Here is a 144,179-nt window from a genome sequence, read left to right as displayed (position 1 = left end):
TAGGCACCAATGTTTTCAAAAACTGTTATTCAGAAATACTTGCTGTATTACATCAGACTTTGCCCACTGCTTCCTCTGCATCCAGGAGGGTGATTCAAAAGACTATTACTGTGTTAAGTGCCCAGCAGAGGTTTGCTAATGGGAAAGGAGAAATTTGTACTGCCAGGATCCGTGATATTAAGCCTGTGACTTTGCCTCCTAATTCTCAAACTCTTTTGTGGTGTCGTGCTGTCCTGGGAGTCGAAGGCCGAGATTATCCAGCCCTGGTGGAACCACTCCAGATGGAGGATTACCCTTATGTGAGAGCTGCCAAGTGCCTGGTGAACGTCTCTCAAGGTAAAGTACCTGTCCGTCTGATTAATCTGAGTAATCATCCTGTTGCGCTTACTAAGCATTGCCCTGTTGCCCAGCTGTCCCAGGTGTCCTTCCAAGACATCATTCGTCTTCCAGTGACAGAAAAGCCGCCAGCTGCAGACAGCAGATGTTCGCCGGTGACCCAGCCACAAGTGCCCTGGTGGGAAGAGCTCCATGTCGGGGACGAGAATACCCCCCAACGGCAACAAGAAGGGATTATACAGCTTGTCAAGGAGCACCACCAGGCCTTCAGTAAGCATGCTACTGACTATGGAGAGGTTAGTGTCATACAACACACCATACCTACTGGCTCTCATCCTCCTATCAAGGAGAGATACAGACCCTTACCACCTACTTCATATCAGACTGTAAAGGAAATGATCCAAGAAATGAAAGACTCTAATGTGATCCGGGACAGCCGTAGTCCGTGGGCTGCACCCCTGGTTCTTGTAAAGAAGAAGGACGGTAGTATCCGTTTCTGTGTGGATTATAGGAAAATTAATCAAATAACCCACAAAGATGCATACCCACTGCCCCGCATTGAGGAGTCACTAACTGCTCTGGGCTCCTCTGCCTATTTCTCCACATTGGACTTGACCAGTGGCTACTGGCAAGTACCCATGGCCCCTGCAGATAGAGAAAAGACTGCCTTCACTACTCCCATGGGCCTGTTTGAATTCAATTGTATGCCGTTCGGGCTATGTAATGCCCCAGGAACTTTCCAGAGACTAATGGAACGGTGTTTGGGTCACAAAAACTTCGAAACAGTGCTGCTGTATCTTGATGACGTCATTGTGTACTCAAAAACATATGAGGACCATCTGAAACATTTGGCAGAAGTATTTGAAATCCTTATCAAATATGGCTTGAAGGTAAAGCCATCCAAGTGTCACCTGCTCAAACCTGCAGTAAGATACCTGGGGCATGTGGTAAGCGGAGAGGGCGTGCAACCTGACCCTGATAAATTAGCAGCTGTCCGTAATTGGCCGGTTCCTACTACCGTCAAAGAGGTGAGGAGTTTCCTTGGTTTTGCCGGCTACTATAGACGTTTTATCCCCCATTTTGCTCAAATAGCTGATCCTATCCAGGAACTCTTGAGGGGGCAACCCAAAAAGAGTCCTAGAACTCCTGTGCCCATTGAGTGGAATGAGAAAAGAGAGATAGCGTTCCAATTGCTAAAAAAGAAACTGACCGAGCCTCCTGTGTTAGGTTATCCAGATTATAGCAAGCCTTTCCATCTTTATACCGATGCTAGCAAGCGAGGCCTGGGAGCTGTGTTAGCCCAGATCCAAGAGGGAAAAGAGAGAGTGATAGCATATGCAAGCCGCTCCCTGAAAGGAGCTGAGAAAAATGACCAGAATTATAGTTCCTTCAAACTAGAGTTCCTGGCATTAGTGTGGGCGGTGACGGAAAAATTCAAGGATTATCTAGCCGCCACCCCGTTCATTGCATTCACTGACAATAACCCTCTGGCACATCTAAATACAGCTAGATTGGGGGCCTTGGAGCAGAGATGGGCCTCTCGCCTTGCCAACTATAATTTCTCTGTAAAGTATCGTGCTGGACGTACTAATGATAACGCTGATGCTTTATCCAGGCTTCCCACAGAGACAGCTCCTGATGATGTGCGAGATGCTTGGGAAGATGTAGAGATGCCGGCTTTCTATAACAAATTTGCTCAACAGGATCAGGCTCGAGCTACCAATAACAGAGCTGCAGTTCCTTCACCCTCCAGTAGGCCTGATCCTAAAGAAGAAAGGTGGGTGAAACTACAGTCGGAAAGTAGAGTGCTGGGTGAGTTGTTGGACTTCATTACTAGTGGCAGAGCCCCTGAGAGGATTCGGCGTAAGAGTGCAGATCCTGAGCTCATCAAACTGTGGAGACAGCGCCATCAACTCTTCATACAAAAGGGCCTATTGCTACGGAGAAGCCTAGACCCAGTGTCCAACGAAAGAGTACACCAGATTCTCATACCCCGACGAGATGCAGGTATGGTGTTGGAGATGTACCACAATCAATCCGGTCACTTTGGGGTCCAAAAGACTGAAGCTACTATCCGCCAGCGGTTTTACTGGGTAGGCATGAGAGAAGACATGGAGAAGTGGTGTCGAGAGTGTGTAGCCTGTGCCTTGAAACGAAGTGAGCACCATGATCAGAGGGCACCACTGAGACCCATTGTAAGTACTCGTCCTCTTGAACTTGTCGCCATCGACCATGTAAAACTGGAGCCTAGTCGCTCAGGGTATGCTTATGCCATGACTATTATTGACCATTTCACAAAGTTTGTTGTAGCAGTGCCTGTGAGAGACCAGACAGCCAAGACTACAGCCGAAATGTTCTGGAAGCACTTCCTCCTGCCCTATGGATGTCCAGAAAAGATCCTCACCGATCAAGGACCTGCTTTTGAGTCCCATCTGTTCCATGAACTGTGCCGCTTACACCACTGTAAGAAGATCCGGACGACGGCCTACCATCCTCAAGGTAACGGATTATGTGAAAAAATGAATCAGACCTTGATAGAGATGCTGAGGGCCGTGCCTCCTGAGAACAGAGGAGATTGGCCCAGTCTGTTGCCACAGCTCATGTTCACATACAATCATACCATACATTGTTCCACCGGGTATACCCCTTTTTACTTGATGTTTGGGCGCCAAGGGACATTGCCTGCTGATCATTCATTGGACATACATGTGCCTGATTGCATTAACCCATTACCTAACACCGACTGGGTTGCTGAGCACCAAAGGCGATTAGATGCAGCCAAAGCCATTGTTCAGGAACGTATGGACCTTGCTAGAGACCGACAGCAGAGAGACTATGATCAGGCAGCCCATGCAGAACCCTTGACCATAGGGGCCGTGGTATGGTTAAAGAATAACCGTCGTACCAGCAAATTGGACAGTAAGTGGGAGCGAAGTCCCTATGTTGTCACTGCAATCCCAAATGTTGGAACTCACACTTATGAGATCACCCGGGAAGACAAGGGATCCCAAATTGTACACCGAAACCGGTTGAAGCTCTGCCTGACACCAGAACCTAGTGCCGAGAGTTCCGGATCTGAATATCCTGTGTCAGAGTCAGCAATACCGCCCGAGGATCCTATGCAGGCTGTCAGTAATCTCAGGTATGACGCTGATCCCATGCATTGGCTCCTGACACCTTGGTTGAACTTGCTGGTGCCTGCTCCGGCACCTACTGTAGCTTCACCTCCAGAAGAGCCGGTTCAAGATGCCCTGGATCCAGTTCCCCCTGTAGTGGATATTGTTGTTCCTGTTGTTCCAGTTGTTCCTGTTGTTCCAGTTGTTCCTGACCGAGGTCTCACGGATGGAGACCCTCCTGTTGCTCCTCTCCCTTCTACCTCGTTGCTAAGGGAAGAGGAGACCCCTGTGTTGAGAAGGTCTACCCGGATGACCAGGGGACGTCCGCCAGTCCGTTTAGGAGACTTTGATTATTCTGGTGGTGTCTCCTCCCAAACAGTTGCCACGGGCAATACCTTGTTGGACATTTGTGCGCAAGAATGGACTCCCCCACGTGAGCCCTTGCCTGTGCTACACCCACAGGAAACCCCTGGGTAGTTCCGTTATTATGCTGTCATTTTATTGTGCAACTTCATACTAAGGAAATGTGCCCAGAGATGGACTCCACCGCATGAGAGCCTCTGTGATTAATAAGAAATAACCTGGGTACGGACTCATGTTTGTTCTTTGAGCCTCCAAGAACTTTTATACCGTTTTCTACAGTTTTATCATGGACTTATTCATTGTCATGGACTATCCTGGTTCTAATGTTACGCTGTGCCAGGTCAGCGCCCCCGTTCCATTCACTATCCTGAGAGAAGAGAACGACGCCCCTTGTCACCACACTTCACTTTTGCCAATTGGACCTGATGTAAATGTAAATGCAGATGAATTACATGTATGTATGCCTGCATGTCTCTATTTTCTGTTTCAGGTAGAGATTCCAGTTGGGCGACCCATGATGGAGTACGAGGTCGTACTCAGCTTAAAGCAGTGGGGTATGTAGTGTACGGGAGTTGTAATACCCGTCACTACCAAAGTGTCACTTGGTGTGCTGTCGTCCCTCCTAATTATGGGGAAGTTGTTATATGTCAGTTTTATAAAATGTCATGTAATGTAATGCATGTATTTCCCTGTTGCTATGAAACTTGCAAGTACAGGCCGGCTAGGGGTGTCATTCCAGCTCTTAGGCATTAGAGGGAGCTAGGGAGCCCTAGTTTATATAAGGGCCAGACAAGGAAGGGAAAGTCAGTGTAACCTGATCTAGTGTGGAGTGCAGAAGTCAGTCTAGACCACAGCTCAGAAGTTTCTAGAGCCTGAGGAAGTTTCCAGAAGCTGAGAGAGACAGAGGCAAAGATCAGGAAAGCAAGAGGTACTCAGAAAGACAGAGGAGGTACTGATTAAAGCTATAGCCAAGGATATAAAGCCAGAACTAGGTTAATGGGCCTTGGTGAAGATATGCTATATTCCAGGATCAGACAGAATTAGAGTGCTAGCTCCTGTGCTGCAAGTCCTGTGTTCAACACTCTGTAATTACCTTGCTGTAACTGAATTGCCTGCATCGACCGAATTGCAAAATCGACTGTATGCCAAGGAACTGCGATTCCACTATTGTCTCTGCTGGAAAACTACTAAAGTTGGAGTGCTGTTTTAATACTACGTTTCCTCAATTTATTCCTGCATCCGCAAACGTCGTGCCACCGTTTACTTGGCACTGGCGTCACGAACTATTTCTACCTATACCTGCCCTTGCAGAGAGTCAGCTGTACCAGGTTAGTGTATATTGCACTACATCACCCAGAAACACCTACTGCACACAACTTGAGTACTCTGCAATAGACCTATAATAAAGACCCTCTTTCATCTGCGGTAATGTCAAAGGATGGCATTGTAGTTGCCAGTTTTCATTTGGTTCCAAAAGATTCAGCTCCAGCTCTGTAGGGTTCTAACCTATTCCTAACTTAAAGTTCCAGAATATTATCTGAATGCTCATTATAAGAGCTTGTACTTTTATTTGGCACATGTTGCCTGGTAAGTAAACAGTAGAAGGTTATAAAATCATTAGGAAGAATACTATAATATATTGCCTGCAAAAGAGCATGTTTATTAACATATTGTACCACAGTATCAATTAGGAAATGATCAAATATACACAACTATAAATAATGCTCATTTGCAAGAAAGTTATACTTTACTTTTAAAGTGGTGGAGAACATTTGCATTTTTTTTTAGCCCGCCACAGGTTGTATTAATCAGAAAAACAACTACTATTATTTTAAATGAGTGTGATAGATATAGGCGCTCATTTGCACCGCAATCTTTGAATTTTCTGCGCTCACGCCAGGTCTAGAAAAGTGGGTGTGGCGTGGGCGGGGAAGTGGACGGACCGGGAGGCCCGTCTCATTCATCATTTTCTATGCTTGGTTTAGGCACAGAAAATGGTCTAAATTTAAGACAGCAAGGAAGATGGCTTAAATTTAGACTTGCACTGGATATGCTGAAGCTATGTAGAGGCCGGCGCCTCTACATAACTTTGGCGGAGCCACCTCCAGAGGAGGGGATAAAATAATAAATAAATCATCCCCATATTTCATACCATAATTGTACAGATTCTGGAGGCTGTTCTGAAGCAGGTGTAGTTTGCTACCACGCACAAGCTCCCTTTCCACTAGTGGGAGACTGGCATATACCAAAAGGTTATGGTGGAAGAAGATCGACAGTGGAATGGAGGCCATCAGCAGTGGCCCACACATGCATCACAGCGGATAAAAAATGTGTCTCCCAGCAAATACAGGGAGTGCAGAATTATTAGGCAAGTTGTATTTTTGAGGATTAATTTTATTATTGAACAACAACCATGTTCTCAATGAACCCAAAAAATTCATTAATATCAAAGCTGAATATTTTTGGAAGTAGTTTTTAGTTTGTTTTTAGTTTTAGCTATTTTAGGGGGATATCTGTGTGTGCAGGTGACTATTACTGTGCATAATTATTAGGCAACTTAACAAAAAACAAATATATACCCATTTCAATTATTTATTTTTACCATTGAAACCAATATAACATCTCAACATTCACAAATATACATTTCTCACATTCAAAAACAAAACAAAAACAAATCAGTGACCAATATAGCCACCTTTCTTTGCAAGGACACTCAAAAGCCTGCCATCCATGGATTCTGTCAGTGTTTTGATCTGTTCACCATCAACATTGCGTGCAGCAGCAACCACAGCCTCCCAGACACTGTTCAGAGAGGTGTACTTTTTTCCCTCCTTGTAAATCTCACATTTGATGATGGACCACAGGTTCTCAATGGGGTTCAGATCAGGTGAACAAGGAGGCCATGTCATTAGATTTTCTTCTTTTATACCCTTTCTTGCCAGCCACGCTGTGGAGTACTTGGACGCGTGTGATGGAGCATTGTCCTGCATGAAAATCATGTTTTTCTTGAAGAATGCAGACTTCTTCCTGTACCACTGCTTGAAGAAGGTGTCTTCCAGAAACTGGCAGTAGGACTGGGAGTTGAGCTTGACTCCATCCTCAACCCGAAAAGGCCCCACAAGCTCATCTTTGATGATACCAGCCCAAACCAGTACTCCACCTCCACCTTGCTGGCGTCTGAGTCGGACTGGAGCTCTCTGCCCTTTACCAATCCAGCCACGGGCCCATCCATCTGGCCCATCAAGACTCACTCTCATTTCATCAGTCCATAAAACCTTAGAAAAATCAGTCTTGAGATATTTCTTGGCCCAGTCTTGACGTTTCAGCTTGTGTGTCTTGTTCAGTGGTGGTCGTCTTTCAGCCTTTCTTACCTTGGCCATGTCTCTGAGTATTGCACACCTTGTGCTTTTGGGCACTCCAGTGATGTTGCAGCTCTGAAATATGGCCAAACTGGTGGCAAGTGGCATCTTGGCAGCTGCACGCTTGACTTTTCTCAGTTCATGGGCAGTTATTTTGCGCCTTGGTTTTTCCACACGCTTCTTGCGACCCTGTTGACTATTTTGAATGAAACGCTTGATTGTTCGATGATCACGCTTCAGAAGCTTTGCAATTTTAAGAGTGCTGCATCCCTCTGCAAGATATCTCACTATTTTTGACTTTTCTGAGCCTGTCAAGTCCTTCTTTTGACCCATTTTGCCAAAGGAAAGGAAGTTGCCTAATAATTATGCACACCTAATATAGGGTGTTAATGTCATTAGACCACACCCCTTCTAATTACTGAGATGCACATCACCTAATATGCTTAATTGGTAGTACGCTTTCGAGCCTATACAGCTTGGAGTAAGACAACATGCATAAAGAGGATGATGTGGTCAAAATACTCATTTGCCTAATAATTCTGCACGCAGTGTACAGAGACTAGAGAGCCTGGAAGGTGGAGGAGGTATAGGGTCCTCCTGACAGACTGCACAAGAAGGCTGCCTGAGAACCCATGCCTAATTGGCATTGCAAGCTGTGAATGTGGACACTTGCTTTCCAAAGGTCCCGGTATGGAAAGAAATGCTTAACAATACTCGACCTTCTTTAGCAGTTGATACATATTACTAGGGCACCCCATTGGAGATCCAAATGTTAAATTTCTCATTTGGTTTTAAAGGGGTTATCCTGGAAAACATAATGATGATCTATCCTCAGGAATGAACTGGAAACTTAAAGTGGCCCTGGAAAAAAAAAAAGTGGCGCTATTTTGTAGTGGGGACCAAACTGAAAGAAGGCAAGGTCAACACAAGCAGACAGGGCCAGAAATACCATATTGCGACACATTATACCATCCCAGCAGAGCCAAACACATGCATCACAAAATACTGCCCCAGCAGCACAAAATACCTCCTGAAAAACTTACAGTATGTGGTTACTAGCTGTAGCTGCCATGTCCTGTCATTCTACTCCAGTTACCTTAGGGAAACATCAAATCATTACTTACCATGGCTGGTGGCCGTGGGGTGGGCTCAGGCAGCTTCCTGGGCATTGGCCCACCAGGAAATTTCCCTGTAGGGTCTATGGCCAGTCTACCCCTGTCTATCCTCAGGATAGGTAAACATTATCAAATGGACTGGGTTCTTAGTCCTGGCACCCCCAAAGATCAGCTGTTTTAGGTTCCCAGCAGCTTTCCAAGGACAGTGCCATACATTGTATAGTGGCAGTGCTTGCTTTTTTCAGCTCAGCCCCATTGACTTGAATGGGGCCGAGCTACAACTTGGACATGGGACAGATGTACAGTGACATCACTGTCCTAGGAAGAGGCTGTGGTGCTTACAGTGCGCCCAGGCTCTTCTAACAGCTGAATGGCGGAAATGCTTGGAACTTAAACTGCATGGAGAGTGCAGGGAGACTGCAAGGAGAGTTCAGGAAGCGAGCAGGCGGAGTGTATCGTTGTGTGCATTACGTTCTAGTGCACTGACATTCATAGTTAATCCATTCTGTAGGTACTGTACTATCAGTATTACAGGCAGTTGTAATTTATCACCGTCAACATCACTGTGCAGGGCATCAAGATTCATAGCTAATCCCTTCTGTTAGCTGTTGAATTACTGTGCATCAGTATTACAGGTCAATAAAAACGTCAGGTCTAATTTATCACCATGGACTTAACAGTGCAATTCACCAAGATTCAAGTCATCAGCAGCAGTGGCAGTAACAGTGTGCACTAAGATTTATAGTGGAGGGAAAAAAAAAATCTTTTAATGCATGTTATTGCAGTCCAAACACATGCTTGGACTGCCGTTAGCTGTCGAATCACTGTGCCTTAATTTTACAGGTCAATATTAACATCATGTTTAAATTATCACGTGGACTTAACCATGCAGTGCCGCACGTAGTGGCCCCATGACAGAGTGGGGACAGTTGCACCAGAAGTAGTGGCCCCATGACAGAGTTGGGATAGTGGCAGCAGCAGCAGTAGTGGCTCCATGACAGAGTGGGGAAGGTGGCAGTGACAGTAGTGGCCCCATGACAGAGGGGGACGGCGGCAGCAACAGCAGTAGTGGCGCCATGAAATACTGGGGGCGGTGGCGGCAGATGCAGTGGTCCATGACATAGTAGGGATGGTGAGAGCAGCAGCAGTAGCCCCATGATGGAGTGGAGACAGCGGCAGCAGTAGTAGCCCCATGACCGAGTGGGGATGTTGGAAGCAGCAGTAGTGGCCCCTTGACAGAGTGGCCAGAGGGGCAGCAGCAGTGGAAGTAATGTTGTGTTAAGATCACTGTTTATTTTTCTGCTCTTCTGATCGGTCAAAAGAAAAGAAAACTAAAAACAGAAGAAAACAAATCTTCTATTTTAAGCATCCTTAAAGGGATTCTGTCACCAGGTTTCACCCCTGTCAGCTAAACATATGCTGATGTTCAGGGCCTCATCAGGATTCCTAAGGTGGGCTTCTAAATGTGATCCGTAGCCTTATTTTGCTAAAAAAAACTGGTTTTACTAACCTGTCACTCAAAGAAATAAGGTGCCCAAGGGGATGTCAAGGGATGCAAGGTGCCGGCCGCACCCACCGCCGTTCGTGCCCAGCGCCGCCTTTCCAGACTTCTGCACCGCCTCCTAATCCTCTGTGCCGCCTCTCGCTCTCCCTCCATCCCCCCTGCTCCTGCTGTAAGGTCTTGCGCGTGCGCACAGGGCTCTGAGAGGCTGGCGCCAGAGTGCAGGTCATACCTGGGTTGAGCGAAGTGCCGGCGCATGCGCACTTCGCTTTAAGAAGCCAAATCGAGAAGTCCGCACGGGCGCATCAGGCAGAGCCCTGTGCGCACGCGCGAGATCTTACAGCAGGAGGAGGGAGGAGGGACCCCAAAAGTCATACGCACCCCAAAATAGTGCCAATAAAACCATCATCTCATCCTGAAAAAATCATACTCTAACTAAGACAATCGCCCAAAAACTGAAAAAACTATTGCTCACAGACTATGGAGACACAATAACATGATTTTTTTTGTTTCAAAAATAAAATCATTGTGTAAAACTTACACAATCAAAAAAAAGTATACATATCTGGTATTGACGCGTCCGTGCAACCTTGTCTATAAAAATACCACATGATATAACCTGTCAGAAGAATGTTTTAAATAACAAAAAATATAAACGGTGCCAAAATAGCTATTTCTTGTTACCTTGCCTCGCAAAAAGTGAAATATGGAACAACCAAAAATCATATGTACCCTAAACTAGTACCAACAAAACTGCCACCCTATCCCGTAGTTTCTAAAATGGGGTAACTTTTTTGGAGTTTCTACTCTAGGGGTGCATCAGGGGGGCTTCAGATGGGACATGGTGTCAAAAAACCAGTCCAGCAAAATCTGCCTTCCAAAAACCGTATGGCATTCCTTTCCTTCTGCGCCCTGCCGTGTGCCCGTACAGTAGCTTACGACAACATATAGGGTGTTTCTGTAAACTACAGAATCAGAGCCATAAATATTGAGTTTCATTTGGCTGTTAACCTTTGCTTTGTAACTGGAAAAAAAATATTAAAATGGAAAATCTGCCAAAAAAGTGAAATTTTGAAATTGTATCTCTATTTTCCATAAATTTTTGTGGAACACCTAAGGCCCCTTGCAGACGAGCATGTCCGGATTAGGTCCGGATGCGTCCCGGTGCATTGCGGCAAACCCGCGCGAGCAGGTACGCAATTGCAGTCAGTTTTGACTGCGATTGCGTTCCGTTGTTCAGTTTTTATCGCGCGGGTGCAATGCGTTTTGCATGCGTGTGATAAAAAACTGACTGTGGTACCCAGACCCGAATTTCTTCACAGAAGTTCAGGTTTGGGTTCAAGGTTGTGTAGATTGTATAATTTTCCCTTATAACATGGTTATAAGGGAAAATAATAGCATTCTGAATACAGAATGCATAGTACAATTGGGCTGGAGGGGTTAAAAAAATAATTTAACTCACCTTAACCCACTTGTTTGCGCAGCCGGCATCTCTTTTGTCTTGTTGCGTGAGGAATAGGACCTTTGATGACGGCACTACGCTCATCACATGGTCCGTCACATGATCTTTTACCATGGTGATGGATCATGTGACGGACCATGTGATGAACGTAGTGACGTCATCAAAGGTCCTATTCCTCACACAACAAGACAGAAGAGATGCCGGCTGCGCGAACAAGTGGATTAAGGTGAGTTAAATATAAAAAAAAATTAACCCCTCCAGCGCTATTGTACTATGCATTCTGTATTCAGAATTCTATTATTTTCCCTTATAACCATGTTATAAGGGAAAATAATAATGATCGGGTCCCCATCCCGATCGTCTCCTAGCAACCGTGCGTGAAAATCGCACCGCATCCGCACTTGTTTGCGGATGCTTGCGATTTTCACGCAGCCCCATTCACTTCTATCAGGCCTGCGTTGTGTGAAAATCGCACAAAATAGAGCATGCTGCGATTTTCACGCAATGCACAAGTAATGCGTGAAATTCACCGCTCATGTGCACAGCCCCATGGAAATGAATCGGTCCGGATTCAGTGCGGGTGCAATGCGTTCAACTCACACATTGCACCCATGCGGAAAACTCGCCCGTGTGAAAGGGGCCTAAAAGGTTAACAAAGTTTGTAAAATCAGTTTTGAATACCTTGAGGGGTGTAGTTTCTAGAATGGGGTAACTTTTTTGGAGTTTCTACTCTAGGGGTGCATCTGGGGGGCTTCAAATGGGACATGGTGTCAAAAAACCAGTCCTGCAAAATCTGCCTTCCAAAAACCGTATGGCATTCCTTTCCTTCTGCGCCCTGCCGTGTGCCCGTACAGCAGTTTACGGCCACATATGGGGTGTTTCTGTAAACTACAGAATCAGAGCCATAAATATTGAGTTTGGTTTGGCTGTTAACCCTTGCTTTGTAACTGGAAAAAAATTATTAAAATGGAAAATCTGCCAAAAAAGTAAAATTTTGAAATTGTATCTCTATTTTCAATTAATTCTTGTGGAACACCTAAAGGGTTAACGACGTTTGTAAAATCAGTTTTGAATACCTTGAGGGGTGGTTTCTATTATGTAAGCCTCACAAAGTGACTTCAGACCTGAACTGGTCCTTGAAAAGTGGGTTTTTGAAAATTTCTGAAAAATTTCAAGATTTGCTTCTAAACTTCTAAGCCTTGTAACATCCCCCAAAAATAAAATGTCATTCCCAAAATGATCCAAACATGAAGTAAACATATGGGGAATGTAAAGTAATAACTAATTCTTAGGTATTACCATCTATTATAGAAGTAGAGAAATTGAAACTTGAAAATTTGCTAATTTTTGTAAGAATTTGGGCAAATTTGGTATTTTTTTATAAATAAAAATGAATTTTTTTACTCCATTTTACCAGTGTCATGAAGTACAATATGTGACGAAAAAACAATCCTTGGTCCTTAAGGTGAAAATAAGCCCGGTCCCTAAGGGGTTAAAACCTCTTTCAGATGGTCAGTATTTGGTCAGTGTTTTGCATCAGTATTTAATGAGTATTTGTAAGCTAAAAACAAGAATGAATCCAAAACAGAGATAAAATGTAATGGAATTATTTGAATCTCATCTGTGTTTTTGACCCACTCCTGCTTTTGGCTTACAAATTCTAATCAAATACTGATGCAAAACACTGACCAAAAACTGAACATCTGAAAGAGGCCTTATGCTCAATTTGCATCCGTTTTGTCCATTTACATCAGAATTTTTTTTTTTAACAAGGAAACAATCCTGCTTGCTGGACTCTTGGCCTCTTTCAGATGGTCAGGAACGACATTTTTCTTCTGCTAACGTTGGTGAGCATTGACTGCTGTATAGGGTGTCCGGGCCGGTTGGAGATGCAGCAGCTGCTGCATAAGGCTGTAAATTTAGATGAGTGGCACGGTTTTCCTATGCCACTTTTTGGTGACGCTCCATGTGTTGACCCAGGGACTTCGTGCCAACATTAGCTCCCAGGCTTTGCCTAACCTCCTGGCCTCCTCTGCTTTTATGAACCAATGCACTGCCAGTTAGTGGCTCACAGGTAGTCTCCTGAGTAGCAGATGTGTCCCCCTCCCATGTGCGATCAGCTACATCGTCATCTAAATTAGTTTGTTCCTCACTAATATCACTGTCATGTGTCTCTTGCACATGTCCCAGGCCTCAACATGTGCTTCCACCAAACTGTTATCATCGGTAGTTGCACCCCTAGAGGAGTCAGCACCAGACTTCTTCTCCAAGTCTGTGCTGGCCTGTAACTGCTGACTGTTCTCAAAAAGCTCATCCTTGCTGAAAAGCGGAGCAGAGCCAGCATCATACAATGCTTGGCTACCAGGAGGAGCAGCAAAAGCAAGAGGCAGGTTCAAGACAGATGAGGGCACAGAGGAAGTTTTTGGGGCATGTCAATTTAGTGTGGTGTTAGAGGAACCCACCAATTCCTGGCTGTATCTGTTTAGAGATGTCCTGAACTATTCGCCGGCGAACAGTTCCCGGCGAACAAAGCTTGTTCGCGTTCGCCGCGGCGGGCGAACATATGCAATGTTTGGACCGCCCCCTATACATCATCATTGAGCAAACTTTGACCCTGTACCTCACAGTCAGCAGACACATTCCAGCCAATCAGCATACCCTCCCTCCCAGACCCTCCCACCTCCTATCAAAAAGCAAGGACAGCATCCATCTTAGATTCATTCTGAAGCTGCAGTGTCACAAATTCATTGCGAATTCAACTTAGATCTGAGTTCCTAATGGTTGTATTGCTAGAATATAACGAAGATTGAGAATATACTGCTATATTCGTTATATTCGTCAATTCTAGCAATACAACCATTAGGAACTCAGATCTAAATTGTAATTGCAATGCGATTAAGGCTGAGTTCACACGGCCGAGATTTCCGCGCGGGTGCAATGCGTGAGGTGAACGCATTGCACCCGCACTGAATCCGGACCCATTCACTTCTATGGGGCTGTGCACATGAGCGGTGATTTTCACGCATCACTTATGCGTTGCGTGAAAATCGCAGCATGCTCTATATTGTGCGTTTTTCATGCAATGCAGGCCCCCTAGAAGTGAATGGGGCTGAGTGAAAATCGCAAGCATCCGCATTCCAGTGGGGATGCGGTGCGATTTTCACGCATGGTTGCTAGGTGACAGTCTATTCACTGTATTATTTTCCCTTATAACATAGTTATAAGGGAAAATAATATCATTCTTTATTACAGAATGCTTAGTAGGTGGTCAATTGAGGGTTAAAATTAAAAAATATAATAATCATTTTAAATTTTTTAACCCTCAATTGACCACCTACTAAGCATTCTGTATTAAAGAATGCTATTATTTTCCCTTATAACCATGTTATAAGGGAAAATAATAACATCTACACAACACCTAACCCAAACCTGAACTTCTGTGAAGAAGTTCGGGTCTCGGTACCACAGTCAGTTTTTTATCACGCGCGTGCAAAACGCATTGCACCCGCGCGATAAAAACTGAACAACGGAACGCAATCGCAGTCAAAACTGACTGCAATTGGGTAGCTACTCGCGCAGGTTTTCCGCAACGCATCCGGACCTTATCCGGACACGCTCGTGTGAACCCAGCCTAATACAGGTTATATTAATCGCAATGCAAATTCAACTTAGAGCTGGGTTCCTAATGGTTGTATTGCTAGAATATAACGAAGATGGAGAATATAGTGCTATATTTGTTATATTCGTCAATTCTAGCAATACAACCATTAGGAACTTAGCTCTAAGTTGAATTCACAATGCAATTAATGCAGGTTATATTAATCGCATTGCGAATTCAACTTACCACACTCTGCGTCAACTACGTAATTTTCCATGGGAGTTTTGCCATGGATCCCCCTCCGGCATGCCACAGTCCAGGTGTCAGTCCCCTTGAAACAACTTTTCCATCACTATTGTGGCCAGAAAGAGTCCCTGTGGGTTTTAAAATTCGCCTGCCTATTGAAGTCTATGGCGGTTCGCACGGTTCGCCCGTTCACGAACATTTGCGGAAATTCGCGTTTGCCATTCGCGAACGGAAAACTTTATGTTCGTGACATCTCTATATCTGTTGTCACCTGAGATGACAGATGTTGAAGAGCGAGTCAATCATTCCAGTACAGCTGGATTGTTTGTCAAAACACGACCTCTTGATGATATAATGCTATGGCCTGTTGCTGTGTCAGCTGCTACCACCAACTCTTCTTCTGCTGCTACTTATGCTGGCTACAACAACATTTTTGCCACTGCCAATCCCAGGCAACTGTCTGTTGGCTATAGTGTAGAGTAACTGTATCAGTAATGTAACAGATTAACTGCGAATGTGCCAGCGGTTCAACAAGAAGAAGACAGCGATATATTACACCACACTTTAATACTGAGGCACAGTCATTCTATGTATAAATTAAAAGATTAACTGGGATTGTGGCATATTCTCTCCCTACAGTGTCTATAAACTCTCTCTATGATCTCCCTGCACTGTCCCTGCACTCTCCTCATCCTATTAAAGGTCCCTGAAGCACTGTCCCTAGCGCGTAAGCGCTTCTCCCGTCTTTCCCTAAGTTTAGCTCACAGTGAAATGGGGATGAGGCATTTTGTAGGGCTGTAACATCACAGGGGTGGCTGGTTCCATGGCACTATGGGTGATCTCATATTCCTGGTTACTTTCATTTTGTAACACGTGCTGCAGCCATTTTACGAAAAAATCTGATTTGTTATCCCGAAGCGTGAGTAAATTCGGATTCGTGGCAAAACAAATTTTTCCAAACTTCAATCGAATTCCACTTTGGATGCTTCAATTCGCTCAACACTAGTCATAGCCTTAATCAAGGTCAAATTAATGGTCTGTGTTCTCAAAAGGATTGTTGTAACAAAATTCTTCAATCAGAAACATCTTCACCCTGTACGCTGAAATGGTTGCACCCTCTTTCATGTAACCTCTGCGCACATTATATAGGTGTCACCTCAGTATTGGTGGGACTGCCATACACTCTGTCTGGATTGTGTCTGAAAATGTTTAACTTATCTTGGTTTATTTACAGCAATTGGGGGGTATAATGGAGACTTATATATTTTACAAGCCAAAGGGGCACAGCTGTGTGGGACCATTGCTCTTGGCATCACATGGCATGTTATGACAGAATTGTTCATTAGTGTATGGCAGTAGTATACACATAGGGACAATAAACTGTACTATTTCTATTATTAAACATGTTTTAGAATTGTAATGCTTTATATACCAACAATTTATGGTTTATGTAAGTGAGAGTTTACATGTGTTTTTAGAATACAACACAGATCTTAATTGATATGACCTCCTCTGCCTATTAAATGTTTAACATTAATAATTTTCAGCATTAATATTAAATGTACTTTAAATTATGCAAGACTGCAATCGACTGCATCCAGGAGCCAAAAATAGAGCAATGCTGGGCAATGGATCAATAAGGCTAAGAACAATGACAGGAACAAAAATACCCTGGGAGACATTTGAAAATCTAAAATTCTTCTTAGAGACCTTAGACGTATTGCAGCTAATGAAATCAGTTGTCAGCAGTACTTACTACAAACAGTTATGATGGGGCAGACATACTAACCTAAATGTGCAAAAAAAAAATAATGAATTCAAAAGTGGAATGCTTGGTGTACATGATGTACACCAGTTTTGAGGGGGGTCTAGTAAAAGAGGTTGCCGCTATGAGATGTCATGAAATGCACCATTTTTTGCGCCAAAATATTTTTGGAAATGCATGCCAGCCACAAGGTGGCATAAAGAAGGGAATATTATTCACATTTATCATGCCACAATTTGAACAAGAATTGAAATAGTAACTCATCTTAATACACCATTAATAAATATCCTCAAAAAATATTTAACTTTATTTTCAAATAAGAAGACTTCATTCATCTCCTCTGCGTAGCCAGTTCATACATTACAGACTACTATAAACCATACCTGTTTGACAAGCCTGTAGGGAAGCATTGAGGGTTCTGATTTTACAGACACATCCTTCCTTACCCTTTCTCTTGGCTAACTATATCTTGAGATATGAGGTACAAGATAACCAGCTTTGAAAGAAAAAAAAAATACAAACATAATTTTTGTGATGTGGTTGCAACCTAGCAATGGTTTTCCTAATATGTCACTGTGACGGACTGAACCGTCACTGGGGCTGCTGGAGAAGCCTGAGGGCCAGCCTCCTTCCTACGGACTATAGACCCAGAACTATGGAGACCCCCTCAGACCTTTTGGGGTTACAAGGAGCTATGAACCCTGATTTATGTGTGGAATTTATATGCCACATATTTCCTATTGCGCATTAAAAGTTCAGGGTGTGAATTCAGCAACACAAAAAGGGTTAACTCTGCACTGAGACTCCCACTGATTGTGTTATTGATGGGATTAAGATAGCTGACTCTAGGAGCAGCTGACTCCTAGATGAGTAGATCACCCTATGATACACTCAGTAGATAATCCCATCACATGTGTCTTCTCTCTCCCTATTCATTCATTACGGAGGGGGTGAAGATGTCTGTTTGCATGTTGTTCATGGTTGATTGATTTATGTTGTTAGACTTCTTGAACTGTATATATACTGAGTTGATCTTCAAAAAAGTGAGTTCCTGTTTTGGCCTTCAACATAGAGCCTCGTCTCATGTGTGTGGGGATTGCTATACGCTGTATACTCCCCTGGCTATAACCCCTAGCTCTTGTAAGAGCTGTTCCTTGTTCCTTGTTCCTATGGTGGTTACGGTGTCGAGCGGAGTGCTTGGAGCCCTCAGGAAGCACTAGGAGCATCCATCAACAGAGGTACCCAGTCAGGGTGGCAGGAGATCCGTTACATTGGTGGCAAGCAGTGGGATGGCGTCCTAGTGAGAGGATAAGCAGCTCAGAGACACGGTTCATGGATTTACAAAATTGAGGGCAACGCTAGTATCTGTACAGTGCCCCTGGATACAGCAGGATGGAATCAACTAGTCTTCGGACAGCGTTCCATGACGAGGAGGAGGAGGGGGCCATGCACTACAGGGATGCAGACAGAAAGGAAGTCTGGTATTATGCCCTGGAAAATGCCCAGCGGCAGGGAGGTGAGAGTCTCACAGAAGTGATGCGGATGGGTCTCTTGGGAGAGCAGCCCCTTGACGATTGGGTAACAGAGCTCCAGAGCCTGGTATGTAAGGAGCTTCGGCTAGAGGATGGTTACCAGGCCCTAAGGTGGCATGTCATTCAACATTCCCCCTGGACGGCCGAGCACGACTTACCTGAAGGGAAGGATTATGATGGACCTGGATTACTATTGGAGGCCTTGGAGGAGGACATTGATCTCGGCAGCACGAAGGAGTCTAGGTTTTGGGACATCTATGACTACCGGATGGGCATGCATGTTTATGCTGACGGATGGGAGGTGAGCAAAGACATGACCCACACGGTAACAAGGGAGTGGGAGCTGGAGCAGACCTACCAACACGTGCTCAGCTCCATTCATCCCCAACCATCCCGACAAGCATAGCCAGATCTGACCTCCTACAACTGGGAAGACTTGGCTGCGATACCCCCTGCTTCCCTACCAACTCCCAAAGTAGGGAACTTCCTCGACTGGTTCTGGGAAGACATTCCGACGGCAGGTAGAGATGGGACCGAAGTCTCTCCACCGGCCCTACAGGGATGCTGGGCAGCCGGCCCAGATCCCCAACTACAGCCAGCGTTACCTGGAGTCTAGACAGTCGGTCTGACTCCCCATCAGCAGCTTACCTTACAGTGAGAGATGACAGCCGTTCTCTCTCCCCAGCGGCAGACAGGATCACAGGGAGAGGAGATTGTCGGTCCATCGGCCCTGCAGCAACCAGCATCACTGGGAGTGGAGATGGTTTCACCCACTACTCAGCACCAGGCAGCGTTACCGAGAGTCAAGATAGTCGGTCCTGCTCCCCAGTGGCAGTATGTTTTGCAGGGAGAGGAGAGCATCGTCTGCATTCCCCAGCGGCAGTGTACCTTGAAGGGAAAGGAGACAACCGGTCTCTCTCCCCAACCACAGGGGGACAGCACCCTTAACTCCGATGCTGCAGATGGAACCGCGGTCTCTGCACCAGATCTACAGGGATGCTGGACAGCCAGTACAGATCCCCAACCAACCCTGCAGGAATGCCAGGAGGAGGATTTAAGCAATCCCTCCTCTCCATAGCCGATCCGCAACAAGGTCCTGGGGGTAGGATTGCCTGACCCATCCCAGCGGAATCTGGCATCTGGGTAGAGCGCAGTCGGCCTCTGCCCTCCCCTATCCTCTTGTCCAACTGCTGACTCCCCACAGGCTACCCCAGCGGAAGAGCTGGCATCTGGGCAGAGTGCAGTTGGCCTCTGCCCACCAAGTATCCACAGCTCCAAGCTAGAGAACAAAAATGAAGCAAGGAGTAGCAGATGCACACTCAACAGCTGGGGACATACAGAACAGAGACAGGCCCCAGAGTTCAACAGGACCAGTGTTTGTTTATGGGTGGGCTACTCGACTAACTCAGGCACAGACCGACAGGAGGTCAGGTATCTGGTTAGTCTACTGTTGGGAGGGGAGAAATGTGACGGACTGAACAGTCACTGGGGCTGCTGGAGAAGCCTGAGGCCCAGCCTCCTTCCTACGGACTATGGACCCAGAACTATGGAGACCCCCTCAGACCTTTTGGGGTTACAAGGAACTATGAACCCTGATTTATGTGTTGAATTTATATGCCATCGCTTCCGTGGATACGTTCTCCGGGGGTAGTGAGAATTTTGTTCGCTTTAGAGAGGCTTACAAACTCCATTTTCGCCTACTTCCCCATTCCTCTGGTGATGAGGAGCAGAGGGTGGGGATCATCATCTCGCTGCTCAGGGATAACGCTCAGTCTTGGGCCTTTTCGCTGCCGGTGGGGGCACGGCCCCTCCGATCGGTGTATGAATTTTTTGTTTTCTTCCCTGTGTTAGGGCCTCAATAGGGTCACCTATACAGGAAGAGAGTTCCAGTCTGGGCCACCCCTTGCGGGGCTTTTTTGGACCCCGTCCAGTGGACACACTTTGTAGGGCGGACCAGGACAAGCAGGGAGGCAATAGGGCTAGCTGATTTGATCTGACACAGTCGTGCCCGTCTTGCCACCATTGGTCCAGCCCACCACTCACATCTTGTTTGTTATGTAACTGGTCTTTCACTATACCAGTTTGAGTGTGTATATGTCTTACTCGTTGTTTGTCTGTAGGGGCCGTCTTTTATCTCCTATTATTTAATAAAAGTGATATTTTACTTAGTTTACTGCCCCCATAGTTTTTTACTTGCAGATATATGATGACCCAGATCGTATTGCTCTGGCTGAATCTAAACAGCATTTTTTATGCCAGGGTAAGCACTCCGCAGAGATATATTGTTCTGAATTTCGGAGATGGGCAGCTGATACTGGTTGGAATGATGCTGCACTCCAAAGTCAATTTTGCCATGGTCTTTCGGAAAGATTGAAAGATGCATTCGCTTTTCATGAGAGACCAGCGTCGTTAGAGTCAGCCATGTCTCTAGCTGTTAGTATTGACAGGCGTCTTAGAGAGAGAGACAAGACTACTCTTTCCTGTCATATTCAGCCTAAGGACAGTGGGGTTGTCTCATTCAGTGCGCAGGGGTCTCAGTCTGTCTCAATCCCCTCTGAGGAGGAGGCCATGCAGCTGGGTTTGCTTGCCTCAGCTCTCAGAGGAGGGTTTGTTTCTGTTGTGGGGGTATAAATCATTTGGCTAATGTTTGCCCCTCTAGGAGATTCATGGAGTTTTCTGAGGGTAATAAAAACAAAACAAAACATAAAAAACCCTCTAAAACCTTTCCGTTTGCTACTATTGGCAAGGTTGATGCGGAAATTGAAGGTTTGCCGTTTGCTTGTAGTTCCCGTTTTCTCCTACCTGTCAGGGTGGCGCTAGACAGCATGAACATTGTTTGTGAGATTTTTGTAGATAGTGGAGCAGCTGTCAATCTCATTGATAATCAATTTGCAACAACGCATGGTTTCCAGGTATGCACTTTGGAAAAGGATATACTTGTTTTTGCTATCGATTCCGCTCCACTTTCTCAAAGATCGTTAAAGGGCATAGTTCACAATATCCGTTTGACTGTGGGTGACGCTCATGTTGAGGATATGTCATGTTTCGTCTTAAGCGGATTACCTACTCCTCTAGTGTTGGGGCTACCCTGGCACACTAAACATAAGCCCACCATTGATTGGCAAGCAAGGCAAATAAATGGTTGGAGTGAGTTTTGCAGAGAGAATTGCTTCACAGCATCTCTTTTAGAGGTTTCTACCAAGACTGTGCCATCTTTTCTCTCTGAATTTTCGGATTTGTTTTCCGAGAGTGGTGTCCAGGAGTTGCCCCCGCACGGGGAGTACGAATGCCCTATTAATCTCATCCCAGGCGCCAAGCTGCCAAAATCACGACTATACAATCCTTCCCAACCTGAAAGGGTCGCTATGCGTACTTATATCTCTGAGAGCCTGAGAAAGGGACACATCCGACCCTCGAAGTCACCTGTTGCCGCTGTTTTTTTTTTTTGTTAAGAAAAAAGATGCTTCTTTAAGACCTTGTCTGGATTTCAGGGAGCTGAACCGTATCACGATTCGTGACCCATATCCGCTTCCTCTGATCCCAGACCTGTTTAACCAGATTGTTGGGGCTAAAGTTTTTTCTAAGTTGGATTTAAGAGGGGCATACAACCTAGTCAGGGTCAGGGAGGGGAACGAATCGAAGACGGCCTTCAATACCCCTGAGGGTCATTTCGAGAATTTGGTTATGCCCTTTGGTTTGATGAATGCTCTGGCCGTCTTCCAACATTTTGTGAACAGCATTTTTTATCATTTAATGGGGAAATTTGTACTGGTGTATCTAGATGACATTTAGATTTTTTCTCCTGATTTCAAGACTTATCGGGACTACCTATGTCAGGTCTTGCTGATTCTGCGGGAGAATAAATTGTACGCTAAACTGGAAAAATGTGTGTTCCGGAGATTCAATTTCTTCTTTTTCTTCTCTCCGCTTCTGGTTTTCGGATGGACCCTGAGAAGGTCCGTGCTGTGCTTGATTGGGAGCTTCCTGAGAATCAGAAGGCGCTGATGCGGTTTTTGGGTTTTGCCAATTATTACAGAAAGTTCATTTAGAATTATTCCTCTGTTGTTAAGCCACTCACTGATATGACGAAAAAGGGGGTGGATTTTTCCTCGTGGTCGGTAGATACGCTTAAAGCCTTTTCTAGTATTAAAGAGAGTTTTGCTTCCACTCCCATTTTGGTACAACCTGATGTCTCTCTACCTTTTATTGTTGAGGTGGATGCTTCTGAGGTGGGTGTGGGTGCGGTCTTATCTCAGGGTCCCTCTTCTGCCAAATGGCGACCGTGTGCCTTTTTCTCAAGGAAACTATCCTCTGCAGAGAGAAATTACGATGTGGGAGATAGGGAGTTGTTGGCCATCAAAATAGCTTTTGAAGAATGGCGCCATTGGTAAGAGGGAGCCAGACACCCTATTACTGTGTTTACCGACCATAAGAATCTGGCCTACTTGGAATCGGCCAAGCGTCTGAACCCGAGACAGGCCAGATGGTCTTTGTTCTTTTCTAGGTTTAATTTTGTTGTTACGTTCCGCCCTGGGGTTAAAAATGTGAAGGCGGATGCCCTGTCACGTTGTTTTCCGGGAGGGGGGAACTTTGAAGACCCGGGTCCCATTTTGGCTGAAGGGGTGGTCGTCTCTGCTCTTTATCCTGATTTGAAGGCAGAGGTTCAGGCAGCCCAGGCAGAGGCTCCTGATCTTTGTCCTCCTGGGAGGTTGTTTGTGCCTCTCGCTTTACGACACAAGGTTTTTAAGGAGCATCACGATACTGTCCTTGCTGGGCACCCGGGGAGTAGAGCCACAGTGGATCTCATTGCTCGGAGATTCTGGTGGCCGGCTCTTCGTAAGACGGTTGAGGGTTTTGTGGCAGCCTGCGAGACCTGCGCTCGTGCCAAGGTCCCTCATTCACGGCCATCGGGTTCTCTCCTCCCGTTATCCATTTCTTCCCGTCCTTGGACGCATCTGTCCATGGACTTCATTACGGACCTGCCTCGTTCCTCGGGGAAGACTGTGATTCTGGTGGTAGTGGACCGTTTTAGCAAAATGGCACATTTCATTCCCTTTCCTGGGTTACCCAATGCTAAGGCGTTGGCGCAAGCGTTTGTTGATCATATTGTTAAATTGCATGGCATTCCTTCAGACATTGTTTCGGATAGGGGCACGCAATTTGTTTCCAGATTCTGGAAGGCCTTCTGTTCTCCCTTGGGGGTTCGGTTGTCGTTCTCTTCTGCTTTTCACCCGCAGTCGAATAGTCAGACCGAACTAGTCAATCAGAATCTGGAGACATATCTGCTCTGTTTGGTGGCGGAGAATCAGGAGGATTGGTATTCTTTTTTGTCCCTTGCTGAGTTTGCTTTAAATAACAGTCGCCAGGAGTCCTCGGATAAGTCACCATTTTTTGGTGCATATGGGTTTCATCCGCAGTTTGGGAAGTTCTCTGGAGAGGGGTCTTCTGGTTTACCTGATGAGGAGAGATTTTCCTCGTCTTTGTCATTTATTTGGCAAAAGATTCAGGGTAATCTGAAGAGGATGAGTGAGAGATATAAGCGTGTGGCGGATAAAAGACGTATGCCTGGTCCGGACCTGAATGTGGGTGATCTGGTGTGGTTGTCTACAAAGAATATCAAACTGAAGGTTCCCTCCTGGAAGTTGGTTCCTAAGTTTATTGGGCCTTACAAGATCTTGACCATCATCAATCCCGTTGCCTTCTGTCTTGATCTTCCTCAGACTTGGAAGATCCATAATGTTTTTCAATAGTCCCTATTAAAACCTTATGTCCAACCCACTGTACCCTCCTCTTTGCCTTCTCCTCTGATTATTGTTGGTATTGGTAATCTTGAATTTCAGGTCTCTAGGATTGTGGATTCTCGCATTATCCGCGGTTCTCTTCAGTACCTCGTTCATTGGGAGGGTTATGGCCTGAGGAGAGGATGTGGGTCCCAGTGGCTTACATTAAGGCCACTCGTCTCATTAGGGCTTTCCATAGGTCTCATCCTGAGAAGGTGGGCTCTGAGTGTCCGGAGTCCACCCGTAGAGGGAGGGGTACTGTCACCGCCAGTTCTGTGAGAAGATCTGGCAGACGTTCTTCTCTACCTCTTGTATGATGTTCTTTGTTTTGGTTTCACTTTCTCATCTCCTTTCCTTCTGCCAGGTGTCACTTATTTAGACTAATCGTCTTCCTTTATATTCCCTCCCATACTGCCTCACTTTGCGGTTTATACTGCTTCCTGGATGAAGTGTTCACTGCTGGAGGCTGCTTCTGCTGTTTGCTCAGATAAGTCCTTTACTTTATTGTGTTTCCTTGCTTGCTTGATTCTAGGTGACCCTGACTCCGTCCGTATTCAGTGCAGGGAGCCGGTGGTCGTGTCATCTCACTATTATAGGGTTTTCAGGTGTCACACAGACTTAGGTACGGGGGCATGCAATCGTCTACCATCGAGACCCTTGCATGTGCATAGCAGTCAGGGAGAGCTCTTAGGGTTTTATAGGGCTCATCTATAAGCTCCTTAGTTTGGGATCAAGTCAGTCGCTCGTTTATTCATAAGTTCCAGCTATCTGCAAACTTCACCCGTGACAATCACCCTATGATACACTCAGGAGATAATCCCATTACATGTGTCTCCTCTCTTCCTATTCATTCATTATGGAGGGGGTGAAGATGTCTGTTTGCATGTTGTTCATGGTTGATTGATTTATGTTGTTATACTTCTTGAACTGTATATATACTGAGTTGATCTTCAATAAAGTGAGTTCCTGTTTTGGCCTTCAACATAGAGCCTCGTCTCATGTGTGTGGGGATTGCTATACGCTGAATACTCCCCTGGCTATAACCCCTAGCTCTTGTAAGAGCTGTTCCTTGTTCCTTGTTCCTATGGTGGTTACGGTGTCGAGCGGAGTGCTTGGAGCCCTCAGGAAGCACTAGGAGCACCCATCAATGGAGGTACCCAGTCGGGGTGCCAGGAGATCCGTTACAGTCACAATATTGTACTGAATTTTCTTTCTTAGTGATTGGAATCCCTAATCAAATTCAAGCAAAGGTAAAGGAAGACACCTCTGTATGACCACTGTCCTATTCTAAAGGGAAAAGTAAGGGTGTAACTTTTAGGTTTATTGATGCAGGTTTGGGAGCTGAAACCAGGAGTGAATAAAAAAAAGATAGAAAAAGCCTATTAGATACAAGGAAAGCACCTTTAGGGGACAGAGGGCTCCATTCCTTACTGGAGCATTCTGCAACTGCACAGGGTGAACCTACACCTATACTTCAAGGGAGTCTTTCACGCAGATTCACCCAATAACAGTGTTATGTCCACGGCATCCCCTCTATTAAAACTGTGCTTACCGTTAGATGCTTGCTAGCATCGTTGTGCAGAAAAACAGGTGGTGAAGGTGCCCAGGGGCGGCGTTACAACGGCCGGTGCCCAGGCCCCTGGGTCATTTTCATACGAAGCCACTCCCCCTCCGCCGAGTCTGCCCGCCCTTAGTCTCTGCTCTAACCTCCCTCCTCTCATCCGTAATCCCGCGCATGCACCGATGAACGAGCACAGTCGGGCCGGGGCATCGCAGTTTACCGTGCGTTATTATGTTCATCGGCGCATGTGCGGGATTACGGACGGGAGGAGGGAGGTTAGAGCAGAGACTAAGGGCGGGCAGACGCGGCGGAGGGGGAGTTGCTTCGTATGAAAATGACCCAGTGGCCTGGGCACCGGCCGCTGTAACACCGCCCCAGGGCACCTTCACAGCCTCATTTGCATACGGATTAAAAGTGTTTTTCTGCACAACGATGCTAGCAAGGAACTAACGGTAAGCACAGTTTTAATAGGGGGGATGCCGTGGACATAACACTGTTATTAGGTTAATAGGGTGAATCTGCGTGAAAGACTCCCTTTCAGCGTAGAAGAGAAAGAGGACAGATGAGTCAATCTTGTTAATCAAGAATCAGTTCTTGATTATTGGCATTTGAGTCATCGGGTTGTAATAAACTGGATGTAAGAGCTGTATTACACCAACAGATTACCTGAAAGATTTTATGACCAATTATTGGTCAGATGGACAATTTCACACACATATCGTTTGTTATACACACCAACTATCGGTCTGATTGGACAGATTTTAGTCAGATAATCTGTTGGTGTAATACAGCCCTTAGGGTGCACTGGCCATTTGATTTGCCAAGTTTGATATTAGTTTTTGGTGAATTTAAAATAGTTATCCCATAAATAATGTAAAAAATAAAAATCATACATCATCTAATACATGACAACCTCTTTCTAAAAAAGCTAGAACCAGCCCTGTACCTCATAGGGATCCAAAGGTCTCCCCATAATTGTTTCAATTTTTCTGCTACATTTTTTTCAAGCTTTTAGCTTAGGGGGCATATCCTTTATCAGGGGTGTGTCCTTTCTGCTGCATCTGGTGGCAGTTGAAATATGGAATTGAGCATGTGCTTCCATCTCAGTGAGCAGGACAGAGAAATTAGAAAAAAATAAACAGCAGGTGGCGCTATACAGTTAGATATCAGTGAATAAGTAGCTATAATACATTTTTAACTACATGCAAATACAGAAGTATTCAGATCCAGATGCTGGGACAACCCCTTTAAGAAACTGAATAATGGTAACAAGCAAGTGACAAGGTTGGCTCATTTCTATATGTCTGTATAGCTGTAAAAATAATGACATCATGCATTGAAAACTACTGTGAATGTTTGCAGACAAAGACTTAAATTCACCTAGATTATTCAGTAGTTGAGCCTGCCACTTTTCTCCATATGTATTTAACAAACCTTGGCGTGTAATTTCAAAGCAGAAGTCCTCATGTTTTCTGCCTTGTAGTTTGTTCTGCAGGCTGTTCCCTGGAGACACATCTGATTAGACAATTGTTTTATATTTAGAAAATATGGTTAATCCCTTCATTCTCATTATCTTAATCATTTGTAATCTGTCTACCTCTTACCTGAGCATTGCATAAACTCATGTCTTAGCAAAACGTCTTCAGAGGAAAAACCCAGAGCACCTTTATGCAACATGCATTTTAAAGATGATTTTGGCAGTTGGTTTAGTATATGCTTCAAAACCACTCAGACAGTGGGACCTTGGGGACAAGCGGCCTTGGAGCTGCCTGTCTTGTCAGATCACTGAAGACTTTCAGATATTCACATCCAATTGCATTCTATCTATAATTTCAGAATTTAATTGTTTGGCATAAATGTGTCTGCTACTGAAATATTTCAGCATCTTAAGAGACTTTTTTTAAATATCCCTCTGGTTATACAAGTCATTTTGTAATGGAAAAAATATGTTGATGATACATATTCCAGAGAATCTCTGCATAAAATCTACTTCCAGTGTACACAGTTTAGAAAGACAGACAAAATAATATATTTCATTGCTTTACGTATTATTGACTTGAATGTTGGAACTTTATAATTTATAATACCTTTACTATTTACTATAAAATTTTGTATTGTTAATTGTGCATAATGAAGATATAACATTTTATTGAGGTTTTCTGTTTATTCTAATGCTTAGTTTGCAGATAGAGATGAGCAAATTGATTCTAAACAAAATGCATTCAAATTATTATTTTTTTACATGATAGGCAAGAGAGAGAAAAAACATCCCAGGAAACCTCAGAGTGTCATACATGCACTTTCAGGCCAATTGGAGAACTTTTGATTTGAGTAGAATTGATTCAGACGTAAGTCGAATCGGTTGACCGATTTGTCCAATTCAAACTTAATTCGAATTTTGAGCAATGTCACTGTCACGTTGACATTACTAATGCTAAGTCTGCATTAAAGAGCTTGAGAGTAGTTGGATATAGTCCTAGGAGACCTCAGACTTTCACACAAAACTTTTCAGGGCAATTGGGGCATGTTCAATTTGGGTCGAATTTATTCAGACTGAATTGAATCTGACCTTCGATTCAACCGATTGGGCCTGAAAAGAATTTGGGGAAATTAAATAAAACGAATCTTTGCAATATCTCTTATAATGTCACATCATATCATATTGAGAGAGACTAAATAAACAGAGAGAGAGAGAGAATAAGCAAAAAATTTTAACAGTTGGACTTTCATTATATTAATAGTCATACATATTTTCATTTCTGGGTGTCAATTTATATAAATTCCAAGCAGAAGATTCGAGCAGATTGATATGTATTTTTGTGTAAAAAAAATGGTATAATTTGTGTTTTTTTATTGAAATGTCTGCTCATTCTGGATTTAGGAGTCCAATGGGTGCTTCTATTCAGTGATTAACAGTGGTCAGTTACAAAGTAGGACCGTCCACTACAATTTTACCTGTAAATCCCAAATGAGCAGATATTTTAACAATTAAAACTCAAGTTATATTGAATCTTTTTACACAAAATTATATATCAATCTGATGATCTCCTTCTGCTCTATAACATGATTCGGACTGGAATGATTTTTTATTGTGATGTGTTCCCTTTAAACCTTAAAGCAAACCTGCCACTAGATTTGGGGACACTGAACCAACAGCCTGTGTTTAGCTGGGGTTTGCTGTCTAAACATACTCACATCATGTGAAACAGTTGGTCATACGTTATAAGTAGTTAAGGCTGCCGTGCAGCCTGTATTTGTGGGAGGGGCAGAGGCCACGCCCCTTGGCTATATTAACCCCCTCGCAGGTCAGGGGACGGGACGTGCGGCCAGGTACCTGGTACTTCCGGTTCACGTCTGGTTCCTGCACGTCCCGCTCGTTTTTCGTCTCGGCTGGGTGAGTATTGGCTGCGGCGGCTCGTCTGGTGCTTTCTGTCAGGTAAGCAGGGGGTATCCGATGCCGGGACAGCAGCGGGGGGACCGCACGGCGGGTCGGGTCCTCACCTCGGGGGGGGGGGGGCAGCGCTCGGCTGGCCGGGATCTCAATATATATTGCATAGATCCATAAGCATACACAGACTCCCGATGCGTTCCACGGTGGAACGCATCGGCATGTACAAATTCCGCCCACCTCCCGGAGCTCCACTGCTTCCCCGATGCGTTCCACAGTGGAACGCATCGGCATTCATTAATCGCTTAATCTTAGGAAACCGTCCATATCACCAACTTTCCGGCGCTCCACCGGGGGGCACACAGGGGGAACCCCATATACTATTCACCCTGTGCTGCACTATGGAATACATACCACGGCCACTTCACGGTTTCTTGACTGCAGTTATTTATCACATGTATTCAACGCAAGTAAAACATGAAAGTCTGGATATAAACTTGGGCAGGCACTTGCGGGGATGCCGTGGCCGGGCGGCGCGGGCTTGTTGTGGCGGGCGGGCGTTCCGGGAGCAGCCGCGTGTGCCGGTTTGCTAGGCACGCTCTGCGGCTCCGCCCCTGGTAACGCTCGCACCGTATTGGGAATCCCGCCCACTATGTTGTGCAAGTAACCGACTGGCCCAGAGGTAACATAGCGGTTACACATTGAGGTAACCACAGCCATATAATTAGTCACCTCTGAGGACTAGAACCGGCATAGGTCCCTTACAACCATGATATTCACTTGTTCCATCATCTAATTATTATCACTATCCTATTCCAGCATCCATTGAGTTTCCTATGTCCCTTGTCATTGTTACCTCCTGGACCATATATATATATTTATTATACATGTGTAAAAGCTCATCCACAGTACACAGAGAAACGGTCAGGTACACCGTTGCTGGTGACTGACCTTAATGCAGGTAGATGCCTTTCGATTGACCGCATCGTTCCGGCCTGCTAGCCGCTGTGGTGTCCACATTGGTTAACCCCTTCGGTGCCAGAATCCCTTGTGCGGGAAGCAGTTCATGAAGTCTTCTATATAACAAGGGTGGGGGAGGGGAACTCAGAGCATGCAATGTAGGACATTCAGTCCGGGTACTGTCACTTAAGGAATCTGGTCTGAGTATGTGGTTATCAGTCGGCAGACCTATGTGGGTCATAGTTCTGTGTGTATATGTGGCCACGACGGGGCGGTAAAGTGTCTTTTGGTATATCGCAAGATTCTAGAGTCCTTTGTCCTGCTCAAGAGCGGCGTGGTTGGGCTCTCTGTGCGGGAAGCAGCAGTGCGATGTTCTGTAAAAAATAAAAATAAAAATAAAATAACCCTTACCTTTTGTTTATGTTTCCACTGTTTCCATCAGGCACGTTGCTGATCATCATTGGGGAACATTCTGTTGTTCCCCTCTCACTGTTCCAGTCTCGCTTCAATTGTGGCCAGATATGTGACGTTTGCATGCCTACTTGGCAGTCCTGGGGCTCGCACGGTAATGGTAACCCCGCCGCCGGCCGGGGGGGGTCTGCAGTCGCACGTACAGAGGCGCAGGTACACCAGCACGGGCACATTCCTAGGCTCGGGGCTGGTTTTCAGGGGAGCGTTCACCCATTTACCCGGTTCCCCAGTGTTCCACAGAGGTGTATTATTGTTATAGGTGCTCTACAGTACTGAACACAACCTCTTTCAAATCTAATGGGGCATGATATCGTATCGGGGTTTTTAGCTTATTCACGTGCATATTCACAGTTGTCCATTGTGTTTGTCACGACTAGGGGCTTTTCTTAGCTAACTGCAAATGCCTCTGGCTCTGGTTTTCTCCCTCTGTTTCAATTTCACGGTTGGTTAATGTTCATTCATGCAAGTGGTTCGGATCACTAATGTCATGCGTTTGCCTTTAGGTCGGGCTCACGTTTAATACTTATCATCACGGTAAGGTCTTCCGGGTCGATCCCTTGGCTTCAAGGGGCCTCAGGGCTTCGGGGGCCCGGTGTTCGTTCTTCATGTGGTTCGGTGGGGGGCAATATGGTTGTAGGCTGGTTAGCGTCTAGGTCATTGTCGGAGAGGATCATGGTTATGCGAGTCCCCAAGTCATACTGGGGCGGCATAGTGGTTGTTAATTAATTAAGAGGGTAATTAAGCCGCCATATGACTCCGCCATTAGGGTCTCTCACGCAATGGCTTAGCCATTAGAGTCTCTCACGCATGCTTCCCCCTTTTAGTGTACATATAACTCCGCCATTAGAGTCTCTCACGCATGGCTTTGCCATTAGAGTCTCTCACGCATGGCTTCTCCCTTTTAGTGTACATATAACTCCGCCATTAGAGTCTCTCACGCATGGCTTTGCCATTAGAGTCTCTCACGCATGGCTTCCCCCTTTTTAGTGTCACGTATGACTCCGCCATTTGAATCTCTCAGGTATGGCTTGTCCCTTTAGTGTTACATATGACTCCGCCATTAGAGTCTCTCACGCATGGCTTTGCCATTAGAGTCTCTCACGTATGGCTTTCCCCTTTTTAGTGTTACATATAACTCCGCCATTAGAGTCTCTCACGTATGGCTGTGCCATTAGAGTCTCTCACGCATGGCTTCTCCCTTGTTAGTGTCACATATGACTCCGCCATTAGAGTCTCTCACGTATGGCTTCTCACTTTAAGGGTACATATGCCTCGCCATTAGAGTCTCTCACGTGTGGCTTTGCCATTTGAGTCTCTCACGTATGGTTCCCCCTTCAGTGTCACATACAGTAGGACTCCGCCATTGGAGTCTCACGCATGCCTTCTCCGTTTTAGTCTTCACGTATGACGCTGCCATTAGTGTCTCATGCATGGCTTCTCCATTCTAGTGTTGCACATATGACTCTGCCATTAGTCTCTCACGCACGGCTTCTCCCCTTTTGGTGTTTACACATATGAATTCACCATTAGTCACGCAGGGCTTCTCCCTTTTAGGGTTACACATGTCTCTGCCATTAGAGTCTCAGGCATGGCTTCTCCATTTAGTCTTACACGTATGACTCCGCCATTAGTCTTCCACGCATGGCTTCTTCGTTGTAGGGTTACACATATGTCTCGCCATTAGTCTCTCACGCATGGCTTCTCCGTTTTAGGGTTGCACATGTCTCCGCCATTAGTGTCCCACGCATGGCTTCTCCGTGTTAGTTTTACACACAAATAAAAATAAATTACACACAGGCCGGCTGCGTGGTCCATAACAAGTAGTTCCATGTCTTTTCTGTCCTCAGTCCCGCGCGCATGGCTCGGTCATCTGTGGCTCGCAATACAATTTTCTTGGGGTGGCTCGCACGTGTGGCTTGTGCCATTAGAGTCCCACTCTCGTTATTGTTTTCTCTGACTCTGTTATTTTCTAGGTTGTTGGGTTTTCATTGTTTTTCTTTGTAAGCAGTCATTCCAAGCCTGCCGTTGCGGACATCATCTTCTCCCAGGCATGCTTACTTCATCTACAAACTCGGGCTGAGGGTGTTGGTGTCCGGCCTAAGTCCTGGGTATCGGTCAATCTTCCAGTACGAGGTACAGTAATAAGGCGCAAGTTTACGAAGTCTGTCGTGTCACCTGACACGACAAGTCCTATCACGACTACAGGCGCAGCATACATAGTTTATCACGACCTTAAGCATTTTCTGTCACAACTGCAGGTAGTGGGGTACGTCCTGTCCTTTGGTACAGGCACATTAAGCTCATTAATCATAATAGCCATATATTTCTGGGGATGGTTCCCCAGGCCTGGTGGGTTTCCACTTCACTGAGTTTGCTACTTCGGTAGGACCAACAGGCACCATGTCTGACTCTTTTTGGCCCTTATTAGGAAGTGTGGCCTGGGGAATAAGTAGAGGTAAGTATCTTTTGCCACCAGGAACAGTTGGTGCACGATTGGGGCCCTTTGTGGATGGTTGGGTTCATCTGGGCCGGGGGGTCGTGGGCTGCGGCCCTCCGCTGTTGCGAGGTTGTGGCTCTCGCGGTGCCCGGACAGCTGCAGCGTATCTGCCTGCAGCAGGGCGTGGGGTGTTGTGGTTGCGGCAGCTGAGGGGCCGCGGTTTTGGGATGCCTGATCTAGGCACTTCCAACCGTTTCACCATTGTTTGTTTCAGTCTGCAGCTCTCAGGATTCAGACCTTCTCATATATGATCATCTGTTAGTCAACATAGGAGTAATCGTTCCTGGTTCCAGACACTCTTTCAATTGCATCAGCATTTAACCAGCTCCAAGAACGGTGTGGCGGTACACATGGCAAGGAGGTAAGGTAGATGGAAGTCACGGTGATATAAGACGGTATATCCCGCACCCTCCATCGTGAAGGGTCTTTTCGTTCAAAACGGGTGTCGTAACGGTAGGTTGTATATTTACTCTAAACAGGGTCTGCTCCACTCCATTCGTTTGAGGCGGTGTCTAAGCACCAGATGCCTCCTCAGGTTATCAGGTGCATGGGACGTTGGAGGTAGTCGTGTTCTCCAGATATGGTCCAAGTCCTCGGTCGGAGATCCGTGATGCTTTCTGTTCACTTGCCCTGTACGGTGCAATGAGTGTTTGATGGTATGTTGGGTCTCCTTTTTGGCCCCTTTTAGGCCTATCCTCGCTACGGGCTCCCGGCATTTCCCAGCCTGAGGTTAGCTCTAGTTCTACGTCCAGGGCGTCGCCCCTGACCACAAGTAGTTAAGGCTGCCGTGCAGCCTGTATTTGTGGGAGGGGCAGAGGCCACGCCCCTTGGCTATATTAACCCCCCTCGCAGGTCAGGGGACGGGACGTTGCGGCCAGGTTACCCCTCCCTCCCTTCCCTTTTCTTAGCTCTTCCTTAAGGATAGGCCCCTTTTAGGCCTATCCTCGCTACGGGCTCCCGGCATTTCCCAGCCTGAGGTTAGCTCTAGTTCTACGTCCAGGGGCCGTCGCCCCTGACCACAAGTACATTTATAAAGCTTTTTATGCCATGGCAAATGGAGATTTTTTTTAAAATCTGTGCCTTGGACAACAATGTAATGTTGAGTTTGCAATTTAACAGACATTTGAGGTTACTGAATCTCCAACACACTGTCCGGCATTGCAGCACACTAAAGTTTTTGACTTTATTTTATTTTTTGCTTCTTCTAAATATGTTTCAGTTTGCTTAGTACCCCCACCTTCACTAAGGGCTGTGTTAACCAAGAGATTATCTGACAGATATTTGACCAATCATTGGTCAGATGGCTGATTACACACACAGAATCTTTTGTTATACACACCAACTATTGGTCTGATTGGACAGACATTGGCCAGATAATATGTTGGTGTAATACAGCCACTAAGAACTGGGTCCCCATTTGAAGCCTAAAAGTATCCTGGCAATTATGGTCATTCATCATGAAGGGAGCTATAGAAGTGGTCATGATCTAGGTTTGACTGCTGAAACCCAACGAATTCTAAACCTGCCTGTTTTATATATTCTACTGTAATGGTGAACAATGTCATATGTATGGCTACTGCTTTCATAGAATAAGCAGATGTGTCATTGTTTCAGCATCATTAGCATGTGCTGCTGTTGAGATGGTGCAAGAATCCACTTTTGTTGCTTTAGTCAAGTGTCAGCTGCAAAGAGACCTTGAGAAGAAGAGGAGAGCCTTGGGCTCTAGGAAAGGTTTTAAAAATAAAACACCTTGCGATCTGATAGAGGAACTGTCAAAACCTAAAAATCCCTTTAGAATAGATTATGATTAGAGATGAGCAAATTTTTCAAAATTCATTTTGTGCCCGGTTCAGTTAAATGGGCCTACAGATTAGAATGGGTCCAAATAAATTTGAACTGAATTCAAAGTTCCCCACTTGCCTTTAAAGCTAAGGGGCTGCGCAGGACTGCCCTAGAAGCCAGCAATGTTTTAATCTCTATATTCAGCTGTATCACCATCCTTAGTAGAGTTGAGAGAACGCGAAACTGCAAAGTTCCCCGGACCCGAACCCGGACCTTTTTCACTGAGTTTGGAATTGGTGTTCGGGTGTGGTTATATTATTTTCCGTTATAAATGCTAAATAAAATGTCTATTTAGGGGTTAAAAAAAATATATAACTTACCTCATCCACTTTATCGCGCAGCCGATATTTTCTTTTCTTCAGGACCTGCAAAAGGACCTGCGGTTTTGTCACCGCAGGTCCTTTTGCAGGTCCTGAAGAAAAGAAGCTACTGGCTGCGCGATCAAGTGGATCAAAAGTCATTTATTTAGCATTCTGTTTTAAGAATGCTATTTATTTTCCGTTATACCATGTTAGAACGGAAAATAATAAAGTGAAGTTCTGGTCCCCATTGACTTAAATGGGGTCCGGGTTCGGGGTGAGGTTCGAGTCAAGTTCGGGTCCGAACCCAAACTTTCACCTGAAGTTCGTCCGAAACTTCCACAGGTTCGCTCAACCCTAACCCTTAGGGTCAGTGATACAGTTTAATGCGGCAGAGGGGAATTATTTTTTAACCTGTCGCTTACTCTCGTAGGCTACAGACACAAGGCACCAGGTCTGAAGCCTATCATAGGCAGTGCATCGCTATACTATAAGGCACTATAAGGGGACATCTTTTTCTACTGGTTGCACCACTGAGGGCATTATAAGGGGGCATATTTTGTACTGGCAGACAAAAGGGGGCAATTGATACAATTTTCTTTGCTTTCTTGTCACTAGGGGGTACCAGGCATGAAAAGGTTGAAAATCACTGGTGTAAAACACTATTGGGTCTACAAGGACTGTATCCAACCCTCTTAAAGGGGTTTTCCAGAATTTTCATTTTGAATGGCCTAACCTCAATATAGCTCACCAATATGGAGATTTGTGGGCTCAACTCCTGGCAGCCCCATCGATCAGCTGTTTGAGGAAGCTGTAGGGCCTCACCAGGGCTCTGGTGGAGTGTCACAGCCTCCTCACAGCTTACCAAAGCACATTGCCCTCCACTTAATAGTGGCTATGCTTGGTGTCACAGTTCAACCCCATTCAATTGAAACAAAGGCTTTAACTAAGGCCTGTGTAACAATCAGCCCATTTAATTCCACACTGTGTAGTTAAATTTTTTTTCAATCTGAAAAATTGTGGCAGCCATTGTGAGTAGAGATGAGCGAATTTTCAAAAATTTAATTCGTCGGTTCGCAGAATTTTTGGGGAAAATTTGGTTTGATCCGAATATATTAGCTGCAAAATTTCATTAAAAAAACGGCTATTTACTGGCTGCAGAGAGCCTTTATAGTGGTGTAGAACACTGTAACCTTGCGGGTAACCCGCATAAAGGGAGTCTACTTTGCTAGTGAAATGATACTGTGAATCTGTATATAAGTGAAGTTTGCAGTGATTATAAGAACGACACCTGTCATCTGCATGTCATACGGATTCACAGTATCATTTCACTAGAAAAGCAGACTCCCTATGCGTGCTACTGCAAGGCAGTGTGGTATTAAATGGGCTAATTGTTACCACAGCCTTAGTTTAAAGCCTTTGTTTCAATTGATTGGGGTTGAACGCCCTAGTAGACCCCAATAGTGTTGTACACCAATGATTTTCAACCTTTTCATGCCTGGTACCCCTAGTGACAAGAAAGAAAAGAAAGTTGTATTAATTGCCCATTTTGTCTGCCAGTAAAAATATGCCCCCTTATAATGCCTCAGTGGTGCAGCCAGTAGAAAAAGATGTCCCCTTATAGTGCCCTTATAGGTATAGTGATGCACTGCCTCTAATAGGCTTCAGACTAGTGCCTAGTGTCTTAGCCTATGAGAGTGAGCGACAGGTTACAAAAATCATTGCCTCCCATACCCCTCTGCCGCTTTTAACTGTATCACTGACCTAAGGATTAGGGTTGAGTAAACCCGTGGAAGTTCGGACGAACTTCAGGTCAAAGTTCTGGTTCGGGACCCGAACTTGACCCCGAACACGGACCCCATTTAAAGGGAACCTGTCACTGGGATTTTGTGTATAGAGCTGAGGACATGGGTTGCTAGATGGCCGCTAGCACATCCGCAATACCCAGTCCCCATAGCTCTGTGTGCTTTTATTGTGTAAAAACACTGATTTGATACATATGCAAATTAACCTGAAATGAGTCCTGTACTTGAGATGAGTCAGGGTCAGGACTCATCTCAGGTTAATTTGCATATGTATCAAATCGGTTTTTTTACACAATAAAAGCACACAGAGCTATGGGGACTGGGTATTACGGATGTGCTAGCGGCCATCTAGCAACCCATGTCCTCAGCTCTATACACAAAATCCCGGTGACAGGTTCCCTTTAAGTCAATAGGGACCCGAACTTCACTTTATTATTTTCCGTTATAACATGGTTATAACGGAAAATAATAGCATTCTTAAAAACAGAATGCTAAATAAAATGTCTATCTACCAGACCCCACTTTACAGTACGGCCATAACACGCTCCCGGTTTGAGGCCATCCGGAAATGCCTGCATTATTCAGATAATGCAGCATGTCCCCCACAAGGTGATCCTGCCTATGACCGCCTGTACAAAATCAGGCAGTCCATCGATCACTTTGGGGCCAAATTTGTACGGCCTATGTACCTGAAGCGAGGTTCTCGGTTGATGAGGCTCTCATTGCGTTCAAGGGGAGACTCCTTTTCCGCCAGTATGTCCCTCTAAGCGGGGCGAGGTATGGCGTGAAGCTGTACAAACTTTGTTGAGAGTACCTCAGGGTACACTTACAAGTTTTGTGTGTACGAGGGGTGAGATTCCCGTATTCAACCCCCAGAATGTCCCCCCACTCTGGGTGTTAGCGGGAAACTTGTGTGGGACCTTATGCACCCACTGCTAGATAAGGGTTACCACCTGTACATGGATAACTTTTATACTGGTATCCCCTTGTTCCAGTCCCTCGCCGCCAGATCCACATCCACTTGTGGGACGGTGCGGAAAAATCTAAGCGGCCTCCCTACCCACCCCCTCCAGGTACCTATCCCCAGGGGTGAGACCCGTCCCCTTACCAGTGGAAACCTGTTGCTGGTCAGATATAAGGACAAGAGGGATGTCCTTGTACTGTCCACAATTCATGGTAACGGCATCACCCCTGTTCCTGTGCGAGGTACCGCGGCAACGGTCCTCAAGCCCGATTGTATCATCGACTACAATCAGTATATGGGAGGAGTTGATCTATCTGATCAAGTCCTCAAGCCATATAACGCCATGCGCAAAACCCGGGCATGGTACAACTTGGTGCAAGTTGATTTGTACAACTCTTTTGTGCTGTCCTGGAGCGCTGGCAACACAGGTACATTTCTTTAGTTCTATAAGGCAGTCCTCAAGGACCTGATCTTTTCTGACCGGGAAAAAGTAGGCCGGAGTACCACGGGAACTGGAGGCGCCCAGATCGTCCCTGGCCAACACTTTTCAGGTGTGGTCCCCCATACTGGAAAGAAGGGACAGACCCAAAAAAGACACCACTACTCAGTGTAAAACGTGCCCCGATCATCCGGGCCTCTGCATTATTGGTTGCTTCAGGGAGTACCACACTTCCATGGAGTACTAAATTTATATCCCAATTTAGCCACTGAAAATAGGATAAAAAACTTGGTTCTCAGACTTGAGACACTAAAACAAAACAAAAAAAATTCTAAAAATTTTAATTAGTAAAACTAAAATAAATAAAAAAAGTAGACCATATTAGGTATCGCCGCGTCCGTAAGAATCTGCTCTATAAAAATACCCCCCCAACCCTTTAGATGAACAAGGTCAATAAAATAAAATAAAAACGATGCAAAAAAATGTTTTTTTTGTCACCTTACATCACAAATTTTGTAATAGCAAGCGATCAAAAAGTCATATGACCCCCAAAATAGGGCCAATAAAACCGTCCTCTTATCCTGCAGAAAATAAGCCCCTACCTAAGATAATCGGCTAAAAACCAAAAAAAAAATGACTCTTAGACTATGGAGATACTAAAATGTTTTTTTTGTTTATAAAAAGATAATATAGTGTAAAACATAAATAAATTTAAAAAAAAGTAGTCATATTAGGTATCGCCGCGTCCGTAAGAATCTGCTCTATAAAAATACCCCCCAACCCCTCAGATGAACACTTTAAAAAAATATATATAAAAACGGTGCCAAAAAAGCAATTTTTTGGCAAATTTTGCATTTTAATCCATTTTTTCCAATAACAAAGCAAGGGTTAACAACCAAACAAAACTTAATATTTATTACCCTCATACTGCAGTTTACAGAAACACCCCATATGTGGATTTAAACTGCTGTATGACCAAACGGCAGGGCGCAGAAGGAAAGGAACGCTGTATGGTTTCTGAACGTCAGATTTTGATCGCCTATTTTTTGGGCACCACGGCCCATTTGAAGCCCCCCTGATGCACTCCTAGAGTAAAAACTCGATAAAAGCGACCCCATCTAAGAAACTACACCCCTCAAGGTACTTAAAACTGATTTTACAAACGTCGTTAACCCTTTAGGTGTTCCACAAAAATGTAATAAAGAGCAACCAAAAATCATGTGTACACTAAAAATAGTCCCAACAAAACTGCCACCTTATCCCGTAGTTTCCAAAATGAGTCACTTTTATGGAGTTTCTACTCTAGGGGTGCATCAGGGGGGCTTCATATGGGACATGGTGTAAATAAACCAGTCCAGCAAAATCTGCCTTCCAAAAACCATACGGCGCACCTTTCCCTCTACGCCCTACTGTGTGCCCGTACAGTAGTTTACGACCACATATGGGGTGTTTCTGCAAACTACAGAATCGGGGAAATATAGCATTTTGTTTAGCTGTTAACCCTTGATTTGTTACTGGGAAAAATGGATTAAAATTGAAAATTTGCCCAAAAATTGAAATTCTCAAATTTCAACCCCATTTGCCAATAACTCTTGTGCAACACCTAAAGGATTACCAAAGTTTGTAAAAATCTGTTTTTAATACCTTGAGGGGTGTAGTTTCTTAGATGGGGTCACTTTTATCGAGTTTCTACTCTAGGGGTGCATCAGGGGGGCTTCAAATGGGACATGGTGTAAATAAACCAGTCCAGCAAAATCTGCCTTCCAAAAACCATACGGCATACCTTTCCCTCTACGCCCTACTGTGTGCCCGTACAGTAGTTTACAACCACATATGGGGTGTTTCTGCAAACTACAGAATCGGGGCAATAAATATAGCATTTTGTTTGGCTGTTAACCCTTGATTTATTACTGTAAAAAATGGATTAAAATTGAAAATTTGCCAAAAAATTGAAATTCTCAAATTTCATCCCTATTTGCCAATAACTCTTGCGCAACACCTAAAGGGTTAACAAAGTTTGTAAAATCAGTTTTGAATACCTTGAGGGGTTTAGTTTCTTAAATGGGGTCACTTTTATGGAGTTTCTACTCTAGGGGTGCATCAGGGGGGCTTCAAATGGGACATGGTGTAAATAAACCAGTCCAGCAAAATCTGCCTTCCAAAAACCATACGGCGCACCTTTCCCTTTACGCCCTACTGTGTGCCCGTACAGTAGTATACGACCACATATGGGGTGTTTCTGCAAACTACAGAATCGGGGAAATAAATGTAGCATTTTGTTTAGCTGTTAACCCTTGATTTGTTACTGGGAAAAATGGATTAAAATTGAAAATTTGCCATAAAATTGAAATTCTCAAATTTCATCCCCATTTGCCAATATCTCTTGTACAATATCTAAAGGGTTAACAAAGTTTGTAAAATCAGTTTTGAATACCTTGAGGGGTGTAGTTTCTTAAATGGGGTCACTTTTATGGAGTTTCTACTCTAGGGGTGCATCAGGGGGGCTTCAAATGGGACATGGTGTAAATAAACCAGTCCAGCAAAATCTGCCTTCCAAAAACCATACGGCGCACCTTTCCCTCTACGCCCTACTGTGTGCCCGTACAGTAGTTTATGACCACATATGGGGTGTTTCTGCAAACTACAGAATCGGGGAAATATAGCATTTTGTTTAGCTGTTAACCCTTGATTTGTTACTCTGAAAAATTGATTAAAATTAAAAAATTTCCAAAAAATAGAGTTTCTCAAATTTCATCCCCATTTGCAAATAACTCTTGTGCAACACCTAAAGGGTTAACAAATTTTGTAAAAATTAGTTTTGAATACCTTGAGGGGTATAGTTTCTTAGATGGGGTCACTTTTATTGAGTTTCTACTCTAGGGGTGCATCAGGGGGGCTTTAAATGGGACATGGTGTAAATAAACCAGTCCAGCAAAATCTGCCTTCCAAAAACCATACGGCGCACCTTTCCCTCTACGCCCTACTGTGTGCCCGTACAGTAGTTTACAACCACATATGGGGTGTTTCTGCAAACTACAGAAACGGGGCAATAAATATAGCATTTTGTTTGGCTGTTAACCCTTGATTTATTACTGTAAAAAATTGATTAAAATGGAAAATTTGCCAAAAAATTGAAATTCTCAAATTTCATCCCTACTTGCCAATAATTCTTGTGCAACACCTAGAGGGTTAACAAAGTTAGTAAAATAAGTTTTGAATACCTTGAGGGGTGTCGTTTCTTAGATGGGATCACTTTTATAGAGTTTCAACTCTAGGGGTGCATCAGAGGGGCTTCAAATGGGACATGGTGTAAATAAACCAGTCCAGCAAAATCTGCCTTCCAAAAACCATACGGCGCACCTTTCCCTCTACGCCCTATTGTGTGCCCGTACAGTAGTTTACGGCCACAAATGGGGTGTTTCTGCAAACCACAGAATCAGGGCAATAAATCTAGCATTTTGTTTGGTTGTTAACCCTTGCTTTGTTACTGGAAAAAATTGATTAAAATGGAAAATTTGCCAAAAAATCTAAATTCAGAAATTTTATCTCCAATTGCCATTAACTCTTGTGGAACACACAAAGGGTTAACGACGTTTGTAAAAATCAGTTTTGAATTTCTGAAAAATTTCAAGATTTGCTTCTAAACTTCTAAGCCTTGTAACATCCCCAAAAAAAATAAATATCATTCCAAAAATGATCCAAACATGAAGTAGACATATGGGAAATGTAAAGTAATAACTATTTTTAGAGGTATTACTATGTATTATAGAAGTAGAGATATTGAAACTTGAAAATTTGTAATTTTTTACAAATCTTTGGTAAATTTGGTATTTTTTTATAGATAAATTTTTATTTTTTTTACTTCATTTTACCAGTGTCATGAAGTACAATATGTCACGAAAAAACAATTTCAGAATGGCCTGGATAAGTAAAAGCGTTTTCAAGTTATCACCACTTAAAGTGACACTGGTCAGATTTGCAAAAAATTGCCTGGTCCTTAAGGAGTTAAGGGGTTTGATTTACCGGCTTCCAGCAAATACTCATTATTAGGTCTATATACCTGTTTTCACAAAATACTGATAGAGGGGATTGATATACCGGCTTCCACAAAATATTAATTGAGGCCTGCGATATACCTGCTTCCACAAATTCTGCTTTTCCATAGGGACTGATTGTCACAGAGTCGATATGCTTCCACAAATTCTGCTTTTCCATAGGGACTTTGTCACAGAGTCATTTTGAAAATGCCAGGCAGAGGAAGAGGCAGATCATTCCGCAGGGGTGGTAGGGGTCGGGCAGGTGCACCAGTCCGGAGCCTAAGTGGGAAGTTGCAGAAGGTGTGTGTGATTACGTCAAAGGACACACCAGAGTTGGTTGAGTAGCTTACTCAGCCTTCCGCTTCTGCACCCTCCTCATCCTCTGTATCAGCACCCTCCTCACTCTCTGCTGTGTGCACCCCCAAAGACACCACCAAAAACACAACAACCACCATAGTCCCTCCACTCGAGTCAGAGAAATTATTTTCCCACCTATTCTCAGACCTTACTGATGCGCAGCCATTCTTGGCATTGGATGAGGAAGAGGAGGTAGCAACGGCCGCCACCCAGCGGTCTGACGACAGTACCCAGATCAGCCCAAGGAGGGTGGTCCCCACTGTTGCTGCCTACTCCGAGATCTCTAATGTCAGTGGTGGTGAAGGTGACGATTATGATGTGTCGATGGACGTCACATGGGTGCCCACAAGAGAGGAAGGGATTCCAGAGGGAGAGACGGAGCAGCAGATAGGGAGAAGAAGGAGGAGAAGCAAGCAGAACTTGCAGTGCACAGGAGGCAAAAAGCAGACTGCAAATGTATCTGGAGTGAGCAATCCACCATGCACGGTCACATCTGGAACTCCCAGGACGCCGGCACATGGCTCCGCGGCACATGGCTCAGCAGCTGCTGACAATAGTGTTGCCATCTGCAGCCTGTGCTGTCAACACATAAGACGTGGTAAGCCCAACACTCACCTAGGGACGACCTCCTTAAGAATGCACCTGGCCTCCCATTACCGAGCCCAGTGGGAGCAACACCTTCAGAAGCCACAAGGCCACACTCCCGGCGATACACGTCCTGCCTCTTCTCCTTCTCCTTCTCCTCTCTCCTCCCATTTGTCCCCCAATCCACCTTCCAACATGCTGTCGTCTGGCAAAAGGCAGGCTTCTGTGGCCCAAATGTTCGAACGTAAAAAGTTGATGACGCCGGATAACCCTCTTGCTCAACGGCTGACTGCTGGCTTGTTGGAACTGTTAGCCCGCCAACTACTGCCATATAAACTGGTGAACTTGGAGGCCTTTAGAAAATTTGTGGCCATTGGCACACCGCAATGGAAAGAAATATTTCTCCCAGAAGGGCTTCCCAGAGCTATATGGCCACATTCAGCGACAAGTTAATATATTTCTGGCACACAGTGTCGGTGCCAAGATACATTTGACCACAGACACGTGGTCTAGCAAACACGGGCAGAGAAGGTACTGTAAATAAATTTTACTGCCCACTGGGTGAACCTTCTGACGGCCCTCAAGCATTTAACCCGTGGCACACGTGTGGATTTGGTGTTACCACCACGGATTGCATGCAGGCCTGCCTCTTCTTCTCCTCCTACTCCATCCTCCGTCTCCTCCTCGGCTGACTCCTCCTTTTCCACTGCTACTGCCTCTTCCGCTGCACCCCCCTAGCTCCCCAAAACCTTTTCGACGTGTCGGGTGAGACGATGCCATGCTGTGCTCCGGCTGTTGTGCCTGGAAGCCAAGAGCCACACCGGTCCTGCACTGCTTTCAGCTCTGCGGTCACAGGCTGATCAGTGGCTAACCCCGCTCAATTTGAAAGTTGATAAAGTGGTGTGCGACAACGGTTCCAATCTGCTGAGTGCGCTGAAACAAGGCAAAATGACACAAGTACCTTGCATGGCACACGTCCTGAACTTAGTCATGCAGGGATTAGATGCCAAATACCCCGGGATCCATGACGTCTTGCAGCAGACCAGGAAAATCTCTGGCCTTTTTAGAAGATCTTACACGGCCATGGCTCGCCTTGCTGGCGTTCAGCGGCAACACCACGTGCCCGTCAGACGTCTGATTTGTGACTGCCCGCCCCACTGGAACTCCACCTTGTATATGCTTAATAGGCTGCTCCAGCAGAAACGTGGTGTTAACGACTACCTGTACGAACTCTGCAGCAGGACAGGTTCTGGGGAGCTTGTTTTTTTTTTCACCACACCAGTGGCTGCTCATGCGCGACGCATGCAGACTTCTGCAGCTATTTGATGAGATCACCAAACTGGTCAGTCTCATCCAGGGTGCCATAAGAGACATCGTACCTTACGCCTTCTTTCTGGACAGTGCATTGCATCGTGTCATTGATCAAGCCGTCGAGGAGCAGGAGCTGGAAGATGAGGAAGTCGCAATACTCCATCTGAGTCAAGTCAGCAGGAGTCTGAAGAAGAGTCAGAGGAGGATGGTGCCTGGGAATGGAGGAGGAGGAAGAGCAAGAAGAGCAGGCTTTAAACTTTTCGGGTATCCCTGGTGTTGTCCGTGGCTGGGGGGAGGAGACCGAGGACGACATTCTCCTGGGCGATAAGCAGGAGCCAGGGCGCTCCACTGCTTGCAATTTTGTGCAAATGGGGGCCTGCACGCTCCAGTTTTTGAAGAGGGACCCCTGTATAAAAAGAATAAAATACAAGGACCAGTACTGGCTGGCAACATACTTAGACCCCCGGTACAAACACAAAATGGCAGACATGATACCAGCATCACAGAGGGCTGCAGCATTTCCAGGCCTTGCTTCAAGTGATGCTGGATTCTGCTTTTGCGGGCACTGGCAGAGGAATTTTCATCCACAGAGAAACAGTTGCGGGTACCAATCCTACAGCGCATGCAAGAAGAGGGCGGTTTGAAGATGTGTTGGTCACTTTGGATATGAGATGATTCTCGCAGCCAACCCATCGACAGCCGCCCTCCGGATCCAGCCTCAGTGAACGTCTAGACAGACAGGTGTCCGACTACATCGGGTTAACGGCCGATGCGGACGCTCTGAGAAGCAAGGAATCCCTTGACTACTGGGTGTGCAGGCTTGACCTGTGGCCTGAGCTGGCACAATTTGCCATGGTACTGTTGGCTTGCCCCTTGTCGAGTGTCCTGTCCAAAAAGAACGTTCAGCGCAGCAGGGGGGATCGTGACCGATAAGCACACTCGCCTATCTCACGACAGTGTGGACTACCTCACATTTTTAAAAATGAATGAGGCATGGATCTCGGAGGACAACGTTTAATTGATTTTCCTCATGCGAACCCACACATATCCGCCACCGCATAGAAGAAAGTCCCTGTCTTATAAAAGGCTTTTTCTGTCTGGTGAATGCCTAATGTTTGGGTCCACGGAAGAATTCAACACCTGTTACGACCACGTGTCATCGAATTTCAACTATTATCATTTGGGGTATTTTAAAGAGGGGAATTTTGTTAGCCATGTTTTTAATCCAATTTTATATTTTTAGTTTTTTTAAACATATGTATTTGATATGTATTTGTACTGACCTGCAGTAAAATTGATATCCAATGACCATCTAATATACCTTCAGCCAAAAAATCACTTGTTATTTTCTGTACGGTGAATTAATTATTTTTGGGGGCTGTAATCCACTGGGCTGCAATGAAATTGATATCCATTGACCGTCTAATATGCCTCCAGCCACATAATCATTTGCCCTTTTCTGTACTGTGAATGAATAATTTTTGGGGCCTGTAATCTAACTGGCCAACAGTAAATTTGTTATACGGTGACCGCCTAATGTACCTCCAGCCACATTATCAATTGTTCTTTTCTGTATGGTGAATTCCAAATTTTTGGGGCCTGTGGTCCACTGGCCTGCAGTAAAATTGATATCCAATGACCGTCTAATATACCTCCAGCCACATAATCACTTGATCTTTTATGTACGGTGAATACATAATTTTTCGGGCCTGTAATCTAACTGGCCAACAGTAAATTTTTTATACGGTGACCGCCTAATGTACCTCCAGCCACATTATCAATTGTTCATTTCTGTACGGTGAATGAATAATTTTTGGGGCCTGTAGTCCACTGGCTTGCAGTAAAATTGATATCCATCGACTGTCTAATATACCTCCAGCCACATAATCACTTTATGTTTTCTGTCCGGTGAATGCCTAATGTTTGGGGCCTGTACTCCCCTGGTCTAAAATAAAAATTCTCTAGGCTCCAGCAGGGCATATTTTTGACAGTTTCCCTTTAAGACGCATAAAAATGCCCCCTGATTAAAATACATATTTTTTGTGGGAATTTTAGTCATTGATCCCCCTCTGGTATGTCACTGTCCATGTTGTGGGACGATTTGTGCACTTCTAGTATTTGGTGGCTGCAAATATGACCTGAAGATTTTTCAGGTTCGCCTGCAATTAAAGTGAATGGGGCCCCCCGCGAACTTGCGTTTCGCGAACTTTTTATCACGTTTGCGCCATCGTATTCGCGAATCGTCCCGGACGATGTTCGTCCATCACTAATCAGAAATTGATGGGTGAAAATCTTGGCTGATCCACGCCTGATTCATCTTGACAAAGGTCAGTCTCTCCTCATTTTGGGTGGACAGGCAAGTTCTTCTTGGGGTAATTATGGCCCCAGCCACACTATTCACCCGTTCTGAGGCCACACTACTGGCAGGGAAGGACAGCTTTTCCAGGGCAAACTCTGCCAGTCGCAGCCACAAATCCAGTTTGGCTGCCCAGTAGTCCAGCGGATCTTCAATGATGGCTGGCAGGGTGCACTCCAAGTATGCCACCACCTGCTTGTTCAGGTTCTGCTTTATGTCTAGCTGCTGATGAGTAATTTCTTCACTATGCGGGTAAAGAAAGCTACTCATCAGCTACTCTAGACTCAGGCTGCTGCTGATGGAGCTGGTACTACTCCTACCACCCCACCCCTCCCCAGCAGCCATGGCAGTGGAACGTGAGCACAGAAGGCTGTAAGAGGCAGCCCTCAATGAACCAGCAGCATTTCCAGCACTTATATCTATGCAGACTGTTATGTTTCCCTCCGGCCACCAGAGGCCACTGTGACTGACTGAACAGGAACCTGAGTTGTGCTGGCCAGAGGCTAAGAAAGAGTTAAGAAGTTTTCACGGGCTGTTCTTAGAAGTTGCTGGGGCCTTGCTGAGATAACAGGGAGAGATGGACTGCTGAGAGATAACAGTAAAAGACTGGAGCAGCAGGAGGCTATAATAGCTGAGTTTTCCCTGACAGCTGTGGAGCAACACACAGAGGACTGTACCGTGTGTTCCAGAGGAGTGGGACCGTGTGTCAGAGACCAGTACAGGTCGGATCCTTCCTGCCAGAGCTGAAACTAGGTGAAGATCTGCATCTGCTGTAACCAGAGAGAGAAAGACAGACAAGCAAGCGACCGGACCTGGAGCAAGACTGCATCTTATTGGATCCAGGAGAATTTGCAGAACTGTGAGTGGCACTGGTGCTTTTCTGTGATAGGTTCTAGAGAAGAGGACTTTAGTGCGCTGTAGAAGCGGACCCTGAGTAGCAGGAGTAGATAGGAGTATATCAGCTGAGTGTAGCCTGGACTCTTATGTGTTTGCTGCAGAACGCATTTATTCTAGCTCTTGTTCATGTATTCTGTGTAAACCTGTTATACTGTTAATCCGATTTTCCGGCAGTTACATCTTGTTCTTTAATAAAGCTGTTTTTTCTTCAGTCTCCTTGTCCGCTGTACTGTACTTGAATCCTGCTTTGCGGTCTCTCCCTCCTGTGACCGCTTCAAGTGGCGCTGCGAGCAGGGTACAGTCACAGAGATGGAGGCGACTGAAGGCAATGTGCATGATGCGAATGTGAGCACCTCAGGCAATGGTTGAACCCCTGCAAGGGCCCTCCCTATTGGCACGTTGTTTAACTTGCTACCCAAATTTGATGGCCAGAACATGTCATTGTCGGACTGGGTGTCAAGATTATAGAGCACTGCTAGGATTTACAATGTCAGCCCAGAACTACAAGTAGAAATCGCTTTGGCCGCCCTAGAGGGTGAGGCCCGACAAAATGTTCTACTACAACCGGAAGCCACGCGCAATACATTGAAAGAGATTCCTGGAATAAATATACTGTGAAACGGCCAGCGCAGGGCGAAATTCTTTTACCGAATTCAGCGGGAAGACGAAGGTCTCACAGTATGCAATGGCGCTACAGGAAGTGTTGGCCGAGGTGCAGAAAAAAGAGGCGGACGGAGTAACCGCTATGGGAACTGCAAATCGGATCCTGCGGGAACAATTCATTCTGGGACTCTACAGCACTCCCCTGAAACGGGCCCTGCAGGAACGAGTTAGGGTGGACCCTACACTAACCTTTAGACAAATATTAGCAGAGGCAGTGTCACCTCCCCTGGGGTTTCAAAGAGCGAAGAGGTCCTAGTCAGAGTAGTACAAGACTTACAGAGCTCTCTGAGTGCTATGCACAAAAAGTTGACACACCTGGAAAAACGGATGGAGTCGCGCTATACGCCTAAAACTGCCTACCCGGCCCGACAACAAATTTATCAGGCGCCCCCATGGGTTCCTATACCAGAATATCGTCACCCTAATTTACCTACTCACCAAGCTCCTCAATATCCTCCAAGGAGGCCCGTCAATCAAGTCCTAAGGGCATCCCCCATACGCAGAAAAGGAGAAGGCCGTCAAGGGGCACAGTGTTGGCGGTTTGGAAATTATGGACATTATGCCAGAGAGTGATGTGGCTGGACGCCCAGAGCCACCGTTAAACTTCAGGCCCCGCAGTAGTGGGGCGTACTGCGGGGGAGGTGGAGAGCCAAGATACCCAGTATGGCTCGGAACACCTGGTCGCAGGGTGTCCCACCATTCGAGCTGAATTTGAAGACATTCTGGTTGACTTCTTAGTGGATACCGGGTCACAAGTAACGACTATGCCTGAGTCACTCTTTTACCGTTACTTCCTAGCGCTGGCCAAGAAAGAGCGAGAGACGCTGGTCCGGGTTACAGCAGCCAATCAACAACAGATCCCTGTCACAGGAGTCGTGTGGATGAATGTACGGCTATGTGGGCAAGAAGTGGGACGGAAAGGTATCCTGTTGGTCCCTGAGACTTTCAAAGAAGATGTGCCTGTGATAATGGGCATGAATATTCTGCAAGAATTGGATCAGATAATGTTCACCAAACGGAGGCCGGACTATTGGAAGCAAGCCACTCCTCACAAACCTACTCAGAAAGCATTTCAACGGCTGATCCGATTCTGTGGGACACAGAAAAGTGTCCCAGCACACCAGTCTGTGGGAACAATCCGAGCGCCAGGAAAGGGTACCCTCACCCTCCCCCCTGGATGGGAGACCGTGTTGACGTTACCCGTGGGTACCTTCTGCAATCTTGAAGGTATGGAAGTGTTCATCGAACCGACGGCCCTAGGAGAGTTGGGTCAGGATGTCCTGGTGGCCCAAACACTGGGAGTGGTCCAGAATGGACGAGTACCCATACGAGCTGTGAATATGGGACATCTAGAAGTTTCCTTGATGCTAGGAGTGGAACTGGCTGGTGTGTACCTACATCGGGGAGAAGTACTGAGTCAGAGAGAAGTGACTCTAGCTCAGGTAGGTGATGCTGTTTGGACCCTGGCAGTTACTGCCAGAGTAGAAGAGGTGCCGACCCCAGAATGGAATGGGAGAACCATCTTGGATCAAATGGAAATAGATGTGAAGGCTCTCAGTTCAGACCAACGGCAAGCAGTTGAAAACATGCTGTGGGAGAATCAGGCTGCATTTGCCCGTCACGCCGATGACTTTGGCTGCACGGATGCTATCACATATGAGATACCGAAGGGGGACACTCCTCCAATTCGGGAGAGATATCGGCAGATTCCGCCAAAGTTGTACCAGGAAGTGAAAACGTTGTTGAAACAGATGATAGATTCCGGAGTCGTGCGGGATAGCCAGAGCCCTTGGGCAGCCCCAGTGGTGCTTGTTAAGAAGTATGGCACTATTCGGTTTTGTGTGGATTTCCGGCAGTTGAATGCATGCACTGCGCGAGACTCATATCCTCTGCCACGTATCGAGGAGTCTCTGACTGCTCATAGGACGAGCCAAATACTTGTCTACCTTGGACCTGGCGAGGGGCGGGTACTGGCAAATACCAGTGGCCAAGCAAGACAAGGCAAAGACGGCGTTCATACTCCCCCATGGGACTATTCGAATTCAACAGGATGCCATTTGGGCTGACTAATGCCCAGGGACCATCCAGCGGCTGATGGAGAGATGCCTGGGAGACCTGCATTTTGAAGCCACTCTGATATACCTGGACGATATCATCGTATACTCTACTACTTTTCAAGAACACCTGAATCGGTATGGGCAGGTACTCGGAGCGACTGCGATCCCCATGGCCTGAAGGTAAAGCCAAAGAAGTGTCATCTCTTCAAGAGGAGATCGAGTACTTGGGCCATAGGGTGTACCCAAGACGGAGTGTATGCCGGTCCCAAGACAAAGTGGCTGCAATACCACAATGGCTAGTGCCCAGAATGCTGCTGGAGTTGAAGGCCTTCCTTGGACTGACCGGGTACAACCGGCGGGTTCATCAAGACTATGCCAAGATAGCGGGCCCTCTGAATTAGTTGTTGAGAGGAACGGCTGGGCAACCCAAGGGCCAAAGTATTCCCTGGGGGCAGAAGTAGGAAGAGGCCTTCCAGGCCCTGAAGGAAGCTCTGACATTGGCCCCCATATTGGCTTATGTCGACTTTGATAAACCATTTCTCTTATCTACTGATGGCAGTCTCTATGGACTCGGGGCAGTCCTGTCGCAGGTACAAGAAGGACATGAGAGAGTGATCGCCAACGCCAGTAGATCCTTGTGAGAGACAGAGCGAAACCCCCACAACTACAGTTCCTCGGCTAGAACTCCTTGCCCTGGTGTGGGCTATGTCGGAGAAGTTTGCAGGATATTTGACAGGAGCTAAGATCTTTGTACGGACTGATAACAATCCCCTGGCCATCTGGACACTGCCAAGTTGGGAGCCCTGGAGCAACGCTGGCAGCTCGCCTTGCAAAATATGACTTCTCAATTCGCTGCCGTTCTGCTACGGAGGAACACTCATGCCGATGACCTGTCGAGGGTTACTTTTGAGACCCCAGTAGGGGATGTCGATGAACAAGAGGAGAAGATGAAACTCCGGATTTCCGCAAGTTCGTTCTGCCCACAGTTGCGGCCCAGACAAGTGGGGAGGCCTGTACTAGCTACCCAAGGCATTGAGGAGGACTAATGAGGACTGGGGCCGATTATAGGATGAAGATGTTGGACTGCGGCAAAGTGAAAACCGGAGGTAACCCAGCGAAGGAAGCCCAACAGAGAAGTAAGGGCTGACCTGGATGCCGAGATGAAGTCCGTTCTATATCAATAGGACAGACTGGAAATCCACGGAGCTGTTATGTACCGCAAGTGGCAACAGCCCAATGACCTAGAGGCGAGGTGGCAAGTAGTCATACCCGGAAGCATGGCATGTGAGATGGCCAAAGAAGCCTATGAATTTGGAGCTCACTTCGGGCCCGCCAAGACTTACCAGTGGCTGCAGAATTTTGTGTATTGTCCGCAACTGGAGGCACTGGTGGAGGAAGTTTTCTGACAGTGTCGAGTGTGGGAACTCACTAAAAGCATGGAACAGAGGGCACCCCTCCAGTCCATACAGACCAAAGAACCGCTGGAATTATTGATGATAGACTACCTCCTCGTGGGACAATCATCAAGAGGTCCACAGTACTGCCTGGTCATGGTTGACCACTTCTCCAAGTTTGCAGTAGTCTCCCCAACTCGGGATCAGACGGCTGAGTCCGCAGCACGCGCTATCTGTCAGGATTTCATACGGGTCTACGGGTGTCCAAAGCGGATCCACTCAGATCAAGAGGCGTGCTTTCAAGGGAAAGTAATGGAGGAGCTACACCGACTGTACGGTATTGAAAAATCCAGGACGACCCCCTATCATCCCCAAGGGAATAGGGCCTGTGAGCGCTTCAACCGGACACTGCTACAAATGCTGAGAACGCTAGAGGAAGACAAGAGGGCACACTGACCTGATGTCACGGCCTATGGTGTGTGCTGTGACACTGTTGCCACACTTGCAGTTGCCCACGGCCACGTGTTGCTGTGAGAGCATGCAGTGGCAGTGTCTCGGCCTTCTGGGTGATTGCCGTGACATGGTTGTCACGCATGTTGTTGCCTGCGGCAACGTGTAGCTTTCTATGCTTGTGTGTGCACTTCCCCTTTAAGTGGCTTCCTTCCCTTGTCTGGTGTTGGAAGGGTTAACGCCCTTGTGTGTGTGGGTGTGGCTGCTTGGGCTATTTAGCCTCTGCTGGATGCCTGAAGCTGTGGGGTACTCCAGTCATGGTGTATGCTGGAGCTATCCTCCTGGTCTTCATATTCCATCTGTCCAGTGAGGGCCACCCTGGTGGTCATTGATGTTCTTATGGTGTCTCACGTTTAATGCAGCTATGGGTGTCCTAGGTTCCTGTGTGGTTTGTGGTGTGTCCTTTTAATGTTGGTGTGGACACCAGCACTTGTGCACGGGTTCCAGTCAGTGTGTCTGTAGCAGGTAAGTGTGTTACTAGTCTCGCTTACCTGCCATCTCTATAGCTGTATATGTTCCCCTCTCCTTGCAGCCTGGCCTCAGATAGAGACTCCTGTTCCTCTATTACTGGGATGAACAGGTTGTCTCTTCCCTGCTCCTTGGTGAGGGATTACCAGGGCGACTTAGGGTCTTTAAGTATCCTGAGTATGAGTTGTCCTACCATCGGGGTCCGCTCATATGGTGAGGAGTCAGGGAGAGGATTAGGGATGTTGTAGGAGGTGACCTGCTCCCTTATTACTCCTTTTGGCCAGGCTGATCCCCTTTACCCTTTGACACCGCACGGTGGGGGGTTACCTGCCGGAACTAGTCTGGGCCTACAATAATCGGGTCCATACCACCACCGGTTACACCCCGTATATGTTACTGTTTGGGAGAGCTGGTAGAGAAATCGTTAAATTGAACCTGGAACAGCCAGAAGACCTAATGGAGCGATCAGCCACCTCATGGTGAAAGAACACCGTCAGCCACTCCAGACCAGGACAGCGGTTACAGGAGAAAACTCATACGGACCGTCCTCCAGTCCAGGAGGTGCCACTGAAGCCTGGAGACCGGGTCCTGGTATGAGAGAAATCCCCAAGAGGCAAATTGAGTGAGCGTTGGGAAGTACAGCCATACAAAGTGATCAAGAGAGTGTATGTACCCTAATGGTCCGGTTTACGAAGTGCAGGTTGAAAATTAGGAGTTTGCATCACGGACTTTACATAGGAATATGCTACGGCCATGCCGGTCCGCAGATCCTGCACCTATTCAGAGGGCACCTTCTCCTCCTGCCCCATACCCAGAACGTGTTATCTCCGATGGAAACGAATGTGAAGACTGGTGGACCGTTCCTGACACTGCGGAAAGTCCCCAGGCCGTAGATGATGAGGCTCCTGCTACAGAACCACTACTGTCTCGCAGTGAGGAGGAACCCGCGACCACACCCAGATCTCCTGCTGTAATGGAAGAGCCCAGGTTAACAACTCCCAGTGGAAAAAGTCAGGTCCTAGCAGATAGTCAAGACCTCCGGAGATCCAGTAGGTCTACTGCAGGGGTTCCACCAAACAGGTACGCTGCTGACAAGTTCATTTGGTCTGCCTGTAGGTTTTGTGGACAATGTTGTACTGCCATTTAAATGTTCCATTAACCCCTTTGTTTTCCATGGACTATATAGCGAGGCCGAGGATGGCCACCTTTAAGTGGGGAGGCATGTAAGAGGCAGCCCTGAATCAACTAGCAGCATTTCCAGCACTTATATCTATGCAGACTGTCATGTTTCCCTCCGGCCACCAGAGGCCACTGTGACTGAACAGGAACCTGAGTTGTGCTGGCCAGAGGCTAAGAAAGAGTTAAGAAGTTTTTACGGGCTGTTCTAGAAGTTGCTGGGGCCTTGCTGAGATAACAGGGAGAGATGGACTGCTGAGAGATAACAGTAAAAGACTGGAGCAGCAGGAGGCTATAATAGCTGAGTTTTCCCTGACAGCTGTGGAGCAGCACACAGAGGACTGTACCGTGTGTTCCAGAGGAGTGGGACCGTGTGTCAGATACCAGTACAAGATGGATCCTTCCTGCCAGAGCTGAAACTAGGTGAAGATCTGCATCTGCTGTAACCAGAGAGAAAGACAGACAAGCAAGTGACCGGACCTGGAGCCAGACTGCATCTTATTGGATCCAGGAGAATCTGCAGAACTGTGAGTGGCACCGGTGCTTTTCTGTGATAGGTTATAGAGAAGAGGACTTTGTAGAAGCGGACCCTGAGTAGCAGGGGTAGATAGGAGTATATTAGCTGAGTGTAGCCTGGACTCTTATGTGTTTGCTGCAGAATGCATTTATTCAAGCTCTTGTTCATGTATTCTGTGTAAACCTCTTTATACTGTTAATCCGTTTTTTCCGGCAGTTACATCTTGTTCTTTAATAAAGCCGGTTTTTTCTTCAGTCTCCTTGTCCGCTGTACTGTACTTGAATCCTGCTTGGCGGTCTCTGCCTCCTCTGACCGCTGCAGGGCCCCCCCCCCCCCCCGGTAAGACCTGCGAGAGGATGGACGATGGTGCAGATAGGCAGCGGCAAACTGACTACATAGGATGTGTCTATAGTAGTTCTGTCCTCCCTCTCAGTGGGTGTAAAAAAAAAAAGGCCCCTATTTTGGACTGGTAGTGAGGGTCCAACCAGCTGGAGAGCCAGAAGTCATCCTTCTGTCGAATGTTGAGAATTCGGCTATCACTATCCAAGCAAGTGAGCATGCAGCTGGCCATTTACGCAAATGACTAGGAGGGACTCCCTGCCTCCATCTCCACTGGATACTGCCACGGTGTGTCTGTGTCTTCTGCCTCATCTTCCTCTTCACCCTGTAGCTCCTCTTGCTGTTCCTGCTCCTCCTGCTCCTCCTCTTCTGTCACCTGTTTAGAAAAAGCACCCATTTCACTACACCTTGCTTGTGCTCCAATATCCTCCTCTTCCTTCTCCAGTTCAGCCCCCACAAGGCTCATGTGGCCATGAGAGTTAGACGCCACGTCTCCAGTCGCCTGACCAGCCAGATTTACCAGCATCTGTTCCAGTACCTGAAGCAGTGGAATGACATCGTTCATCCCGGAGTCCTGGTGACTGACAAATATTGTGGCCTCCTCAAAGGGCCTGAGCAATCGGCATGTGTCAGGATGAGATGCCACTGGCTGACATCGAAGTTAAACAGGGGAGTACTCCTGTCCGCTTGTATCATCAGGAAATTGCTTATGGCCTTTCTCTGTTCTTACAGTCGGTCCAACATATGGAGGGTGGAATTCAAATGGGAGAAAACGTCGCATATAAGCCTATGTTAGGGGATGCCATTCTGCTGCTGCAGCTCAAGGAGGGTGTGCTTTGCGGTGTACGAGTGGCTGAAGTGCATGCAAAGTTTCCTGGCCATTTTTAGGATGTCTTGCAGATGGGTGGAAGACTTCAGGAACCGCTTGACAACCAGATTGAACACGTGTGCCATGCAGGGCGAATAGCTCGGCCCTCCATGAAGCAGCGCCGTCACAATGTTATTCCTGTTTTTGGTCACCATGGTTCCGATTTTCAGTTGTCACGGAGAAAGCCAGGATTCGCTTTCTTGCTGAAGGACATGGAGCAGTTCCTCCCCTGTATGACTCAGTTCGCCTAGACAAACGAGGTGCAGAACAGCGTGACACCGCCATGCCCTGCACATGTGGACAAGGTGGAGGATGAAGAGGCAGAGGCGGACACTGTCGCCGGACCAATGGCGTGGCAACGTGGAGGCAGAAGCAGGAACCGCATTTACTCAGTGGGCCGTAAAGGACATGTATTGTCCCTGACCGTAGTTTAAGCTCCACACGTCGGCGCCGCTGTGCACTTTGGTAGACACCGACAGGCTCAAGGACTGGCCCACTTTCTGTTCTACATGTGTGTTCAGGGCTGGTACTGCCTTTTTGGAAAAGAAATGACAGCTTGGGACTCTCCACCTCGGCTCGGCACAAGCCATCATTTATCTGAAAGGTGCAGAGTCCACCACTTGGAAAGGGAGGGACTGCAGCACCAGCAACTTCGACAGGAGCACATTCAGCATGCATACAGTTTTTTTCTTGGCAATCGCTTCGGTCATTGATTGCTGACGGAATGACTGATGAGGAGTAGGAGGGTAAAGAGCAGGAGCATCATGAACAGCAGATGATGGGAAGGACAGACAGCTCCCTTCGGCTGAGGTGTTGGAGCCTTGACTGCCTGAAACCGGGTGCGTGACACTGGGTGATGCAGCGGTTGCTGCAGCAGGCTGGACCACCACATCGGAGCCGCGGTTCTTCCAAGCCACTTTATGGCGACGCTGCATATGTTGATGCAGGGCTATAGTGCCAACTTTGGCACGCTGGCCACGCTTCACCTTTTGCCCACAGATTCTACATATAGCCATGTTTACCTCCTCCGGCGGCTTAATAAAAAACTGCCACACCGCCGAGTAGGTGATTTTACCCCCAACACTACACACTGACTGACTGCTACAGCCGCTGCCTCTATGAACCCCTGCACTGCTATTTTCCGGGCAGGTAGGCTCCCGGAAAGCGGGTGGTATACCCCGGGCACGTTTGGCTACCGACCTCCCACTGCTGCCACCCTGCTGACCCCGGCCACGCTAGCGACTTGCTGGCTCCGTTGCTGCCTTATGGACAAGCTGCCTCCCTCTTCTCCTGATGATGATGAAGCCCCTTCGTCACCCGGCTCCCAAGTGCGATCAGCTACATCATCATCATCGAGTACTGTCTGCACGTCACTGATGTCTTCCTCAACCGTCTCTGGGTCTGGAGCCTGACCGCTCGCAACACCAGCTCCCACGACCCTCTCCTCATCACTACTTGCCCGCCTAGCGGATGAAGCAGCGGATGTCTCCTCCAGATCTTGGCTGGGCAGTAGCTGCTGACTGCCCTCTAGTAGCTCGTCCTTGCTGAAAAGTGGAGCCGAGCCTACGGCATATAATACTTCTCGCGGTGAGGGAACTGAAAATTACAGAGGAAGGTTCAGGAAAGATGGGGGCACAGGGCCTGCTCCCGGGCCATGCCAACTAAGCGACGTGTCAGAGGAACCCACCGACTCTTGGCTGGGGGTGTCTGATGTCACTTGGGACGAAGTGGATGACCGAGTCAACCATTCAAGAACCGCTGGGTTGTTGGTCAAGACAGCTAGATGACACCGGGAGCTCAGGCCTCTCGCTGCGACCCCTGCTGCCACGCCCCCTTACTCTGCTGCGACCTCTGCCTGCACCAGAGACATTTAAGCCTCTGCCACTCCCCTATGCAGGGCCTGGCACTTCTCTTTCTGACATAATGTTAGATCCAATAATTAAATAAAAAGGAAATTAAAACACCCAAAAAAGTCTCTAATTTTCTCACTTCACAGTACAACGGCTAATAGGCCCTTTTTCTGTTCCACTTTTACACTACACAAGGCTTTTCAACATATAAGTGCAACGCTGAACGCCAAATTTATTTTTATTCTTCCACTAATACAGGGCAAACAGGGCTTTAGAATATGTAACTGCACCGCTGGTCGGCAATTAGGCCCTAATTATTATTTTTTTTTAAATTTTGCCACAACACAAAGGCTTTTCGATATATACCGGTAAGTGCAACGCTGAAAGGCAAATATATTTTTATTTTGACACTAATACACGGCAAACAAGGCCTTAGAATATGTAACTGGACTGCTGAACGGCAATTAGGCCCTAATTTTTTTCTACTTTTACACAACACAAAAGGCTTTTCAACAGATAAGTGCAATGCTGAACGGCGAATATATTTTTTTTTCGCCACTAATACACGGCAAACAGGGCTTTAGAATATATCACTGCACCGCTGAACGGAATTAGGCCCTAAGGCTGAGTTCACACGGGCGTTGCGGGAAAAGGTGCGGGTGCGTTGCGGGAACATGCAGGATTTTTCCGTGCGAGTGCAAAACATTGTAATGCGTTTTGCACTCGCGTGAGAAAAATCGTGCATGTTTGGTACCCAAACCCGAACTTCTTCACAGAAGTTCGGGCTTGGGATCGGTGTTCTGTAGATTGTATTATTTCCCCTTATAACATGGTTATAATGGAAAATAATAGCATTCTGAATACAGAATGCATAGTAAAATAGCGCTGGAGGGGTTAAAAAAATAAATGTAAAAATTTAACTCACCTTAATCCACTTGCTCGCGCAGCCCGGCATCTCTTCTGTCTTCATCTTAGCTGTGTGCAGGAAAAGGACCTGTGGTGACGTCACTCCGGTCATCACATGGTCCATCACATGATCCATCACCATGGTAAAAGATCATGTGACGGACCATGTGATGACCGGAGTGACGTCACCACAGGTCCTTTTCCTGCACACAGTTAAGATGAAGACAGAATAGATGCCACGCTGTGCGAGCAAGTGGATTAAGGTGAGTTAAATTTTTTTTTATTTTTTTTTAACCCCTACAGCGCTATTATACTATGCATTCTGTATTCAGAATGCTATTATTTTCCCTTATAACCATGTTATAAGGGAAAATAATAATGATGGGGTCTCCATCCCGATCGTCTCCTAGCAACCGTGCGTGAAAATCGCACCGCATCCGCACTTGCTTGCGGATGCTTGCGATTTTCACGCAGCCCCATTCACTTCTATGGGGCCTACGTTGCGTGGAAAACACACAATATAGAGCATGCTGCGATTTTCACACAACGCATAAGTAATGCGTGAAAATCACAGCTCATGTGCACAGCCACATAGAAATGAATGGGTCCAGATTCAGTGCGGGTGCAATGCGTTCACCTCCCGCATTGCACCCGCGCGGAATACTCGCCCGTGTGAACTCAGCCTAATTGTTTTCTACTTTTACACAACACAAAAGGCTTTTCAACAGATAAGTGATTCGCTGAACTGCGAATATATTTTTATTTTGCCACTAATACATGGCAAACAGCTTTATAATATATCACTGCACCGCACAGGGGCAAATATATTTTTTTGCCACTAATACACAAAAGGGGATTTACAACATATAACTGCACCGCACAAGGGCAAATAAGACGTACTGTAGAAATATTTCCTTGTAATAAACCCTGTTAATGGCTGTATCAAACAGCACTTGCACCCCAATAACAAGAACGGTTTGCTGGAATTACAGAGCTGTATAATGGCAATTTGGATCCCCAGTCAGTGCACCAAGGTGTAATAGGATTGTTCCTATTACCCAGTCTGTAACCTCCCCTACTGAACCCTGTTCTACATAAATGCTGTGGAACTATTCCTCCCTATCCTTTCCCTGCTCTTATAAATACTTTTTTCACCACAATCAAGTCTTTCCTATAATTGTCCCTAGCGCCTACAGACTTCTCTCCCTGCTCGAAGTACACTGGTAAATGACAGAATCTAAGATGGCTGCTATTTATAGGGCTGGCTGCTGATTGTCAGCATGAATGGCATTATGTGTAATCCCGCCTTCCCAGAGTTCCTTTCTCTATGTCCTCACACTTGCAGCAGCCATTTTAGGAAAAAAAAATTGATTCGTTACCACGAATCGCGAGGAAATTCGGCTTCAGTGCGAATAGAATTTTTCCTAAAATTCGGATCGAATTCCACTTCATCAGCTTCGATTCGCTCATCTCTAATTGTGAGCAATTTGTGTGGGTTGAATCACAAAAAATTCTGAGAAATTAAAATCTTTTTTAAAATTCTGAATTAATTTAATTCAGTTGCTCAACTCTTTTGATGATGCTTTTTCTAGGCACAGTGCCACACCTGTCCTACATTGTTTCTGGTATTGCAGCTCAGCTCTATTGAAGCTAATGGGGCTGAGCTGCAATACCACACAGAACCTGTGGACCAGTGTGGCACTGTTTTTGAGAGAAAGAAGCCATGTATTCTACTTTTTAAGCCCTTTAATTATTTTAAATATAATAAAATGTAAACTTTTATGTCGCGGGAAGGGTTGCTCGCACAGTGTTCTTGCACAGGGGCTCTCTATAGATGCCCTGGTGTAACCAAGTCACTTTAGCCTAACAGATTCTAAGCTAGTAATCATTAAAACAACCTTGCCAAAATGAAGGATTAAGAGAGAAAGGAAAAGTCAAGATTACTATGCAAATTTAATGGTAGTATATTGCAGAATAAAAGCAAAGAAATATGCAACTGTACAGGAATTGTGAAGGAGCAGACGTGTCAGCACCCCACAATTAAAAGGTGGGTAAGCATTAAGCCCGCTTCACTGAGCAATATACTTAAATGAGTATAATCTTGAATAGTCAATCTGTCTTCGGCTTTCTAGCCGTATGCAAAACTGCAAAGGTTATTCTTGGCACATTGCAGCGTTTTCTGAGAGGTTAGCTGTACTGCCCTCTCCATAGGTTAACGCCAGCAGATTAGTGGATTTCTGCAGGTGCCCCGCCGCCTCTACTATTTGATTTTAATTAACTTACCACTGCTACATTTACTATGCACAGAGGAAGGGCATCAAAGCAGAACAACCTCTGCTTCTCTCAGGACTTTCCATACACTTACGCTGTCCAATGGGTTTCTAGTGTGCGGCTGAAAATCCTGCATTTTATTGAACTTTTAACACTTTGAATTTGGTAATTACATTCGCTATGGAATTATGAGCAATGCTGAAACTGGCTCATATTTAATGGGAGTTGCAGCGCATTAATAACTTTATATATAGGCTACCAACAAACTAAATGAATGGTATGAATCCGATGCCTGAGGAGGTACATTAAGGGTACCATAGGCGTGTGCAGCCTATTGCATTAGGGTGTGCACCCTAAAGCACAAACACACACGCCGCGCGCATGCGTGTGTATGTATGTATGTATGAATAAATATGTTATATACACATACACCTACACATACACATATACAGTCCTGATAAAAAGTTTAAGACCACTTGAAAAATGGCAAAAAATCATATTTTACATGGTTTGATCTTAAAGGAAACCTGTCACCAGGATTTTGTGCATAGAGCTGGGGACATGGGCTTCTAGATGGCCGCTAGCACATCTGCAATACCCAGTCCCCATAGCTCTCTGCGCTTTTATTGTGTTTAAAAAAGTTTTTATCAATATGCAAATGAACCTGATATGTGTCCTGTGTCCGAAGATGAGTCCAGCGGAAAGGAGCCCAGCACCGCCTTGCGTCCTCCGAATCTCCTCCTTGCTGGCTGACGTCACAGAGCTGGAGCGCCGAAATCTCGCGATGTCAGCACAGGGAATGAACATGATGCCGACACTGCGCATGCGCTAGCTCGCGCATCGCGAGATTTCGGCGCTCCAGCTCTGTGACGTCAGTCAGCAAGGAGGAGATTTGGAGGACGTGGGGCGGTGCTGGGCTCCTTTCCGCTGGACTCATCTCCGGACACAGGACACATATCAGGTTCATTTGCATATTGATCAAAACGTTTTTTTAACACAATAAAAGCGCAGAGAGCTGTGGGGACTGGGTATTGCAGATGTGCTAGCAGCCCATGGCCCCAGCTCTATGCACAAAATCCTGGTGACAGGTTCCCTTTACCAAGGTTCCAAGTAGAGCTTCAACATGCAACAAGAAGAAATGGGAGTGAGACAAAACATTTTTTGAGCATTCAATTAATTGAAAATAATGATTACACTGAAACAGGCTGTTTTTCAGCTGATCAAAAGTTTAGGACCACATGCCTTTAAAAGACCAAATCTGTGCAAAGATGGGAATTCATTGTCATTTTCTGTCAGGTAGTCACACGTTGTGATGGCAAAGGCAAAAAAACTCCCTTTTTGAATGTGGTCGGGTTGTTGAACTGCATAAGCAGGGTCTCTCACAGCGCGCCATCGCTGCTGAGGTGGGACGCAGTAAGACAGTCATTTGGAATTTCTTAAATGATCCTGAGGGTTATGGAACAAAAAAGTCAAGTGGAAGACCCCAAAAAAATTCACCAGCACTGAGCCGGAGGATCTAATTGGCTGTCCGTCAAGACACTGGACGATCCTCGACCCAAATTAAGGCCCTTACTGGTGCTGACTGCAGCCCCATAACCATCAGACGGCATCTGAGACTGAAGGGCTAAAAAAACAAAAAACGTTTTCAAAGACCTCGTCTCCTTGAACGCCACAGAACTGCTCGTTTGGACTTTGCAAGAGAGCACCAAACATGGGACATTCAAAGGTGGAAGAAAGTTTTATTCTCTGATGAGAAAAAATTTAACCTTGATGATCCTGATGGTTTCCAACGTTACTGGCATGACAAGCAGATCCCACCTGAGATGTTTTCTACGCGCCACAGTGGAGGGGGCACCATAATGGTCTGGGGTGCTTTTTCCTTCAGTGGAACAATGGAGCTTCAGGAAGTGCAGGGGCGTCAAAGGGCCACTGGCTATGTTCAGATGGTGCATAGAGCATTCCTCATGACTGAGGGCCCTTGTCTGTGTGGTAACGACTGGGTTTTTCAACAGGACAACGCTACAGTACACAATGCCCACAGAACAAGGGACTTCTTCCAGGAGAATAACATTACTCTTTTGGCCCATCCTGTGTGTTCCCCTGATCTAAATCCAATTGAGAACCTTTGGCTATGGATGGCAAGGGAAGGTTACGAAAATGGACAACAGTTCCAGACAGTAGATGGCCTTCGTGTGGCCGTCTTCACCACTTGGAGAAATGTTCCCACTCATCTCATGGAAACGCTTGCATCAAGCATGCCGAAACGAATTTTGGAAGTGATAATCAATAACGGCGGAGCTACTCATTTCTGAGTTCATGTTTGGAAGTTAGATTTCTGTTTTGGGGGGGTTTCGTTTTTTTTTGGAGGTTTGGTCCTTAACTTTTGATCAGCTGAAAAACAGCCTGTTTCAGTTTATTAGTTGTTTTTATTAAATTGAATGCTCAAAAAATGTTTTGTCTCACTCCCATTTCTTCTTGTTGCATGTTGAAGCTCTACTTGGAACCTTGTTAAGATCCAGCCATGCTAAATATGATTTTTTGCCATTTTTCAAGTGGTCTTAAACTTTTGATCAGGACTGTATATATACACAAATACACTCTGCATACATACATACAGACCCGCACTCATATAATTATCAATATAAACAAAAATAAAAGTTATATAACCCCTGTATAATAATGTACCCTGATACCCCTAGTTATATTACCCCCTGTATAATTTACCCCTCGGGAGGGGCACTTCCAGATTGTTTTGTGGCGGTGGACAGAAAATAATGTGGTGCTTACTTTATTTTTATTTTTTCAATGTGCAGATAGTATTGTACCCCTCTATCCACCCCTCCCTCCCCCTTCTCCAGCCCCCCTTCTCCAACCACCCAGCACCCTTACTCACATACGGATGTAGCAGGGTTAACACACATGCTTTATGAGACATGTAATGTTATCTAAACTAAATGCAACTAAATGTGTTAAGCAATTGCTTTTCAATGACTTTTGTTTCAAGATAACGCGATGAGTTAAGAAATTAGAGTTAAGAGTGTGTGTGTTACCCCTGCTACATCTGTAAAACAAGTAATATATATAATATATAGCTTACAGTGAATTACTGTAAATACTTAGGCCCCTTTCACACAAGCGAGTTTTCCGCGTGGGTGCAATGCGTGAGGTGAACGCAGTTTTTCACGGCAATATAGCCACTACCCTATTGGATCACGACTGTGCTATGTGGTCGTGCCCTAAGGCGCCATACACTTTTATGGGTGCCATATTATGGCTATGTGTTTTCAGGTTGTTTGAAGCTGTAAAATTACGCCCATGTGCATGAAGCCAAATTCTGATTCCTTCTGAGCATGAGTCCATGCTCCCCTTTTGTATGAATTAACATGATAAGATTTTGGTTGCTGTGTTATGGTAAGGGAAATATTTGGGGGTCTGAGGGACATATATCAAGACTGGCTTTTCCTAGACTGGTCTTGATCTCCTATGCACTGGTGTGAGATATGCCCAATTTATTGAGAGGCACCGTCTTCTGATAAATAAGGCAAAGCACACCTCCGTGCACCAGAAACTCAAATGTAAGCCAGCTAGGAGCTATAGATTTGATTCATAATTTAAGGCAAATTTTGGTGTAAATTATAGTAAATCAGTCAGGCCACGGAGGCTCCTCTCCTCCTGCTAACCCCCATCGATTTTTCTCGAAACTTTAGCTGCACAAAATGTTGCATGCACCATAATTTTAATGCCACTTTTGTAGCATAAATTAATAAATATTCCCTACGCTCCACTGTTGTTAGACTTTGGGAGGCTCCAAATACCAAATGGGACCTTTAACAACACAATTTCCTTAAAGGGGTTTACAGAATTGGGAAAAATATGATTGTGCCACACCTGCCCATGGTTTGTGTCTGGTATTGCATCCCAGCATCATTTAAGTGAATGGGGCTGAGCTGTAATACCGCATAGGAACTGTGGACAGATGTGGCACTGCAGAAAGAAAACAGCCATATTTTTCCATGATTTATCTTTTTATTTATCTATTTTTCACTTAAAGGTGTTGTCTCATCTCAGACAATAGAAGCATATCGCTAGGATATGCCCCCATTGTCTTATAGGTGCCGGTCCCACCGCTGGGCCCTGCACCTATATCGGGAACGGAGCCCCGCAAAGTGGTGGCTGGAGGACGCTCCCCATACAAGCACACTCCCCATACAAGTGAATGGGAGAGCACCACGTATGACCGGCTACCGCTCCCATTCACTTCTACGGGCTCGAGGGAAATAGCCGAGTCAGCATTTTCGGCGACCCCATAGAAAATTAATGGAGGGCGGCTGCACATGCACAGTGCGCCCTCCACCATTGCAACAGCTCTCAAGTTGGTACAAGGGCTTTTCACAGTCTGTACATATTACAAAGTCCTCTTATTGTTTTGGAATCAGAAGCCTAAAAGAAGATCCCAGATATTGCCTATAAAACTATTTTTTACAAAGGTAAGGTTCATTTAAACCCAAGATGTAGGTGCTCCCATTGATACCTCATGATGCTGCAGTTCTGCATACTGGTCTTATTTCTTAAATTTCAGGCGTGTGTGATGATGTCAGCACTGTATGACATGAGACCTGCACATGCAAGAGAAAAAAAAGCAGAGCCCGCATCCTGCAAGACTGACCATGCCCCCAAACCAAGAAATTTCAGGATTTGTAGTTGTTTATAGACGTAATTTAAAGTGCTTTCACACTGCGTTTTGAAGTGCTTGTTAGAGAGATTTCTTGGTAGGACTCCACGATGTATACTTCTGAGGTATATCCCCAACGGATGTCACTATATAGGCATACAGCGGCATCATTCTTCACCCGTAGAGTGTGGCCATACGGTCAGGTATCCTGATGCAATGATTCTGGATGATTGCACTATGCCTGGATTTTAAAGGATGGAATAAAGAATAAGATTTTATTGACAATTGTACTACTTTTGAGGTACCTGGCACCAATTATGGGGGGCACTATGTTGCTTTCTGCTTCACAGTGAAACTCCAGGCACATGTCTGTTCGCATATTGTAAATTTGCACTTTATGGATCTTTTTATTGAGACGCAGTGCTGGATTTCTCTTATCAGTATTGGACCGCTTCCGGAGCGGCTGTGCATCGTCACATTTTCCCAGGATTTGGACCTTGCAAAGGTTTAGTGGTGAGCCGCATGACCTTCTCTCATCTTTGTTCATAACTTGGCTGTGCAAGAGAAGTCCCCATTTCTGACAGCACTTCCAGCTCTGCTGCTATTGACCTAAGCCATACGTCACGTGTCCTTCTCTGTCCACCATTTGCAGGTCCGCAGCATAATATTCTGGTAATACTAAAGCTCTCTGCTCTGTTGCAGGCAATTCTCTCTGCTTCTCTCAAGCCTGATGTCATTACACAAACAATGACCAGAAAGTTCAGTAGAGGGATTGGACTTACCTACACTGAAATGCCATCAGAATGATGTGCCTGCAGTGTTAGGAGTCCCTGCCCTTGATCCCCCCAGCCACTTTCTCTCCCACTCCTCTGAGATCTATCATCTGCCTCCCAGCCTTATTCCACTCCAGCTAATTTCATTTCACCATATTTGCCCACTGAGAGAGAGCTCAGCAGTGCAGAGAAGTGGTGAAAGGCCTGTAAGGACCTGAGTGATATCACCATGTGGGCGGAGCTCATTTGTTGTGTGTGTGAGGTTAGTGTTTCCCTATATAGATTGTCAAAAACTAGGAGTTGTAGTTCTTTCCTTTAACTCACCTCCTGTAATGTACTCTGATAGCCCATAGTTACGTTCTAGAAATACTGGGAGTTGTAGTGCTCTCTTATACCCTTTGCTACACTGACAACCTGTATCCACTGCTCCACTAACTATGTGTCGGTCTGTCCTTTGTGTATGTGTGAACAAGAGCTTAGTTCAGTGTATCTCACCTCCAGGACAGCTCTTTCTCTCCTTGCTCTGTATTTTGCTGTCCATCTGCTGACTAAGGCCTCCTGCACACGACCGTTGTGTGCACCCGTGGCCGTTGTGCCGTTTTCCGTTTTTTTTTCGCGGACCCATTGACTTTCAATGGGTCCGTGGAAAAAACGGAAAATGCACCGTTTTGCAGCCGCATCCGTGATCCGTGTTTCATGGCCGTGAAAAAAATATGACCTGTCCTATTTTTTTCACGGCCAACGGTTCACGGACCCATTCAAGTCAATATTCTACGTGGCCGTAGGTTAGTTTTTATACAGACGGATCCGAAGATCCGTCTGCATAAAGCTTTTTCAAAGCTGAGTTTTCACTTCGTGAAAACTCAGAACCGACAGTATATTCTAACACAGAAGCGTTCCCATGGTGATGGGGACGCTTCTAGTTAGAATACACTACAAACTGTGTACAAGACTGCCCCCTGCTGCCTGGCAGCACCCGATCTCTTACAGGGGGCCGTGATCAGCACAATTAACCCCTTCAGGTGCGGCACCTGAAAGGGTTAATTGTACTATCATATCCCCCTGTAAGAGATCAGGGCTGCCAGGCAGCAGGGGGCAGACCCCCCCCCCCTCCCCAGTTTGAATATCATTGATGGCCAGTGCGGCCCCCCCCCCCCTCTATTGTAATTATTCGTTGGTGGCACAGTGTGCGCCCCCCCCTCCCTCCCTCTATTGTAATAATTCGTAGGTGGCACAGTGTGCGCCCCCCCCCTCCCTCCCTCTATTGTAATAATTCGTAGGTGGCACAGTGTGCGCCCCCCATCGGCCCCCCCTCCCTCTATAGCATTAACAACATTGGTGGCCAGTGTGCGGCCTCCCATCTCCCCCCCCCATCATCATTGGTGGCAGCGGAGTTCCGATCGGAGTCCCAGTTTAATCGCTGGGGCTCCGATCGGTAACCATGGCAACCAGGACGCTACTACAGTCCTGGTTGCCATGGTTACATAGCAATAGTACAATAGTAGAATATTCATACTTACCGGCTGCTGCGATGTTTGTGTCCGGCCGGGAGCTCCACCTACTGGTAAGTGACAGCCTCAGGTCTGTGCGGCGCATTGCTAAATGAACTGTCACTTACCAGTAGGAGGAGCTCCCGGCCGGACACGAACATCACAGCTCCCAGGTAAGTATGAATCTTTTACTATTGTACTATTGCTAGTAACCCGCTGCCACCAATGATCGGGGGGGGGGGGGGGGGTAGATGGGAGGCCGCACACTGGCCACCAATGTTGTTAATGCTATAGAGGGAGGGGGGGCCGATGGGGGGCGCACACTGTGCCACCAACGATTTATTACAATAGAGGAAGGGGGGGGGGCGGGGGGGCGCACACTGTGCCACCAACGATTTATTACAATAGAGGGAGGAAGGGGGGGGGGGGGCGGGGGGCGCACACTGTGCCACCAACGATTTATTACAATAGAGGGAGGAAGGGGGGGGGGCGCACACTGCCACCAACGAATTATTACAATAGAGGGAGGAAGGGGGGGGGGGCGCACTGGCCACCAATGATATTCAAACTGGGGAGGGGGGGGGTCTGCCCCCTGCTGCCTGGCAGCCCTGATCTCTTACAGGGGGATATGATAGTACAATTAACCCCTTCAGGTGCGGCACTTGAGGGGTTAATTGTGCTGATCACGGCCCCCTGTAAGAGATCGGATGCTGCTAGGCAGCAGGGGGCAATCATGTACACAGTTTGTAGTATATTCTAACTAGAAGCGTCCCCATCACCATGGGAACGCCTCTGTGTTAGAATATACTGTCGGAAATGAGGTTTCACGATCTAACTCATATCCGACAGTATATTCTAACATAGGGGCGTTCCCATGGTGATGGGGACGCTTCAAGTTAAAATATACCATCGGATTGGAGAAAACTCCGATCCGATGGTATAAAAGGGACTCCAGACTTTACATTGAAAGTCAATAGGGACGGATCCGTTTGAAATGGCACCATATTGTGTCAACGTCAAACGGATCCGTCCCCATTGACTTGCATTGTAATTCAGGACGGATCCGTTTGGCTCCGCACGGCCAGGCGGACACCAAAACGACTTTTTTTTCATGTCCGTGGATCCTCCAAAAATCAAGGAAGACCCACGGACGAAAAAACGGTCACGGATCACGGAAAAACGGGACCCGTTTTTGCGGACCGCAAAAAAATACGTTCGTGTGCAGGAGGCCTAAGTAGAACATCAGCTCCCCTATATATAGCTGCTTGTCTCTATCACTCTTGCCTGATCAATATAGGTCCTGGTAGGTTCTGCTAGTCTGCTTTACCGTACTACTTAATCTATAATCCATTTGTCTGTCAGTATAGTGACAGCTGCCTTCCTGGACTTTGATCTCAACCTGTTCCTGACTATGAGTTAGGGCTCATGCACACCATCGTTGTTGGGATCTGCATCAGAGTCGCATTTTTTGCAGCTTGGATGCAGACCTTTAAATCGGCTGCAAAAAATGCGGACAGCACTCCTTGCGCTGTCCACATCCGTTGCTCTGTTCTGTGGCCCTGCAAAAAAATAAAAAATAGACAAGAATAGTCATTTCTATCATGGGCTGCGGGACTCCACTCTGGTGTCACTGACCCCCATGGGTCAGCAGCCTACTGCTCCTGAGTTGTTGACACAATGGATCCACATTCACAGATTGTCACATTATCTCCATGTAATGTCCACTGATATCCCATAATAAAAGTCTGGACATGCTGGGAGTTTTAGTTCTCTCCCCTTATTCCCTCTCTCTATAATGTTGGCTGATGCCCCACAATAAAAAGTCGGGTCATCCTTGGAGTTGTAGTTCTGTCTTCCTATACCCCTTTCTGTCCACTGATGCCCCATAATAGTCAGAAAATGCTGGGAGTTTTGTTCTCCCCTCTTATATCCCTCTTCATGTAATGTCCACGTATGCACCATAATAACAGTCTTCACTTTATGAGAGTTGTAGTTCTGTATTTGTATATCCATCTCTGTTTAATGGGCACTGATGCCCTATAAAACAGTCTGGACATACTAGAAGTTGTAATTCTGTCCTCTTATACTGTACCCTCTCACCATAATAACAACTGATGCCCCATAATAACAGTTTAGACAGACTGGGAGTTGTAATTTTCTCCTCTTATATCCCTCTCCATATATTGTCCACTGATGCCCCACACTAACAACCTGGACATGCTGGAGGTTGTAGCTCTGTCTGCTGCAGCCTGAGAGAACAATGCACTGCTTTTCTAGTTTATTTATCATAGTTTGCACTTTAGTGATGAGCAGCATAGGCAATATTCGTTTTAGCGATATTTCTCAATTTTTTTGCAATAAATTCGGGAATTCTAGAATTCACGATCTCCAGTCATTATTTTTGCGATTGCGCAAATCGGCACTAATGATGCGCATATTTTTTGCAATACATGCAACTTCACATTTTATCAAGTCTGAGTAGATATTACTGATTGGTGCACTAAGTATTGTTGTGACATCACAGCACTATGTCTGTAGCATGTATGTATGGACAGCAGAGAAACAGTAATCCCTATCACATGGTGATGGATCATGTGATGGACCATGTGATGAGCGCAGTGACGTCATCAAAGGTCCTATTCCTACTGCACAGCAAAGATGAAAACAGAAGAGAAGCCGGGTTGCGCGAACAATTGGATTAAGGCGAGTTAAATTATTATATATTTTTTTTAACCCCTCCAGGCCTATTTTACTAAGCATTCTGTATTAAGAATGCTATTATTTTCCCTTATAACCATGTTATAAAGGGAAAATAATAATGATCGGGTCCCCATTCTGATCGTCTCCTAGCAGCCGTGCGTGAAAATCGCACCGCATCCGCACTTGCTTGCGGATGCTTGCGATTTTCATGCTGCCCCATTCACTTCTATGGGGCCTGCGTGGCGTGAAAAACGCACAAAGTAGATCATGCTGCGATTTTCACGCAACGCACAAGTGAGCTGTGAAAATCACAGCTCATGTGCACAGCCCAATAGAAATGAATGTGTCCGGATTCAGTGCGGGTGCAATGCGTTCCCGTGTGAAAGAGGCCTAATCTTCAAGCAAGATGGCGGCGGCCGGCCCATCATAAGCAAATGCATAAGGTAAGTGTGATTTTTTAACATTTTTTTTTGTTGTTAAATTTTAGACCCGATGCCACAATCATATATGAACACGTCACCTGAGGGTTACAATGACAGGAGCAGTGATGTCACTGATCCCTGTTATTACACCCACTACTTACAAAGAAATGCGCTTTGTGACTAAGTAATTAGTCGCAAAGCAAATTTTTGGGTAAAATTCGTCACAGCAGCAGAATAAATTTTTTTAATATGTCTCTCATCTCTAATTGTGACCATCCTAAGAATTTTTTATCTGGTAAACCTGAATGTATCCAGCAAAATAAATAAAAAAAATTAAAATATATATATATTTTAAATATTATTCGTTCTAAGTTTGTTTTTGCCTTGCTGTACACTCCTTTAGCACGTAACAAGGTTTTGTGACTCTTGATGTAATTTATTACCCAAGCTAATCTATGAAATTGCCTCCTGGATGTAATAATTTGTTATTACTTTATTTGGACGTTTTTTCGGCATACAATGTTTATTATAGAGATGTCACCATTGTGATGCCTAGCAACCACTGGAATGTTCTGGAGTTGCTTTGCATACATTTTCCTAAGGGAAAGATCAGCCTGGTCCCTGCTTTGGGAGAGCTGTCAGTGTATTCTGATATATGAGGGATAAAAGGGTCCCCGCTGCTGCCTCCAATAAGCTGGAGTCATGGCCCCAAAGCATTGACTTGAGCATCACTATACAGTGTTAGAAAATGTGTCAATTATCAGATGAACAGCCTGAGGGTAATGCCTGGGTCTAGGTCATAAAACTATCAGCAATGAGGAAGGGAAGAAATTGATGAGGAAGTTACTTGAATTAATTGATAACAAGAATGTCTGTATGTGGAATATTCATTATAACGAAAGAACAGGAATGAATAATTTACGTGTTGACTTTATTTTCCCCATGCCAGTGGTATATAGCATTTGCAAAGAAATCAGCACCTCCTCTTGTCAAGCCTTTCAGTTTGTTTAATGAAATTGCATTTATCTGGGGTAGAAAAAAAACTGTAGTCAAAAGTGCAAGGAAACCATAAAGCTTGTAAATAGAATGACACCAATATTGTCCCAGACATTATTACATTTTTTATACATTCCTTGCTTTGAATACATAAGAGACCGCTCCGAATATATCATTACGATTTCATGCAAAGGTATATTGTATAACAAGTAGTAATGGCGAATCGCAGATTAGCTGCAGTAATTTATCAGTACAAAAACAGAAAGTACAAATATTAAAAACATTCATCCCAAGACTAAAGGGAAAATGTGAAAAAATATATAAAGTGTAAAAAAATAGCAAACAATTGATTAAAAAAAACTACCTAAAAATTATTGATCACTAGAGAGGAAATTGATGTTGTTAATACACAGATAGGGTAAAATTCCAGTTGGAAGGCAAGCTCCAATTCCAGGCTCTGTTCACACTTCCCTCTATAAGGCCCCTTTCACACGAGATTTCCACGCAGGTGCAATGCGTGAGGTGAATGCATTGCACTCGCACTGAATCCGGACCCATTCATTTCTATGGGGCTGTGCACATGAGCGGTGATTTTCACAAATCACTTGTGCGTTGCGTGAAAATCGCAGCATGCTCCTCTTTGTGCGTTTTCCACGAAACGCAGGCCCTTTAGAAGTGAATGGGGCTGCGTGAAAATCGCAAGCATCTGCAAGCAAGTGCGGATGCGGTGCGATTTTCACGCACGGTTGCTAGGAGACGATCGGGATGGGGACCTGATCTTTATTATTTTCCCTTATAACATGGTTATAAGGGAAAATAATAGCATTCTTAATACAGAATGCATAGTACAATAGGGCTGGAGGGGTTAAAAAAAAAAAAAAAAATGTAACTCACCTTAATCCAATTGCTCGCACAGCCCGGCTTCTCTTCTGTTATTATCTTTGCTGTGCACAGGAAAAGGACCTGTGGTGACTTCACTGCAGTCATCACATGGTCCGTCACATGATCCATCACCATAGTGATGGATCATGTGATGAGCGCAGTGACGTCATCAATGGTCCTATTCCTCAAAGAAGAAGAAGAAAGAAGAGAAGCCGGGCCGCGCGAGCAAGTGGATTAAGGTGAGTTAAATTTTTATTTTTTATTTTTTTTCCTCTCCAGCCCTATTGTACTATGCATTCTATATTAAGAATGCTATTATTTTCCCTTATAACCATGTTATAAGGAAAATAATAAAATCTACACAACACCTAACCCAAACCCGAACTTCTGTGAAGAAGTTCGGGTCTGGGTACCAAACATGCCGAGTTTTCTCACGCACGTGCAAAACGCATTACAATGTGCATTTTCCCGCAACGCACCCGCATCTTATCCAGGCCAAAAACATGACGCCCGTATGAAAGAGGCCTAACAGTTATTTGGGGTCCTTTTTCAAATTAATACCAACAATATACATTATTATCTTAAAGGTGGGCAAGACTCAGTTTAAAGGGGTTGTCCAGGAATAGAAAAACATGGCTGCTTTATTCCAAAAGTAGCACCACACTTTTCGATGGGTTGTGTCTGGTATCAAAGCTGATTTCTACCATGGGTAGGTTTGGTACTGTTTTTGGAAGAAAGCAGCCATCTTTTTCAAGTTCTGGACAACTTCAATGCAGTCAGGACAACTATTATTGCAGTCAGAAATTCCAGCCAGCCAGAAAGAACCTTAATAGAGCTCCTGAACAATAGTGTGAACAGAGCCTTAAAGGCTGACAAAAATGTGGTGGGCTTGCAGGATCCAATCTGAACTGGCAGAACTGCAGTATAAAAAAAAAGTATTTCTGACTCTCTGATGAGGAAGGATGTGGGTTTTGGACCACCACTATTCACATTGGCAATGTATAATAGCACCTGTGATAGTGACTAGAGATGAGCAAAGTTTTGGAAAATTCGATTCGGCTGCTTGAATAAAAAATAAAAAAATTGTTTTGTGAGGAATTACCAATCATGAAGCGCATTTCTTTGTAAGTAGTGGGTGCAATGACAGGGAATGGCAATTGCGCCACCCCCCATCATTGTACCCCTCAGATGCCGCGTTCATAGATGATTGTGGCATCTGATAGCAATAATTTGGTGTAAAATTAAAAACAAAATAATAATAAAATCATACTTAGCTGGTCACCGCCATCTTGATTAAAAATCGAGCGCAAAATCTTGTATGCCCCGTGATGACATCATCACGTCGGGCAGCGTGGTGATGTCACACGTCACCGTGCACGGGATTTTGTGCAAGATCTTCAATTAAGATGGCAGTGGCTGGCTCTTCACTCTCAAATGGAGGAGGTAAGTATGATTTTTTTTAGTTTTTAACATCATTTAAGGTAAAATTAATTGATTACCACAAAGCACAAGGAAATTCAAATTCGTGGCAAATAAAATTTCCCCTAAAATTTAGATCGAATTCCACTTTGTGGAGTTCAAGTCGCTCAACACTAATAGTGACTTATGCATCTGGTAGATGCTTACACACAATTAAACTACTACAGTGCCTTCCTTGTCCATGGGTTGTGTGTGATATAGCAAATCAACCCCATTCACTTTAATGGAGACGAGCTGCAATATGTACAACCCCTTTAACTGTTCTTTTTAATTTGATTTCTCTAGAGCTGACTCTTTAGAATTGAGTGATCAAATTTGATAAGTCAGGTCTTGGCCCACCAGAGCTAATTATTCTCAGGGTCTATCTTCCACCTATACAAAGCATGTACATGGGCACTTTCAAGGGACACTGTAATCTTTGCCATTATCACTGCACATGCAGAATGTAATGGTGCAAAACCCCAAGCAACCAGACAGAGGTTAAACAATAGTGGATTTATTAAATAAACGGCAGTACAGTCCAAACCAGTAAGCATATACAGGTAACCAACCCGAATAATAACCTGTGCAGGGAAACACCAAGGGGACTGCCAGTGACCAGGCCTAAGTTCTTATGCGCAGTATTAGTCCATATAACGTGGTACCTAGGGATGAGACATTAGGATTTCCAGGGTCCAATCCAAGGTCATACACGAGACAAACTTTTCAGGAAAGATGAGGTATCCAGAGGCAGTCTCCAGAGATAAATCGAGGAAGGCAGAGGTCATGCACAGGTAAGTCTGGCAGAATATGAACTGCAATATACACCCGGGTTGTCAAAACAACAGTGGGCATTGACTAGTAAGGGAGATCAACTTTAAAGTACCTGCTAGCCAATCACAAAGTTCCATGGGTCTATTCCTCATAGGTCATATATTGATCCTAATCCCTGACACTTGTGTGGCCTAGGCTGGTCCTTAGTAACTTAACCCATGCCTTCCCTCTAATCTACTAGAATTTACGTACAGGTATTTTCCCCGTCAGCACAAGCGTGCACGCGGACGCTCAAGCGGCCCAGCATGAATATACGATCGCGTCGGCACGGACGCCGGAACGGAACCCGCAGGTGATATCGGAGACAGGACCGGCCACTGTGTGTCGCCACCAGTCCGGGCAATCTGAGGAGTGTTATAAAATGGGCCATCTTACTAAAACGGTCCACCACTACCCAAATTACCGTACAACCAGAAGACCTAGGCAGATCTGTTATGAAGTCCATAGACACATGGGTCCATGGGGCCGAAGGAATAGGCAGCGGAAGAAAAGTACCAGAGGGGGCGAACCGAGCCAGTTTACACCGAGCACAAATACTACATGCCTGAATGTAGGCTTTGATATAAAAAAAACATCTTAGGCCACCAGACATGGCGTTTAAAGGGACATGTTTTTTTATCCCCAGATGCCCGGCCAACTTAGAATCATGTAACTGTTGTATGGCTTTGAGCCTGAAATTTAAAGGCACAAACAGCCGACCTTCAGGTTTGTTAGGAGGGCTCTCCGCCTGTAAAGGCAGAAGAAGAGAAGACAAGTCCTCCATTATACCTGGGGTGTTCAAAGCAGCTAGGAAGCACCTCACAGGAATAATGGGCTCAGAGTCACGTACCGAAATGGTTTCTGGGAAACAATGGGAGAGAGCATCTGCTTTAACATTTTTGGGTCCCGGTTTGTAAGTTAACTGGAAATAAAATCAAGTGAAAAATAATGCACAGCGAGCTTGATGAAAATTTGACCTCTTGGCACCTTCGATGTATTCAAGATTTTTGTGGTCGGCGTAAACTGTAATGGTATGTTCCGCACCCTCTAGCCAATGTCTCCACTCTTGAAAGGCCAACTTAACTCCCAGAAGCTCTCTATTGCCGATGTCATAATTGCATTCGGCTGGTGAGAGCTTCCGGGAGAAAAAGGCACAAGGATGAAGCCTCTCATGATTTCCAGAATACTGAGAGAGAATCACCCCCACACCAACCTCAGAGGCATCAACCTCGAGGACAAAAGGTCGAGAATTGTCTGGATGAGTGAGGATTGGTGCGGAGCAGAAAGCCTGCTTCAGCATCTCAAAGGCTTCGCCAGCCTCTCTTGTCCACTTAGATGGGTTCGTCCGATTCTTAGTGAGGTTCGTGAAAGGCACTACCACCGCAAAAAAGTTCTTAATAAATTTGCGGTAAAAGTTGGCGAAACCTAAGAAATGCTGTAATCCCTTCAGGTCCTTAGGCTGAGGCCAATCCAGAACAGCTGAGAGCTTGGATGGATCCATTGACAATCCGCGTTCAGAGACAATATACCCTAGGAAGGGCAATTCTCTCACCTCAAACAGGCACTTCTCAAGTTTGCCATATAGGCGATTCTCCCTCAGCTACTGGAAAACCTGACACACATGATCCCGGTGAGTCTGCGTGTCCGATGAGTAGATTAGTATATTGTCTAAATAGACGACCCCGAATCTACCCAAGAAATAACGGAGGACATCATTGATGAACTACTGGAAGACAGTGGGGGCATTATATAGACCGAAAGGCATTACAAGATACTCGTAATGCCCGTACCTGTTGTTAAATGCGGTCTTCAATTCGTCACGCTTTCGAATGTGTACCAAATTGTATGCACCGCGCAAATCAAGATTGGTGAAGACTCGAGCCCCCAACACCTGAGATAACAAGTCCTCAATAAGTGGAAGAGGGTATCGATTCTTCACCATAATTCGATTGAGGGCGCGAAAATCTATACAGGGTCTCAATCTGCCATCTTTCTTCCTCACGAAGAAGAATACCGCTCCTGCGGGAGAATTGGACAGTCGAATGAAACCCTTATCGAGGTTCTCTTTTATATAATCCCACTGGGCCTGAATCTCAGGCCCAGTGAGATTATACAGATGTCCTCTGGGTGGCATGGTACCTGGCAACAATTCAATAGGACAATCATATAGCCTATGAGGAGGTAACACATCTGCCTCTGTGGGCTGAGCACTCAGCACTTCCGTGGATGCAAGTGGCAACACCGGACAAAAGCACCTAGTGAAGCAATCAGAACTCCACTTGCAAATTCGTCCGGAGCGCCAGTCTCAGCCAGGGGAGACCCAAAATTACAGGAGTGGATGGCATATCCAGGGTTAAAAGGTTTAAGACCTCCCGGCGACCAGCCCCCACCGTTACCTGCAACCCGGGTGTCATCCACAATGACCAGCAGGGTCTTGAAGGCGAGACCTGTCCACAGCGGTGACGGAAATGGCTGCTTCCGGCTTGAAAACTGGAATCTGTAGCTGTTGAACCAAGGAAGAGTCGATAAAATTTCAGGCAGCTCCCGAGTCAAGTAGGGCGGAAATAGGGTGGTCCCTCCCTTGCCACTCAATAGAAATGAGTATGAGAAGCCGACTTCTTTTAAGAGGAGGCAGCAGATTACCTAGTGGATTCTCCTCGATTCCCACTAGGCTTTGTCATTTCCCCGCAGGAGTAATGGGCATCTCTTTAGCTGGTGACCAACTCCTCCACAATATAGACAAATACCCTCATTTTGACGACAAGCCCTCTCAGTAGGGGTAAGATGAGAGGATCCCAGTTCCATGGATTCCTCAGCCAGTTTACTGGGTCTTGGAGATGGGCTGGATGATACGGGGCGAGAATCCCGCTCCAGACGACGTTCCCGAATTCGACGATCAGTGTCAATTGCTTGCTGGATTGCCACATCTAGTGATTGTGGGGATGGTAGAGATAATAGCAAGTCTCTGACAGTGCTGGAGAGCGGCATCCCCCCAGTTGGTAAAAGTGTCCCAGCGACGGAATTCTGCGGCAAATTCTTCCGCTGGGCGTCGTCCTTGTTGGAGGTGTTCTAGCTGGGTCTCAGCAGTACGAGTGCAGTTCGGGTTATCATACAATACGCTCATGGCATGAAAGGAGGCCTCTATTGAGCCAAATGCAGGATCTCCTGCCGGGAGGTTAAAGGCCCAACGTTGCGGGTTCTTCCTCAAAAGAGACATAACTATGCCGATTTTTTGCTTGGTATTACCCGAAGATGTAGGAAGCAGTTCAAAATATAAGCGTCAGGAATCATGGAAGTTCAGAAACTCCTGCCTATTTCCTGAAAAAAACTCAGGTAGAGGTATCTTGGGTTCCACTGGGCATTCTGCTGGAGTCGGGTCGGGCAACCCCTGAACTCCCTGAAGGAGGAGTTTAAGCTCGTCCCTGACTGTTGCCAGTTGTGCATAGATCTTATTGAGATTCATAGCAGATATGTTCATCCTCTGTTGGACCAAGAGATTGGCTGCTCCGGTCAATTCCACTAGTTGCTGCTGGATACGATCCATGGTAACTGGAGGTTGGGGCCCACTGTTCTGTAAGGGTGCAAAACCCCAAGCAAACAGAGGTTAAACAATAGTGGATTTATTAAATAAACGTCAGTGCAGTCCAAACCAATAAGCACATACAGGTAACCAACCCGAATAATAACCTGTGCAGGGAAACACCAAGGGGACAGCCAGTGACCAGGCCTAAGTTCTTTTGCGCAGTATTAGTCCGTGTAAGGTGGTACCTAGGGATGAGACGTCAGGATTTCCAGGGTCCAATCCAAGGTCATACACGAGAAAAACTGTTCAGCAAAGATGAGGTATCCAGAGGCAGTCTGAAGAGATAAATCGAGAAAGGCAGAGGTCATGCACAGGTAAGTCTGGAAGAATATGGACTGCAATATACACCCGGGTTGTCAAATCAACAGTGGGCACTGACCAGTCAGGGGGATCGCCTTTTAAGTACCTTCTAGCCAATCATAAAGTGCCATGTGTCTATTCCTCATAGGTCATATAATGATCCTAATCCCTGACACTTTTGTGGCCTAGGCTGGTCCTTAGTCACTTATCCCATGCCTGCCCTCTAATCTACTAGATTTTACATACAGGTATTTTCCCCGTTAGCGGCCGGCGTAGCGAATAAGATGTGCGTATGTTCGACTGCGTATCCTTTTGCGAACCTACTCTCAAGCCTGGACGCGGACGCTCGAGCCGCCCAGCATGAATACATGATCGTCTGTTCTATTGCTGGGTGACATGAACCCCCTTTTGCCATGAATGAACCCCTGCTGTGCCTGGGTGACATGGGCCTAAATCTCTCAAAATCCTCTGTTCTATTGCTGGGTGACATGAACCCCCTTTTGCCGTGAATGACCCCCTGCTCTGCATTGCTGACAGGGGCCTAAATCTCTCAAAATCGTCTGTTCTATTTCAGGGTGACATGAACCCCCTTTTGCCTTGAATGAACCCCTGCTGTGCCTGGATGACAGGGGCCTAAATCTCTCAAAATCCTCTGTTCTATTGCTGGGTGACATGTGTAGTGTCCCACTAGGTAAAGGTGGGCGCTACACAAAGGTTCACATGTCTTTTACATTAATGTGATGTTTAATATGCATTTCCCTGTGTTATCTGGGTGTCAGGCCTGTTAGGGTGTAGTTTAGCCTCCTAGACGTTAGAGGGAGCTAGAGAGCCCTAAGTATATATAGGTAGGCTCAGACCAGTGGCGGATCCAGAGCCTGGTGTCGGGAGGGGCACTTTCAGATTTTTTTCTGTCCGCCGCCACAAAACAATGGTGCTTATAGAACAGACTACACAGTGTAGGCTATATGTGTATAACAAACATATTTCACATGAAAACTTACAATTACTTGGCTTGGCCCTTGGGGATCTCGGACGCCACTTCAACACTTTGGCCGGGGGCTCGGCGGAGCTGATGTTGTGTTTTATCCTAATGAGAAGGATTTCATAATAAGGATTTGGAGAAGGTGCAGAGGGATAGCAGAGCAGGGAGAGGCTGGTGCTTCTACTAGGGGGTCATTCCATGGGGGAGTAATAAAGCCCCTCCCAGTAGAAATAATTCTCCTTATAAATACCCCCTTGTAATGCCCCCAGTTGAGCTAATGTCCCCATAGTGCCCCCATAATGTCCCAGTATAAAATACCCCTATATAGTGCCCCCAGTAAATGCCCCCATAGTGCACCACACCCTCCTTGTGTCCCCCATAATGTACCAGTATAAAATGCTCCAGTAGATGCCCTCAGTGTCCCCCATAATTTGCAAGTATAAAATACCCCTTCTTAGTGCCCCCAGTAGATGATCCCATAGTGCTCCTCTCCCCCATAGTACCCACCATAATGTGTCCCAGTATAAAATTGTACTGTACAGAGCGCCCATATAAAATACCCCTTCTTTGTGGACTCAGTAGATGCCCCTATAGTGCCCCCAATCATGTGCCAGTATTAATAACAGCCCCCCATGTGCCAGTATTAATAACAGCCCCCCATGTGCCAGTATTAATAACAGCCCCCCATGTGCCAGTATTAATAACAGCCCCCCATGTGCCAGTATTAATAACAGCCCCCCATGTGCCATTATTAATAGCAGCCCCCCATGTGACACTATTAATAACAGCCCCCATGTGCCAGTATTAATAACAGCCCCCCATGTGCCAGTATTAATAACAGCCCCCCATGTGCCAGTATTAATATCAGCCCCCCTGTGCCAGCAATAACAGCCCCCCCGTGCCAGTAATAACAGCCCCCCCTGTGCCAGTAATAACAGCCCCCCCCTGTGTTAGTAATAACAGCCCCCCTGTGCCAGTATTAACAGACCCCCCTGTGCCAGTAATAACAGCCCCCCCGTGTTAGTAATAACAGCGCCCTGTGCCAGTAATAACAGCCCCCCTCTGTGTTAGTAATAACAGCCCCCCTGTGCCAGTAATAACAGCCCCCCTGTGCCAGTAATAACAGCCCCCCTGTGCCAGTAATAAAAGCCCCCCTGCCAGTAATAACAGCCCCCCGCCAGTAATAACATCCCTCCTGTGCCAGTAATAACAGCCCCTCTAAGCCAGTAATAACAGCCACCCCCGCCAGTAATAACAGCCCCCCTGTGCCAGTAATAACAGCCCCCCTGTGCCAGTAATAACAGCCCCCCTGTGCCAGTAATAACAGCCCCCCTGTGCCAGTAATAACAGCCCCCCTGCCAGTAATAACAGCCCCCCTGCCAGTAATAACAGCCCCTCTGTGCCAGTAATAACAGCCCCCCTGCCAGTAATAACAGCCTCCCCCCCGCCAGTAATAACAGCCCCCCCGCCAGTAATAATAGCCCCCCTGCCAGTAATAATAGCCCCCCTGCCAGTAATAACAGCCCCCCTGCCAGTAATAACAGCCCCCCCGCCAGTAATAATAGCCCCCCTGCCAGTAATAATAGCCCCCCTGCCAGTAATAACAGCCCCCCCCGCCAGTAATAACAGCCCCCCCCCCCCCCGCCAGTAATAACAGCCCCTCTGTGCCAGTAATAACAGTATTGTATATATAAAAAAAAAAAAAAAAAAAAAACACATACTTACCTCCATGTCAGCGATGCGATGCAGGCCTCTTCTGGCCTGTGTCCTGCGCTGTATGGGTCAGGCAGTCATCGCGCCGCCTGCGCCGGCCTCTGATAGGCTGCCGACCTTGTGCCTGCAGCCTATCAGAGGAAGGGAAAGGGACACGCCTCTCCCTCCCCTGCCGCAGCACAGGCATCTGAGACTGTATCGCTGTCCTAAGGAAGGCGATACAGATCACTGGAGATGAGCGCTTCCACAATGGAAGCGCTCATCTCCCTGTGCTCCGCCGCCAGCTGCCCCCCCCCTGGATCCGCCACTGGCTCAGACAGGGGAGAGTTAGTGTATGCCAGGGAACTAGAAGCGACACCTAGTCAACCTGAAGCTCCTGAGGCTAAGCTTAGCTCAGTAGAGACACCCCAGTAGTAGGAGTGCACCTCCTGGGAGAAACCTGCAGTCATCTATTTAATTCAGCAGAGAATCCAGCTAATCAGCAAAGGTACTGTAATATTTAAAGCAAGTGCCAATACTGGAGGAAGGAATTCATATACCAAGGATTTAAGCCAGCAATTAGGCATCCGGGCCTTGGGATCCAGCCAGCTAGAATAGCTGTGGGGATAGAGCAGCATTGTACTGCAAAGCATTAACTGTATACCCTCCAAGTATCTTGCAAGATTGAAACATGCTGTGCTGTGAAGTAAACCTGCTGTGCATTTGTGTTATAAAGAACTGCATCATTATCATCTACTGCAACTGTCTGTATAAAGTTGGACTGTTTCCTAAAGTAAAGCAACGTTTGGTTTACCACCTGTGTACTCCATTACTACTCCTACAAATCGGTGTGCCACCGTTACAGGCACTGGCGTCACAATCCTTAAAGGGACCTTGCCTCAGGCACTCAAAATACCTGCAACACCCAGGGCACCTCACACACCATCAGGTCTGGTCCCTACATCCAGAGTGTGCCCCAGAGGAACTTGTGTCTACCTCTCCTTCACTGCCGCATGCCTGCCCAGGGTCCTCCAAAAAGTGAGTAACCCTCGATTGCCCATAACCGTGACCTCACTGTCGCTATACCCTGCAGGTCTGGCGTGCTGCACATGAACCACCTTTTGCCGTGAATGAACCCCTGCTGTGCCTGGGTGACATGGGCCTAAATCTCTCAAAATTCTCTGTTCTATTGCTGGGTGACATGAACCCTCTTTTGCCGTGAATGAACCCATGCTGTGCCTGGGTGACAGGGGCCTAAATCTCTCAAAATCCTCTGTTCTATTGCGGTGTGACATGAACCCCCTTTTGCCGTGAATAAACCCCTGCTGTGCCTGGGTGACATGGGCCTAAATCTCTCAAAATCCTCTGTTCTATAGCTGGGTGACTTGAACCCCCTTTTGCCGTGAATGAACCCCTGCTGTGTCTGGGTGACAGGATGTCACGACGATAAGTCTATCTCTGCTGTTGATTGTTTGTTTGTTGCTGTCTTCCCCTGTTGTTCTCCTAGACGTGAGTGATGGTGACTAGTGCTCCCATCGGCCTTTCCCCAGTCTAGTCTTGTTAGGGTGACTGAGGGTTTAGGCATCCTGCTCCCCGCACAGGTTCACACCCCGTCTAGGGTATCAGGGCAGACAGGTGCCAGCTTAGGGTTAGTCAGGGGTGGCCGTTCTACTTCCCATCCGTAGATAAGGGTCCCCCTTCCCCTCCGTCTGGTGCGACACGACTGCTGCTGGGATAGCAGTCGTGACAGTATATCTGGCCTTTTTTTAAAAAAAAAAAAAGTGACATTTCTTTTTTTTTTTTTTTTTGCTTGCTGTTTTGCTTTGTATTTTTTCTGTTCCACTATGGATCCGGTAACGGTTTTGGCGAAACAATTACAGGGGTTATCCCTTGAAGTGGCAGGATTAAAAGCAACAGTACTGCAGCAGCAGCAGCAATCCTTGGGTTCCACCGTTGCTACGGGAAACCAAGGTACTCCTGAGCCAAAAGTGGCTTTACCTGATAGGTTCTCAGGAGGGAGAGACCAATTTGTACCCTTCAGAGAAGCTTGCAAATTGTTCTTCAGGTTACGCCCTAGATCCTCCGGCGGTGAGGAACAACGGGTGGGCATTGTAATTTCTCTCCTGCAAGGAGATTCGCAGGCTTGGGCTTTCTCCCTACCATCAGACTCTCCGGCCTTACGATCAGTGGAGGAGTTTTTTGAAGCCCTGGGTCTCGTATATGATGACCCGGACAGGGTCTCACTGGCTGAGTCTAAGCTACGCAGACTTCGGCAAGAGAACCGGTCTGCTGAACTACATTGTTCCGAATTCCGTAGGTAGGGCTACTGATACGTTATGGAACGACTCGGCCCTTAGGAGTCAGTTCTGCCAGGGGTTGTCTGAAAAATTAAAAGACGCGCTGGCGGTATACGAGGTCCCTGGGTCTCTTGAGGCTGCTATGTCTCTGTCCATAAGAATCGACAGACGACTCAGGGAGAGACTATTAAATTTTACGGAGGCCTCTATAGGGCAGGGATCGGTTTGTTATGATCCAGTCGAACCAATGCAAATAGGGGGCGCCACTAGACGGGTGAATCCTCCTAAGTTCTGCCGTAGGTCAGAGGTTTGTTTTTCGTTGTCGGGGGAGGGGTCATTTTGTAAAGGTTTGTCCCTCAGAACCCAAGAGACCACAAACAAAGGAGCCGCCGGGAAACTAGAGTCCCCAGATTGTGCGGAGGATTACAGTCTGGGTGTATTTGTTTCCTCCATACGCATGTCTCAGTTTTTGTTGTCCGCTACCGTTGAGGCGGGCAATAAGACTGAGATCTTTTCCGTCTTTTTGGACAGTGGGGCGGGGGTCAACTTGGTGGATTCACGGTTTGCTCAGGCTCTGTGTTTTACTCCGGAACCAGTACGCAGAACTATTCCTGTTTTTGCCATCGACTCCTCCCCTCTTACTCAGAGAGAGTTAACTCAGATCATCCATAATATCCATCTGCAGGTAGGGGACCTCCATAAAGAGCATATCTCTTGTTATGTCCTGAACGGTCTTCCGGCTCCTATGGTATTGGGGCTTCCCTGGCTGGTGACTCACAATCCAGTGGTGGATTGGCAGGCCGGGGAGATTTTGGAGTGGAGTGAACATTGTAAGGACAACTGCTTGAGTAGTAGGTGCTCTACACTCTCTGTAACATCTTTACCTGCCTTTCTGTCAGATTTTATGGATGTGTTCTCTGAGAAGGGTTGTCAGGGGTTACCACCTCATCGTCCATATGATTGCCCGATTAATCTATTACCTGGGGCAAAACTACCTAAAACCCAGTTATACAATCTTTCCGGCCCGGAGAGGAAGGCTATGCAAGATTATATTTCGGAGAGTTTGGCTAAAGGACACATCAGACCCTCTTCTTCACCAGTGGCTGCAGGGTTCTTTTTCGTTAAAAGGAAAGATGGGGGCCTGCGTCCTTGCCTGGATTTCCGGGAATTAAACCGGATAACTATCCGAGATCCTTATCCTCTTCCTCTCATTCCCGACCTCTTTAATCAGGTTGCTGGTGCTAAATGGTTCTCCAAAATGGATCTCAGAGGAGCTTATAACCTGGTTCGCATCAAAGAGGGGGATGAGTGGAAAACGGCTTTTAATACTCCGGAAGGGCATACTATTCCTTGGTGGTCAAACCACTGACGGACATGACCCGAAAGGGATCCGATTTTTCCAAATGGTCACATGCAGCCAAAACTGCCTTTACATCTCTAAAGGAGAGATTCACCTCAGCCCCTATTTTCGTACAGCCAGATGTCTCGCTTCCTTTTATTGTAGAGGTTGACGCATCAGAGGTGGGGGTGGGAGCGGTACTATCTCAGGGCCCGTCCTCTGGTGAATGGCGTCTGTGTGCTTTCTTTTCGAAGAAATTGTCTACTGCAGAAAGGAACTATGATATTGGCAACAGGGAACTTTTGGCTATTAAGTTGGTCTTTGAGGAGTGGCGTCATTTTTTGGAGGGGGCGGTTCATCCCGTCACGGTGATTACTGATCACAAAAACTTATTATATCTGGAGTCTGCTAAACGTCTCACCCCTAGACAGGCTCGGTGGTCGTTATTTTTTACTAGGTTTAGTTTTGTAATAACCTATCGCCCGGGGGCAAAAAATACTAAGGCGGATGCATTGTCCCGAAGTTTCCCTGGAGGGGGTGATGTTGATGTACCAGAGCCCATTTTGCAAAAGGGGTGGTGGTCTCTGCATTACACTCAGGTTTGGAGGGGAGGGTGTTGGAAGCTCAGGGGGACGCCCCGGCGTCCTGCCCCTCGGGTAAACTGTTTGTGCCAGAAAATTTACGCCTGGAGATACTAAAAGAACACCATAACTCCACACTGGCAGGACACCCAGGTAGTAGGGCAACCTCTGAGTTAGTGTCTCGTCGGTTCTGGTAGCCTAAGTGGCGCCAGGAGGTGTTGAATTTTGTGTCTGCATGTGCTACCTGTGCTCATTCTAAGGTAGATCATACTCGTCCGGCAGGGCGTCTTTTACCTCTGGCCATCCCCAACAGGCCTTGGACGCACCTGTCAATGGATTTCATTACGGATCTACCAGTATCAGCGGGGAAGACTGTTATTCTTGTAGTTGTTGACAGATTCAGTAAAATGGTGCACTTTATTGCTCTTGCCCCATTGCCTAATGCTAACACACTGGCTCAGGTTTTTATTGACCACATCGTGAAGCTTCACGGGGTCCCTTCCGATATTGTTTCGGATCGTGGTACCCAATTTGTTTCTAAATTTTGGAAAGCTTTTTGTTCTCGTTTAGGGGTTCATCTGTCGTTTTCTTCATCTTTCCATCCACAGTCCAAAAGTCAGACTGAACGTACCAATCAAAACCTAGAGACATATTTGAGATGCTTTGTTTTCGAAAATCAGGAGGAATGGTCATCTTATTTACCGTTAGCCGAGTTTGCCATTAATAATCGTCGTCAAGAATCTACCGATAAGTCACCATTTTTTGGTGCATATGGTTTCCATCCTCAGTTTTGTACGTTTAGTGAGGGGGGGCCGTCTGGGATTCCCGAGGAGGAACGATTTGCGTCTTCACTTTCTTCAGTGGGGCAGAGCGTGCAAGAAAGTTTGAAGAGAATTGGTGGTAGATACAAACGTGTGGCTGATAGGAAGCGCTCTGAAGGTCCAGACCTTGGGGTATATGACTTGGTGTGGTTGTCTACCAGAAATATCAAGTTGAAGGTTCCCTCGTGGAAATTAGGTCCGAGATTTATTGGTCCTTATAGGGTAATTAAGATCATTAACCCGTTGGCTTTTCGTCTGGAGCTACCTCAGACTCTAAGAATCCATAATGTCTTCCACAGGTCTCTGCTTAAGAGATATGTAGAACCTCCTGAACCATTGCCACTACCGCCTCCACCGGTGGTTGTTGATGGCAGTCTTGAGTTTCAGGTAGAAAAGATTGTTGATTCACGATATGTTCGCCGCTCTCTTCAGTACCTGGTGCACTGGAAAGGTTATGGTACCGAAGAGAGAATGTGGGTTCCAGCATCAGAGATAAAAGCGGACAGACTCATTCAGGCTTTTCATAGCTCCCATCTGGAGAGGCCTTGTCTTGAGGTCCCGGGGGCCCCTCGTAGAAAGGGGGGTACTGTCACGACTGTGACTGATCCAGACAGGTCTGGGAGGAGAAGGTCGCAGCGACTTGCTACTCGCGATAGCTTGTGAGTTTGCTCCGTGGTTCAGGGTATGTCATCCGGGTTTTGCCTTGTGAACCTTTTTGTCCTGACTGGGAGTTTGTAGGCATCCTTCTCAGGTGAGTCCTGTCTGCCACTCCCAGATACTATATTAGTTTCAGTTTCACTTGCAGTCATTGCCAGATATAGTCCTTACTTCCAGTGCTATTCCGACCTTTGAAGGAGATCGTTTGACGGTGTTGCTGTGGAGCTCTTGTCCGGCGTGGACTGTCGTGTTTGGGATCGCCTTCTCTGCTCGTGACTGGATAAGTCTATCTCTGCTGTTGATTGTTTGTTTGTTGCTGTCTTCCCCTGTTGTTCTCCTAGACGTGAGCGATGGTGACTAGTGCTCCCATCGGCCTTTCCCCAGTCTAGTCTTGTTAGGGTGACTGAGGGTTTAGGCATACTGCTCGCCGCACGGGTTCACACCCCGTCTAGGGTATCAGGGCAGACAGGTGCCAGCTTAGGGTTAGTCAGGGGTGGCCGTTCTACTTCCCATCCGTAGATAAGGGTCCCCCTTCCCCTCCGTCTGGTGCGACACGACTGCTGCTGGGATAGCAGTCGTGACAGAGGAGCCTAAATCTCTCAAAATCCTCTGTTCTATTGCTGGGTGACATGAACCCCCTTTTGCCGTGAATGAACCCCTGCTGTGCCTGGGTAACATGGGCCTAAATCTCTCAAAATCCTCTGTTCTATTGCTGGGTGACAAGATCCCCCTTTTTCCGTGAATAAACCCCTGCTGTGCCTGGGTGACATGGGCCTAAATCTCTCAAAATCCTCTGTTCTATTGCTGGGTAACAAGATCCCCCTTTTGCCGTGAATGAACCCCTGCTGTGCCTGGGTGACAGGAGCCTAAATCTCTTAAAATCCTCTGTTCTATTGCTGGGTGACAAGATCCCCCTTTTTCTGTGAATGATCCCCTGCTCTGCATTGCTGACAGGGAACTAAATTTAGTGAAAACATCTGTTACTGATCGGAAGATGCGCGACTACAAGCGCACGCTGCTGATGATAGCATTCCCACCTGACAGCGGGGGCACAGTGAAAGCACAAGGCGAAGGCAGAGGAGGAGGAAGAGGTCGCCAACGCAGCTGGGGCACCGCCAGCACCTGAGAAGGCAGGGTTAGCATGACCCAAATGTGGAAAAGCTTTGTCAGCCTTGGAGGTGCTGACCTGCCCTGCAGCCAGTGTATAGTGTGAACGTGTGTTTTGCACGGCAGAGAGCATTATCACAGGCCACAGCCAATGTGGACAAGCTTACGTTTATTAAAATGAACCAGGCATGGATCCCACAGGACTTGTCCGTACCTTGCGCAGAATAGACATTTATACCAGCCTCAACCATCCATTCTTATACTCAAGTGCACTTATTCTTTGTTTTATTTTGGTATATGTCCCAATATTTTGTTATATGTCCCAATAATATCAGTGTTGGCTACCTATTCCTCCTTCACCGCCGCTTCCACCTACACCGCCACGTCAACCTACACCGCCACATCCACCCATCCCCCGCCTCCTCAACCTCCTACTCCTAGATCCAGATTGTTATTTTTAATTTCTCAGTATTTTATGTTATTTTAAGTCATTTCCCTATCCACATTTGTTTGCAGAACAGTTGTCATGCTCTTAAGCACATTTTGATGCCTTTTGCAGCCCTCTAGCCCTTTCCAGGACTATTTTAGAGCCATTTTAGTGCCCAAAAGTTCGGGTCCCCATTGACTTCAATAGGGTTCGGGATCAAGTTCGGGTGAAGTTCGGGTCCTGAACCCGAACTTTTGTTTCAAGTTCGGTCGAACCCGAACATCCAGGTGTCCCCTCAACTCTAGTGTTTTGGAACCAAACAAAACCCAAAGACTAAAATCAAAAAGAAACTTTACTCACATAAAAGTTCTTTTCAGCTCCATCCACAGGATCAGAGAATTTGCAGTGCGCAGATATAAAGACTTTATTTGCCTTTTTATGATGATGATTATTATTTTACTTCCTCCCAGACTTCCAGTTTAATGCAAATAGCACATTCTGAAAATAGCTGCTAGTAAATATGGTAGCTGTTTCATAAAGTAGCCCTGTCATTTTCTTCCAGTAAATTTACTGAAATACTTTGAATTTAATATCGGGGACTTAATTCGTAATGGAAAATGATGTTTGATGGTGTTTAAATGCAAAGTAAGTCACTTTATAAAGCATAGGGCTCTTTTAAGTTTTTTTAACTTCTTGACATGTGTCACAATTTGGAATTCTGTTCTCATGGGATAAATGCCAGATTACATGGTGTAGTATTTTTATCCTCTGTACTTTCACTGTAGAAGCACACAACATCAAAGAGGAGGCAGATCACTCACATCAGCAGAAAATGGAATAGGTCTGTAATATGCTGGCTTTGATCTCTGGTTTTAATAATTATCTTGGCTACATGCATGCATTGAAAGTAAGATTGGAATTAATAAGTCCAAAAGGCATCAGAAAATGTACAAAAATACCAAACTTTTTTTTTTTTACTATCTCTTCGAAGATAAACTACATCAACAAAGCCTGCATGATGATAGCCTGCTCATTTACCACATTCATCATGGAAGGTTATTCTTTACTCAGCCCATTGTCACACTCCAAACACCAGAAATGGATCTCATTATTCTATTAAGTCGCTCTTCATTTAAACCAGAAGCTCACTTAAACTAACAAGTTACAATGTATCAGTCTTCGTATGGATTTTAGAGAGAAAATGCCGTAGGTAAAAATCATTACATTCATCTAAAAATTCAACAGCGCACAAATGTTATCATTAAAAAAACTATTCTAATATTGCCCAAAGACAGATATTTCTTTTGATATGGAAAGTAAAACAGATCTTCCGCACACATGACGGATTTATGCACTGTGCCTGGCCACAGCATGTTAAACGATTGGTCAGTGAAATGTCTAAATGAGTTATGATATTCCGACATGCTGTGTTATTTAATAATGTAGTTCTGGAGAATTAGATATTCTAAGTATTCTTCTGACAATGAGAGATGCATGGGCCACACGCGTGCCTTTATTAATGCTACCACCAGCATGCTCTAAGAGTTCAAAGAGGCTTCCTATCAACAGCAGTAATGTATTTCCAGTTGCTTATATAGCACTAACATATTCCACAGGGATATACAAAGATTCTCATCACTGAGATCAGTTTTTTCCCTAAATGGGAGACACAGTTGAAGATTTTCCTAGTTTTAATGAAGGAAAATATAGATTTTATGAAAGACAGGAGATGAACATTATGCTTTAAGATCTTTCTTTTTTACTCCCAGCAGCAAACAGTTAACAATGTAAAACAGAAAAATTTACATAAGATATGTAAATCAATGTTCACAAACAGCCAATCAACAGGCAGCATAGGTCATATAAGGTCTAATCCACCATCTGAACGTCCTTCTTTCTTGATGAGATGGTGAGGGATAACAGGATGCATGAAGAAAACGTAAACATCCATGGTAATAACACTGCTTGGAGATTGTAGTAGGATTTGATGACCCGTTGAAGAACAGCCATGAGGATGAAAGCTGTTTCAGACTAATAGAGAGGAGACAAAAACAATAAAAACAAGGATCGGGTCAGTAGGGTGGGATAATGTTCGTCTCCTGTCTTTCATAAAATCTATATTTTCCTTCATTAAAACTAGGAAAATCTTCAATTTTATATCAAGGCAGGAGACTCCATTATGCAAATTCAAAGCTTATGCTATATAATATAATTCTAACATTCACTATAGATACCAACTAATGGTTACTGAAATAATATCGTGGAAACGTGTGGATCAGGTTGGAAATAAAAAGGTATTAAACGTAGATTCTGAGGCCCAGTTGGCCGCCTTTAGAATGTCTGATAAGGATCCTCCAGATTGTCTAATTTTTGTGGACATAGCTCCTCTAGTGGAGTGCACCCCAAAAAGAGAAGTGTCCACCCCTGCTAAGGACATAGTTCAAGAAACCTATCTAGTTAGGGTTGCCGATGACACTGGTAGATAGGGTCTGCAATCTGAAATTAGTTGGGATACAGATGGACTCCTTAGAGGTAAAGTTCTATGTTCGTAGGATCGTAGGTACCTTACCACACAAAGCTTTTCTTGTAGAGGGAAAGCGGGGTAGAAAACAAAAGAGATATTAGTTTTGGTACAATAGTTTTTGGACAATAGAAAACTGAACTCCTTGTGGTAGAAATTGCCTACGAGATATGTCTAAAGCTCGGACGTCCGAAACCCGTTTAAAAGGTATTAGACATAATAACATGGTTAACTTAAAGGACAATAACTTCAGAGGGAGAAGATTATTATCTTCCCAAGTTAAAAATAGGTCCACCACCAAGTTAACGTCCCAAGTAAAGTGATATTTGGGAGTGGGAGGCCTTAAAAATTTAATGTCCTTCAAAAGTTTGCAAACTAAAGGATGTTTGCCTATTAGTAAAGCCTGGATAGGTGCATGATAGAAAGAGATTGCCGATCAGTAGACATTAATAGTTCAATATGCCTTCCCTGCATCGAAAGAATCAGAAAGGAAGTTTATAATATGGTTTAGAGGTGAACATATGGGATCCAATGTCCGTTGACTGCACCAATCAGACCAAATCTTCCAGGCTGATCTGTAAGATGATCGGGTGCCTGGAGCCCAGGCATCAGAGAGGATGTTGTTGTGAAATTCCGTAATCAAGTCCTGCTGGCCTGAAATGAACCAGGCTACTAGAGACAAAAGATCCAATAGAATCAGAGGATGTTGATGTCCGGTCGGGTCTAAAAGGATTGATGGATGAATCGGAAGGATTCGTGGATAATCTATAGTCATTGCCAGAATCTGGGGGAGCCAGGTCTCAGTTGGCCAGAGTGGGGTTATTAACACCAGAGTTGCTTGTTGAGACATGGTTAGAAGAATCCTCGAGATGAGAGTAAACAGAGGGAAAGCATAAAGGACCTCCGTAGGCCACAGTTGTGACAGGGCATCGGTACCTAGAGATTCTGGATCGGGGGGCCAGCTGAAGAATCGAGGTAGCTAACGGTTGAGGTGGGATGCGAAAAGGTCCATATATAGTGGACCCCAGAGGGAACTGATCTGATGGAAGATGGTGGGATCTAATCTCCAGTCGCTGGTGTCCGATAGAAATTCCAGTCCTTAATAGTATTGGACAAACCCGGGAGGTACTCCGCCTTCAAAATGATGTGTTTGTATAGACATAAATGCCAAAAATCTTTGGCAATATTGGCTAGAATCTCTGATTTGGTTTCTCCTAGGCGGTTGATATACAGTACCGCCGCTATATTGTCCATCCGAAGAAGGACACAAAAATTGGATTTGTCCTTTGTGAAGCTGAGGGCCAAAAATCCCGCCAAGAGCTCTAGGCAATCGATGTGAAGGGAAGTTTATTCTGCGGACCATTTACCTCCTGTGGAACGGGAGCTGCACCGAGCACCCCAACCAAGTCGACTGGCATCCGACTCGATAATTAGGTCTGGGGTAGAATTAAATATGGTCTTGCTGTTCCAGTCTTGGATGTGTTTCAGCCACCACAGGAGCTTGTCCCTGGTATCCGGTGTTAGAGTTACCTCGTCTGAGTAACCCAACCCTTCCCTCAGATGTCGAGTTTTCAAACGTTGGAGAGCTCTGTAGTGGAGGGGAGCATGAAAAATCGCTTGAATTGAGGCAGAGAGTAGGCCTACAATCCAAATAATTGTTCAGAGAGACACTAAATTCTTGTTGAGGACGGACCGAATTTCTTTCCTGATGGTCTTCAATTTCCCGGATGGAAGGCTCACAGTAGCACTAGAAACCCTAAAAACTCTGTCTGTCTCTATGGGAATAGAATCGATTTCTCGTGGTTGATCAAAAACCCCAGGTTGGTTAAAAGAGTTAATGTCCAGTGGATGTGAAGGAGAATTAATGAGTGAGACTGAGCCATGATGGGGATGTCGTTTAGGTAAATGATGAGACATACACCCCGAGTCCGGAGAGTTGCTATCACTGGTTTCAAGAGTTTCGTGAAACACCATGGTGCGGAGGACAGTCCGAATGGTAGGCTGGTAAATTGGTATTTGTGACCTTCCCATAGAAATTGGAGGTAGGGTTGAGACATGGGGTGCATAGGTCTATTTTTGAGAGCCAATCTTTTTATAAAAGTAGATTCCTCAGTAAATGGATACCTTCCATTTTGAAATGTCGGTAGAATACATAATTGTTGAGGGTCTTCAAGTTGATGACAGGTCTGTGGCCGCCATCCCTCTTTTTCACCAAGAAGAGGTTGCTGAGGAAACCCGGTGATTTTACGGGTATTTCAACTAATGCGCCCTTGGAACAAAGTTCCTTGATTTCTAGTTGTATCAGACCTTGATCTGTCTGTGAGAATATTATAGGATGAGGGAGCTGTGTTTGTATTGGTTGACAGAGAAAATTGATTTGATAACCCCTCACAGTGTTTAGGATCCATGCGTCTGTAGAGATCATAGCCCAAACGTGGATAAAATGTCTTATTCGACCTCCCAAGGGAATGTGGGAAGAATACAGAAGAAGATCTCTTACCTGCAGAGGATCTTGATCTTGGGAATCTTCTATTTCCTCTGGAACGCTATGATCTTCCTCTTGTGGGGAAGAAAGGAGTGGTGGCATTAAAGGTGGTTGGGAAGGTAGGATGTTCTGGCCAAGGAGGGGGAGGACCTCTGTAATATTGTCCCTTCTGGGACACCTGGCTGGAAAATCAGCCCCTCCATTTCCCAGCCCTTGTAAAAACACGCCCTTGGAAGAAACGTTTTAGTGATGTCTGGGCCTTTTCTAGGGATGAAAAGAGCCCTATGTATTTACTTATGTCCTTCACAAAGGAATCTCTGAAGAGTAAACCTTCTGAGGATGGGGTATTGTCTGAAGCGGCCAGGTGTACTAACTGCGGGTCTAGCTGCATGAGGATAGACCTCTTCCTTTCCATGCAAATGGATGCATTGGTGTTGCCCACTAAACATTATAAGACGCCACAGGCAAATAAGGGATGCCAGACATCACTTCTTGGAGCGAACCCTTGCCGCAGCACCCCCCATCTCATAAGGGGTATTTGGATCCGGAGGTGCGATCATACACCGTCCTGGATGGCCACATTGAGGACAAATCTGTCCATATTGATGTTGTGTTAGCCCTGTGTCCCCTGATGATTCTGGGGCTATAAATTAGATGAAACGCGTAGGGACACATACATCTACAAATATCTATCTACTTGAGCACTTATATAGGTTTCTTTGCACCCTTCATTATTAGTGGTCAAACCTACCTTGTGTTTGGTGTTGGTTGTCTCTTTCTGCTATATATACATACACGGACCAGACGGTGATACAGCTCGCGGTTCTGGTTGGTGGAATACAGCAGTTTCCCCCATCTTTGCAATATTTGAAGCAAGTCATCACCTGCGTAGACTATCTGGTAAGAAGCGTTTGCCTCTCCATGTTAGTTTACCCCTTCCCTCTCCCTCCATTTTTAGGCAACAATATATCCTTATGGTAGGGACCACTGGTGATACTTGCCCATTGGTAGTGGTGTCTACGAACAGGATTGTGGGCTTTCAATTTTAGATATCATATTAAAAGTAATATTTTACTACTACCCGTTTTTATTAAATTTCCACTAAACATACTGCCCTCTGGGCCCAACCCTTCAGGACCGATAGGTCCACCGGATTTCCAGAGGTAGAGGCTTGTTCAGTCAAGTCTAAAATTTTTGTTAGTGGACCGACTATCTCCAACAGTCTGTCCTGGATCGTTCTAAAAGCAACGATCGACTCCTTTTTTAGGATTTTTGCCAGATTTGGACAAAAATTTTATAACAGTTGGATCTATTTCAGGAGTATCTGCAATTTTGTGCGGGAGCATGTGCCTAGAGCATTCAGAACGCAGCCTACTTCTAGCTGTCTTGTCTAATGGTTTCTTAAGCCATAATGAAGCAATTTTGGATACTTGTGGTAGAGGTACACACTCACCTAACCGAGGATATTTGATCCTCTCAGGGTCAAAGAAAGGGGTACCCGACCCATCCAAGATAAGGGATGACCTTTCCTCTTCTCCCGAAATTTTGTCTCCCTCATCAGAAACATCCTCATACAGGGACATATTATCAATGTCTGAATTATCACCCTCATCTAAGGAGGACTCAGAAGGGGAAGAGTTATATGAGTCTGGCTTAACTCTCAAAGCCTTAGAAGCCCGCTTCATGTTGACAACCTCAGGGGCCGAGGGTTCAATATTGACTGCTTTAGCAGCGGTAATTGTGGTTTTTGAAAAAGCTTTAGTAGTATCCTGATCACTTTTTGTATGTAATTTCGTAGGGGTGGGATCGGTAAGAAATCGCCTTTTCTGAGCAGCTTTACCCCTATTCATGCCTTCCGCTAAACGGGAAGTGGATTCCTCTGTAGACCAAAATTGGTCGGAAGGGGTAGCAGGGTCTTTAGGAGACTGCATGGTTTGGGCATTGGTGATAGCCATGGCTACAGATTGTGCAATCGCTTCTTGTAATGAAGATATGGCAGAATTGACCGCACATTGAACAGATTTTGTCAGTGAATTATTAATCATGGACTGTAGGATTTCTTCTTCCAGGTATTTTATTGGTATCCTCAGCGGACATGGTAATGGTAAGTATATGAATAATTAATCAGGAACATAATAAAATTTTTATAATGAATTAAAGAATAATATATATATATATATATATATATATATATATATATACACTCACCTAAAGAATTATTAGGAACACCTGTTCTATTTCTCATTAATGCGATTATCTAGTCAACCAATCACATGGCAGTTGCTTCAATGCATGTAGGGTTGTGGTCCTGGTCAAGACCATCTCCTGAACTCCAAACTGAATGTCAGAATGGGAAAGAAAGGTGATTTAAGCAATTTTTGAGCGTGGCATGGTTGTTGGTGCCAGACGGGCCGGTCTGAGTATTTCACAATCTGCTCAGTTACTGGGATTTTCATGCACAACCATTTCTAGGGTTTACAAAGAATGGTGTGAAAAGGGAAAAACATCCAGTATGCGGCAGTCCTGTGGGCAAAAATGCCTTGATGCTAGAGGTCAGAGGAGAATGGGCCGACTGATTCAAGCTGATAGAAGAGCAAGGTTGACTGAAATAACCACTCGTTACAACCGAGGTATGCAGCAAAGCATTTGTGAAGCCACAACACGCACAACCTTGAGGCGGATGGGCTACAACAGCAGAAGACCCCACCGGGTACCACTCATCTCCACTACAAATAGGAAAAAGAGGTTACAATTTGCACAAGCTCACCAAAATTGGACTGTTGAAGACTGGAAAAATGGTTTCTTGAACATGACAATGAGTTCACTGTACTAAAATGGCCCCCACAGTCACCAGATCTCAAACCAATAGAGCATCTTTGGGATGTGGTGGTACAGGAGCTTCGTGCCCTGGATGTGCATCCCTCAAATCTCCATCAACTGCAAGATGCTATCCTATCAATATGGGCCAACATTTCTAAAGAATGCTATCAGCACCTTGTTGAATCAATGCCACGTAGAATTAAGGCAGTTCTGAAGGCAAAAGGGGGTCCAACACCGTATTAGTATGGTGTTCCTAATAATTCTTTAGGTGAGTGTATATATATAATGAAAAATCTGAGACACACAGATATTAAGGCTTTGAAAAGGATATTGCACTCAGAGTAGTTGAGGAGTGGTGTAGCTGACAGGACTGCAGAGCGCATCTGACTGAAACAATGTGAGAAACAGGGGCGTGCAGGCTGAGGACCAACCAAAGCGCGCTCACTGGAAAGAACGGAGCAGTGAGTTAAAGTGAAAGTAAACTGTGACGTCGCTATGGAGGTAAGGTTAGTAAAGGAAACTGTATGGAAAAAGGGGGGTGTATGGAGGGGAGAATCGGCGGGAATATCGATAAATAAACCCCTCACAGTATATAGAGAGAGAGATTTGCCAACAGATAGTGGGTCAATAAACATTTAGAAAAAACATGGAATATATATATATATATATATATAAATCCGGAAATATATATATATAAATCCACCAGTGCCGCCATTTTTCTTGTACTATATATATATATATATATATATATATATACACACTATAGGGAACTTATCAATAAGGTAAACGATATATATATATATATATATATATACACTATAGGGAACTTATCAATAAGGTAAACGATATATATATATATATATATATATATATATACACATGTACATATAAAAATACATATATATATATCAGTATATATATTTCAGACTGCAGTGAAGTTGATATCAATATACACTCACCTAAAGAATTATTAGGAACACCATACTAATACGGTGTTGGACCCCCTTTTGCCTTCAGAACTGCCTTAATTCTACGTGGCATTGATTCAACAAGGTGCCGATAGCATTCTTTAGAAATGTTGGCCCATATTGATAGGATAGCATCTTGCAGTTGATGGAGATTTGAGGGATGCACATCCAGGGCACGAAGCTCCCGTTCCACCACATCCCAAAGATGCTCTATTGGGTTGAGATCTGGTGACTGTGGGAGCCATTTTAGTACAGTGAACTCATTGTCATGTTCAAGAAACCAATTTGAAATGATTCGAGCTTTGTGACATGGTGCATTATCCTGCTGGAAGTAGCCATCAGAGGATGGATACATGTTCTCATTCTGTTTACGCCAAATTCGGACTCTACCATTTGAATGTCTCAACAGAAATCGAGACTCATCAGACCAGGCAACATTTTTCCAGTCTTCAACATTCCAATTTTGGTAAGCTCGTGCAAATTGTAGCCTCTTTTTCCTATTTGTAGTGGATATGAGTGGTGCCCGGTGGGGTCTTCTGCTGTTGTAGCCCATCCGCCTCAAGGTTGTGCGTGTTGTGGCTTCACAAATGCTTTATTGCATACCTCGGTTGTAACGAGTGGTTATTTCAGTCAACGTTGCTCTTCTATCAGCTTGAATCAGTCGGCCCATTCTCCTCTGACCTCTAGCATCCACAAGGCATTTTTCCCGCAGGACTGCCGCATACTGGATGTTTTTCCCTTTTCACACCATTCTTTGTAAACCCTAGAAATGGTTGTGCGTGAAAATCCCAGTAACTGAGCAGACTGTGAAATACTCAGACCGGCCCGTCTGGCACCAACAACCATGCCACACTCAAAATTGCTTAAATCACCTTTCTTTCCCATTCTGACATTCAGTTTGGAGTTCAGGAGATTGTCTTGACCAGGACCACCCCCCTAAATGCATTGAAGCAACTGCCATGTGATTGGTTGACTAGATAATTGCATTAATGAGAAATAGAACAGGTGTTCCTAATAATTCTTTAGGTGAGTGAATATATATATATATTTATATATATATATATATACTGTATATATATATATATATATATATATATATATATTTATATATATAAAACTATATGAGGAGAGCAATTTTATGTATCTTTCTGGGAGTCAAGCAGCAAGAAAGAAGGACAGTTCACATGATTAATTAGACCTTATATGACCTATGCTGCCTGTTGATTGGCTGTTTGTGAACACTGATTTACATATCTTATGTAAATTTTTCGGTTTTACACTGTTAACTGTTTGCTGCTGGGAGTAAAAAAGAAAGATCTTAAAGTATAATGGGGTCTCCTGCCTTGATATAGAATCAAATTTTTCTATTTCTCACACCTATTTAAGATAGCTAATCTTATAGGAAGCTAAGTATTTTTATTATGCAATCATGAAGAGAACATACGTATGTTCTTGGTCGGATTTGAATCCAGGAGTCCAGTAGTACTACAAGACATTTGTACCAACTATTAGCCACCACAGTCATAAGTAGAGTTGAACGAACCTGCCTTTTAGCAGGTTCGAGTTCTGGTTCTGGGTTTAAGTGAATTACATAATGGATTCCTTTTTCACGGAATCCATCAGGTAATTCAATGCTAGCATGCTACATAATACAAGTGTATGGCCAGCTCTGAGGGTTCCGTTCTGCTGGCCATACACTTTTATTATGACGGCATGCAAAACGGCATGCCGGCATTGAATTACGTAATGGATTCCATGAGAATGGAATCCATTATGTAATTCACTTAAACCCCGAACTCAATCCTGCCAAAAGGCAGGTTCGCTCAACTCTAGCAATAATTGGTGTTGAGCTAAGCAAAGCATTTAAAGTGGAATTCGGTTCAAAGTTTAGTAAAACTTTGATTTGCAACTAATCTGAATATCCTCGCGCTTTGTGGTAACAAATTAGTTTTTTCTAAAAAGGCGGCTACACGTATTACAAAGTGAAAGTAAGAAGTCTGAGAATATCAGATCGCTCATAATGCCGTGCAGCCAGCCAATCTGCAGATTGCCCTGTGATGTCACAACCCTATAAAACTCTCATCCCACGCAGTCTCCACCATTGTTCTTGAGAGCATAGGGAAAGACGTGGCAATTGTGTATGTGCTAGAGACAGTGCTGCTGAAAATGATTAATAGAAGAATATTGGAGAGGGAGAGTGTAGAGAGAGTGCGGAGAGACTTATGCTGCATCAGTTTTATTTATTTATTTCTACATTTACTTATTCCTATATCAGCTATAAACTAAGATATTTAATTCAATACAAATAAGATGGAAGTCTTTATTATTCCGGTGCCAGCACGTCAACCAATGCCATCCAGTCTGCACACCTTAGGGGGCAAGGTGTTAATGATGACCATCCTCATTTGTTGCTGGCTTTACTTCTTCCAAATCATCCTTCTCAAGTCTCCATGTCCTAGAAAAGACAGCAAGATGCAGAGAGTGGAGGAGCTGGATGTTCCTGATGACATTTTTTCATGGATATTAGATGATGTGGAAAAGGAGGAAAAGAAGATGACAGAAGAAGGGCCCCCACCTGTAGGGCAGGAGAGCACGGGGTTGGAGAAGCGGGTATGCCAGAGCTGATTAATATTCTGTATTTATTGTCAAATAACCTGTAGGAGATTGCAGGCAGGAACAGCAATAATATGCATATTGCCCCCCCCCCCCGCCCCCCGACCCCCGACCCCCGACCCCCGACCTCCGACCTAACCAACTACAACCCATACTAGCAACAGTCGCTGATTAAGGCAGAGTGGCCTGGGTATACCTGATTTATAGCTGTTCATGGCAGAATGAATCAAACTTCTTGACTAACTTTGGCGAAGCTGCCAAATCAAATTTTTAAAAACTTCGCTAATCTAGTAATTCTAAAAGTAATGAGGATATTAATGATAAACGTTGTGCGTTTTTTTAAATATTTTCTTTGAATGTGGATTGGAGAGACAGAGAAACATGCACAGAATGTGCCAAGTTTTATCAGTACACTTCCTAATAAAGATCATTGAAATGCTGTCAGAACATCAATTGCTCGGGGTTCTGGTTACAACGAAGAAGGTCATTTGAAATTAAGGCATCTCTGCTGGTTTCCAAATGCAGGGAGGCAAAAAAAAAAAACATGACAGGTCAGGTGCGCCCCTTGGATCACTCATGGAGAATTGGACATCCATGCCATTGTTTTTTTGGTTAGTGCTATACAATGTACATCACATTAAGAGTTCCATAACGCGCTATAATGGCTGTATTTAAACAGCAATCCAATAGTCAATTCAAACATTTTGTAGTTAACAATTCTATCTGTATGCATACCATGCTATTAATTCTTATCTTTTGTAGCTGTCGTTCAGGCATTTAAAAAAAAAAAATCTGCCAGGTGGGTGCACATGAGGAAGAGCACTATTTCTGACTCTTATACTGTATCTGGAATTTTTTGTAGTTTTTTCCCTCTGTAATTCTAATTTCTTTCTGAGCTTTTTGGTGCCTGGCTGGAATCATGAGACAAGTAGTGGTAGAGGGGCACTCAAATATCAGGGAGCCCTGGACAACAAGATTGAACATCAATAAACCATAAATCACATGAACATAAAATAGATAGCTGTATAGAAATTTAGCGCAGTGGTGAGACAGTATTATAGCTCCATTAGACAACCTAGCTGTAATCATGTCTGCCCATACACTACGCAAGGGAAACAGGGGACCATCCTCCCTAACTCTCTTTAGCACAACCCAAAAAGCAGCTGTATTATTGAGAGACATTACATAGCAGAAATAAGCAGTTTAGTTTTGAATCAAGCAGCTAATTAAGACAGTAAATCACTTACAAACCAGTGGCAGTCTCTGTGTCAGTGTCTCTCCTTCTGTCTATAAGTAGCAGAAGAGCCTTTCCCTTCCTCCTTCTCCCCTCTCTATAGACTTCTATCTATTCTGATCCTTCAGTGAGCAGGCAGTCTGTGTTCACTGAGGATAGATTTGAACAATTAAATGAGATGAGAGAAGAAAGGAGAGGAGAAGGAAGCTTTATTCTGTGATAACATATATGTTTCTTATATTTTCCTGTACTTAATCATTTATGAAAAAAATGAAACATCAGTTACTCTTTCAATTATTAGGATTCTAGCCTAACACGGTACTTCTGTCTATGACTTCCAAGATTTTAAATTGTGAATGTTAGTAAGACTTTTTAAGAAATTATTTGTAGGAATGGTAAGAATGGAATATATTCGGTGCTTATTGGTCATTATCAGTCTAGTTCCTAACTACTATACTGATAAGAAACTCCTGTATAAAGTATCAATATGTATCTGTCAATCACAAAGTAGATGTTTCTTGATATATTGCAATGTAGTTATGTTGTCTGGTATTTTTAAGAATCTATTATTTTTTGCCTTATGTCAGCCTACTGCAAATAATTACTTTGGCATGAGTTTTCCAAGCCTCCAGAGTTTGGTTTGTATCAGTCAATATTCTTCACAAAACTATCTGCTCCGTCAATTAGATACTTTAATTACCTCAGTAGGGATAGAAACAGATATGACTACAACACAACAAGCATGGGCTATATTTTATTTTATTTACAGACTCTACAGCTGTGGTAATGATTGTTAATTATACAGTGTATACCTGACAATACAGATGCAGTTTTGTAGAACCAGGTTTATTTTTGACCAGACACATTCTAGTGCTTTTTTTTTTAGAACTTGTTGGTTTATTGATTATAGCTTTTTGTGGTGCTGTTAAATTGATTGATGAGTCTTTTATCACTGACATGTTGGACTTTATTTTGTATCATTTGTAAAGAAAGTTTATGTTACTCAAAAATATTAAATCATATTATGCCTTTAACTGTGAATCAGATATAGTAGCTTTAAATTTGGTGCATTCTTTACTGCCTTTGCCGTTGCTATGCTGCCATGGTCTCCCTGATCCCAAACAGAAGGCAGGAAGTATCTGTTAGGGTTAGAACAGAAATAAGCAGCGCACCATAGAGTACATCAGGACCATGTATCCTCAAACCCCTGTAAATTGGAGGCTCATCTGTATAGGTTGTGCTTGATTAGGCACAACGCTAATGTATGCGTATCAGGATCGCAAAAGTTGTATGGGATGCACCCACAGTCACATGAGCTTCAAGGACAGGTGCCCAGTCTTCTATAGAGGTAAGTAAAGTTGAGAATGGTGGACCGCCAGGTGCAAAAAGGACCACATCAACTGTCAAGCGATCAATAATATTCTCCCTGATGACCTATACATCATACTGGTGAAATGTTTAGGAACGAGTTATGAGGCAGATTTTCAATAAGAAGATTAGATACAGAAAGATCAGGTTAGAGTCTAGGTTCCTGCCCTGACCAGGCAGGATTGCCAACCATCCAGAAATGTCTGGACAGTCCGTAAAAATAGGCAACTTTTTTCCTGTGTCCGTGAAAAAAAATTGATGTGTCCATGATTTTTATGAGGCTGATGGTCCTTGACTAAATTATTTTGGTGGTAATTATCATCATTTTACAGCTCACAGTAAATGCTGGTATTGAGGTGTTAAAGGTATATTGAGCTATAGACATGTATGAATTGTAATTTTTATCATTCATTAAGGTTTTCCTATTTTTCCATAAAACATGTTGGCAGTCCATGATTTTGCAATAAATTGTCAAGAAAAAAAATTAATTCTGTTTGGCAACCCTGTGGCCAGGGGTTGCTATTTTCAGAGCTCTGACTCTGCCAGTGGTCAGTATTGAGTGTTTCCACTTGTAATGTGTACATGGGCATCCTGAAATTATCACCAAATCCCCTTGTGAGCTTGTATACCCCTATGAGTGCACACAGGACCTAGAACAGTCACTATAGCTGACTCTATATTTATATTTGCTTTCAGTTACGCACATTTATTTTATCATTTATAATAAAGTTAAATTGAATTAGCCTGTTTCCTCCTCCATAGTTTGAATCTTACAATGTATATGTCACTATCTTACATTCATAAGTGTATGTCAGGTATGTGATGTTCCACCATGTTACATGGGCATGGCTGAAAGAGGTTCATCTACTGTATCTCCACCAAATTAAATATTGCAATCATCCAGTCAAGCTGCAAACTGAACATAAATCACACTGCAATGCAGTCTACACACCACAGAAACACCCTGCCAGCACTCACCAAATTCTAAGAAGGGAACCCAACACATACATTCTATTTCCCACCAGTTAAATGGGTAAACACTCTTAGAAAGGTTGTGGCTTAAATCATACAAAGACAAAAATATTAACGTTTATTTAAAGGGAACCTGTCACTGGGATTTTGTGTATAGAGCTGAGGACATGGGTTGCTAGATGGCCGCTAGCACCTCCGGACCACCCAGTCCCCATAGCTTTGTGTGCTTTTATTGTGTAAAAAAACTGATTTGATACATATGCAAATTAACCTGAGATGAGTCCTGTATGTGACTTATCTCAGGGACAGGATTCATTTCAGGTTAATTTTCATATGATATTGCGGATGTGCTAGCGGCCATCTAGCAACCCATGTCCTCAGCTCTATACACAAAATCCCGGTGACAGGTTCCCTTTAAGCTTTAATAAAACAGTGCATTGCTTACAAAAGTAAAAACAGAGAAAAAAATAACATGACATAAAAAAAACAAGTAAAACACTGAAATAACCGAAGATCTAACACTTACAGTAAAAGCTTAAGTCTCATATGCCTCCCTGTTAGAATAAAGGACCACAGTTTGATCTTGATTGACCCTCAAAATGTCCCTCTTTATTGTTCATAGCATAGTTGGTAGGCATGGAAAGATGATGGTTCCTCCTCTCTTCTAGACAGCTAGAGCTACACTGTCAAGCTCCCGACCCAGAGGAGAAGGACCTGCCTCCTCTCACTGAGCAGAGCAACATAACTAAACTTTCCTGTTTGGATTACGAACATCACATAGAAAAAGTGCATTAACATTAACAATGGATATTAACCCATTAAGTAGAAAATTAACCATTTTCCCTGACTTAGCTCTAATATTTAATAAGTTAGAATTCCTATTTCATATGAATTGGATGGAAACACTCCTACAGAAAGACTAAGCAAAAAAAAAATATATATATTTTTCTTCCATGGGGGATACTTATCGCAACACATCCCACACAGACCAAAATGGCAATCAAACAATGTTTCTAACTCTCATTCTGGTACATGCGTCAACAATTGTGTGGGTACGAACCAGTACTTCTTCTTTACAACTTCTGACTTTTCCTGGTGCGCATAGATGAAAAGTTAGTTTTAAAGTATGGGTGGAAATGTTTAAAGGTTTATGCTTTAGAAAGTGATCCCTTTACTACAAAATTCGAATTATGTATGAATTTACACTTGTGACCTAATAGTAAGATATTTAAAATAAAATAACCAAAAAGCACCCCATAAATTAATCATATGCAGTAGCCCTCTAAATTCCAACTAATCAGTTGCTAAAAGCAGATACTAAAATATGACCATCATTGTATGTTAACAGAAAACTTTTTAGTCTTTCATTTTCTTATGCTGTCCTCTTTTGGTAACGAACAAAGCAATTATATTTAGCCATTAAAGGAGTTGCCCCATGTTTAAATACTAATTTTCTCCTCTAGATCACAGAAAACAACAATTTTTTAATTTGAATCATTTAAAAATACTCTTGTGTCAATATGCTTGTTATGATACCTCCTGGTGGTATTTTAATTCTGTCTCAGAACGTCCAACCAATGAGTCCTGTACCGTTGAGAAGAATTTGTGCTCTGATTCTTATTGGCTGGCATGCACAACAATAGGAATCACTCCACTATCAGCACTGTTTATATGGTCCAGATTATAATGCACATTGTTTTTCTTGTAAGACTATATACAGTAGTTACGCTAGCTATTAATATTTTATATATGACAATTACAGTATGTAATTCCCAATGCACGCTAGCATTCTGATTTGACCTATTACTTGACAATTGCAAAGGTATTCATGAAAATGAAGTTGTTAAAGATGTCACAACCCTTGCCCTTTTAGTAAAATCGCTCAACTCTCTTCACATTTCCAAACCTCTATCTCTTTAGCTATAGATAATAAGAAAACTCAAATGCATTATAGCCTATTAAGGAATCTGAGCAGATTAATATGGATGGGCATTTCCATATTAAACACATATAATTCTTTCCTCTGCTCAGAATTAAAGTCTGGTGCTAGATGTTATCTTTGTTCAGGATTTTAAGAAAATTGGCCTTGGAATAACAAGGTCATTCTTTTTAATATTTCCATACTACATACATATCTAAAAATAGTGATGGAGAATTGTTTTAAAAGCGAGATAACAACCTTAGTATCTTGACCATTATCTTTGACATTACAGCATTTCAAAAGGTAACTTAGTATCTATATTTATGAAAAGCTGGAGCAATATGGATCGAAGTGGGAGTTAGCAAAGTTTTTAGCTTTATACTATCCAAGTCAAGCAACCTAAATGTCTATTAGAACATGTCTAGTTTAAAACAATTACATTTAGGCCCCTTTCACACGGGCGAGAATTCCGTGCGGGTGCAATGCGTAAGGTGAACGCATTGCACCCGCACTGAATCCGGACCCATTCATTTCTACATGAGCAGTGATTTTCACTCATCACTTGTGCGTTGCGTGAAAATCACAGCAAGCTCTATATTCTGCGTTTTTCACGCAACGCAGGCCTCATAGAAGTGAATGGGGCTGCGTGAAAATCGCAAGCATCAGCAAGCAAGTGCGGATGTGGTGCGATTTTCACGCATGGTTGCTAGGAGATGATCGGGATGGGGACCCGATCATTATTATTTTCCCTTATAACATTGTTATAAGGGAAAATAATAGAATTCTTAATACAGAATGCTTAGTAAAATAGGGATGGAGGGGTAAAAAAAAAATTATGAAAAAATTTAACCACTTGTTCGCGCTGCCCGGCTTCCATACTGTCTTCTTCTTTGCTGTCCAGGAGGAAAAAGACCTGTGGTGACGTCACTGCGCTCATCACATGGTCCATCACATGATCCATCACCATGGTGATGGCTCATGTGATGGACCATGTGATGAGCGCAGTGACGACACCACAGGTCCTTTTCCTCAAAGAAGAAGACAGAAGAGAAGCCGGGCTGCGCGAACAAGTGGATTAAGGTGAGTTAAATTTATTTATATTTTTTTTAACCCCTCCATCCTTATTTTACTAAGCATTCTGTATTAAGAATGCTATTATTTTCCCTTATAACTATGTTATAAGGGAAAATAATAAAATCTACAGAATACCTAACCCAAACCCAAACTTCTGTGAAGAAGTCCGGGTAAGGGTCTGGGTACCAAACATGGCGATTTTTCTCACGCGCGTGCAAAATGCATTAAAACACTTTACACTCGCGGGGAAAAATCATGCATGTTCCCACAACGCACCCGCATCTTTTACCGCACATCACCCGCAACGCCCGTGTGAAACCAGGCTTAGCAAATGTATTTAAAATTTATGTATCTTTGATATGAAAGAGCCAGGTAAATGTTATGATTAGATCTATGCACATTCTGTTCTAGCAAGAACAGCATAATCTACAGCTCTATCTTGGTTAGAAAAATGAAAATAAAAGTTGTCATGGATCCATTAAAAATGGAAGCCATGATGCTAATGCATTTAGTGATTGAACACAAAGAAGCAGCAATGTGAAAAACACTAATTAAGGTGTAATATATGTACTGTACAATATATGTCTGATTACGTCTTTTAAGACAGTTGAGTGACTCCAACCAATAAATTAGGCAGTGTGGCTAACTCAGATGCTTGCACATCTACTATAAGCGGTATGGAGCAGAGGATGTTGAGTTGCAAATAAAGCCACAGACACAATTCAGGTAAGACAAAAACAAATTCACTGATGTTACATCAGTTTAGGACAGTATGGCCCAGAGGGGTACACACAGTCTTCATAAAGGAGAAGCAATTTTCTTAAATGCTGCACAGCTAAGAACAAGGTAACACAGCCTCTCCTCAAGGATGGAAAGGTCAAGCTAGGGAATGGTGATTCTCCTTTGCTCAGTCTATAAATTCTCTCTGATACAGGGCTACCTTTTATCAAATCCTGCGTGGCCTCTCCTCCTATGTGTTCTCATCATCTTTCTCCACCATACTTCCCCATCGCCATCTTGGACAAAGGAGGCTAATAATTTTAGTTAGAATAACCACCAATAGTTAGGAGAACCACCAAAACCCATATAATAATGAAATAAACAATCTTTTACTGTATAATGTAAAAGTATATACAGTCAGGTCCATAAATATTGGGACATGGACACAATTTTAAAATTTTTGGCTCTATACACCACCACAATGGATTTGAAATGAAACGAACAAGATGTGCTTTAACTGCAGACTGTCATCTGTAATTTGAGGGTATTTACATCCAAATCAGGTGAACGGTGTAGGAATTACAACAGTTTGCATATGTGCCTCCCACTTGTTAAGGAACCAAAAGTAATGGGACAGAATAATAATCATAAATCAAACTTTCACTTTTTAATACTTGGTTGCAAATCCTTTGCAGTCAATTACAGCCTGAAGTCTGGAACGCATAGACATCACCAGACTCTGAGTTTCATCCCTGGTGATGCTCTGCCAGGCCTCGACTGCAACTGTCTTTAGTTCCTGCTTGTTCTTGGGGCATTTTCCCTTCAGTTTTGTCTTCACCAAGTGAAATTCATGCTCAATCGGATTCAGGTCCGGTGATTGACTTGGCCATTGCATAACATTCCACTTCTTTCCCTTAAAAAACTTTTTGGTTGCTTTTGCAGTATGCTTTGGATCATTGTCCATCTGCACTGTGAAGCGCCATCCAATGAGTTCTGAAGCATTGGGCTGAATATGAGCAGAAAATATTGCCAGAAACACTTCAGAATCCATCCTGCTGCTTTTGTCAGCAGTCACATCATCAATAAATACAAGAGAAGCAGTTCCATTGGCAGCCGTACATGCCCACGCCATGACACTACTACCACCATGCTTCACTGATGAGGTGGTATGCTTAGGATCATGAGCAGTTCCTTTCCTTCTCCATACTCTTCTCTTCCCATCACTCTGGTACAAGTTGATCTTGGTCTCATCTGTCCATAGGAAGCTGTTCCAGAATGGATATTCTAGGTTCTTCAAAGTAGCCACCTTTTGCTTTGATTACTGCTTTGCACACTCTTGGCATTCTCTTGATGAGCTTCAAGATTGTCAATGCAACCCTCTTCTCCCACTCTTCACACACTGAGAAATTCTAGCACAGGCTTCCAGTATCCGTAGTTTCAGGTGCTGCACATCTCGTATCTTCACAGCATAGACAATTGCCTTCAGATGACCCCAAAGATAAAAGTCTAAGGGGGGTCAGATTGGGAGATCTTGTGGGCCATTCAACTGACCCACGACGACCAATCCACTTTCCAGGAAACTGTTCATCTAGGAATGCTCGGACCTGACACCCATAATGTGGTGGTGCACCATCTTGCTGGAAAAACTCAGGGAACGTGCCAGCTTCAGTGCATAAAGAGGGAAACACATCATCATGTAGCAATTTTGCATATCCAGTGGCCTTGAGGTTTCCATTGATGAAGAATGGCCCCACTATCTTTGTACCCCATATACCACACCATACCATAAATTTTTTTGTTCCAACAGTCTTGGAGGGATCTATCCAATGTGGGTTAGTGTCAGACCAATAGCGGTGGTTTTGTTTGTTGACTTCACCATTCACATAAAAGTTTGCCTCATAACTGAACAAAATCTTCTGCGTAAACTGAGGGTCCTGTTCCAATTTTTGTTTTGCCCATTCTGCAAATTCAGTGCAACGATCTGGGTCATCCTCGTTGAGATGCTGCAGTAGCTGGTGTTTCTAAGGGTGCCATTTGTGAGTAGCTAATATCCGTCGAAGGGATGTTCGACTAATGCCACTCTCCAGTGACATGCGGCGAGTGCTGCACTGTGGGCTCTTGCTGAATGAAGCTAGGACAGCCACTGATGTTTCTTCATTAGAGACAGATTTCATGCGTCCACATTTTGGCAAATCCAACACTGAACCAGTTTCACAAAACTTAGCCAGCAGTTTGCTAACTGTAGCATGGGAGATGGTTGGTCTCGTAGGGTGTCTTGCATTGAAATCTGCTGCAATGACCTGGTTACTGCGTTCACCAGACATCAACACAATTTCTATCCGCTCCTCACGTGTTAACCTCGGCGACATGTCAATGGCTGTAAACAAAGAGAAACTTGTAAATAACTCATGAAAGAATAAAGTTACGTTAAAACCAAGCACACCATTGTGACACCATGTGAAATTCCCAATAAGTTTGATGTGTCACATGACCCTCTTCCTATTGAAAAAACAAAAGTTGGATTTAAAATGGCCGACTTCAAAATGGCCACCATGGTTACCACCCATCTTGAAAAGTTCCGCCCCTCACATATACTAATGTGCCACAAACAGGAAGTTAATATCACCAACCATTCCCATTTTATTAAGGTGTAGCCATATAAATGGCCCACCCTGTATATTCCAAGCATATCACACCCCTCAGTATATCACACTATTGATAGCACACCTATACCAGTCCTTAAAAAGACTTTTAAGGCCCTATTAGCTAGCGTTTAAGGTCCCTAACAGTCTGTCCCTGCTCCACAAAGCAACCTCTCCCTACAATGGCAAAACACAGAATGTAAAATGACTGTCAGATCGGGTTCTGTTATAGGGTGGGGGTGTGTCCATGTGCTGAAACGTCTCAATTGGCTGTCCACCCCTGTCCCACCTGATGGATGTGTCATGGGTCAAAGTTCCGCGAAATGCAAAATAATATGGTGCATGCGAATATCGCCATATGTTCGCATGTTCGGCGAATCGCGAACGAGCAAAGTTCACCGCAAAACGACCTCTGGGCAAACCGCAAGGCTATCTCTATTGCCAAATGCAAGGACCCTGGCTCAGGTTTTTATCAGTGAAATAGTGAAAATTAACGGGGTCCCTTTCAATGTTTTTTCGGATCGTGGAACCCAGAACACAGTTTATTTTAAATTCTGGAGAGCTTTTTGTTCTCGTCTTGGGGTACATTTGTCCTTTTCCTTAGACTTCCATCCGCAGTCGAAGGGCCAGACCAAACGCACCAACCAAAACCTAGAGACTTACCTTAGGTGTTTTGTACCTGAAAATCAGGAGGAATGGTCATCTTACTTACCTTTAGCAGAGTTTGCTATAAACAATCGCCTACAAGAATCAACTGGTAAGTCACCATTTTTTGATGCATATGGTTTTCATCCTCAAATTTGCACTTTAAGTGAGGGGAAGCCTTCTGAGATGCCTGAGGAAGAACGGTTTACTTCATCACTCTCTTCTGTATGGCGAAAGCAATTAGAAAAATATGGGAAATAGATATAAACATATGGCTCATAAAAAACGCTCACCAGGTCCGGTTCTAGGGGTGAATGACTATGTGTGGTTGTCGACTAGAAATATTAAAGAGGTTATCCGAGTTATGGAGAAAAAAAAATAAACCTTATAAAACTCATCAGGACTAGAGTTGAGCGAACACCTGGATGTTCGGGTTCGAGAAGTTCGGCCGAACTTCCCGGAAATGTTCGGGTTCGGGATCCGAACCCGACCTGAACTTCGTACCGAACCCGAACCCCATTGAAGTCAATGGGGACCCGAACTTTTCGGCACTAAAAAGGCTGTAAAACAGCCCAGGAAAGGGCTAGAGGGCTGCAAAAGGCAGGCAAAATGTAGTTAAATCCCCTGCAAACAAATGTGGATAGGGAGATGAATTAAAATAAAAATAAAATAAATAAAAATTAACCAATATCAATTGGAGAGAGGTCCCATAGCAGAGAATCAGGCTTCATGTCAGCAGAGAATCAGTCTTCATGTCATAGCAGAGAATCAGGCTTCACGTCACCCAAAACTGGAACAGTCCATTGTCATATATTTAGGCCCCGGCACCCAGACAGAGGAGAGAGGTCCCATAACAGAGATTCAGGCTTCATGTCAGCAGAGAATCAGTCTTCATGTCATAGCAGAGAATCAGGCTTCACGTCACCCACCACTGGAACAGTCCATTGTCACATATTTAGGCCCAGGCACCCAGGCAGAGGAGAGAGGTCCCATAGCAGAGAATCTGGCTTCATGTCAGCAGAGAATCAGTCTTCATGTCATAGCATAGAATCAGGCTTCATGTCACCCACCACTGGAACAGGCCACTGTCAGATATTTTTAGGCCCCGGCACCCAGACAGAGGAGAGAGGTCCCATAACAGAGATTCAGGCTTCATGTCAGCAGAGAATCAGTCTTCATGTCATAGCAGAGAATCAGGCTTCATGTCACCCACCACTGGAACATGCCACTGTCAGATATTTTTAGGCCCCGGCACCCAGACAGAGGAGAGAGGTCCCATAACAGAGATTCAGGCTTCATGTCAGCAGAGAATCAGTCTTCATGTCATAGCAGAGAATCAGGCTTCATGTCACCCACCACTGGAACAGGCCACTGTCAGATATTTTTAGGCCCTGGCACCCAGACAGAGGAGAGGTTCATTCAACTTTGGGTTGCCCCGCAATATAATGGTAAAATGAAAATAAAAATAGGATTGAATGAGGAAGTGCCCTGGAGTACAATAATATATTGTTAAGGGGAGGTAGTTAATGTCTAATCTGCACAAGGGATGGACAGGTCCTGTGGGATCCATGCCTGGTTCATTTTTATGACCGTCAGGTTGTCCACATTGGCTGTAGACAGGCGGCTGCGTTTGTCTGTAATGACGCCGCCTGCCGTGCTGAATACACGTTCAGACAAAACGCTGGCCGCCGGGCAGGCCAGCACCTCCAAGGCATAAAAGGCTAGCTCTGGCCACGTGGACAATTTGGAGACCCAGAAGTTGAATGGGGCCGAACCATCAGTCAGTACGTGGAGGGGTGTGCACAGGTACTGTTCCACCATGTTAGTGAAATGTTGCCTCCTGCTAATACATTCCGTATCAGGTGGTGGTGCAGTTAGCTGTGGCGTGGTGACAAAACTTTTCCACATCTCTGCCATGCTAACCCTGCCCTCAGAGGAGCTGGCCGTGACACAGCTGCGTTGGCGACCTCTTGCTCTTCCTCTGCGTTCGCCTTGGGCTTCCACTTGTTCCCCTGTGACATTTGGGAATGCTCTCAGTAGCGCGTCTACCAACGTGCGCTTGTACTCGCGCATCTTACTATCACGCTCCAGTGCATGAAGTAAGGTGGGCACATTGTCTTTGTACCGTGGATCCAGCAGGGTGGCAACCCAGTAGTCCGCACACGTTAAAATGTGGGCAACTCTGCTGTCGTTGCGCAGGCACTGCAGCATGTAGTCGCTCATGTGTGCCAGGCTGCCCAGAGGTAAGGACAAGCTGTCCTCTGTGGGAGGCGTATCGTCATCGTCCTGCGTTTCCCCCCAGACACGCACCAGTGATGGGCCCGAGCTGCGTTGGGTGCCAGCACGCTGTGAACATGCTTCATCCTCATCCTCCTCCACCTCCTCCTCATCCTCGTCCTCCTCGTCCTCCTCGTCCTCCAGTAGTGGGCCCTGTCTGGCCACATTTGTACCTGGCCTCTGCTGTTGCAAAAAACCTCCCTCTGAGTCACTTCGAAGAGACTGGCCTGAGCGGGAAGGCCGAAGTTACGCTGTAGCGCAGACAGGCGAGCAGCGGCAGGATGTGAACGCCGGAAGCGTGAACAGACGGCCCGCACTTTATGCAGCAGCTCTGACATGTCGGGGTAGTTGTGAATGAACTTCTGCACCACCAAATTCAGCACATGCGCCAGGCAAGGGATGTGCGTCAAACCGGCTAGTCCCAGAGCTGCAACGAGATTTCGCCCATTATCGCACACCACCAGGCCGGGCTTGAGGCTCAACGGCAGCAACCACTCGTCGGTCTGTTGTTCTATACCCCCCCCACAACTCCTGTGCGGGGGGTATATATGAGTTTCAGAACGGCCTGCTGACGTTTACCCCGGGCTGTGCTGAAGTTGGTGGTGAAGGTGTGTGGCTGACTGGATGAGCAGGTGGAAGAAGAGGAGGAGGAAGCTGAGTAGGAGGAGGAGGAGACAGGAGGCAAAGAATGTTGCCCTGCGATCCTTGGCGGCGGAAGGACGTGCGCCAAACAGCTCTCCGCCTGGGGCCCAGCCGCCACTACATTTACCCAGTGTGCAGTTAGGGAGATATAGCGTCCCTGGCCGTGCTTACTGGTCCACGTATCTGTGGTTAGGTGGACCTTGCCACAGATGGCGTTGCGCAGTGCACACTTAATTTTATCGGATACTTGGTTGTGCAGGGAAGGCACGGCTCTCTTGAAGAAGTAGTGCCGGCTGGGAACAACATACTGTGGGACAGCAAGCGACATGAGCTGTTTGAAGCTGTCTGTGTCCACCAGCCTAAATTACAGCATTTCATAGGCCAGTAGTTTAGAAATGCTGGCATTCAGGGCCAGGGATCGAGGGTGGCTAGGTGGGAATTTACGCTTTCTCTCAAATGTTTGTGAGATGGAGAGCTGAACGCTGCCGTGTGACATGGTTGAGATGCTTGGTGACGCAGGTGGTGGTGTTGGTGGTACATCCCAAGTTTGCTGGGCGGCAGGTGCCAACGTTCCTCCAGAGGCGGAGGAAGAGGCCGAGGCGGTGGCAGCAGCAGAAGAGGCCGAGGCGGCAGCAGCAGAAGAGGTAGTAGGGGGAGCCTGAGTGACTTCCTTGTTTTTAAGGTGTTTACTCCACTGCAGTTCATGCTTTGCATGCAGGTGCCTGGTCATGCAGGTTGTGCTAAGGTTCAGAACGTTAATGCCTCGCTTCAGGCTCTGATGGCACAGCGTGCAAACCACTCGGGTCTTGTCGTCAGCACATTGTTTGAAGAAGTGCCATGCCAGGGTACTCCTTGAAGCTGCCTTTGGGGTGCTCGGTCCCAGATGGCGGCGGTCAGTAGCAGGCGGAGTCTCTTGGCGGCGGGTGTTCTGATTTTGCCCACTGCTCCCTCTTTGTCTTTTGCTACGCTGTTGGCTCGGTCTCACCACTGCCTCTTCCTCCGAACTGTGAAAGTCAGTGGCACGACCTTCATTCCATGTGGGGTCTAGGACCTCATCGTCCCCTGAATCGTCTTCCACCCAGTCTTGATCCCTGACCTCCTGTTCAGTCTGCACACTGCAGAAAGACGCAGCAGTTGGCACCTGTGTTTCGTCATCATCAGAGACATGCTGAGGTGGTATTCCCATGTCCTCATCATCAGGAAACATAAGTGGTTGTGCGTTAGTGCATTCTATGTCTTCCACCGCTGGGGAAGGGCTAGGTGGATGCCCTTGGGAAACCCTGGCAGCAGAGTCTTCAAACAGCATAAGAGACTGCTGCATAACTTGAGGCTCAGACAGTTTCCCTGATATGCATGGGGGTGATGTGACAGACTGATGGGCTTGGTTTTCATGCGCCATCTGTGCGCTTTCTGCAGAAGACTGGGTGGGAGATAATGTGAACGTGCTGGATGCACTGTCGGCCACCCAATTGACTAATGCCTGTACCTGCTCAGGCCTTACCATCCTTTGAACGGCATTGGGCCCCACCAAATATGGCTGTAAATTCTGGCGGCTACTGGGACCTGAGGTAGTTGGTACACTAGGACGTGTGGCTGTGGCAGAACGGCCACGTCCTCTCCCAGCACCAGAGGGTCCACTAACACCACCACGACCATGTCCGCGCCCGCGTCCCTTACTAGATGTTTTCCTCATTGTTACCGTTTACCACAATAAGAAAAATATTATTCGGGCCAATGTATTGAATTCAAATTCAGGCCTTTTTTTTACAGACACCTAACACTATCTGGCTATCTATTTAGGTACCGTATTACACTAATACAGACACACCAGTAATGACAGATTTAGCTGAATATAAATTTGAGGCCTATTATTTAGGCGCTGGGTGACAGGTATACGTTTACGGACAGAATTAGACTTGGATCTGCACTGTAGCGTGTGTGTGAAGTTCTTGAGAATTACCTTATCAGCACCTGGAATCTAATATACCCTTTTAGGGATAGATTTAAAGTAGGCCTGATACAGCAGAAACCACTAATTTTGAGAATTGCAAAATTGGGAATTGTATTTCAACCCAGAACAAAAACTGTGCTTTGACGAACACTAAATAACTTGACCAGCTAAAGCAGTAATGACAGATTTGGATGAATATAAATGTGAGGCCTATTTTTTAGGCGCTGATTGACAGGCTCAACTTGCCCCTGATGTAGTATATGGCCAAAAAATAACCACACTATTGATGGTTAAATGCACTTGATGACAGCTTGACCCTGATGTAGGATATAGCCAAAAAATTACAACACTATTGATGGTTAAATGCACTTGGGTGACAAGCTCAGCTTGGCCCTGATGTAGTATATGGCCAAAAAATAACCACACTATTGATGGTTAAATGCACTTGGGTGACAGGCTCAACTTGCCCCTGATGTAGTATATGGCCAAAAAATAACTACACTATTGATGGTTAAATGCACTTGATGAAAGCTTGACCCTGATGTAGGATATAGCAAAAAATAACCACACTATTGATGGTTAAATGCACTTGGGTGACAGGCTCAGCTTGCCCCTGATGTAGTATATGGCCAAAAAATAACCACACTATTGATGGTTAAATGCACTTGGTGGCAGCTTGTGCTGGCGCACCACAAGCCACAAAATGGCCGCCGATCACCCCAGAAAAAAGTTACTGAAAAACGCTCTGGGCAGCCTAAAAACACTGAGCAATTGAATAGCAGCAGTTCAATGATCCACAGCTGTAGATCGATCACTGAATGAAGTCTTTTGGAGGAGTTAATCACTGCCTAATCTCGCCCTAACGTCGCAGCTGCAACCTCTCCCTACACTTGTATCAGCAGAGTGACGTGCAGCGCTATGTGACCCAAGCTTATATAGAGGCTGGGTCACATGCTGCACTGGCCAATCACAGCCATGCCAATAGTAGGCATGGCTGTGATGGCCTCTTGGGGCAAGTAGTATGATGCTTGTTGATTGGCTGCTTTGCAGCCTTTCAAAAAGGGCCAAGAAAGCGCCGAACACCGAACTCGAACCCGGACTTTTACGAAAATGTTCGGGTTCGTGTCACGGACACCCCAAAATTCGGTACGAACCCAAACTATACAGTTCGGGTTCGCTCATCCCTAATCAGGACATACATATACATTAGTTAGTTAAGCTTGATTTCTTAAGAGAAAAACCCATACTTACACCTTTGCATGGTTCTGTTATTATTGCTTTGGTTTCATGCTGCAGCAAAGCTGTGGGGGCGTGTAACAACAATGACTGAGCTCTTTCTCATGAATATTTTTGGGCATGAATAATCTGACCTTCCCCTCACCCTGCGCTGCACATCCTAACTTTGCACAAAAAAAAACACATGATCATCTCCTAGCTCACACAGGCAGAAACATAGAAACACAGAAACATAGAATGTGTCGGCAGATAAGAACCATTTGGCCCATCTAGTCTGCCCAATATATCTGAATACTATGGATAGCCCCTGGCCCTATCTTATATGAAGGATAGCCATATGCCTATCCCATGCACGCTTAAACCCCTTCACTGTATTTGCAGCTACCACTTCTGCAGGAAGGCTATTCCATGCATCCACTACTCTCTCAGTAAAGTAATACTTCCTTATATTACTTTTAAACCTTTGCCCCTCTAATTTAAAACTGTGTCCTCTTGTGGTAGTTGTTCTTCTTTTAAATATGCTCTCCTCCTTTACCGAGTTGATTCCCTTTATGTATTTAAAAGTTTCTATCATATCCCCTCTGTCTCTTCTTTCTTCCAAGCTATACATATTAAGGTCCTTTAACCTTTCCTGGTAAGTTTTATCCTGCAATCCATGTACTAGTTTAGTAGCTCTTCTCTGAACTCTCTCTAGAGTATCTATATCCTTCTGGAGATATGGCCTCCAGTACTGCGCACAATACTCCAAGTGAGGTCTCACCAGTGTTCTGTACAGCGGCATAAGCACTTCACTCTTTCTACTGCTTATACCTCTCCCTATACATCCAAGCATTCTGCTGGCATTTCGTGCTGCCCTATTACATTGTCTTCCCACCTTTAAGTCTTCTGAAATAATTACTCCTAAATCCCTTTCCTCAGATACTGAGGTCAGGACTGTGTCAAATATTCTATATTCTGCCCTTGGGTTTTTACGCCCTAGGTGCATTATCTTGCACTTATCCACATTAAATTTCAGTTGCCAGAGTTCTGACCATTCTTCTAGTTTTCCTAAATCCTTTTCCATTTGGCGTTTCCCTCCAGGAACATCAACCCTGTTACATATCTTTGTGTCATCAGCAAAAAGACACACCTTCCCATCGAGGCCTTTTGCAATATCACTTATGAAGATATTAAACAAAATTGGTCCCAGTACAGATCCCTGTGGAACCCCACTGGTAACATGACCTTGTTTTGAATGTTCTCCATTGACTACAACCCTCTGTTGTCTGTCACTCAGCCACTGCCTAATCCACTCAACAATATGGGAGTCCATGCTCAATGACTGCAGTTTATTGATAAGTCTTCTATGTGGGACAGTGTCAAAAGCCTTACTAAAATCTAGATATGCGATGTCTACTGCACCTCCACCGTCTATTATTTTAGTCACCCAGTCAAAAAAAATCTATAAGATTTGTTTGACATGATCTCCCTGAAGTAAACCCATGTTGTTTTTCATCTTGCAATCCATGGGATTTTAGATGTTCCACAATCCTATCCTTTAATAGGGTTTCCATTAATTTGCCTACTATTGATGTCAGACTCACTGGTCTATAGTTGCTCGATTCCTCCCTACTACCTTTCTTGTGAATGGGCACGACATTTGCTAATTTCCAATCTTCCGGGACGACTCCTGTTACTAATGATTGGTTAAATAAATCTGTTAACGGTTTTGCCAGCTCACCACTAAGCTCTTTTAATAATTTTGGGTGTATCTCATCAGGCCCCTGTGATTTGTCTTCACCTTAGACAGCAAACTTAGAACATCTTCCTCTGTAAAGGTACATGCATCAAATGATTTATTAGTCATCCTTTCTAGTGGAGGTCCTTCTCCTTTTTCTTTTGTAAAAACTGAACAGAAGTATTCATTAAGGCAGTCGGCTAGCCCTTTATTCTCTTCTACATACCTTCCGTCCTTTGTTTTTAATTTAGTTATTCCTTGTTTTAATTTCCTTTTTTCATTTATATATCTGAAGAATGTCTTATCCCCTTTTTTCATAGACTGAGCTAGTTTTTCTTCTGCCTGCGCTTTAGAAGTTCTTATAACTTGCTTGGCCTCTCTCTGCCTAATCTTGCTCTGGGTTTTTTTATAATTACAAAATGCTAGCTTTTTATTTTTAATGATTTGGGCCACTTCTGCTGAGTACCACAGTGGTCTCTTCCTTTTTTAGCTTTTACTGACAAGTCTAATGCAATTTTCTGTTGCCTTCAAAAATGCACCTTTTAAGTAGTCCCATTTCTCCTGGACTCCATGTAATCCGTTCCAGTCTGATAAGGACTCATTTATGACTAATTTCATTTTTGAAAAGTCTGTTTTTTCTAAAATCTAAAACTTTTGTTTTTGTGTGGTGGGACTCTTTCACAGTTCTTATATTAAACCACACTGACTGGTGATCACTAGATCCCAAGGTTTCGCCTACAATGACATCATATATAGAGTTGAGCGAACACCTGGATGTTCGGGTTCGACGAGTTCGGCCGAACTTTCGAAAAATGTTCGGGTTCGGGATCCGAACTCGACCCGAACTTCATCCCGAACCCGAACCCCATAGAAGTCAATGGGGACCCGAACTTTTGGGCACTAAAAAGGCTGTAAAACACACCCGGAAAGGGCTAGAGGGCTGCAAAAGGCAGCAAAATGTAGTTAAATCCCCTGCAAACAAATGTAGATAGGGAAATGATGAGTTAACATAAAATAAATAAAAATTAAACAATATTAATTGGAGTGAGGTCCCATAGCACAGAATCAGGCTTCAAGTCACCCACCAATGGAGAAGGTCACTTACTATTATTTTGACAACAGCACCCAGACAAAGGAGAGAGGTCCCACAGCAGAGAACCAGGCATCATATCACCCACCACAGGAGTAGGCCACCATTTAGTTACTTTGACCCCTACACCCAGACGGAGGAGAGAGGTTACACAGCAGAGAATCAGGCATTTAGATCACCCACCACAGGAGTAGGCCACCATTGAATCAGACCCCGGCAACCATGTCAGATGGCACAAGCATAAGCTTTATATCAATCAGCACAGGAGAAGGCGACTTTGACAGACTTTGACCCCTACACCCGGACGGAGGAGAGAGGTTTCAAAGCAGAGAATCAGGCATTTAGATCACCCACCACAGGAGTAGGCCCCAATTTAATGGGACCCCGGCAACCATGTCAGATGGCACAACCATCAGCTTCATATCAATCAGCACAGGAGAAGGCGACTTTGAAAGACTTTGACCCCTACACCCAGACGGAGGAGAGAGGTTTCACAGCAGAGAATCAGGCATTTAGATCACCCACCACAGGAGTAGGCCCCCCTTGAATCAGACCCTGGCAACCATGTCAGATGGCACAACCATCAGCTTTATATCAATCAGCACAGGAGAAGGCGACTTTGAAAGACTTTGACCCCTACACCCAGATGGAGGAGAGAGGTTTCACAGCAGAGAATCAGGCATCATATCAACCACCACAGGAGAAGCCACCATTTAGTTACTTTGACCCCTGCACCCAGGAAGAGGAGAGAGGCACCACAGCACATATTCTGGCATCATATCAGCCACCACAGGAGAAGCCACCATTGAGTTACTTTGACCCCCGCACCCAGGAAGAGGAGAGAGGCACCACAGCACATATTCTGGCATCATATCAGCCACCACAGGAGAAGCCACCATTGAGTTACTTTGACCCCTGCACCCAGGAAGAGGAGAGAGGCCCCACAGCACATATTCTGGCATCATATCAGCCACCACAGGAGAAGCCACCATTTAGTTACTTTGACCCCTTCACCCAAACAGAGGAGAGAGGTTCCACATCAGAGAATCAGGCATCATATCAACCACCACAGGAGTAGGCCACAATTTAATGGGACCCCCGGCAACCATGTCAGATGGCACAACCATCAGCTTCATATCAATCAGCACAGGAGAAGGCGACTTTGAAAGACTTTGACCCCTACACCCAGACGGAGGAGAGAGGTTTCACAGCAGAGAATCAGGCATTTAGATCACCCACCACAGGAGTAGGCCCCCATTGAATCAGACCCTGGCAACCATGTCAGATGGCACAACCATCAGCTTTATATCAATCAGCACAGGAGAAGCCACCATTGAGTTACTTTGACCCCTGCACCCAGGAAGAGGAGAGAGGCCCCACAGCACATATTCTGGCATCATACTAACCACCACAGGAGAAGCCACCATTGAGTTACTTTGACCCCTGCACCCAGGAAGAGGAGAGAGGCCCCACAGCACATATTCTGGCATCATATCAGCCACCACAGGAGAAGCCACCATTGAGTTACTTTGACCCCCGCACCCAGGAAGAGGAGAGAGGCACCACAGCACATATTCTGGCATCATATCAGCCACCACAGGAGAAGCCACCATTGAGTTACTTTGACCCCTGCACCCAGGAAGAGGAGAGAGGCCCCACAGCACATATTCTGGCATCATACAAACCACCACAGGAGAAGCCACCATTGAGTTACTTTGACCCCTGCACCCAGGAAGAGGAGAGAGGCCCCACAGCACATATTCTGGCATCATATCAGCCACCACAGGAGAAGCCACCATTGAGTTACTTTGACCCCCGCACCCAGGAAGAGGAGAGAGGCACCACAGCACATATTCTGGCATCATATCAGCCACCACAGGAGAAGCCACCATTGAGTTACTTTGACCCCTGCACCCAGGAAGAGGAGAGAGGCCCCACAGCACATATTCTGGCATCATACTAACCACCACAGGAGAAGCCACCATTAAGTTACTTTGACCCCTGCACCCAGGAAGAGGAGAGAGGCCCCACAGCACATATTCTGGCATCATATCAGCCACCACAGGAGAAGCCACCATTGAGTTACTTTGACCCCCGCACCCAGGAAGAGGAGAGAGGCACCACAGCACATATTCTGGCATCATATCAGCCACCACAGGAGAAGCCACCATTGAGTTACTTTGACCCCTGCACCCAGGAAGAGGAGAGAGGCCCCACAGCACATATTCTGGCATCATACTAACCACCACAGGAGAAGCCACCATTGAGTTACTTTGACCCCTGCACCCAGGAAGAGGAGAGAGGCCCCACAGCACATATTCTGGCATCATATCAGCCACCACAGGAGAAGCCACCATTGAGTTACTTTGACCCCCGCACCCAGGAAGAGGAGAGAGGCACCACAGCACATATTCTGGCATCATATCAGCCACCACAGGAGAAGCCACCATTGAGTTACTTTGACCCCTGCACCCAGGAAGAGGAGAGAGGCCCCACAGCACATATTCTGGCATCATACTAACCACCACAGGAGAAGCCACCATTGAGTTACTTTGACCCCTGCACCCAGGAAGAGGAGAGAGGCCCCACAGCACATATTCTGGCATCATATCAGCCACCACAGGAGAAGTCACCATTTAGTTACTTTGACCCCCGCACCCAGGAAGAGGAGAGAGGCACCACAGCACATATTCTGGCATCATATCAGCCACCACAGGAGAAGCCACCATTGAGTTACTTTGACCCCCGCACCCAGGAAGAGGAGAGAGGCACCACAGCACATATTCAGGCATCATATCACACACCACAGGAGAAGGCCTCTTTCAGTGATTTAGGCCTTTGGACCCAGACAGAGGAGAGAGGCACCACAGCACATATTCTGGCATCATATCAGCCACCACAGGAGAAGCCACCATTGAGTTACTTTGACCCCTGCACCCAGGAAGAGGAGAGAGGCCCCACAGCACATATTCTGGCATCATATCAGCCACCACAGGAGAAGCCACCATTTAGTTACTTTGACCCCTGCACCCAGGAAGAGGAGAGAGGCACCACAGCACATATTCTGGCATCATATCAGCCACCACAGGAGAAGCCACCATTTAGTTACTTTGACCCCTTCACCCAAACAGAGGAGAGAGGTTCCACATCAGAGAATCAGGCATCATATCAACCACCACAGGAGTAGGCCACAATTTAGTTTATTTGACCCCTGCACCCAGGAAGAGGAGAGAGGCCCCACAGCACATATTCTGGCATCATATCACACACCACAGGAGAAGGCCTCTTTCAGTGATTTAGGCCTTTGGACCCAGACAGAGGAGAGAGGTCAGAGATTAGCTTCATATCCCCCAGCACAGCAGAAGACCGCTTTATTTGACTTAGGCCTCAGCACCCAGACAGAAGACAGAGGTAGCATGGCAGAGGTTATGGCTTCATGTCACCCGTTAGTTTAACCGGCCACTTTCATCTGGTTAGGCCCCGGCGCCCAGACAGAGAAGAGTCTCATTCAACTGTGGGTTTCATAAAATTTGTATCAAATAAAGAAGTGGCCCGTAGCACAACAAGACATGTTTTAGGCAGTTAATAAGGACTACTCTGCACAAGGGAGGGACAGGTCCTGTGGGATCCATGCCTGGTTCATCTTTATGAAGGTCAGCTTGTCCACGTTGGCTGTGGACAGGCGGCTGCGCTTGTCAGTAATGACGCCCCCTGCCGTGCTGAATACGCGTTCAGATAAAACGCTGGCCGCCGGGCAGGAAAGCACCTCCAAGGCATAACATGCTAACTCTGGCCACGTGGACAATTTCGAAACCCAGTAGTTGAATGGGGCCGAACCATCCGTCAGGATGTGGAGGGGTGTGCAGACATACTGTTCAACCATGTTAGTGAAATGCTGCCTCCTGCTAACACGTTCCGTATCAGGTGTCGGTGCAGATAGCTGTGGCGTGGAGACAAAACTTTTCCACATTTCTGCCATGCTAACCCTGCCCTCAGATGAGCTGGCCGTGACACAGCTGCGTTGGCGACCTCTTGCCACTCCTCTGCCTTCACCTTCCACCTGTTCCCCTGTGACATGTGGGAATGCTCTCAAGAGCGCCTCTATCAGCGTGCGCTTGTACTCGCGCATCTTACGGTCGCGCTCCAGTTCAGGAATTAAAGTGGGCACAATTTCTTTATACCGGGGATCCAGCAGGGTGGCCACCCAGTAGTCTGCACACGTTAAAACGTGGGCAACTCTGCTGTCGTTGCGCAGGCATTGGAGCATATATTCGCTCATGTGGGCCAGGCTACCCATGGGTAAGGACAAGCTGTCCTCTGTGGGAGGCGTATCGTCATCGTCCACCGTATCCCCCCAGCCACGCACCAGTGATGGGCCTGGGCTGCCACCCCGCTGTGAACTTGCGTCATCCTCGTCCCCCTCCACCTCCTCCTCCTCATCCTCCTCGTCCTCCAGTACAGTGCCTTGGCTGGCGACTTGTGAACCTGTCCTCTGCTGCTTAAACAAACCTCCCTCTGAGCCACTTCGAACAGACTGGCCCGAAAGTGTTAGAAACGAGCCCTCATCCTCCTCCTCCTCCTCCACCTGGGCCACCTCCTCTAACATCATTGCCCTAAGTGTTTTCTCAAGGAGACATAGAAGTGGTATTGTAACGCTGATAACAGTGTCATCGCCACTGGCCATGTTGGTGGAGTACTCGAAACAGCGCAGCAGGGCACACAGGTCTCGCATGGAGGCCCAATCATTGGTGGTGAAGTGGTGCTGTTCGGCAGTACGACTGACGCGAGCGTGCTGCAGCTGAAACTCCACTATGGCCTGCTGCTGCTCGCACAGTCTCTCCAGCATGTGCAAGGTGGAGTTCCACCGGGTGGGCACGTCGCATATGAGGCGGTGAGCGGGAAGGCCGAAGTTCCGCTGTAGCGCAGACAGGCGAGCAGCGGCAGGATGTGAACGGCGGAAGCGCGCACAGACGGCCCGCACTTTATGCAGCAGCTCTGACATGTTGGGGTAGTGGTGAATGAACCTCTGCACCACCAAGTTCAGCACATGCGCCAGGCAAGGGATGTGCGTCAAACCGGCTAGTCCCAGAGCTGCCACGAGATTTCGCCCATTATCGCATACCACCAGGCCTGGCTTGAGGCCCACCGGCAGAAACCACTCGTCGGTCTGTTGTTCAATACCCCGCCACAACTCCTTTGCGCTGTGGGGCCTGTCCCCCAAACATATGAGTTTCAGAATGGCCTGCTGACGTTTACCCCGGGCTGTGCTGAAGTTGGTGGTGAAGGTGTGTGGCTGACCGGATGAGCTGGTGGAAGCAGTGGAGGAGGAAGCCGAGTAGGAGGAGGAGGCTACAGGAGGCAGAGAATGATGCCCTGCGATCCTAGGGGGCGGAAGGACGTGCGCCAAGGAACTGTCCGCCGGGGGCCCAGCCGCCACTACATTCATCCAGTGTGCAGTTAGTGAGATATAGCGTCCCTGGCCGTGCTTACTGGTCCACGTATCTGTGGTTAGGTGGACCTTGCCACAAATGGCGTTGCGCAGTGCACACTTGATTTTATCGGACACTTGCATGTGCAGGGAAGGCACGGCTGTCTTGGAGAAGTAGTGGCGGCTGGGAACCACATACTGCGGGACAGCCATGGCCATCAGCTGTTTGAAGCTGTCTGTGTCCACCAGCCGGAATGACAGCATTTCAAAGGCCAGCAGTTTAGAAATGCTGGCGTTCAGGCCAAGGGCTCGAGGGTGACTCGGGGGGAATTTGCGCTTCCTCTCTAAGGTTTGAGATATTGAGAGCTGAACGCTGCTGTGTGATATAGTGGAGACGCTAGTTGACGGTGGCGGTGGTGGTGGTGTCGGTGGCACATCCTCTGTTTGCTGCTCGGCAGGTGGCAACATTCCTCTCGAGGCGGAAGCCGAGGCAGCAGCGGTAGAGGGAGCAGGGGGAGCCTCAGCGAGTGCCTGGTTTTTAAGGTGTGTACCCCACTGCAGTTCATGCTTTGCATGTAGATGCCTGGTCATGCAGGTTGTGCTGAGGTTCAGAACGTTAATGCCTCGCCTCAGGCTCTGATGGCAGAGCGTGCAAGTCACTCGGGTCTTGTCGGTAGGACATTGTTTAAAGAAGTGCCATGCCAGGGAACTCTTTGAAGCTGCCTTTGTGGGGCTGGGTCCCTGTTGGCGATGTCCAGTAGCAGGCGAACTCTGGGGGCGGCGGCTCGTCTGCTTTGGCCCCCTGCTCCCTCTTTGGCTTCGCTGTTGTCTCGGTCTCACCACTACCTCTTCCTCTGAACTGTGAAAGTCATCGCCACGACCTTCAGTCCATGTGGGGTCTAAGACCTCATCGTCATCTGCATCGTCTTCCACCCAGTCTCCCTCCCTGACCTCCTCCTGTTCAGTCTGCACACTGCAAAAAGACGCGGCAGTGGGCACCTGTGTTTCGTCATCATCAGAGAGTCGGTGACTCTGCTGTGGTGGTATTCCCATGTCCTCTTCATCTGGAGACATAAGTAGTTGTGCGTCAGTGCATGGTATGTCTTCCTCCACTGGGGAAGGGCTAGGTGGACGCCCCTGGGAAACCCTGGAAGCAGAGTCTTCAAACAGAAGAAGAGACTGCTGCATAACTTGTGGCTCAGACCGTTTCCCTGATATGCTTGGGGGTGATGTGACAGACTGATGGGCTTGGTTTTCAGGTGCCACCTGTGCGCTTTCCGCAGAAGACTGGGTGGAAGACCATGTGGTGAACGTGCTGGAAGCACTGTCGGCCACCCAATCGATTAATGCCTGTACCTGCTCAGGCCTTACCATCCTAAGAGCGGCATTGGGCCCCACGAGATATTGCGGTACATTCTGCCGGCTAGTTGAGGGAGTTCGTTCCCTACTGTGTGCGCCTGGGGCCGAACGGCCACGTCCTCTACCAGCAACAGAGGCTCCACGGACACCACCACGACCGCGTCCTCGTCCCTTAATAGTATTTTTCTTCATTGTTGCGATTCAACTCGCACCACAATGAAATATATTATTTTTTATAAGCAAAATCCCCTCACTGGAATACTTTCAGTCTTTTGACTGTATGGATTACAGATGGAATGACTGTTATATGTGAGTACCGCTTTCTTTGACAGATTCTAGTATGGGTACATATATGTTTTCCCAACCCCAGCACATTAGTTTGCTAATTCCAGATGTATGAAACGCAGGCCTAACTGTATCTAGTATATTGAACGCCAGATAAACTAACTTGGCCTTTTTTAAATAAAAAAAATTCCCTCACTGGAATACTTTCAGTCTTTTGACTGTATGGATTACAGATGGAATGACTGTTATATGTGAGTACCGCTTTCTTTGACAGATTCTAGTATGGGTACATATATGTTTTCCCAACCCCAGCACATTAGTTTGCTAATTCCAGATGTATGAAACGCAGGCCTAACTGTATCTAGTATATTGAACGCCAGATAAACTAACTTGGCCTTTTTTAAATAAAAAAAAAATTCCCTCACTGGAATACTTTATGGCTTTTCACTGTATGGATTACAGGTGGACTGGTATTAGTAGGGGGGACACAAGCACACCCAAGTCCCTGATGTAGGATTTCTATGGCACAGACCACTATTACAAGTGATTAATGGACGTTGGGAGAGATTGTGCTGCAGCACTAGTCCCAAGATGGCCGCCGCCTATCAGCCCAGTAACATGTGCCACAAAATGGTCTGCACAACCTTTAAAAAAAATAGCCTTGGACTGTGCTGCTAAATCGCTATTGGTCTGAATCCCAGGTGTAGATGTCTGACTTGTTTGGAGCTTTGGAATGCACACTGTGGCAGCTTCTGCTGCAGCACTACAAGTCGCAAAATGGCGGCCGGCGGTCAGCCCAGGTACATGTGGATGGAAAAATCACTCTGGCCACTCTAAAAATAGCCAATCCCTATCAAAAAAGCAGCTCAGCTGCAGTTGTTCAGATGAATCACAGGTGGAGGAGAGAAATTTGCTTCCAGTTATTCAATTATCCCTGCCTATTCTCGCCCTAGCATCAGCTGCGTCTATCCCTGTTCTATTCACATCGGGAGTGAGCACGTCCCGACGTGCGCACAAGCTTATAAAGAGGCTGAGTCACATGCTGCACTTGGCCAATCACAGCCTTGCCAATAGTAGGCATGGCTGCGATGGCATCTTAGGGCAAGTAGTATGATGCATGTTGATTGGCTGCTTTGCAGCCTTTCAAAATGCGCCAAAATACATGCCGAACGACGAACCCGAACCCGAACTTTTACGAAAAAGTTCGGGTTCGGGTCCGTGTCACGAACACCCCAAAATTCGGTACGGACCCGAACTATGCTCGAACTGTTCGCTCAACACTAATCATATACCGAATCCCCATTTGTGAATACCAAATCCAAAATGGCCTCCCTCCGGGTTGGCTCCTCAACCACTTGTTGTAGAGATAACCCCAGTAGGGAATTTAGAATATCTGTACTCCTGGTAGAACTTGCTATTTTGGTTTTCCAGTTTATATCTGGAAGATTGAAATCTCCCATAATGATAACTTCTCATTTCATTGTCATTTTAGCTATTTCTTCAACTAGTAGATCATCTAGTTCTTTAACTTGACCAGGTGGTCTATATATCACACCTACACGAGTTACTGCATGGTTAGCAAACTGCAACGTAACCTAAACTGACTCTATGTTGGCCTCACCAACTTGTATTAGGTTAGATTTAATGCTATCTTTCACATACAGGGCCACTCCTCCTCCTTTCTTGCCTTCTCTGTCTCTTCTGTATAAAGAGTACCCTGGTAAGATCTTCCTGTCACATTGCTATATGACAGCTACTGTATGTGTATCTAAGCTGTATGACAGTTATATGTATCTAAGCTATATGAGACCTACATCTATCTAAGCTATATGACACCTACATCTATCTAAGGCTACTTTCACACTTGCGGCAGGACGGATCCGACATGCTGTTCACCATGTCGGATCTGTCCTGCGGCTAGTTCGCCGTGCCGCCGGACCGCCGCTCCGTCCCCATTGACTATAATGGGGACGGGGGCGGAGCTCCGGCGCAGCACGGCGGTGCACGGCGAAAGGCCGCCGGACTAAAATTACTGCATGTCAGGCTTTTTAGTCCAGCGGCTTTCGCCGTGCACCGCCTTGCTGCGCCGGAGCTCTACCCCCGTCCCCATTATAGTCAATGGGGATGGAGCGGCGGTCCGGCGGCATGGCAAAATAGCCGCAGGACGGATCCAACATGGTGAACAGCATGTCGGATCCGTCCTGCCGCAAGTGTGAAAGTACCCTTAGCTATATGACACCTACATCTATCTAAGCTATACGACAGCTATACTGTATGTATCTAAGCAATATGAGACCTACATCTATCTAAGCTATATCTATATCTAAGCTATTAATAAATAAACCTGGGCCAGTGTACTGAAACACTTTTAAAAAGGGTTTTGTGGGGTGGAAAACAGAAAAACACAATTCTGCCATTTTAGGCTACTTTCACACTAGCATTCGGGGCTCCGCTTGTGAGTTCCGTTTAAAGGCTCTCACAAGCGGCCCCGAACTGATCCGTACTGCCCCAATGCATTCTGAGTGGATGCGGATCCGCTCAGAATGCATCAGTCTGGCACCGTTTGTCCTGCGCTCCGCTCAGCAGGCGGACACGGGTGTCCGCCTGGCCGTGCGGAGGCAAACGGATCTGTCCAGACTTACAATGTAAGTCAATGGGGACGGATCTGTTTGAAGTTGACACAATATGGCTCAATCTTCAAACGGATCCGTCCCCCATTGACTTTCAATGTATGTCAAAACGGATCCGTTTGCATTATCATGAACAAAAAAAATATATATTTTTTTATATGTATTAAGGCAATTTCCCTGGATTTGTGGGAGGGGCTGAGATCCACCTCCAGCCTAGTTAAGGCACTCCCCTTACCTGGCTCCTGTACCATCCAAGGTCAGAACTGCTTGAGAGAGAGTCGCTTGTGGAGTTACTGGAGAGTTACTGGCGAGTTGCTGAGTTTCTGGAAGTTTCGATTGCCATCGGTGTTCTGGATTTGGAGCATACCTGTTCCATTCGTCCTGCTTCACCCGGTTTCACTGTGGGTCGCGTTTGCCCGTTAAACTGTAAGTTTTGTCCCCTGTACCAACTCATTTCATTTCACCACCAAATATATATATATATATATATATATCTCCCCTTCCCCTGACCTCAGATCGGGGAGCCGCCGCTGGGGTATGTGTGCAGAGTAAGCTGCCCTAACTCAATAAGATATATGTAAAATCAGCAGACAAAAAACCCGATCACTTGTGTATAAAATTAACCATCATATCACGTGCAGCACGAAAGGAGTAATATACTACATGTCCCTGCCAGGAAATATATGTAGGTAGGACCAAACGATTGTCACGTTTCTCGCTTGCAAGTCACTTGCCATATTTCATGTCTGTCATGCCTTTCTTGGATTATGCATAAGGATACGACTGCACAGGAGCTCCGCTACAGTCACCAACCCTGCAGTAAGCCAGCCCAGGTTATTGTTTCCTGTGCATATTACCTCCCATTCTAGTTCTCATTTGGTCCACCACCCTGCAAACTCACATACAACGTGCCCCCTTTTTCTTGTTAAGCAGCCATGGCCAGAAAGTTCACACACTTGCTTACATGACCCATCGGTAGCTCACAGGCAACACAGGCCACACTGCATACACCCTCCCTTCATGGACATCACTGCTGGGCACGTGCCGCTGCTTCAGGTCCCCCCCTCTGCCTCCGGTCCCGTTCCGCCACTCCTCCTACCACGCTGCCGATGGCGGCCGGCCGCGTCTCCGTGCCTGATCTGCGCACGCGCGGCCCGGGGTACTGCGCATGCGCGGCGATTCCGTCGGCGCATGCGCGGTGTCCCGGCAGCCGTCCGCCGGCGCGGCTGGTGCGGGGAGCCGCCGGCAGGTCTGTCCGGCCTCCTGACTAGCCGGCGGAGCTCCGGACCAGGCAATCAGCAACATGCCCCCACCCACATAGGCAGCACAGTCCGTGGGGGCATCCAAGCCTTGATCGCTTCCAAACAACCACTTCATGTTAAGCATCCCTCCAACATCAGGTCAAGCAGCTCCCCAAAACAATAAAACAGAAACCCGCCACATCACCCTCATGGTCACATGGTCCACGCAAAAAAAAACAAAAAAAAAACCCCGCCATATAGTCCCATGGTCACACGTTCAACTACGTATTTAAAAAAAATAAAAAAATAAAACGCCATAGTCCTCATGGTCACACATTCCAAAAAAAAATTAAAAAAATAAAAATAAATAAATAAAAAACACATGGTGTGGCGCCTACGTAGACCATGCGGTCACACGTTCACGACGGTCTTTTCAGCCCACATGCGAAGCCTCATTTCTCACGTCTCGATCCAACCAGTCACACGCGCAAGCATGTACTTGTTTTCACACCCACGTTCATGATCCCATCAAGGTCATGTGTCCGTTCGCACCACAGTCCACACTCATCTTACCACTTTCTTTTAACCCCTTTTAGGCGGTCTAGCATAGACATATTTTTCTCTACACATGTGTTCTGTGAATTTTCTTACCACCAGGTACATAAACCTGCTCTCACGATTTGCATTTCTTTTAATTTCTAGGCCTATAAGAGTGAGGCACCACTCACATCCAGTGCTGCATTCACCCACTTGTTCTTACATCATGCGTTTTACCCTGCTTCCACTAATGCTGCATTTCTTTTCATTTCTAGGCCTACTATGTTCACAAGTTGGTTATTCGTTTGTCACGACAAGGGTCTTCTCTTAGCGATCTGCAATGCCTCTGGCTCTTGTTTTCTCCATCAGTTCAATTTCACGGTTCGCGGTTGATTAATGTTTCGGTTGTGCACGTGGTTCGGATCACTACTGTCCATGCATTTTCCATCAGGTCCAGCTCATGTTTAACTACTTATCATCACCGTGAGGTCATCCAGTTCAGTCCCTCGGGCTTCGGGGGCCCGGTGACCGTTCTTCGTGTTGTCCATTAGGGGTACCATACGGTTGTCGGCGGCGCAGTGTCTCAAGTTCATTATCGGAGATGGTCATGGTTATGCGAGTCCTATTGGTGCCGCATAAGAAAAAAATAAAAAATAATAATCTGCCATTAGCCGCCCACGCATGGCTTCTCCGTTTTAGTTTTACACACAGAACTCCGCCATTGGTCTCCCACGCGTGGCTTCTCCTGTTAGTACGCACATACGACTCCACCATTAGTCGCTCACGCATGGTCTCTCCGTTCAGTTGTATACATACGACTCCGCTATTTGAGTCTCACGCATGGCTCCGCCATTAGAGTCTCTCAGGCATGGCTTTCTCCATTTTGGTGTGTCACATACAACTCCGCCATTAGTCTCTCACACATGGCTTCTCCGTTTTAGTTTACACATACAACTCCGCCATTAGAGTCTCTCACGCGTTACTTCGCCGTTTACTTACACACATAACTTCGCCATTAGAGTCTCTCACACATGACTCCGCCATTAGAGTCTCTCACGCATGGCTTCTCCATTTTAGTGTTACACACATGACTCCGCCATTAGTCTAACGCATGGTTTCTCCGTTTAGTGTCACGCATATTACTTTGCCAGTAGAATCTCTCACGCATGGCTTCTCCGTTTCAGTGTTACACGTATAACTCCGCCATTAGAGTCCCTCACGCATCACTTCGCCGTTTAGTTTACACACATTACTCCGCCATTACAGACTCTCACGCATTTCTTCGCCGTTTTAGTTTACACATACAACTCCGCCATTAAAGTCTCTCACACGTTACTTCGCCGTTTACTTACACACATAACTCCGCCATTAGAGTCTCTCACATATGACTCCGCCATTAGAGTCTCACGCATGGCTTCTCCGTTTTAGTGTTACACACATGACTCCGCCATTAGTCTCACGCATGGCTTCTCCGTTTAGTGTCACGCATATGACTTTGCCTGTAGAATCTCCCACGCATGGCTTCTCCGTTTCAGTGTTACACATATAACTCCGCCATTAGAGTCTCTCACGCATTACTTTGCCGTTTTAGTTTTACACATATGACTCCGCCATTAGTCTCACGCATGGCTTCTCCGTTTAGTGTCACACACATGACTTCGCCAGTAGAATCTCTCACGCACGGCCCTGCCATTAGAGCCTCTCACGCATGGCTTCTCCGGTCTAGTTTTACACATATGACTCCGCCATTAGAGCCTCTCACGCATGGCTTCTCCGCGTTAATTTTACACACATGGCTCCGCCATTAGAGTCTCTCACGCATGGCTCCGCCATTAGAGTCTCTCACGCATGGCTTCTCCGTATTAATTTTACACATGTGGCTCCGCCATTAGAGTCTCTCACGCATGGCTTCTCCGTTTTAGGTTTACACATATGACTCCACCATTAGAGCCTCTCACGCATGGTTTCTCCGCGTTAATGTTACACACATGGCTCCGCCATTAGAGTCTCTCACGCATGGCTTCTCCGTTTTAGGTTTACACATATGACTCCACCATTAGAGCCTCTCACGCATGGTTTCTCCGCGTTAATGTTACACACATGGCTCCGCCATTAGAGTCTCTCACGCATGGCTTCTCCGTTTTAGGTTTACACATATGACTCCACCATTAGAGCCTCTCACGCATGGCTTCTCCGCGTTAATGTTACACACATGGCTCCGCCATTAGAGTCTCTCACGCATGGCTCCTCTGTATTAATTTTACACATATGGCTCCGCCATTAGAGTCTCTCACGCATGGCCCCGCCATTAGAGTCTCTCACGCATGGCTTCTCCGGGTTAATTTTACACATATGGCTCCGCCATTAGAGTCTCTCACGCATGGCTCCGCCATTAGAGTCTCTCACGCATGGCTTCTCCGGGTTAATTTTACACATATGGCTCCGCCATTAGAGTCTCTCACGCATGGCTCCGCCATTAGAGTCTCTCACGTATCGCTTCCCCATTTAAATTCTACACACATAACTCCGCTAGTCGAGGCCGGCTGATATTCCTTTCCATAAAAAATTTTTTTGGGGGGGGGGGGGCACGGATCGGATGCAGACCAAAACCACGGTTGTGTGCATAAGCCCGTACTACGTTAAAATGTGCCTAGTTAATCCTTGTGCTGGGTGTGAATGAAGCCTAAGTGCCAATGCTTCATCAGTCTTTGTCAATAAAATGTAAATCAGGGTAAATCGTTTAATTCGCCTAATTACTCTGACAATACAGACTCTCTCTCTACACACCCGGAACATTTCATAAGGCTCATGAATAGCACGCTGCTTTATTGCATTTAATATCCTATGATTGACTTGATGGGGAACACGCAGCACTAAGCATAATAACATCTATTGTATTTAATTGAATGCGGTGACATCCATAACAAAATGGAAATGATCTCCCTAAATCGACTCCAATGTGTTTGCTTTGCTCTTGTTAAAGTTAAGAAGCTCCTTTTTAATTTTCATTTGTGACAAGAGATTACAATATGTGACAGATGACATTGTAATTCTCCCATCTCCCGGTGTTCATAAAACATTGCTAATATGATTTCTACCTTTCCTTTGTTCTCAATTCAATTAAACGTTTCTCTACAATTAATGTGTTCTTACACTTTAGTTTTTCATTAAAGCTTCCTTTACCCTCTGTTTAACCATTTTTTTATTTATTTTTTCATATCCCTTTTACCGAGAACCTCCGACAGCTCTGGCGCATATTTCATTATGCCTGGCAGCCATAAATATAATTGTGAACCAATATCATTTTAATTGTTTCACTTATAACTTGTTTTAAATGATTCAACAGTCATCAGGAAAGATAAGTGCTCTTGTAGCCTGCAGGCTTTAGAGGCATAATAGCAAGAGGCGATGTAACAGAATATCGAAATAATGAAACCATATGCACGAGATAATGACAAAGCACTTGTATTGCTGCAAAGATAAATGAAAACTGTAGATCTTCTTTTCTTCCTAACATCACATCCATTTCTATCTGCAGCACCATTTCAATCATTAGACATCCCAAACAAATTGATGTTGCAAGCGGCATAGAGAGCGAGAAGAGGGAAGAGAAAAAAAAAAAAAGTCACACAACTCAGATTTACAATATGGCCTCAATAATTACTTTGGCTTCTATAGCTATCTGCATAGATTGTAAATAATGAAACCAACAAGCTTCACAAGTGTCCTTGTTAATCCGAAAAAAAAAAGGTATTTTTCATGGAAGAGGGGGAGACATATAAATTAGAGTTAATTATAGGAGATAATTGCAGCAACCAGCTTTTGTGCATGTGTAGGCAACCGACGAATACATTGAACTAATGTCTCTTTGTGTTTTTAAATTTAATAAGCAAACAGCCTTTTTATGTTAGCAGTTTACTGGCATTTGTGGGTCTGGCAGAAGAAATATGCAATGGGAGGGCTTGCTAATGGCACAACATAATCACATTAATTAAAATATAACTGCCATTAAAAGATTTGTAGTATGAAATTAGGGCATGTTGTGAACGGAGACTATTGGGCTTAGAGTGCATATTACAGCCATTACTCTGTGCTCTCTGCTCAGCGGTGAGCAACCTCACATGTCATAAATGCAATGGATTAGCAGTGTTTTCCTTGAAATCTATGGTTTTTAGTTTCCCTATTAAAATGTAAACATTTGCACTCACCACTTCCCAGGGTTGGCAATCACATCAGTGAAAACTAAAACCTACCATAAAGTATTAATATAGCCTTCAAATTGATTTTCCAGGATTGGTACGGCACTATTTTCTCTGGTCCTTTATATTCTTTTATTTAGAAGTATAGAGTGTATAGTGTAGGCTATATGGGAAACACAACAACCATCATTGTGACATAATGAGAAATGAGCAGACGGTAGATAGATAAGCCTGACACATTTGATGCACATATCTCCCAGCATCCTGAATGATTGAATTAGTAATATAGTGAACACATTGCAATATACAGTGCTGCCCATAATTATTCATACCCCTGGCAAATTTTAACTTAAAGGTACTTTTATTCAACCAGCAAGTAATTTTTTTATGGGAAATGACATAGGTGTCTCCCAAAAGATAATAGGACGATGTACAAGAGGCATTTTTGTGGGGAAATTCTCAGCTTTTATTTACAATTGAGCAAAAAGTGTCCAGTCCAAAATTAGTCATACCCTTCTCAATAATCAATAGAAAAGCCTTTATGGGCTATTACAGCAATCAATTGCTTCCTATAATTGCAGACCAGCTTTGTGCATGTCTCCACTGGTATTTTTACCCATTCATCTTTAGCAATGAGCTCCAAATATTTTAGGTTGGAGGGTCTTCTTGCCATCAACCTGATCTTTAGCTCCCTCCACAGATTCTCAATTGGATTCAAGTCTGGACTCTGGCTGGGCCACTCCAAAACGTTAATGTTGTGGTCTGCTAACCATTTCTTCACCACTTTTGCTGTGCATTTTGGGTCATTGTCATGCTGAAATGTCCACTGGTGCCCAAGGCCAAGTTTCTCTGCAGACTGCCTGATGTTATTGTTGAGAATCCTCATGTATTGCTCTTTTTTTCTTTGTTCCGTTTACTGTGATTAGGTTCCCTGGTCCATTAGCTGAAAAACACCCCCAAAGCATTAGGTTCCCACCACCATGTTTGACAGTGGGAATGGTGTTCTTTGGGTTGAAGGCTTCTCCTTTTTTACGCCAAATGAAGGAAACATCATTGTGACCAAACAATTAAATTTTTGTTTCATCTGACCATAACACAGAAGACCAGAAGTCTTCTTTGTCCAGATGAGCTTTTGCAAAGGCCAAGCAAGCTTTTGTGTGCATTATCTGGAGAAATGGAACCCAGCAGTGTGCAGGGTCAGTTAGATTGTCTGCCTTGAGACATTGCCACCAGCAGAGCCCAGATTCACCAGGGTGGCCTTGGTGGTGATCCTTGGATTCTTTTTCACCTCTCTAACTATCCTCCTGGCCAGCACAGGTGTCACTTTTGGCTTCCGACCACGTCCTCTGAGATTTTCCACAGTGCGGAACATCTTGTATTTTTTGCTCAAATGTAAATAAAAGCTGAGAAATTGTTTTTTTTTCCACGATAATGCCTCTTGTACATCGTCTTATTATCTTTTGCGAGACACCTATTTCATTTTCCGCCAAAAAATTACTTGCTGGTTGAATAAAAGTAACTTTAAGTCAAAATTTGCCAGGGGTATGAATAATTATAGGCAGCACTGTAGATACATACAAGTACTCTATATTGGTAAACAATGCAATAGTTGGGGTTTTGAATAGAAAATTTATAAAATACAATACTAGTATACAATAAACAGTCAGTTGTCAACCAACTGCATTTCATTATAGGCTAAAAGCCCAAGAATATGGCGGCAAACGCTTTTAGCCCATTACAAGAGTACCAAACTTGGGGCCATTGCCCCCTACCAGCTTCTACAACAAGGGCTGCTGCCATTTTTCCTCCATTCTCTCCACCCTCCTTCTACAGTTTGGTATTTCTGTACCTGATGAAAGCCCTGTAGGCTGACAACATTTATTTGTTACGCTGGGAATTCACGCAATAAAAGATGCTAATAACTTTCATGGTAAATTGAATATGAATGTTCTTGTTATTATGATTTTGTCCAAAAAGGCCATGGGCTGTTCCCCAAATTTGGGCCCTCCTTTTCTCCACTGACGTTCTGGCTCAATGGGTCAGATTTACTAACATTGGCGTACTTTACACTGTCTAAGAATACGAATCACAAACAGTCTTAATATGAGACAAATTTAACCCCTTGGCGCACCTGGGCAAAACTGTACGCCCAAGTGAGCAGTAAGTTCACGCACCTGGGTGTACAGTTATGCCCAAACTTTTACCAGAGGCTGTGACACTATAAAGTGTCACAGCTCCGAAACCTCCATTCTCCCCAACAAAGACACAGGAGCTGCTGGCAAGGGACCAATCAGAATGGTCCCTTGTCAGTGATTGCTCTTATTGGTTAGTCTCTATAGACCAACCAATCAGAGTTTTAATATGTTTTCAGGCTCTGATCTCCATAGATCCTGTCCGTTGAGATCAGAGCCTGCATGTAGGTAATGGTGTACCCATTTTTTGCCCCCATGTGCCCCCTTATGTGCCCAATCCCTGGGATCATCCTTCTGCCCCCTCAGTCCAGCCCCCTTCTGTGCAGCAATACATTTTTTTATGGCAGCGGCTCAGTTTCCGAGCCACTGCCATAAGCAGAGAGTGTTAGCTGTAACATACAGCTGACATTCTTCTGTAATGGATGAGATCAGTGCCAGCACCGATCACACCCATTTAACCCCTTGGATGCCGCAGTCAGTAGCCACCCACGGCATCCATGGGCTTAAGAGAGGAAGAGAGTTCCCTCTCTTTTTCATCGGGCCTCTGCTGCTGCAGTGGCAGCGGCCTGATGGTTACCATGGCAACCAGACGCCTTACAAAGGCGTCCGGGCTGCCATGTATCTAATAAAAAAAAGTGTAAAAAAAAGTGTAAAATAAATAAATAACTGAATTAAAAAATTCATAAAAATATAAATAAGAAATAGAATGCCTTTTCCCATATCTCCTCATTTATAATTGGTATCCCCACGTCCATAACCACCTTATTTATAAAGTTATCACATTACTTATCCCTAGTGATGAACCCCGTAAAAAAATAAAATAAAAAAATGGATGATGGAGTTGCTGTTTTTGTCACCTCACCTCCTAAAAAATTGGAATAAAAAGTGACCAAAAGTAGTATGTACCTCAAAATGATACCAATAAAAACTACAGCCTGTCTTGCAAAAAACAAGCCCTCACACAGATATGTTGATAGAAAATTAAAAAGGTTGTGGGTCTTAGATATGGCAATCCCAAATTTTTAAAAAAAAATTATAATATAAAAGTGTTAATGATATAAAAGTAGTAAAACATGAAAAAAAACAATACAAATTTGGTATAACCATAAACTGAATTTATACCAAAAAAAGTTGTAAAACATAAAAAAAAATATATAAATTTGGTATCAACCCACAGAATAAAATTATCAAAGTGACTTCAGACTTTGACTTTTTTTAAAAAATGAATAAAATTCTAAGCCTTGTAACATCCTCAAAAATAAAATGTAATTTACAAAATTATGCTGACATAAAGTAGACACATGGTGAATGTTATTTTCTAACTATTTTATCAGTATCCGTCTTTAACACATAGAAATACAAATACAGAAAAAAAAAAGGTTTTCCAAATTTTCGGAAAATGTAAATTTTTCTATAAAATAAATGTAAAACATATTGACTGAAATTTAGCATTAACATGAAGTGAAATGTGTCACGAAAAAACTATCTCAGAATCGCTTGGACACGTAAAAGCATTACAAAGTTATTACCACATAAAGTGACACGTGTCAGATTTGCAAAATTGGTCCCGAAGGTGAAAAATAGTTTGGTCCTCAAGGGGTTAATATTCTGGGTTAAGTGCACAAGATAGTTTTTTGTATCTGAGATTAACATGGATATTGAAAAGTAAAGATATGTTTTATCATGATGAAGGGGGGGGGGGGGTAAATTGGAATTACCTTAACAGATTGATTAAAAAAAGTTTTTTTTGTCTAGATTTTATAAGAAATTGATTAGGGGAGCACTTTCTAATTCACATTTAAAATATAAACACAATGAGAGGAAGATATTGGGGAATCGATCTCTTTAGAATTTTGGGGAAATATTTTAGCACAGTCTGAAAAGTTAACTAACAATAAATACTGTAGGACTTCACAGTAGTTTATTGTGTTTAGACTTCATAGGACACCTGCATTTATGTACAAAATTTGATATATACAAGATAATAAATGCCCCAAATGTAATAAAGAAAGAGCTAATTGGATCCATATGTTTTGGAAATGTCTCCCCTTTTTATTTATATTGGCAGATTATAATTAATAGTATTAATGAGCTGTTAAAGATTAAGGTTTTAATGAACACCTGGACATGTACCGGTATATTAGGGAATTTAGAAATATCTCATATTCCATCAAAGGGGAGAATTATTGTAGGACATTTACTCTTTTCAGCTAGGAAAATGATTCTGGTTAAATGGATATCAAATAAATTGCCATTCTTGAAAGAATGGGAATCTTTAGTGTGTCAAACTATACAATATGAAAAGAGATGGGCTATTATAAATGGTAAATTAGACCAATTTAACAAATAATGGGATATTTGAATTAAGAAATGAAGTAATAACTATTATATAGTTTTAAGTATATCTCTCATCTCACTGGAATTTTATTATATTTTGTTCAACCATGGTGGGTTTTTTGTTTGCCTCTCTTGAAGCTACCCCTAATAAAATGAAAAAAAAAAAGAATAAAAAAATTCTGGCACATGTACCTTTATAAATTTGAAGTATTACATTTCTGCACCAGATTTATGCTAATATTCCATCCGTGTGCCACAATGAAGTTGCATAGTCTAAGTTTATGCCACCTAGAAGTTGGCATAATTTTGCTCCAAAAATGCCCCCAAATTTTGTAACATTTTTGGCACATCGAGGCAAATTTAGTCCAGACCCTGAAGAATGGTAGCACCCAAATTCCAAATGAGACCCCAAAAAAATGCAAACCCCATACCGTTTACAGCTATTACAGTCCACAGACTAGACCCTATAAATAAATACAGACCACTTAAACACTGGTAATTTAGAATTTAGGTAAAACAGGCTTCCTAAACTATTGCAAAATAGAGAAACTTGCATACAGCTGCTCGCACTCTGACTCTGGATCCATGCAGCTTCACACTCTGGCTTCAGGACCTGCACACATATCGTCATGTGACCATATGTGCGTAGGTCCTTCTGCAGTAAATGGCCTCTAAATATCTTTGATTTCAAACTGCACATCTTGGTTTTGTTGCAGTTTAACCTCACTGATCATGCAGTAATGAAGAATAGGGACTCAGGACATGCACTCTCAAGCTACAGGAGACAGGGGCGGGACGGAAAATATTGACTCGCAGCAGTAAAATGCTGGCATCCCTAACTTGAACCTCTCGTTATCGCACCACTAAGCTCCTAGTGACCAAACAGCCCCAAGCAATGGGATCACAGGAGCTATTTGGTTGCTATGGCAGCCTTGGTCCTTCTGAAGCCTCAGAAATCTATCATATTGGCAGAGCTTGATAGGAACATAATGGTAAACCATTGCAGTCTATGGGAGAAGCTATCAAATGATTGCATGTTTACGTCCCGTAGGGGAATTAAAGATGAGTATAAAAAATATTAAATTTCAAATCACTCTCCTTTCCACATTTAAAAAACAAAAAAATTAAAATAAAGATCATTGGTTTAATCCTAAAATGTCCGTATTGTAAAAATATAAAAAGTATTTATTCAATACAGTGAAAGACATAATGGAAAAAATCAAAGTGTACGAAAATGATGATTCAAGGAAAAAATATTTTCAAAGTTTAAATTTTCTTTTAAGTAGTATAAACTACTAACTATAAACATTTGGTATCGCTGTAATCATACTTACCCGCATAATTAATTTAATCAAATGGGACGAGTCATCAAATGTTCGTGACCCACGCGTTCGCATTGCGCCCATTGACTTTAATAGCAGGCGAACCTGAAAAACCTTCAGGTCATATTTGCAGCCACCAAATACAAACTATGAGTGCACAAATAGTCCCACAACATGGACAGTGATATACTAGAGGGGGATAATTGGCAAATATTCCCATAACAAATATGTATTTAAATCAGGGGCCATTTCTATGCGTCTTAAAGGGAAACTCTAAAAAATGTGCCCTGCTGGAGCCTAGAAAAAATGTATTTCCTATTGGTTTGATATATACAATCTTGCAGCACTCCACGTTTTTGTATCCTGCAGAGTCCATTAAAAAAAGGCATATGTTAACGTAATTTTTTTTTCTACAATGGAACTGTATGGTGAACGGACGCCACTGTACGGCATCAGTCTGAGGCATCTGTTAACGCATACATTTTTGGTATACATTAAATGAATGGCAAAAATAGGATGTGATCCCAGCCCTAGTGTCAGAATAAAAACCAGTACACAGTGGAGCAGCGTGGCGGAGAGGGGAGGCCGCCATGTACTGACAGAGCGCTACCTGGTCCTGGTGGTCAGGGATGAGGACTGTGTTTCCCAAGGATCATTTTCTACTGGGAAATACAGGGCACAGTATAATACACTAGAATCTATATAATATAAAGATATTAGCCCTACCACCGAATAATAATACAATTAGGTGGTAATTTATTATATAGAAATACATCTATGTTAGGCGTATTTCTGACACAGATTGTGGTGCAAAGGTCCTTAGCACCGCAATCTGCATATTTTTTCCGCTCATGCCAGGTCTAAATAAGGATTGCGTGCGCAGGGAAAGGGATACAGTTATGGCCATCCAGTTATTGGATACCACCACCATACATTGACCGGATAACACCTCTGTACAGTGACCGGATAACACTGCCATACCATGACAGGATAAAAGGGTATAAGAGTGCATAGTACAGGGAATGACTAGGGGCACTGCACAGGGTGTGGTAAGAGGGTACAATGCATGGTATAAGGGGGCACATTACGGGGTGGGGGGCACAGTCACATGACCCTGTTACATTAGAAGGTCCTTATGGTGAATGCGGTTCATACGCCACCAAAATGAGGAGTGAGACAGGGGTGTGATTATGTGGCTAGAGATTAAAAAAAAATTACTGTCGGACAGTACAGGCTCCAAAAATGAGGCAATAGGAATTCACCTGACAGCAAAGAACTTTGGATTCTGTGGGTGGAGGTAGATTAGGCGGTCACAGAATAAATGTGTAACTGTTAGCCAGTACAGCCCCCAAATATTAGACAATAGGCATTCACCTGACAGCAAAGAACTTTGGATTCTGTGGCTGGAGGTACACAAGGCGATCACAAGATAAATGTGCAACTGTCGGCCAGTACAGGCCCAAAAAATTAGGCAATAGGCATTCACCTGACAGCAAAGAACTTTGGATTCTGTGGCTGGAGGTACATAAGGCGATCACAAGATAAATATGTAACTGTCGGCCAGTACAGGCCCCAAAAATTAGGCAATAGGCATTTACCTGACAGCAAAGAACTTTGGATTATGTGGCTGGAGGTACATTAGACGGTCACAGGATAAATAAGTAAATGTCCGCCAGTATAGGCTTCAAAAATTAGGCATTCACCTGACAGCAAAGAACTTTGGATTCTGTGGCTGTAGGTACATTCGGCGTTCACAGGATAAATATGTAACTGTCGGCCAGTACAGCCCCCAAATATTAGGCAATAGGCATTCACCTGACAGCAAAGAACTTTGGATTCTGTGGCTGAAGGTGCATTAGGCGGTCACAGGATAAATATGTAACTGTTGGCCAGTACAGGCCCCAAAAATTAGGCATTCACCTGACATAAATGGCCTTTTATGCCGCTGTATATACATAAGGCAAGGACCATTCTTTGTTCTGTGTGGTGGCGGATATGTGTCGGCTGGCATGAGGAAATTCAATTACACGTGATCATCACAGGTGTTGAATTCATCCGAGATCCATGCCTCATTCATTTTTTGAAATGTGAGGTAGTCCACACTGTCGTGAGCTAGGCGAGTGCGCTTATCGGTCACGATCCCCCCTGCTGCACTTAACGTCTTTTCGGACAGGACACTTGACGAGGAGCAAGCCAAGAGTTCCATGGCAAATTGTGCCAGCTCTGGCCACAGGTCAAGCCTGCACACCCAGTAGTCAATGGGGTTTCTTTCTTCTCAGAGCGTCCACATCGGCCGTTAACCCGAAGTAGTCGGACACCTGTCGGTCTAGGCGATCCCTGAGGCTGGATCCGGAGGGCGGCTGTCGATGGGTTGGCTGCAAGAATGATCTCATATCCAAAGTAACATCTTCAAACTGCCCTCTTTTTGCAGGCGCATTAGGATTGGTAGCTGCACCTGTTTCGCTGTGAGTGGAAATTCCTCTGCCAGTGCCCGCAACAACAGAATGCAGCATCTCTCGCAGCAAGGCCTGGAATGCTGCATTCTGACAGTCCTCTGTGATGCTGGTAACATGTTGCCACCCATTACAGTTCCTTGACCTTTATGCTTTTTATATGGGGGTCCCTCTTCAAACACTGGAGCATGAAAACCCCTATTTGCACTAAATTTGGAAGAGGTGGCTCATCGCCTAAGAGAATGTCGTTCTCGGTCTCCTCCCCCCAGCCACGGAAAACACCAGGGATCCCCAAAAAGTTTAAAGCCTGCTCTTCTTGCTCCTTCTCCCCCAGGCACCATCCTCCT

Source organism: Bufo bufo, chromosome 5 (assembly GCF_905171765.1).
Source record: "Bufo bufo chromosome 5, aBufBuf1.1, whole genome shotgun sequence".
Lineage (NCBI taxonomy): Eukaryota > Metazoa > Chordata > Amphibia > Anura > Bufonidae > Bufo > Bufo bufo.
Note: the sequence above shows the minus strand (reverse complement) of the source record.